This window comes from Saccostrea echinata, unplaced genomic scaffold (assembly GCF_033153115.1).
Source record: "Saccostrea echinata isolate AGI-Se365-2 ecotype Australia unplaced genomic scaffold, CSIRO_AGI_Sech_v1 ptg000057l, whole genome shotgun sequence".
Lineage (NCBI taxonomy): Eukaryota > Metazoa > Mollusca > Bivalvia > Ostreida > Ostreidae > Saccostrea > Saccostrea echinata.
The window spans coordinates 1,487,771-1,595,000 of NW_026889806.1; the positions used below are offsets into that span (position 1 = coordinate 1,487,771).

General features: G+C 33.4%; 3 protein-coding genes across 5 annotated transcripts; 2 read left to right on the top strand and 1 right to left on the bottom strand.

Annotated features, from left to right (window-relative positions):
• Nucleotides 1–7,488: 7,488 nt before the first annotated feature.
• On the bottom strand, nucleotides 7,489–49,510 carry LOC133174033 (uncharacterized). Its single transcript, XM_061309076.1, has 30 exons — nucleotides 49,408–49,510; nucleotides 47,685–47,905; nucleotides 45,001–45,279; nucleotides 42,108–42,207; nucleotides 41,750–41,907; nucleotides 41,510–41,557; nucleotides 39,878–39,934; nucleotides 39,373–39,483; nucleotides 36,907–36,980; nucleotides 35,117–35,268; nucleotides 32,642–32,749; nucleotides 31,931–32,034; nucleotides 31,517–31,627; nucleotides 31,240–31,396; nucleotides 30,865–30,938; nucleotides 30,618–30,681; nucleotides 28,722–28,834; nucleotides 26,695–26,813; nucleotides 26,119–26,308; nucleotides 17,978–18,032; nucleotides 17,692–17,834; nucleotides 15,769–15,888; nucleotides 14,682–14,764; nucleotides 12,166–12,253; nucleotides 11,959–12,072; nucleotides 11,664–11,766; nucleotides 8,486–8,660; nucleotides 8,110–8,350; nucleotides 7,797–7,891; nucleotides 7,489–7,698 (listed from the first exon to the last, which is right to left on the bottom strand). Exons 1-30 carry the CDS (start codon nucleotides 49,418–49,420, stop codon nucleotides 7,593–7,595), a joined length of 3,576 nt encoding a protein of 1,191 aa, XP_061165060.1. The 5' UTR covers nucleotides 49,421–49,510; the 3' UTR covers nucleotides 7,489–7,592.
• Nucleotides 49,511–49,897: 387 nt separating this feature from the next.
• Nucleotides 49,898–59,395, top strand: LOC133174383 (cysteine/serine-rich nuclear protein 2-like). The gene is made up of 4 exons (XM_061309512.1): nucleotides 49,898–50,038; nucleotides 51,548–51,681; nucleotides 52,972–53,091; nucleotides 54,780–59,395. The coding sequence occupies exons 2-4, from the start codon at nucleotides 51,564–51,566 to the stop codon at nucleotides 56,318–56,320; spliced, it is 1,779 nt and encodes a 592-aa protein (XP_061165496.1). The 5' UTR covers nucleotides 49,898–50,038; nucleotides 51,548–51,563; the 3' UTR covers nucleotides 56,321–59,395.
• A 1,367-nt stretch (nucleotides 59,396–60,762) lies between these two features.
• Nucleotides 60,763–79,685, top strand: LOC133174082 (protein PTHB1-like). 3 transcript variants are annotated; one of them, XM_061309125.1, is made up of 23 exons: nucleotides 60,763–60,820; nucleotides 62,255–62,396; nucleotides 64,833–64,995; nucleotides 65,240–65,304; nucleotides 65,415–65,528; nucleotides 65,668–65,842; nucleotides 66,078–66,156; nucleotides 66,298–66,385; nucleotides 66,634–66,729; nucleotides 66,864–66,996; nucleotides 68,422–68,603; nucleotides 69,297–69,376; nucleotides 69,586–69,745; nucleotides 71,707–71,811; nucleotides 71,973–72,113; nucleotides 73,501–73,599; nucleotides 75,086–75,258; nucleotides 75,476–75,628; nucleotides 75,800–75,982; nucleotides 76,273–76,474; nucleotides 76,819–77,055; nucleotides 77,584–77,679; nucleotides 77,945–79,685. In XM_061309125.1, exons 2-22 carry the CDS (start codon nucleotides 62,285–62,287, stop codon nucleotides 77,673–77,675), a joined length of 2,832 nt encoding a protein of 943 aa, XP_061165109.1. In that variant the 5' UTR covers nucleotides 60,763–60,820; nucleotides 62,255–62,284; the 3' UTR covers nucleotides 77,676–77,679; nucleotides 77,945–79,685. The 3 variants fall into 3 exon arrangements, with proteins under 3 accessions (XP_061165109.1, XP_061165107.1, XP_061165108.1); XM_061309123.1 differs by having other exon boundaries at nucleotides 60,782–60,908; XM_061309124.1 differs by having other exon boundaries at nucleotides 60,782–60,908; nucleotides 77,584–77,675.
• The last annotated feature ends 27,545 nt before the right edge of the window (nucleotides 79,686–107,230 follow it).

Here is a 107,230-nt window from a genome sequence, read left to right on the forward strand (position 1 = left end):
ATCGAATTTGAATCATGTTTTTGTATATAGACAAGTTTTAGAATTTGAATAACAACATTTCGTATTTAAATCACAAGACCTTGCGATTTATATGGATAATCTATATGCGAAAGAAGACAATTAAATTATACTGCACATAATTTTTATGCCCCCGTAATCGAAGATTCAGGGGTATATAGTTTTTGCCCTGTCCGTCTGTCTGTCTGTTTATCTGCTTGTCCGCATAAACTTTAACCTTGCCCATAACTTTTCAGTGGTTGGAGTTATGGCTTTCATATTTCGCATGTGTATTCCTTGTGACAAGACCTTTCTTTGGATGCCATCATATGACCTGTTGACCTTGACCTTGAAGTTTGACCCACTTTTGCAAAAATTTTATGAGACTTTAACCTTGGCCATAAATTTTGAACAGTAAGTTGGTGCTTGGGCTTTCATATTTCACATGCGTATTCCTTGTGACAAGACCTTCCTTTGGATACCAAAAACTTTGACCTTGGAGTTTGACCTACTTTTGAGAAAAAAACTTTAACCTTGGCCCTAACTTTTGAACAATTCGTGATAGGGCTTTCATACTTCACACGTGTATTCCTTGTGACAAGACCTTCCATTGGATACCAACAATTTTGGAACTGACCTTGACGTTTGACCTACTTTAAAAAAAATCTGACCTTGGCATTAACATTTGAACGTTTGCCTCTAGGGCTTTCACATTTCACGATCATGTGTAACGCTTGTGACAAGACCTTCCCTTGGGCACCATTTGACCTTGACCTTGCCGTTTTACATACTTTTAAAAACTTTTACCTTCGCCATAACTTTTCAACAGTTGGTGCTAGGGCTTTCATATTTCACAGGTATATTCCTCGGGACAAGACCTTTCTTTGGGTACCAACATTTTGATATCTTGACCTGGAGTTTCGACTTGCATTTGAGAATCTTTAACTTTTGTCATAAGCTGTCGTAAAGGGGTATCAGTGTTTCACAAACACATCTTGTTATTTTAAAAAAATCGCTTATAAATCACAAGCTGCAAATAACGTTTTAGAATATGAAAAACACTTATTTTTTCAAATATAAATCAGAAGATTTCACAGGTTATCGCAAATAAATCACAATATTTTTTCAAGATTTTTTTATGATTTCGAACATTTTAAAGGTGGATTGCATTTTTTTTTTTAGAAGTAAGAGTTATCACACTTTTTCTTGTCAAATAACTTTTGATGTTTGGAAATTGTGTAGTGTTACTTAAAACTTTTCTTGTTAAGGTAGTCCGATCCTCAGGTTCTGAGAATCAGCTTTTAAGTAATGGAAAACGCTCACAAAAATGTCTCTGATTTCACATAGTAACATGAATTTAACCATGGAATTTCTTCAAAGTTCATAATTATTGTTAATCATATATATATATATATATATATATATATATATATATATATATATATATATATATATATATATATATATATATATATATATATATATATATATATATATAGGGAAAATTATCAAATCTCAAAAATATTTTCAAGAAATGCGAATAAAAACACCAGCTATGAAAATTGATCATGCAACAAATATAATTTAGGATAGAGAATATAGGTATCCAGGCATTTGGAGAAAATTGCATCTTTTTTATGCTTATATAGTATTTTAGGTCTTCTTTTTACTTCAATTATTATATAATACATAACGTAAAAAGTTTGTGCTATCATTGCTAGACATCACATATCACATCTTATTTCATATCATGCTAATAATTAAGCATTGATATCTAATGCTAGACTAAAAGAAATTCAATTTCTTTAAAAATGAATTCATTTTTTTTTCTTTTATGAGGTACAAATGTCAACTTTTTATAAGACTGTTTCTAAGACTTCAAAAAAACCTTGAATCATATTGAGATGCATAAAATGAAAATTGTTGCACAAAAAGATCTCAATTTCAACCTGATTTTTTAGACTTTTTAAATAAAATAATAAATTAAAGAGTTATCCTTCCTGACTGAGGATCGGATATCCTTAAAAAAAATATTAAAATATTAATGAAATAGTATTATATTAAGCTTACGAAAAAAAAATGTCTTCTTTTTTTTTTTAAATCAAGTTTCTGGAGAAAAGGGGGATACCTCAATTTTTAAACTTGATTGTGTGTTGTTTTGTTCCATTCGAGAATTTTCAATCATGTAGAGCAGAACGGACCGAAAAACCCTTGGCTAGCGAAGATGCACCGTGAAGGGCTTCAAATTTAGACCTTTACTCAGCACGCAGGGCCATTGAGCTGTGAAGGTTCTTTATTGAGATAAAGCCTACCGTGAAACGGGACCTCGATTTTTAAGACCCTGCCTCCTGATCATGAAGCGAGCGCCCTACCATTAGACCTTTAGAACTTTAAATACAAGGTATAGACAAGAGGCCCAAGGACCTTAACGGTCACCTGAGTATAATACAATTTAGAGGATCCATATAGTATAAAATAAACTTATAGATGAAGCTTTGTTGCCCAAAAGCAAGAAAAATAGGAATATCAAGATCAATGAAATAATTAGTCTAGTATTCAGTAACAACTCATAAATTAAATTCTAATCTATCCCCCATTTATCACTATCACCAGACTATTAACAAACTATTAGTGCTTCTGTACTATTTTTTAACTCCATATTTTAACCTCTAACATTGCTTCCTTTTCCTCTCAACACTTAATAAGTTATTTTTGTTTCATTTCTATTTATAAATTAATCTATTATTTACAAGTCTACCTGATCATTAAAACTATGGAAGTACTTTTTGTATTATAATAACATTTCTTGCATAATTCTTTTATTCTGTTCACCTTGTCAAAAGTGAATGGCAAAGGGGAATAACTTATCTCAGTAGACTACTAATAGAGCCTTTTGACAAAGTAGTAGAGATGTTCAAAATTCTGGTAAAAATACCATTGCTTATTAAAACTTTTACTTTGTTTGCCTCCGATATGCGCAGGAGCAGAGGAGATTTTCAAAGACATGATGCATTTTCACCGCAGATTCAAAACAGCCCTACACTAACACCAGAACTCATGACCCAGGGTAATGAAATTCACTAATTTGGAAAAGGTACCCCTAACATCATAACTATATGCACTTAGTTGAAGATTTTCGAAGAATAAATACATTTTCACTATATTATCAATAGAGCAACCCCCCCCCCCCAAGAAACTTCAGAACCCCTAACCCTGGGACCACAAATATACAGTCAAACTTCATTATCTCGAACTCGATGGGACCAAGAAAAAACCTTTGAGATATCTGAGGATTTGAGATATCGAGGGCAAAATAGTTAAAGAATGAGTAGTTGGGACTTCCAGATCACTTCGAAATATACATAGTATTCGAGATATCAGTGTTCGAGATACCGAAGTTCAACAGTATCTATGCACTTTGTTTATCTGCTCAACACTAAGGAGCAGACAGGATTATTTAATAGAATAAATCATTTAATGCATTTTCACTATATTATCAATAGAGTCCCACCCTTACACCAGAAGGACATCTGACCCAGGGCCATGAAACTTATAATTCTGACAGTGAATCTTTTCACAAAAAATCTTACGATATATTTTTATCTTAAGTTAAAACTTATGATAAAAATCGTTTTCACAAAAATTCTTAAGAAAGTCGTAAGTGCAAAATCTGTCGTAACTTTACGAGAGCCCCAACCCTCTCTTAAGTATTTTAAAACCGATTTTATTGTAAAAATAAAACCGCAAAAATCAAAATACACGTTAAATTGAACTTTTAAAAGCAACTTCCAATTATATTTTATATTATTTCACAATCATTGTTGAAAAATTAAATGAAATACACTCGAAATATTTACTATGTAAGTTTCACTTAAGATTTTCATATGACCTACTTTTAGGTCAGACTTGTGATTGTGACGTCAGATTTTAACTTCCTTGCTTCACAAACGATTGCATTCGATGTTTGTTGTCAATAATGTTTGTTATGCTGACAAATGTTGAAAACTAAGTTGTATTTTTATTTTCACCCACTTTTTTAAGGATTATAAAGCATATTGAAGTCGTTGCTAGGGATGAAGTCTGTCGTAAGTAAAATCTTAAGTTCAATCTGCTACGAATGCGTTCGTGGAACACACTTAAGATTTGTCGTAAGAGATTCTTAAGTTAAAATCTTACGTAAAAACTTAAGATTTTTTGTGAAAAGGGCAACTGGAAGATTAGCACTCTTGCTCATCACTACTATACACTTATTTTCTTTGCTTTATAACTAGGAGCAGAAAAGGATATTTTCAAAGAAATTATGATTTTTCACTATATAATCAATAGAGTCCTCCTTTCACCAGAACCCCTACCCTGGGGCCAAAAACTTCATAATTTTGGAAGAAAACTCTTGTTCATCATAACTATGCACTTAGTTTCTTTAAAAAATACTTGGGAACAGAGAAGGAGATTTTCAAAGAATTAATGCAGTTTCACTATATAATCAATACAGCCCCATCCTAACACCAGAAAGCCTAACCCAGGGGCCATGAAATTTACAATTTTGGAAGAGGCACCCTTGCCCATCATCACTATCTACTTAATTAGTTTATTTAATACCCAGGAGCTGAGAAGAAGATTTTTGAAAGAAATAATGCATTTTCACTCTATAACCAATAGAGTCCCACCCTAACACCAGAACCCCTGACTCAGGGAACATGATATTCAAAATGTTCATACTACAATGCATGTAGTACATCTACCAAATACCCAGGAGCATAGAACAAGATTTTAAAAGAAATAATGCATTTTCACTATATAATCAATAGAGCCCCCCCCCCCCCCCATGCCAGAAGCCCTGACCCAGGGGCTACGATATTCACAATTTTAGATTTGTTTAATATACGAGGGTTGTTCGAAAAGTTCGTGGACTTCTGTCATATCTTTTTTATCTAACATCATATTATATCCAAATTAGGTAGAAATATTTGAACAATAAATTCAAATGATTTGTATTAAAAAGTTTTAAAATATCTTGATTTATTTCAAACTTATTAGGAGTTAAAAACTACGAAAATTGGTTGGCGGAGCAAGTCAAAATTTAGTAATTTACAAACAATACGCTAATTAAAGTCTGTAGTCATATCATCTGTAAAATGGCTCAAAACCAAATAAATCTAGACGATCAAATTAAGAATTGTTACATCGTTTTCATATTCAAAATTATGACTTAATAGTTTGCTTCATGGAAAAGAAATCAATATCTGACGAAAGGTAGTCCTCATTGAAAAAGACAAAAAGGTGACGTCGTAGAATGTCACGGAGCAGCAATATACGATACAATTTTCTGTTGTACTCTGGAAAACGTCAGAATAAAATATGAATATGTTGTAGAAAGCATGAAATATCTCAAAAACGGGTCATGCATATGTGTGTGTAAATGGCCCAGTTGGTATTTGAATGATAGAAACTCTGTATCAGACGAAGATGATCTGTGAGAAAACGGATTATCTCTAAAGAATCAATGAAAAAATGTTCACTTAGTGAGGTCTTGGAAAGAGAAAGGGATTTCACGGTTGCTGGTCTTGTGAAAGCATAGTTAAGCGATAAAAAAGGAAAACATTGATAATCAAAAGTATGCTACTGGAACAATTGTTTATAAAATGAATTTCAATTGATAGAGACACGTTTTAAATGAGCAGATATTGGCCCAGACTGTGTGAAATCTATAGGGAGAATATTTTGAGAACCTCATGACGCTATATTTTTGACGTTATAATGTTGTTTAGTTTGCTCCGGGGTTATCAAACATGTTGATTTTAAAATAAAGTAAATTGATTTCTATTCACTCGAATGGAATGAAACTTCACACATCAACAAAATAAATATTTTTACATGTGATAATGTGCCTACAATAAATTTCTTGAAAGTAGTATAACGAGGATTGACATTGTCCACGAACTCTTCGAACAACCCTCGTACATAGGAGAGAAGAAGCTATTTTAAAGAATATATATGCAATTTCACTATGTGACCAATAGAGCCCCACCCTAACTCCTGAACCCCTGACCCTGGGGCCATGAATTTCACAATTTAGGTAAAGGATGCATTGTATGTTATAATCATGACAAACAATTTGACTGCTTGATGTCTAGGAGTAGAGAAGAAGATTTTTGAAAATTGCATTAATTTTTATGGTTTTTGTCCCACTCCTCAGACCCCAAAGGGGGGGGGGATGAAATTCATAATTTTTGTCCCCTTTGGTCCAAAGATGCTATATATCAAAATTTATTGACATTGGTTCAGCAGTTCTAGAGAAGAAGCTGATATGTTCAAAAGTTTACGAACGACACATGCTGACGGACAAAAACAGACTGCAATGGGTCACCTGAGTAACTCAAATAGAGTTATTCCCTTATTTAATGAATAAAATGATAAATGCACAGTACTTGAACTAATGTGATGGTGCCTGAGATTTTTATTAACACAGTTTGTATAGACATTGCTCTATGATGCTGCCTCTTTAGTTCCTAATGTGTACAATTTTAATTAACCTAACATGATTTGTTTGCTCTATATGGTGCTACCTCTTTAGTTCCTTACGTGTACAACTTTTATCAACCTAACACGATTTGTATATACATGTAATGCAGTGTTTTCCTTTGCTCTAGATAGTGCTACCTCTTTATTTCTCAGTGATGATTCTGTGAATTGGCCAAAATATCTGAAATAGTTTGGTGGTGGAAAAGCTGACGAAATATGGGCTTTAGAAAGCCCAGAAAAGGTTTAAATGAGTGACAAAAATTGAAGTGTGACAGTTTGTTCAAACAACTTTTACATCCAGAACTGGCTGAATATTGTAAGGAAGTCTGACTCATCCCTACGTTAAGGTTACCTTACTTGGAGATAAAAGCAAACGTCTGGATGATACAGACTAGATCAAAATACGGACTAAACAACTTGAAATTTATACCCGGATAAAAACTGAAATGGATATCTGCAAAAATAGGAAGTACTGAAATATCGGAAAACACTCATAAATATCGGATTCTTGGATTCAGATTATTTAGCAGAATTCCGCTAAATATCAGAACAGAATCATCACTGAGTTCTTTATGTGTGCAACTTCTTGAAGAATAAAACTTAATTTCTTTTGAATTCAATACTTTGTGAATGAATTTGAGAAAACATCAATGCCTCTAGTAAATAACTTAAAAGTCATATAAGACTGCTCTTTTTTTATCCTACATTTTAGACATTCCCCTCTCCATCATGCTCAAAACAGGCATGTGAGCAATTGTTGTTATAAACCTTAATTGTTCAAATAAACTTTAAGGTTACATAAATTGAAACTGTATACTACAAGTGTCATAATCCATCAGATTTGTCCACCAATCCTAAAACATACATAATACTGGCACCTTCTTATAAAGACATAAAATCTAACAACAAATATATTTAATGAATTTATTTATGTTTGAAAATTTTTTAATTTATCTTGCAATTCCATTGTATTGATATTGTTATTCCTAGAAAATAAATATTGTGTACAGTTAAATGGATCCAAGGACCCCCACAGGAAGATGTTGTATAATGAAATGATGAGGTCCTGGTTGTTAGACAGACACACATTCCTGTTTCTTTGAAATGAAGTAATTTCTCGACATCGGAAGGTGTAGTGGTTTCCGATTATAACCATTGTCCGAGCTGAATTCTAAACTCCTAAAATACAAGTTTTAAATACATAACATTAAGAAGAATATGAATTTGTTCACACATTATAATTTTAGATATTGTATTTACTTGTCATTGGCAGTTACCTTTTGGCTTGGATGCGTTCTTTATTGATGTCATAATTCAGTAAATGTGGGGAGACAGCTATGGGGGTATTTGTAGCATCATCACCACAAGAAAACTGGAAGTAGAAACATTTTTATATATCTAAATACAATAAACCTTAGACTTATAAAGAAAACATTACTAGAATCCTAAAATCACCTTGAAAATGTGTATCTTTTGGAATTCATAACGCCAAAGCTGTTACAAATGCCAAAGTCAGTATTCATGGATTTATCCCTGCATTTTTTTTTTCAGAAATGCTATCTCCCTTAACAGCCAGGTTTATTGACTCACCTGAGCATTCCACAGGGACTGCTGGTCTGTCATGTTGGACAGCACGCTCGAGCCCTCGACAAATGTAGGAAGATGTAGGAATGCAGAGACTCGCTTATGACCCTTTAAACACAGTTTTTTGAGCGTCTTTCTTTTGACAGTTGCTGCTATCTTGCTGTACACCTCTGTTCTGTCATATGCAACTTGATTCAGTAGAGGATGAACAAGTAGCAACCCAGACTCTGCAAACACTTCTCCAAACCTTTATATAGAAAGAAAATTTATTAAAAATATCTTATAAAGTACTACAGTATAAATTTCCAAATAGCAAAGGCACCATATTGTTGAAGTTTAAGTGTACAGTTTAAATTACTGAAATAAGAAACCTAAAACATACATTTTCCAAATGGATTTGAATAGATGCCTTCTCTCCTGATGAAGAAAGTCCATGTTTGTGTGCCAGGTATTCATACTTTTTGTCAGTTTCTCATCGATTCTCTTGACATACTGCTCCATGTCCTTCCTCGTGTGTGTGCTTAGATCCTCACCTTTCAATATCTCCTTAACACGAGCTAAAAGAAAAAGAGGTCTGTGGGCTATTATGCTCACCTGTGTCAATGCTATCTTTCAAATAAATAGTAATGATTGTTTGTAGTCACTATCAAGTAAGTCAAAGGCCATATCTATGAAAGCAAACACATGCTTGTATTTTAATATTTGACAAATTATATATGTAGCTTAATTCTTAAGGAAATCTACATGTATATCGCAATATGCTCATTTTTACATGTCACTCATATCTATGAAGGTCTTTGCCGAAGGCTTAATATGACATTCCATATTGAATACGGCTAAAAATATATTATTTTTCGTCTCAATTTGCCCTAATATGCTACACGTTGGAGATAATGTAGTGTGACATTATTACACATAAATTACTTTATATCAACGTTAGTTACTGTTGTTGATACTTTTCCTAAAACACAATGTAAATCTCTTTTAAATCTTTAAATCTAATTTTCTATGTTTACAAGTTTAAGATGAAAGGGAAAAAAACCTAACTGAAAAAAATTTCTCATTAGTACATTGACATATTGTAGAGGGCCCTGGTGACGGAGTTAGGGTTCAGTGGATGTAATGTACACGGATGTGATAAGCATTCTATTTATAGTAGTTCTGCATAAGCCCAATAACTGATTTTTTTAAAAATAGTTCTGAAAACAATGTTTAAGTTTATTACTAAGTGTAGCAAACAAGGAACAAATAAAAAAAATAATACAGAGAGTAACCTGGCATGTTTTCCGCTTATGGTGACGGAGTTTGGGTAGTAAGGGATATATGCCTATGGTGCTCTCTAGGGGCCATAATTTGAACAATATGGAATCTGGACCACCTTTCATGCTTGTATTTCAATTTGAATAATTGCTCTTCTGTAGGAAGGCATCCTTATTCTTCCAAAAAATATCTAGGACATCTTAAAATAATTTTCTTGATTAATTGTATGTATAGGAAACTTTGAAGTCATATTGTGGCCCCATTTTAGGCTCATACATGTACACTAGTAGGTCATACCTTACACAAAATTTGAATCTACCTTCAATGGGATATTTTCATATCAAGTGGACAATGCATAGCTTCACTGTTCTCGTAGATTTTTTAAAATGCATTTTCTTGCAAATCTACATCAATCTGCATTTCAATTTGACTCATTACAACCTGCTAAACATTATATATAAAGACATTCCTAATACATGTATATATGTACAATCATTGAGTTTTGATGAGGTCTATTCATGACTATATTAAGGTTCATGATTTGAGCAGGAAGAGAGACTAAAATATATACTACCTCAGAATAAATATATAAAATATAAATCAAATTAATGCACTGAAGACACTGATAACAAAAGGCCCATGGGCCACATTGCTAATCTGATTTACTTTAGCCCTGCTGTTCTTCAGAATATTTTAAAAAGATTTTTGTATTCCCTTGAAAAATTATGGTTCCCATATTATGGCCTCAATCTAACTCTAAGGGATCTCTGTATCCACACAAAGGGAATTCTTCAAGGTCAATAGGATTACCATGGCCTTGTCATTTATGGAGAAGAAAATTCTTTGCCTGTACACATGCATTATGTAATGTTATGTATGTTGTGTTTAATATTTTAGACACTTCTAACTGGGGATCCATCATTTTAAAAAAAAATCAAATCTACACAACTTGGGAATGTTTGCATATTAATTGTTTTATTGTGTTTCTTTACATTTTCTAAAAGAGAAAAAATTCTTATATTTCAATGTAAAAATTTAATTCCTTATTGTGGCTCTACCCAACCCCCTGGGTCCATGATTTGAACAATTTAGAATTTACATTATGTCTAGATGCTCTCACATTACTTTCAACTTTTTCTAGTTTAGTGCTTCCTCAGAAGAAGATTTTAAAAGATTTTTTCATATATATAGGTATATTCATAACTTTGATCCTTTATTGTGGCTTCACCCTACCCTCCATGATTTGAAGAATTTAGAATCTACACTTCTCAGGAAGATAAGTTTCACCTTTTCTAGTCCAGTCATTATTGAGAAGAAGATTTTTAAAGATTTTTCTAACACAATCCTATGTAAAACATTCATCCTTTATTGTGGCCCCACCTTAGCACTGGTGGTCATGATTTGGACAAATTAGAATTTACACTTCCTCAAAAAATCTTTCACATAAGTTTCATCTTTTCAGGCCCAGTGGTTCTAGAGAAAAACATCTTTTAAGATTTTTCTTAAATATTTCAATGTAAAACTTTCATCCCCAATTGTGCCCCATCTTATCCACAAGGGTCATAATTTGAGCAATTCAGAATTTACATTTCCTCAGGAAGCTTCCACATAAGTTTTGCCTTTCCTGGCCCGGTGGAGATATTTTAATGACCCACCCTATTTTTGATCATCTCCCCTATGGAGCAGGCTTGGCCCTTTATTTGAACATTTCGGAATCCCCTTTACCCAAGAATGCTTTGCTTCTCTCAGTGGAGAAGTTGAGATGAGACAATGGTTGATCAGAAAAGCTCACATGAGCTTTCAGCTCAGGTGAGATAAAAATTGAAACTCTTACTGTGACCCTATTGAAACCCCAGGGGTATAATTTGAAGAACTTCACCCTGTAATACATAAGGAACAAAACCTCTGAAAAACTCTTTGGGGGGGGGGGGGGGGGAAGACCTCTAAATGAAAGAGCTTGTGTAAAAATTTGCAATTTTTCTTCCTTTTCTCCTTGCTGTAGGGCAAAGCTCTTCATTTGAACCATTTACCTAATCAGCTTCTCCCAAAATGCTTTAAGGCAAGTTATTTGAAGCTCTACCATTCAGGGTAAAACGGAAATGTCAAAATTACATGTATAAGTACATATAGGCATGCACAAACATATGATGGACAAACTGATCAAAAAAGCTAACTAGAATCTCTGACTGGTCAGGTAATAAGTTAATGATACATTTGTGAAAATCACTTCACTTTAAGCATAAATTCATTATTGGCAAGATCACTGCAACCATGTTTTACTGTATTAACATACACAATACCTCTAGTTTCTTTTACAGATTTAAAGGCAATGTATTGCTCCATCATGTAACGCAGCCTCCTTCTGGGGATGTCTAGTGACCTCTCCAGTAACGACAGGACTACCTGGGGATAAATAAATATTAAATATTAGCTGTCCATTTCTACGACTTTACATTTAAAGAATGTGTAACTCGTGTCTCTCAAAAATAAAAAAAGATAAGGAATTTGATTTGAGAAAAAACAGTATTTAACTTGCACTGATTATGGAACCTATATATATAACAGATCACAGGACTTGAATCAAGAGACCCTTACATAATACAAGTTTTTGGATATCTTGTTCTTTTCATAAGCCTCCTCCAACATCCTGATGTTTTTCTTTTGGTCCTTCACACTTATTTCCAATTCTTTATCATGGACGTTTATCCTCTGCAAACCACAAAAATGTCACAATGTACATAAAATACAAATCAATTTCTAAAGATCATTTTAGCTTATATTCTCTCCCACATTTCTACTTACATTCCTGAGTTCCATTTTTATCTGTGACACAACAAGATCCTCCCTCTCTTTTGCTTTCTCATCGACAGCTTCCTGGAGATCTGCTTGTCTATATAAGTACATAAGTATATATTATCTCTCACAGATCATTAAATATTTCATGAAATGTCTTTCTTAATCTCTGCTGATTACACTTAATATCCTAAAAACAGTAAATAACTAAAAATATTCATGATTACGCTGATGAAAATTAAAATACAATTTCTGCATTTATCCCTCAAACATGACCTATATAAGGTACTCTTAACACTTTACCATGGTTAGAATATTTAAACAAATATTAAAATTTCATATAAGACATTAATAAGTGATGTATACATATTAGTACACAAGAATTTAAAAAGGTTAAATGACTTCAGATTTCAATATGTATTTGGTGACTCGAGCTGTAATTTGCATCAATAATCAAACCACATTATCTGGAATTTGATGGGACTGAGAGAAAAAAAATGAGATATCCGTAGCTTAGACATATTGAGTTTAAATTGTGTAAAGAAAACTTGGTTATTGTCATGTATGTTATCTGTAATCCAGAATTATATATATATGTCAGTTTTGGTTCCATGATATAGTAAACTTCATTGTGGTTGTTGATGCAAAATGTGAAGATATGACAGCTGGGACTTCCAACTTACTTTGACATATCCATGGCATTGGAGATATCGACATTCGAGATAACGAAGTTCAACTGTATTTTGAGAACATGTTACTGTATGTTAAATAAACAACTATTTGGCAGTCCTGATATCTCTAGAATCACAACAAATCATAACCATATACTGTATACAGGGAAATTTTCGCCCCCGTTTTATTTTTGCCCCTATCACCCTTCTCACATGTGGGCGAATTTAAAACGGGGTGAATTCAAAGAACACAGTATAATTTCTTAAACAACACTGTGACTAGGCGAATTTAAATTGGGGCAAAATTGCTTGCAAGTGTGAATGGGCAAAAATAACCCTGTATACACTAGCAGACCAATCAGTACTTACAGAAATGCATTCTTGTATCAATAGGGTTAAAAACTGGTGTCATGAGACACAAAAGCATAAACATCCAGCAAGTGTCCCCACTCTTTGGAATGGGAGAGACACTGTTTAATTACTTAGAGTGTTTTAATAATCATATTCATGAAATCTTTTTATGAAAAGCTTGTTAATGTTTGATACCTTAATGTGTATGAATGTCAGGAATCAATCAAATTTCCACTTAACTAAATCATATCCTTCAAAGTGAGAAAATTTACTGACTATATTTAAGAAAGATTTAGAGTTAAAAAGAAAAAGTTCATGCATAACACACAAGAGATGCCCATCACAATCTATAACAAGCTTATAAGCAATGTGTTAGCAGTGCAGTCTTTTACTTACTATACAAAGGCTGAAAAATTTACAAAACAATTAAATTCACTGACAGATATCGAAAGGAAGAGAACTCTTTACCATTGGCTCGTAAATTCACCGGTCATTGGCTTGCTAAGAGAGGTTGAGATCTTACATATGTATGTGTACGGGTAAGTCTAGTAGGGGAATTTCCTAAATTCCTCCCGCTTTACAGTATTAGTTTTAGTGATGACAAGTTTTATATGCGTTCCTACAACTTGTAGAGTGGCATCTACATGCAAGTGGAAACTTGTAGCTTGTATAATAAAAATTAGTCAATTTATGTGTGAAAATGGGATTGTTGAACATTATCTAGGATATTTAGTTTCATGAGCTAGCATTTATTTTAACCATGTTTTATTCATTAAGTCAAATTGTTGGCACAAAACTACTAAATGGTTGAAACAGAGACACAAATTGCAATGTGCACATTCATGTTATATGTCATTTTAATCTAAACAGACAAATTACAAAAATGCATATGTGTACGTCTAAGTACATGTACACATACAAGTACGCGTACAAGTTTAAGATCTCAACCTATCTAATATCACTACGATTAACACAATTATAATTCATTATGATTATTTGTTTGTCTTTTAAGATGAATATTTGCATAGTTTAGCTAAAAATATAACTTTAATTTGAATTGACCCTTGGAATATTATTCTTTTTACTTCATGTCAATTATAAAATAATGATGTGAGCTCATTGCAGAGGTGTCTGAGAAGGAATAACAACTCTGCACAGGAGTTAGCCTCATCAGCACAAGAACAGCTTCATATTTAGCAGGTACTTGTACACGACAGTTGACATTATAAAATGCATTATAAAATGCTGTTGTTAAAAGATATTTTGATGCATTAAAATGCTTTGAAGAAACCCCATTGATTTATCAAAAAAAAAAAAAATTCTGCTACGGATGTTTTAAAAAGGAGGGAGATGAGTTCTGCAGATTTAAATTAAAAATAATACACCATCAAATGTACAGAATAAACATACATACATGAAAAATTATATTTTCAACAGAGAAATATAATTTAATTTAACCTTCAATTTCTTAGAATTGAAGATACAGTTGAGGTTAATACTTACAACATAGTCATATCTTTATTTAGGTTGTTGTACATTTTCCACACTCGTCTATATCTGTCTAACAGGGCAAGATATTTTCTATCCTAAAAAAAGGGAATTTAACAGTACTGAATTAAAAAAAAAAGGATGAAGAAAATATTATTGTCAATCTGATTTCATCTAGTTCACAGACATCATTAACCAAGTTCAAAATACCGTATGAGCAGAATTTTTAGAGAGGATTCAAATTTGGCATTATTAGCGAGGGTTTTGAGATTGCTAAAATTTGAATACAGGTATCGCTAATTCAAATATGATAATAAAATAATGCTAATAATATCTATTGGTTGTTATAGATATCTTTCTTAAAATTATAAAATTGCTAAAATTACTTCTCCCTAAAAATATATACCAATTTTGGGGGGATAAATCGCTAAATTTGCATCTTGCTAAAAATTCCACTTATTCGGTAATGTAGTATCCATATGTATTAATAGTAATCTGGAATTGTTGTATATGTACATGTACATGTTTGGCTTGTAGAATATGTAATATAACCGGAAGTGTGGAATAAAATACAAGAAGTCCGTGCATTGGAACATGTGAGTTATGTTGTTCTCTGACAGTACTAAGTAAAGTACACATGTAGTAACTTATTTAAGTAAGACATCACAGGTACAACAAACAAACAGCTACAAATTTAATTTACCAGTAATTATTTGTTTTTAAATTTTGTTGAAGTTTTATTAAATTTATTTTTATTATTTGTGCATCTCTGGAGATTCAATAATTTCAATACAAGTCTAGAATACTGTATGTGTACATAAATTGATGTATTCAAAATTTAGCGCAATCACTTGGTATTGAGTGGTTGGCGTAATCCTGAATTAGTGCTATATACATCCACAATGTATAATGTATTTATAAATGATTTATTAAGTAATTGTATTCATGAAGTAGCGCATTGTTGTCGCATCAAAACCGCAAAATATGAAGCCCGCTTTTTTAAGTACATACAGTATACAGAGTTTTGCCCTTTTGTAAATTCTAACATACTCTTAGTCTCCATCACTTTAATTCTGCATGTGAAGTTTTTTAAATAACTTACATGGACTTCTTGTCTCTCTGTAAGTTCTTCAAACTTAATCAGCTTTTCTTTGGCCATTTTGAGTCGAAGTGCAAGCTTCTTCGTCTCTGTTTTTGAAAAATCAATTTGCCTCATAGTTTTCTGAAAATATAAAGGTTTTTAATTCCATTTATCAACAAAAATATCTAAAACATTAAGAAGTACAACAAAACATGCTTACAATGTTTCTACAGAATATGATATCAAATCAATTAATTGATCTTCAACACACACTTAGATTCACAGTGTACAAAAAAAGTTCTGTATACAGTAAGTAATTCATATCAAACACTTTCTCAGAGACTTTGTTGTTTCTGTATACAGTTAGTAATTCATATCAAACACTCCCCCAGTGACTTTGTTGTTTCTGTATACAGTAAGTAATTCATATCAAACACTCCCCCAGTGACTTTGTTGTTTCTGTATACAGTTAGTAATTCATATCAAACACTCCCCAAGTGACTTTGTTGTTTCTGTATACAGTAAGTAATTAATATCAAACACTCCCCCAGTGACTCTGTTGTTTCTGTATACAGTAAGTAATTAATATCAAACACTTTCTCAGAGACTTTGTTGTTTCTGTATACAGTTAGTAATTCATATCAAACACTCCCCCAGTGACTTTGTTGTTTCTGTATACAGTAAGCAATTCATATCAAACACTCCCCCAGTGACTCTGTTGTTTCTGTATACAGTTAGTAATTCATATCAAACACTCCCCAAGTGACTTTGTTGTTTCTGTATACAGTAAGTAATTCATATCAAACACTCCCCCAGTGACTTTGTTGTTTCTGTATACAGTAAGCAATTCATATCAAACACTCCCCCAGTGACTTTGTTGTTTCTGTATACAGTTAGTAATTCATATCAAACACTCCCCCAGTGACTTTGTTGTTTCTGTATACAGTTAGTGATTCATATCAAACACTCCCCCAGTGACTTTGTTGTGTCTGTATACAGTAAGTAATTCATATCAAACACTCCCCCAGTGACTTTGTTGTGCCTGTATACAGTAAGCAATTCATATCAAACACTCCCCCAGTGACTTTGTTGTTTCTGTATACAGTAAGTAATTCATATCAAACACTCCCCCAGTGACTTTGTTGTTTCTGTATACAGTTAGTGATTCATATCAAACACTCCCCCAGTGACTTTGTTGTGTCTGTATACAGTAAGTAATTCATATCAAACACTCCCCCAGTGACTTTGTTGTGCCTGTATACAGTTAGTAATTCATATCAAACACTCCCCCAGTGACTTTGTTGTTTCTGTATACAGTAAGTAATTCATATCAAACACTTCCCCAGTGACTCTGATGTTTCTGTATACAGTAAGTAATTCATATCAAAAACTCCCCCAGTGACTTTGTTGTGTCTGTGTACAGTTAGTAATTCATATCAAACACTCCCCCAGTGACTTTGTTGTTTCTGTATACAGTTAGTAATTCATATCAAACACTCCCCCAGTGACTTTGTTGTGTCTGTATACAGTAAGTAATTCATATCAAACACTCCCCCAGTGACTTTGTTGTTTCTGTATACAGTAAGCAATTCATATCAAACACTCCCCCAGTGACTCTGTTGTGTCTGTATACAATAAGTAATTCATATCAAACACTCCCCCAGTGACTCTGATGTTTCTGTATACAGTAAGTAATTCATATCAAACACTCCCCCAGTGACTCTGATGTTTCTGTATACAGTAAGTAATTCATATCAAACACTCCCCCAGTGACTCTGATGTTTCTGTATACAGTAAGTAATTCATATCAAACACTCCCCCAGTGACTCTGTTGTTTCTGTATACAGTAGGTAATTCATATCAAACACTCCCACAGTGACTCTGTTGTTTCTGTATACAGTAAGTAATTCATATCAAACACTTCCTCAGAGACATTGTTGTTACCTTGGCCTCCTCCATCCGTGCCTTGTTTTCTGTCCGCCTCGCGGCGACTACTTCCTTTGTGGTAGACAGGGTGATAGATCCCTTAATCATCATCCTCATAGTCAGGAAGGCATTAGCAATTATTACTTCCAATTTGTGCATAACTGGAAAATGCATTAACTATGTAAATACAATATATCATATTTACATAAAAAATATCAGTAGAGTTTTGTGTAGAATGAACAACTTGAAACATTTAAAGTCATTTTAATAAAAATTGTTTAAAATCAATTCCTTTCAGACTTACATTCCACAACACTGCCCACAAGCAAGGCCAATAGTTCCTTTGGATCTGGAGCCAACTGCATAATAAAGACAACATATTAGCTTCTTAGAATTACATACTGGAATTGTTGCAACATTTCTAATCTGATACACAACACAAACAAGTTCTAATTCATTCATTCATTCATACTTTATTTCCACTTTACAGTAATTAATGAACAGTGTACAAAATACGTAACTACATGTAAAAATGCACAAACAATGCAAAAGTGAAATGCTTGTATACATGTATAGAAAAGGAAATATTTACAAAGGTTAAAACCACCGACTCATGGTCATTACTTATACATATATTTCATACATATGTCCCTATATGTTATCATAAAAAGTTCTACAGATGAAATTGGGGAAACTGAGGGAAAAAATAAAAAAATAAACTGCCCCGCCACAGCATGATACGCCCGTCAAATATTGTTCAGTTACATGTATCATAAACAGTTTAGGGTGCAAGAAAATAATGTCAACCTTAATTCAAAGATTTCCATGATTTTTCCATTCCTTATAATATATTTGATGTTTATACATTTCCTGTAGTGCAGGCACTAACTATAATAAATTTCTCAACTGGTTCTGTTAGACCTTGACAAATGCCCATCTGCAGCCCTCTCCCCCCCCCCCCCCCCCCCCATCTTTCATATTTATTTGATATTTTCAAAAAAAAAAAAAAAATATCATATTAAACAATTTCAAAATAGTCTTAACAATTTAATCTATACCAAATTAATTTTGAAAATAAAAGGCTGGCCATCAAATGACATATGCTATAAACTGACAAGCAGATTTTCTGTCTTATTCTCAAAGGATACAGATAAGAGCTGCTTCATCAGAGATGCTCTAACAGAAATGATTGAGACAGCTAGCCTTCCTATACATTGAACTCATTAATTATAATCTTAAACTGGATGCATGTCCATTCATTACTCCCAAAGGATGAATGGATCTGCACTGTCTGCTTTAATAGTGTGTATTGTAATAAATATGCATATTTATGTCATTCCGTTGAAAACAGAATTTTTTTTAACTTGTTACAAAGATTTATAAAAAGAAACAAAAACTTGTAATCTTGATGCAATATTTTTAATAAGGTTACTGCATGACTCTTAGATTTGTAGGAACTATCTACCATGACAAGAGGCCCAAGGGCCTTAACGGTCACCTGAGTACAATACAACAATTTAGAGGATCCATAGAGTATTAAAATGAAATGAAAGGTGAAGCTTTGTTGCCCAAAAGCAAGAAAAATAGGGAGATCAGGATCAACAAAATAATTAGTCTACTATTCATTAACAGTTCATAAATTAGGTTCTAATCTGTTCCCCATTTATCACTATCACCATACAGTATATTAACAAACTATCAGTGCTTTTGTACTATTTTAATTCCTTGTTGACAGTTGTTATCTCTTACAATGGCCTCTCTTGGTCTTTGATGAAATTTAATAAGACAAGTTATTTTTGTCTCATTTTTATTTATCTATTACTTACAAGTCCACATGATCATTAAAACTATGAAAATACTTTTTGCATTATACAATAAAAATTCTTGCATAATTCTCTTATTCTATTAATTTTTCAAGTACATTATTTACAGTGACTAATTATCAAAAGTAAATGGCAAAGGGGAATAACTCCTCTCAGTAGAATGCAAATTAATTGAGCCCTGGCTAGGACCAGAACACTTGACCAAATGGTCCAGATGTTCAAAAATCTGGTAAAAATACTCTTCCTTATTACAACTTTTACACTTTTTGCCTCTGATATGCCCAAGTGCAGAGAAGATTTTTAAAGAAATAATGCATTTTCACTACAGATTCACTATATTATCAATAGAGCCCCCCCCCCCCCCCCTTCACCACCGAGAAACACCAGAGCCTCTCACCCTGGGACCAGAAGTTTCAAGTTTGCTCATCATAAGTAATCACTTTGTTTAACTGCTTAACATTAAGGAGCAGACAGGATTATTTAATAGAATTAATGCATTTTCACTACATTATCAACAGCCCCACCCTTATACCAGCACATTTGACCCAGAGGTCATGCAATTCACTACTCTGGAAGAAGCACTCTTGCTCATCATAACTATATACTAAGCTTCTTTGCTTTTTAACCAGAAGCAGAAAAGAATATTTTCAAAGAAATTTTGATTTTTCACTATATAATCAATAGAGCCCCCCCCCCCCCTTTTGACCAGAACCCTTGACCCTGGGGCCATGAAATTCACAATTTTAGAAGAGGCATCCTTGCGTATCATAACAATGTACTTAGTTTGTTTAAATAGTACCCAGGGGCAGAGAAGAAGATTTTCAAAGAAATAATTCACCTTCACTGTAGGAGCTATATAGCCCCACCCTAGCACCAGAACCCCTGTCCCTGAAGCCATGAATTTCACAATTTTGGAAGAGGTGTCCTTGCTTATCATAACAATGTACTTAGTTTGTTTAAATAATACCCAGAAGCAGAGAAGAAGATTTTTAAAGCATTAATGCATTTTCACTATATAATAAATAGAGCCCTGCCCTAACATCAGAACCCCTGACCCAGGGGCCATGAAATTCACAATTTTGGTAGAGTCGCTCTTGCTTAACATAACTATGTATTTAATTTGTTTAAATAATACCCAGGAGTAGAGAAAAAGATTTTCAAAGAAATAATGCACTTTCACTATATGATCTATATAGCCCCCCACCCCCCCAGCACCAGAACCCCTTACCCTGGGGCCATGAATTTCACAATTTTGGTAGAGTCACTCTTGCTTATCATAACTATGTATTTAATTTGTTTCAATAATACCAAGGAGTAGAGGAGAAGATTTTTAAAGAAATAATGCACTTTCACTATATGATCTACATACTCCCCCCCCAGCACCAGAACCCCTGACCCTGGGGCCATGAATTTCACAATTTTGGTAGAGTCACCCCTGCTGATCATAACTCTGTATCTAATTTGTTTAAATAATACCCAGGAGTAGAGAAAAAGATTTTCAAAGAAATAATGCACTTTCACTATATGATCTATATAGCCCCACCCTAGCACCAGAACCCCTGACCCAGGGGCCATGAAATTCACAATTTTGGTAGAGTCACTCTTGCTTATCATAACTATGTATTCAATTTGTTTCAATAATACCAAGGAGTAGAGAAGAAGATTTTTAAAGAAATAATGCACTTTCACTATATGATCTATATACCCCCCCCCCCCCCCCCAAGCACCAGAACCCCTGACCCTGGGGCCATGAATTTCACAATTTTGGTAGAGTCACCCTTGCTGATCATAACTCTGTATCTAATTTGTTTAAATAATACCCAGGAGTAGAGAAGAAGATTTTCAAAGAAATAATGCACTTTCACTATACGATCTATATAGCCCCACCCTAGCATCAGAACCCCTGACCCAGGGGCCATGAATTTCACAATTTTGGTAGAGTCACCCTTGCTTATCATAACTATGTACTGTATAGGGGGAAAATAACTCGGGGTGTTAATATTCGCTATATTCACGGTGTTAATCAATCCGTGAATTCAAGAAACAGTGAATAAGTTTTAAATATTGAACCTCAATGTTTTATTTGGAAATTCGAGAATAGACTAAGATAGGTATATATACGTACAATACATGGTCATTTCAGTAATTACGAGTAGTACTTATCATTCAATTATCTTAATTATCACGCTTTACTTTAATTTAAATAAGCAGCTAATAACCTGTATTTATTGTTAAAAAGCCGTTTTAATATATACATGCTGCATCAATCAAAACACATGGGTCATTGGTTTTGATTACCCGTGCGTAACGTTACCACCTGTATTTGTTACCTACATTAGCATTATGCGTATTAGTTTTTATGGAAATTTTGGTTTAAAAAAAATATCATTCGAATAACTATCGACCTTGCTGAAGATATGGAAGGATATTATTATGTATATACATTAATACTTTTATTAGCATCCATTGTTTTTTTTTCGGTGCGATGTGCTATACCTGTACAGTACCAACCACACCCAACCTGACACAAAGCAGTCCCAGAGCAGTCCCGGGGACTGCTTTCTGGGACTGCTCTGGGACTGCTAAAGCAGTCCCAGAGCAGTCCCACAGCGGTCCCAGAGCAGTCCCACAGCGGTCCCAGAGCAGTCCCAGCGGTCCCAGAAAGCAGTCCCAGCAGTCCCAGAAAGCAGTCCCAGTGGGCGGGGTTAATTAATTTAATGGGCGGAGCTTACTCAGAAATGAGATTACCAATAAACAATGTAACTATAAAAGGCAGTTGAAATTGATGATCCATTTCTTTCTGAGCAGTATCAATTCTCATGCAACAGTCATTTTTGAACTGTTAAGAAAATCACACTACGCATATAGAAACAAATAATAGATAACGAACAAAAAAGACGTTCACACCTACTAATAACATGAATATTTAAACACAGTTTTGTGGTATATTAATTTTTCACCAAAATAAATCAATTTCTAAATTACTGTGATTGATATTGGTTTCCATATTTATTTATTTATTTTTTTATATAGAAAATTAAACTTGAGTTTTTTTTTTATTTTCTATCAAAACTAGCTTTAAATAGGCCTTATAATTATAGAGCAAGGCCGATTTCCATACTATACTCTGAATGCAGTTTTCTTAAGTACTGGAGCTTTTGAAAAATTCTTTGTGTATTATATTTCAGTCACGATTATTTTCACTGACTTGCCAATTTAATTATCGTTAGATTATCTATGTAACAGAAAACAATAATACTTTTATTACACATGCATATAAACGTTTGAGTGTACATGTGTAAATCACGCGAATGGAACCCTCAGATTATGTTCAAAATTAATTAATCCCGAAATAAATTTATACACATTTATTGAAACGAAGATTATTTGCAGTACATAGATTGAAATTAGTGTCATTGTTGACCAGCATGTTCAGTGATGTGTAACACTGATACCCAAATAACATGCATTGACTTTCTGCTAATCATGCCCGAAGGCGATTGAAACCTCAGGTGTTGACACCATTTTATACATTTGTATTGCTTTTTATTAATCGGCCAGGAAAACACAAACTAAACAAATATGAAATAAGTCACAATTCCCAATATTTTAAAATGTTTATAAATTTACTCTTTTAATAACTTGTTTATAAATCAAAAACAAATTCATAGATAAATCCCTCAATAATTGTTCACAAATATAATTGTTTAAATGACTGAAGAATGGTAGAATAATTTTATTTCATGGTCATTTAATAAATTATTAGGTTTTATTTGAGGGCGGTAAAAAATAGCATGGAATGCTCTTTTTTAGTATGCATATGGTTTTAGCTTTTTCAATTTAAAAAAAATCCAGTACAGTACGTCCCTCTGAATGTCTTATTGTAATGACAAGTTTGTTTGTTTTTTTTTTAAATAGTGCTAATGCAAACTTTGAGTACATTCCGTAACTTGACAGCATTAATTAATTAAATAGGCCTCTATATTTTTTTTCAAACATCTGTATTAAAGTTTTAATTAGCATTAATTAACTTAATAGGCCTAGATATATAAAAATTATTCAAACACCTGTATTAAAGTTTAATTTAAAGGATAAAAGTCATCTCCTGACATCCCTTTTAACTACTTTCATTTTTTAAAATTAATTCTAGACTACAATTGTGTAAATTTACAGCCCCTGAAGACATTTAGTAATTACATGTATATCTATCTCTACTTATTAAAATGTTGTAAAAAATCCTTGGGTTTTTTTTTAATTCTTTATCTATAACACCTCTCTGCTGAAAGTAAACAAAACAACAACAGGGAGCCTGCATATTCAGAATACACAAGGGGCGGAGCTATCATGTCACTCAGAACCTTTTTCATGCATGAGTGAACAAAGCAGTCCCAGAAAGCAGTCCCAGGGACTGCTGGGACTGCTGGGTCTGCTTTCTAGAGCAGTCCCAGAGCAGTCCCACAGCAGTCCCAGAGCAGTCCCACAGCGGTCCCAGAGCAGTCCCACAGCAGTCCCAGAGCGGTCCCAAAGCAGTCCCGGGGACTGCTTTCTGGGACTGCTTAGGTGTCAGGTTGGGTCTGGTTGGTACTGTACATATGCACTCATCGTAAAAGCATATAGGAAATTCATTTGACGTTTATAGTAAAAAAAAACTTAATAACGGCAGTTGTTTTTATTAATCATCAATTAACTACTAAATCTAATCATTTTATATAAACCTACCCTGTTGTTCGTGAACGCTGATTAATGTCGTTCTAGGTATACTATGGATTACACGGATAAAGACAAGGGAGGTAACTTTTATTATATACTGATTCCGCGAATTCAACAAACCGCGATCGTGTTCGAGGAGAGAAAAACGTGAAAATTACAACCCGTGAAATTAATCCCCTATACAGTATTCAATTTGTTTCAATAATACCCAGGAGGAGAGAAGAAGATTTTCAAAGAAATAATGCACTTTCACTATATGATCTATATAGCCCCGCCCTAGCACCAGAACCCCTGACCCTGGGGCCATGAATTTCACAATTTAGGTAGAGGGCTCAATGCTTATTACAATCATGTCATCAGTTTGACTGCTTGATGTCCAGGAGTAAAGAAGAAGATTTTTAAAGATTGCATTAATTTTGATGGTTTTAGCCCCACCCCTCAGGCCCCAGGGGGGCAGGGACCATGAAATTCACAAATTTTGTTCCCCTTCACACATAGATGCCATATGCAAAAATTGGCTGAAATTGGTTCAGCGGTTTCAGAGAAGAAGCTGAAAATGTTCAAATGTTAACACACGACGGACGACGACGGACGAAAACAGATAGCAATAGGTCACCTGAGTGACTCAGGTGACCTAATAAAACATTCAAAAAAAAAAATACTTGATTTTTTTTTTTAGATTTAATGTCAGACTGGTTTTAAGCTGCAGTTCATATTGACAAACTGACTTATGCAGATTCCAATATCCCCCCCCCCTCGGATATAATTAGTTTTAATTATATTATACAATATCAAATTAGTTTATTATACAATATCAAGTTAGTTTACTTTTCACCAAATTCTTAAAAGTTAAAAGGCTAGCCAACTAGATTCATTTAATCCAATGCTGATTCCTTTGCCTAATTCCCAGGAGATATAGATAACACCTGCTTGATCAGAGATGCTCTACCAGTTAGCCCCTCACACTAAAACTCATTAATTTCTCTCTAATTTGACATGTAATTTTCTGTTATCAAAATTCTCCTTGACCAGTGCTTGATGATTACACCCATGGGAGAGGTGGAATTTCTCTTATAACATTACATTTGTTATAGATTGCTGTAAAGTATATAATGAAAAAAAAAGTATTTTCTTGATTTAACATTTTTTTAATAAGGATACTGCAACATTCTTACATTTTTAGGGATTGTGCAATTTAATAGTATAGAGACACAGTTTTTAAAAAAAGATTCCACTAAATTAAAGGTCACAGTCACCTTGAAATATGTCGCGACACACCTTCTACCTAAGATGCATAAATTGGCCAAGTTTGATGATTCTGAGTCTAATAGTTTTCTAGTTATGAGCCGGACAGGATTTTTCCATATTTGGGCATAGCATCTTAATTAAAGGTCAGAGCGACCTACTTTTAATGTGCGACACACCTTCTACCCAAGACGTATCAGCTGACAAAGTTTGATAATCCTAGGCCTAATAGTATTAAAGTTATGAGCCAGACACGAAAAAGCTAACAGACGGACGGACGGACATGAAGGCTATAACATAATACGTCCCGTCTTAAGACGGGCGTATAAAAAGGTTTGGGAACATCCCTCACTTGCAATTTAGCAGTACTGAAAGACTGTGCTTGTACAATGCACATGCATTGCAAATGAGACGAAAGTTACACAGCTGGGACTTCCAGAAGTGGAAGGCGGAAAGAATGGTGTTCGGCTTATGGCCTAGCAGAATCAGGTACTTCTAATCAATGATTGCTTGGATGATTCTGCATTTCAGATTGTTAAATGAAAAAGTTTTCATTCATTTTCATAATAGAAGCATAACTTGTCATTTTCAAATCATACTCATAGTCAATAATCCAACATGTCTCATTTGATTGCTTTTGATTCTTTACCCTGTCTTGGGTTCTCACCTTGTCTGGTATGAGGGAGCCCAGGGCCTGCATCGCCCGGGAGACGTCCTTAAGGCTCTCTTTTTCTACTATAGTACTGACATGATCTCGGAAGTGCATGATGGCCCGAAGCACTCGGACTACATCCTTCTGGAGGGCAAACATCTGTTCTTTGTGTGTATTTTCTACCTTCTTCACCATTGCAGCATTCCTGTGCATTAAAAAAGGAAACTTTGAGAATATTTATGTACATGTACAGTCAAACTTAAATCATCATGAACCTGACAGAAGGAAAATTTGAGATATCTGACTTTTTTTGACATACTCACATTTGAGATAAGTCAGCTGAACAATGAAATTTACCCCCCCCCCCCCCCAACGATAATTAGTGATTTCACTATATATAAGCAATATTATGATTGCAGTACCTAGTGCATTGAATTTTTATAGATTTTTTACTTTCATACTTGATAAGGAATCCTGGTCTGTTTCTATAATTATGAATTAGCACTATAGAATATGCACCAGAACTGACAAACTGGCAGATACAGGTTTCCTGTCTTTGCTGAGATTTGGTTTTATTGGATACTTAATTACCTCAGCCTCTCTTTGACAAGGTGACCTTTGATCTTCTCCAGTTCTGCATTAAAGTCTCGTTTCATTCCTGCCAGGAGAGTCTTGTAATACGTGCTGTCTCGATCCCCAGTGTCTACAATCTGAATGCAAAATACATATGTATGTCTGCTTATCATGCATAATTACTTGAAAATGAAAAAAATGACAATAAAACTACCTTCTGCTCTGGAATATCATTGATGCTAAGCACAGAATCTGTGTTTTTTGTTATTGGGTTTTTTTTGGATATCAATTGTCACAAATACATATTTATAATATGGCATATAAAAATATATCATTTGTGGATCTTTTTTCTTTATTCCACAAGAAAATGTAGAAATTACATGAAAAATTGTGGTGTATCCCAAAAATACATGTTTTTAATACTTAAAAGACAGATAGCTGTACCTATTACTGAAATTTATTGTATGCTGTACATTTTGATCAAATGTAAAGTCTTTCAGTTCACTCAACTGAAAGTCACCCTTATTGCATTTATATATTGCATAAATGCAACATATACAGCAATCCCCCCCCCCCCTTCCCACACACACACACACACAAATTACGAGATGACAATTTTAAGATGACACATTCTGAGGACTCAAAATACATCAACTAAAAAGTTTGATGATTCCAAACCAATTAGTACCTGAAATATTTATATATAGCATTAAAATTTCAAAACTAGGTCAAAGTGACCCACTTTTCAGTTGAGGTACTCTGTGGACCCAAGATGTATCAATTGACAATGTTTGATGATTCTAAGCCAATAAGTATCTGAAATATTTCAATATAGCCACAAAATTTTAAAAGTAGGTCACCGTGACCTACTTTTCAGTCGAGGTACTCCGCAAACCCAAGATTGATGATTCCAAGCTAATTAGTACCTGAAATATTTAAATATAGCATTAGAATTTTAAAAGTAGGTCATAGATAGTGACCTCTTTTTCAGCTGACATATTATGAGGACCCAAGATGCATCAAACTGACAAAATTTGATGATTCCAAGCCAATTAGTACCTGAAATATTTAAATATAGCCCTAAAATTTCAAAAGTAGGTCATGGTGACCTACTTTTTAGTTGACATTCTCCGAGGACCTAAGATGCATCAACTGACAAAGTTTGATGATCAAAGGCCTTAAAGTGTCCAAAATATGCCTCTAAAACAATTTGAAAATGAATGCCTGCAAAATTCAAAAGGTAGGTCACAGAGACCTACTTTTTGAGAAATATATGTTTTAAGGCCCCAAGATGCATCAACTTACATGGATTAATGATTCTTAACCTCTCAGTATCTGAAACAATGAGCTTAAAAGATTAGCCATAAAATTCAAAAAAAGTAAGTCATGGTGACCTACTTTTCTATTGACTTACTTTGAGGACCCAAGATGCATCAACTAACAAAGTTTGATGATCATTGGCCATAAAATGTCCAAAATGCCTCTAAATCAATTTGAAAACAAAAGCCTGCAAAATTCAAAAAGTAGGTCACTGTGACCTACTTTTGAGTAATCATGACATGAGGTCCTTAGATGCATCAACTGATAAGATTTCATGATCCTAGTCCTTATAGAAGCAAAATATCAAAGTTTTAAAAAAACATAATTTTTGGTCAACTTTGAAGTGACCTGAAGACCACATCCTTTGCCCAAGGGTGATGCCTTGAATAATTTTTAATCTACAACAAATCCTTATCCTTATGTGTAAGTTTGGTGATAATCTGTCCAGAAGTCCTTGAGAAGAAGATTTTTTAGCAACCCCTACTTTTTTTTATTTTTCTTATTATCTCCCCTTGTTTAAGGTTCATATCCCTAGTTTTAGTATAAATGAGAGCCCTTTGGCCAAGGATACTCTGTGACAAAATTGACAAAAATTGGCCAAGGGGTTCTTGATATATGGCCCATATTCTAAAAAGTTTATGCACACCCCACAAATGGCCATAGCATTAGCTCTTTGAGCCTTTGGCTCAGAAGAGCTAAAAATGATTCCACAGTATATGCCTAACCTGGACCTCTGGTGCTGGATCCTGCTGGGGTTGTTCAATAGCCACTGTTAGTTCTGCCTCTTCTGCACGTGTAATGGCATCCTCTAGATCTAACCTTAACTGCCGAACTCTCTCTATAGATATATATATAAATAATAAATGGAAATTCATGCTACCTCAATGTTTCACTCTTTTGGTAGGAACATGAAACGTAGTATGTAAACAAGGCTGTTAAAACCCGAAGCTGATAGTGCTGTGGATTAAAAGAGCAGATACACTGTACATGTAGCTATAAATATCTTAGTATTATTCATTTTTAAATATCTATCAACTGTAACGTATAAATTAATATGCTAAAAATATATATCTGACATGTGGAGGTTAAAAAAAGTTTTGAGTGTGACCATTTTTAGCCAGTCAGTTGGGAGAGGGCAAACAAACAATTTTATAAAAATGGCCCAAGTCTAAACCTTGGTAGCTACAAATAGACTGTGCATCTGGCAGAAAAGTCACTGCAGCATACATGCCAACTTTTGAAAATTCCCATGGGGGATTTTGCGCGTGACGACAATTTTCAAAGCTTTAAATTCGCGACATTTTGTCGTGAAAATAAATGTTTATCCCATTTTTTTTTTTATTATTTATAATATCAATATCACTTGTTAATACAATTTAAGAATAAATAATACAAACAAATTTTTTCCTTCCAAAATTCAAATATCTTTTGCTTAAATAGGTACCTCTCTCACTAAAGAAGTGATATCTGTTTAGCTTAACAACATTATGTTTGAAAAGACACAGAATTTGGTGAAAAATGTGAAAATGTACAACTTTCAGTTCAGTAAATTTTGTTGTAAAGTTTTAGAAATATATGAGGTTTTGTTACTGTACAGTTTCTGGGAAACATTTGTAAAATTCTCTATTTACATTTTACACAATTAGAATTTCCTAATTAGACATTAGATTGAAAGAAATACTGAAAAATTACAATGCACTGTGTGTGTGAGGGTGAGAGAGAGAGAGAGAAAGATAAGAAAATTTGTTTGTTTTGAAGTGTCATTTTATTCCCTTTTAATAAGTAGACATCATGATGATTAATTTAATCACACACACAAAACAAGTTGAAGAAATAAATTTACTCTTGAGATCATCAATTATTTAAAACAAGGATACCCCTATCCCAAACAAAAATTAAAATTGTTATAAACATGATGAACTTTTGCATAACATTGGCAGTGTCATGTGGGTATTCCGTTGTCATATTACTTTGGGGGGGGGGGGGGATTCAGTGTACTTGAGGGTATAAGACTTTGTTGTTTCATCTAAATTATTTTCATCTTATTTTAACCGGTAAACTTTACAATATCTTAAAATCAGCAGCTATGCTTTGTTGTTTTCTACTTTCGTTTTTAAAAAACGAAACATGGATTAATTCCAATTTTGTTGTTAGTTTATCATATCACTGTATTCAATTTTTGTTTTTAATAAAATGATATTTAATTATACCCTAAATCTATGTGTTTCACTATATGCATACCCCTTCTGACTGAAAAGTTTAATCCTCTAACTGCTCCAGGCTATGTTACCTGTACCTGGACAGCTGTGTGCGTTCAAGCGAGAAGTGATTTCCTGTGGCTAATTAACACCTCTGCATGCGTTAAATAAACAAAGAGACTAATCTGTGTGCATTGAATAAACAAGTCTGATATTCTAATCCCGACTGACAAAATATTGCGGTAGGGAAACTCAGAAAATCGGAAATTTTAGGTTGAATATTTTCAAATCGGGATTTTTGGGCAATTTTGCTTTCCCGATCGGGAGAGCGGGATTAAAGGGTAAAATCGGGAGGATCCCACCTAAATCGGGAAAGTTGGCATGTATGCTGCAGAGCTTGTCTAAGCATAGTATACAATTTACCTTTCTCTATTCTCAGTAGTCTTTCAAGGCTTCTAATTTCATCCTTCATCTTTTGAAGCTTTGCCTGAAAAATAAACATGTTCCATGTACTGAATAAATATATGGTACGAATAAAGAGGTTAAAATATATATGCAATTTTGCTTAACTAAAGATATTAAAAAACATGTACTAGTATATATACAAGTATATAATATTGTAAACTTATTATATATGTTATTATATATATTATATATTACATGTAGGTACCTTTTGGTCTTCCACTTCCTTTTCTGCCTCATTCAGTTTTAATTGTGTGGAAGAATCTATCACTTTTATGATTTCTGTGTAAAATACAGAAATAAACTTGAACTATAGTTTCTGCATTTTATGAGAAAGATGCATAAAAGGACACCTGTTCCATTATCTTTATCTATTAGAATTATAATGTATCATATACCAAATGAACCTAAGTTGAATTTATGTTAAAATGAAAGAAATCATTGCCAAATTGCAAAATAAATTTCAAGATTACTTCAGAATTCAAGAAAAATAAGTTTATTCCCAGTTTGTTAATTGAAACTTAAACTGAGGGAAATGTGTGCTTTTTTAAACGTAGCAAGCTCTATAAAATCATTTTTTTACCTGGTGGGGGTGGGGAGGGAGGGGGAGGGGGTGTCCCTGCCCTCACCTTCTCCACCACCTTGGGTTTTTTGGCCAGTTCCTCCTGCAGGTCCTTGATCTGAGCGTCCTGCTTCTGGCACTTCTGTGACATCTTGGCATTATTCTCTTCTGCTTTGGACTGCAAAAGGATAAAAATGATGACAGTGAAATATATTCTGAATGGAAGATAGAGAAAGAGAGACAGAGGGGGTACCTGCATTTTATACAAGATTAATTAGAGGCATGAATTTAAATTTACCAGTAGATGTCTCTTTTCATCCAGTTCTGTAGCTATCTTTCTGACATTTTTCTTCAGGTCCTCTAATTCTTTGCCTTTTCCTTCAACATCAGACTTTGCATTTTGTAGTTTCTATGAAATAAAAATACCATTAAGTGGACAATGGACCACAACACAACCCACTAGTATAACCAGTATTATATAGAAATAACCAGTGTTACATAGAAATAACCAGTATTATAAAGATATAACCAGAGTTATGGAGAAATAACCAATATTATAGAGAAATAACCAGTATTAAAGAGAAAGAGAAATAACCCGTTGTCATGGAAATAGAGAAATAACCAGTGTCATAGAGATAGAGAAATAAACAGTGTTACAGAGAAATAATCAGTGTAATAAAGGAATAGCCAAATAGCTTTTATTAAGAATTACCGTTTTTGCATCCTCTGCAGCTTTTCTTTTTTCCTTCAATTCCACGTTACGTTTCTTCATGCCAGAAGAGAGCTCCTTAAACTGTGACTGGCCTTTTTTAAAAACTGCAACAAAAAAGTTTTTAAAATGTCAAATTATTTTTTAATCTTCTCATTCTATTTGCTAAGACTTGGCTTACTTATTTATTTGGCTCTGCTCGTAATTTGTGTTGGTTAAATGGACTTCTGAAAATGATAACTGTTCATTGACTTCACATTTCATCCTAAAATTTTGAGCCCCTACTTTGGCCCCAAAACAATCACCAAGGTGAATACGACAATGCTTTCATTCAAGTTATTAGCTTTTTTGGCTTTGTGCTTCTTACAAACTTCTAAAATAATCCACCTTATTTTCATTACTATTTATTAGTTATCTCAACTTGAAATAGGGTTTGGCCCATTTCTATCATTTGATAAAATTTGAATTCCCATTACTTAAAGCATGCTTTGTGTAAAGTTTAGTTGAAATTGGCCTCATGGTTCTGGAAGAAAAGTTGAAAAAGTGAAAAAATTACATATACTAGTATATCTGTAATATGACAGACAGATGGATGGCTAAATAGACCAAAATGGACACTTTACAATCAGAAAAGCTCACTTAGGACATTGATTCAGTTAAGCTAGAAATTCTTTCTTCAATATTGTTTGTGGAAGTATAAATTGTGACACTGACTATTTTTGTAGGTAGCATTCTTGGTCCACTTCATGGCATCATCAAATGTATTCATGACCATCCTCACGGCTGAGTCCCACTTACTCTGGTCAGACAGGAGCAGTCTCTCTACAGAAATGGAATTAAGATATACTACTGTCTTCATTACAATCGACAAATGGAACTTCATCTCTGTAAAATTAGAATATTTGGCTTTTTTTATTTTATGAGAAAACTTTTCTTGTTTTGTTCTAGAATCTCAGACTAAAAAACATAGGTAATCAAAGATTACGAAGCTCACCTCGACAAATGTTATCAGTAAAAGTAATGCAAATCTCACATCATATTTTCTTTATAGTTAGTGTGCATCCTGAAAACAATATTCATGCAAGTTCTGTGTAAGTAGGTCTTATAGTTCTTTGGGAATTGACCTGTTCCAAAAACTTTAACCTCTTCACTAATCAAGAAAATGTCTTTCATTTCCTACATCCAAAGCAAGTCTGGAATGCACCATCTATGCAAGTTAAATCATAACAGGCCATATAATTATAGAGCTACTCCAAACACATTGTCATGGTTACTATTTGGGAAAATGTAGGTCAGATCCAGCATCCGAAGCATGTCTGGTAGTCCCCATCCCTAGATGCATCATCCATGCAAGTTTGGTCCAGGTAGGTCTTGTACTTACTTGGGAATGGACCTGCTCCAAAAACATTAACCTGGTCACTCATCTGAAAAACGTAGGTCAGATCCAGCAACCGAAGCAAGTCTGGTAGTCTCCATCCCTAGATACATCATCCATGCAAATTTGGTTCAGGTAGGGCTTGTAGTTACTTGGGAATGGACCTGCTCCAAAAACTTTAACCTGGTCACTCATCTGGAAAATGTAGGTCAGATCCAGTATCCGAAGCAAGTCTGGTAGTCTCCATCCCTAGATGCATCATCCATGCAAGTTTAGTCCAGGAAGGGCTTATAGTTACTTGGGAATGGACCTGCTCTGAAAACTTTAACCTGATCACTCATCTGGAAAATATAGGTCAGACCCAGCATCTGAAACAAGTATGGTAGTCTCCATCCCTAGATGCATCATCCGTGCAAGTTTGGTCCAGGTAGGGCTTATAGTTACTTGGGAATGGACCTGCTCCAAAAACATTAACCTGGTCACTCATCTGGAAAATGTAGGTCAGATCCAGCATCCGAAGCAAGTCTGGTAGTGTCCATCCCTAGATACATCATCCATGCAAGTTTAGTCCAGGAAGGGCTTATAGTTACTTGGGAATGGATCTGCTCGAAAACTTTAACCTGATCACTCATCTGGAAAATATAGGTCAGATCCAGCATCTGAAGCAAGTCTGGTAGTCTCCATCCCTAGATGCATCATCCGTGCAAGTTTGGTTCAGGTTGGGCATGTAGTTACTTGGGAATGGACCTGTTCCAAAAACCTTAACCTGGTCACTCATCTGGAAAATGTAGGTCAGATCCAGCATCCAAAGCAAGTCTGGTAGTCCCCACCCCTAGATACATCATAAATGCAAGTTTAGTTCAAGAAGGGCTTATAATCACTTGGGAATGGACCTGCTCCAAGAACTTTAACCTGGTCACTCATCTAGAAAATGTAGGTTAGATCCAGCATCCGAAGCAAGTCTGGTAGTCTCCATCCCTAGATACATCATCCATGCAAGTTTGGTTCAGGTAGGGCTTGTAGTTACTTGGGAATGGACCTGCTCCAAAAAATTTAACCTGATCACTCATCTGGAAAATGTAGGTCAGATCCAGCATCCGAAGCAAGTCTGGTAGTCACCATCCCTAAATACATCATCCATGCAAGTTTGGTCCAGGTAGGGCTTATAGTTACTTGGGAATGGACCTGCTCCAAAAACTTTAACCTGGTCACTCATCTGGAAAATGTAGGTCAGATCCAGCATCTGAAGCAAGTCTGGTAGTGTCCATCCCTAGATGCATCATTCATGCAAGTTTGGTCCAGGTAGGCTTATAGTTACTTGGGAATAACAACTTTACTGTCATTACCATCAATAACAACTTTACTGTCATTACCATCAATAACAAATTTATCGTCATTACAATCAGTGACAACTTTACCATCAATAACAACTTCACTGTCATTACCATCAGTGACAACTTTACCATCAATAACAACTTTACTGTCATTATCATCAGTGACAACTTTACTATCAATAACAACTTTACTGTCATTACCATCAGTGACAACTTTACCATCAATAACAACTTTACTGTCATTACCATTAGTGACAACTTTATCATCAATAACAACTTTACTGTCATTACCATCAGTGACAAATTTACTGTCATTACCATCAATAACACATTTACTGTCATTACAATCAGTGACAACTTTACTATCAATAACAACTTTACTGTCATTACCATCAATAACAACTTTACCGTCATTACAATCAGTGACAACTTTACCATCAATAACAACTTTACTGTCATTACCATCAATGACATTTTTACCATCAATGACAACTGTTTTCTCTTTTTCTTTCTCTTGGCCCACTTTAGTGTTTTCCTTTTGTTCCATAATGATAGCATGTGTTGTAGCCAACAGGCTGTTTCCAAGTTCCATCACTTTTTCACTCAAGCTACCATATCTATGAAGAGCTGTCCTGCATTTATAATTATATAGAATATTTACATTTCACCACAGTCTCCTAATTAAAACATTGGTAAACAAAGATTAAGAAGCTCACCTTGACAAATGTTATCTACATAGGTAAGAAAGCATACAGTTATTTTCGATCACAAAAATTTTGCCACAACTTATTTTCATGGGATAATTATTTGGTATTTATAAACAAAAGAAAATATTCACAAATTTTGATTAATGTTTACATAATTTTATAAAATAAATATATACGAGAATAAAATTTTCACAAGCAGATGGTCTTGGTCTTATGTACATGTTATTACTTAAAAATAAAGTCTTTCCAGAAAAAAAAAAATGCTGAGAAGATTTCTAAATGAGCCCACCTTAATTTTGCTTTCCTTAATTACCTCCCCTTAAAGAGAGCACTGCCCTTCATAAAAACAAACTTGAAATGCTTTCAACCAAAGATACTCTGTACCAAATTTGGTTGAAATTGGTTTGGGAGAAGAAGATGAAAATGTGAAAATTTTATGCCACAAAGAATGGGGAGAAGAATAAGGACGACAAACATTAGATAAATTTCGATCAGTAAATCTCTCTTACACTTTGTCTCAAATAAGCTAAAACTGCTTACACAAAATTAAGAGAATTCCCTACTTATTTAGGTAAAGAACAAGTCTCAATAAGGCTTATCTGTGGTCCCTGGTTACTAGTCAAATTCGAACATTTATCAAAATTTTTAAAAATTGAATTTTATTATTAACTCATGTTGTATTATTTGAATCATCATCTAAAAATGTTAAACAATAGATATAGGCAGCATACGAAGCTGCGCGTTGAAGGTAGGGTCCTTTGATTTTCATGAATATCAAAAGAAATCAGTGACAGCCACACATTTCAAAGCTTTCGTAAACACCGAGCACAGGCTTGTTCAGAGTCGAGTTTGAAATATAATGTTTATATTATATGTGTAAAGGTTGAGTGAAAATATCTTTGTTGAACAACCTTGTGCTCTATGTTTTCTAATTAAAAGTATTGTGATTTTGAATCTCTTCGCTGACTTCATTTACATGTGATTAACCTCTTTATGACCTGTTTAGAATCATAAGAAGCCACATGGATTTGTATCGTTACGGGTAAATGCCTCCAGTAAACGTGCTAGTTCTCAGTTGAAACGTACTCAGTTTTATATCGATCAGCATGGACTTGTTTGGTTCATCTTGTTATAGTTTTTATTGCCAAAGTTTTGTATAAAATAGAAAATTGTATTTGTAGTTGATTGTGACTTTTGAACACATAATTCGCCTTTGAAAGAAAAATATCATACCAAGATCTTTTTATAGTATCTAATCTAAATGTCTCCGCCCATTTCCATGTAATAGAGAAACCGTAGTCTGATTGGGGGAAAATGTTCCGGCATTTTTTAGTGCGATAGGTGTTAAAAATAGTCTTATATTATTTGATATGTTTAATTATTCATTATAAATACACAATGTTTTAATTAGAAATACTTCGTTATAAACAATGAAAACAAAGAAAGTACCATATGCTAGTATTTAACCGGTAAACCAAGGGTGTAAAAAAGGGACCACACTACTATACTTAAGTAGAATACTCCTTTCTAAATATAATGTACCTGACAGTGCCTAATACCTACATGACATGACTATGTATTTCTTGGAAATGTCTGCTCATCTGAAAAAGTTCCTCCTCAGCTGGAAGCTCACTGATCTACAATGACAATTTTAATCATAATTAGTCTGAATGAAATTGTGAAACTTTAGAAATTTTAACCAATCCCGATCAAAATTAAACCAATGCCGATTAAAATCAATACAAAATTCATTATTATTGATTTACTGCTTACCTCAAACAGTTTCTACTGAGAAATCCATATGGTTGATTAGTTCAACTACTTTGTAAACCATATTTCACCACAAGAACCTAGTATTCTTGTAAAATTGTTATTTTATCCAGTTTATATAGTTTTGGTTGGGATCTGTTTCATTTTGATTAGGATTGGTTCAAATTTGAAAATTAGCATTTTTTGTTAAATTTTGCAACTTCGATTAAATTTCTTTATGAAATTTAATTGCATCATATTTCTTTTCTAAATGTAACTTGTTTCTTAGAGATTTTATCCAAAGGTTTAAAAAATATTAACAAATTACAATTTTTATATTCATAAATTATTTTTTACTAAAAAATTTCAAAAGTCTCTTTGACTCTTCTTGACGACGTTTCATTGGATATTTCTCTCGTGCATTTATTAACAGCAAATTCTAAACTCTAAAGCATCTTTTTTGCAAATAAAACAATTTTTACATTTTCTTTGAAAAAATACAAAAAAAAAAATCATAAAATAATTAAGAGCATATATCAATCTTTCCATACTGAAACTGTGTTTCAAAAGATAAGTCTTAAACATCCATCAAATAAAGTTTTGCTGTGGCATTCCACCTTAACAGAAACACATTTTTTTAGCTGTAGCGAGAAAAAAAATAAATACCAGAACTTTAGAACTGCTCAATTACATGTCTACATTTCAAACTTTTGTTGAAATCTAAAAACCTTTCCCATATATAGGTAATTCTCTTTTAGATACATGTATGTTCTAGTGAAGATGAAGTACTACTTTACCAGATCTGTACTAGAGAGCCAGTAATTATCTCTAAGACACATGTATGTTCTAGTGAAGATGAAGTACTACTTTACCAGATCTGTACTAGAGCCAGTAATTATCTCTAAGATACATGTATGTTCTGGTGTAGATGAAGTACTACCTTACCAGATCTGTATTAGAGAGCCAGTAATTATCTCTTGGATACATGTATGTTCTAGTGTAGAAGAAATACTACATTACCAGATCTGTACTAGAGAGCCAGTAATTATCTTTTAGATACATGTATGTTCTAGTGTATTATTATCAGATCTGTACTAGAGAGCCAGTAATTATCTCTTAGATACATGTATATTCTAGTGTATTATTACCAGATCTGTACTAGAGAGCCAGTGATTATCTCTTAGATACATGTATGCTCTAGTGTATTATTACCAGATCTGTACTAGAGAGCCAGTAATTATCTCTTAGATACATGTATGTTCTGCTGTAGATGAAGTACTACCTTACCAGATCTGTACTAGAGAGCCAGTAATTATCTCTTAGATACATGTATGTGCTAGTGTATTATTACCAGATCTGTACTAGAGAGCCAGTAATTATCTCTTAGATACATGTATGTGCTAGTGTATTATTACCAGATCTGTACTAGAGAGCCAGTTATTATCTCTAAGATACATGTATGTTCTGGTGTATTATTACCAGGTCTGTACTAGAGAGCGGGTAATTATCTCTTAGATACATGTATGCTCTAGTGTATTATTACCAGATCTGTACTAGAGAACCAGTAATTATCTCTTAGATACATGTATCTTCTAGTGTATTATCACCAGATCTGTACTAGAGAGCCAGTAATTATCTCTAAGATACATGTATGTTCTAGTGTAGATGAAGTACTACATTACCAGATCTGTACTAAAAAGCCAGTAATTATCTCTTAGATACATGTATGTTCTAGTGTATTATTACCAGGTCTGTACTAGAGAGCGGGTAATTATCTCTTAGATACATGTATGCTCTAGTGTATTATTACCAGATCTGTACTAGAGAACCAGTAATTATCTCTTAGATACATGTATCTTCTAGTGTATTATCACCAGATCTGTACTAGAGAGCCAGTAATTATCTCTAAGATACATGTATGTTCTAGTGTAGATGAAGTACTACATTACCAGATCTGTACTAAAAAGCCAGTAATTATCTCTTAGATACATGTATGTGCTAGTGTATTATTACCAGATCTATACTAGAGAGCCAGTAATTATCTCTTAGATACATGTATGTTCTGGTGTATTATTACCAGATCTGTAGTAGAGAGCCAGTAATTATCTCTTAGATACATGTATGTTCTAGTGTATTATTACCAGATCTGTAGTAGAGAGCCAGTAATTATCTCATAGATACATGTATGTTCTAGTGTAGATGAAGTACTACATTACCAGATCTGTACTAGAGAGCCACTAATTAACTCTTAGATACATGTATGTTCTAGTGTATTATTACCAGATCTGTACTAGAGAGCCAGTGGTTAACTTCTGTCAGGAGAGCGTACCGCTCCTCCGTAGTTCCTCTGTATGACTCTACTCTCTGCATTACTGCCTTCTCTTTGTACATCTGTAACCATGACAATTCAATAAATTACATGTACATAGAGACAATGCATACTGTAAATAAATGTAAAATCTGTAGATATAACAAACTGCATCTCAATAGCTGCATCTGCAAATTCTTCTTAATCCCCAAAACATGTAAAACAACAAAATACACAACACTGAAAATAACTTAAAATAACTTATTGCATTTTCAAGAATAACAAGTGTACAAAGTATAAAATTCTAGAATAAACCTTCAACTTTGGCCCAAAAGGACTTTAACTTGCACAAAGTTTTGATATTAGGTTATCAATAAGGACTTTAACTTGCACAAAGTTTTGATATTAGATATCAATTAAGGAGCAAACCAAAGAAATCTGTAGAATTTTTTTCATATTCTTGTGATGTGTTCTCACCTTTTCTCGTCTCTGCTTCATGATTTCCAGACTGTTGATTGGTGGAAATCTGGTGGCCTTCAAAATATCATAAATTTCAGCAAAAGGAAAATGTAAACAAGATAAATTACTTATATAATACTGTGGTAACAGTGTATGAAATATGTGAGACATACTCTTTTTTTTCTGAATCAAAATGTAGTATATTCCTTTAATATGGTGGTAAAAATGTTCGAAAAAATCACCCCAAAACTGGCAAGCCCTGAATTTTTGATTTTCCATTTAACATTGGGCTACAATGCTGACTTGAATTCATTCAGTATGCAACTCAATACTATTTTATTAATAAAAAGCAATTTTTAATTAAAAGGATATGAATGTTGGCAAAATAATTCAATGAAATAGAGGATTGTTGATCCTTATGTATCAATGCTCTTATACAAAACTTTAAACTTTCATAGCTATAACTGTGGCTCAATTTAACATCATAAAATGATCATAAAATGGTCATAGTACACTTGAGTCATGATAAAAACCAGAATCAAGGATTTTCTAGTACCCGGTAGGTTGTGCCCCCTCCCCCACCCCAAAACTGACATTGCTTCCTACAGGCCTATTTAAGTTAGATACAGTCAGACCTCATAATGGGACCTAGAAAAAGTTGGAGATATCCGAGGATTCGAGATATCAAGGGTAAAATACTAAAGGAATTTGTGGTTGGGACTTCCAAATCACTTTGACATATCCATGGTATTTGAAATATCGATGTTCGAGACACCGAAGTTCAACTGTATATCCACTTAAGTAGGTCATTCATATAGTTAATACTGCTGGTACTACAGACATATGTTCACCTATCCTGAGTTATCAACAAATTTGATGATGTCAAAATACAAAAGTGTAACTGTATTTACCTGTGTTTGTATTCTTTGCCTGTTCACATGGGGAATTAAATTTGAATTAAACACAAGTTACTGCACATTTCTCTTATAACAATACATGTACATTTGTTATGGACTGACATAGTTTTTTTTTTAATTTCACTTAAATTAAAGGTCAAAGTGACCTTTAAGTAGAGTGTGACAAACCTTCTACCTAAGATGCATTAATTGGCCAGGTTTGATGATTCTAGGTCTAATAGTTATCTAGTTGTGAACCAGACAGGATTTTCCCATATTTGGCCATAGCATCTTAATTAAAGGTCAGAGCTACCTACTTTTAATGTGGTCACATTTTCTACCCAAGATGTATCAGCTGACAAAATTTTATAATTCTAGGCGTAATAGTATTAAAGTTATGAGCTGGACATGAAAAAAGCTGACAGACAGACAGACGGACATGAACACCATAACATAATATGTCCTGTCTCAGGCATATAAAAATGTGTACAGACATTGTCACATTATGTTATGTCTCTATTGCTCTGCAGAAAGCATCAAATGCAAATAATTCCATAAAAGTGTTAACATACATTATCAAATTTTAATGAACATTAATTAACTTCCCATTAGTTGCCATGTGAATGCTATTTGATTTGCATTAATTTAATTTTAATTATTTTACTTTGTAATAATTTACTGCAAAGTAAAAATTTAATGTGCATTCAGTGAACAGGGTATTACTTTTGCAAATTAATTCCCACAAGTTACTTACTGCATCTAAGTCCTCTCCTTCTTCATACATGTCCACACAATATAAAACCTTTAAAACAAGCACAATTAAATCACATATCAACTCTCTTTTGTTCCTGAAAAACCACTCTGTTTACATAATTGTATAAGCTAATTCTAACCAAGTTCTTTCTCATAAATTTAAGACCTAGAATTGATGTTTTCAAGATTTCATTGTTCTGAAGACTCTCCCTACATGTGTTAATGATTAATAAAGTCCTACCTCTTTCACTCTATCTTTGATTGAGACCAATTCATCCTGTATATCTTTCCGTAGACGGGAATTTTTTACTGCATCAATGTCCTCTACAATTTGACTTGCATCTTGAGATGCACTGAGAAGTCCTGAATCAGGACTATGATCAATGTCCATCTCCAAACCTACATTTAGATAAAGATTCATCAACTTTATAATTTCTGCACATACATTTATCAATTTAAAAAATGAATCTAAATGCAAGGTGATATTTTGGCTAAAGAAAAGCTTCATTTTGAATTAATCTGTCAAAAGATGCTTAAATAGTTTTGCAATAGGATTGAGGAATTTCAGTAACAGATCACATGACTTTGATGTAACCCACCATGTACCCTCTGGTTGGCTAATTCTTGCAGAAGTTGTTCTATATTAATCATTGTTGGTGGCTTTTTGACAAGTTTTTCACTGGACATCCTCTCAGGTACCTGAAGTGTGACAGGTTCAGTTCAATTTGATGACATCCTACATGCAGCGTCTACTTGAATTGGAATCTCCCAAAAGTAATACTGAATTAACATCACTTACAAAAACTAGAATATAACTAGAACTGTCCAAAAGGGACAAATACCCCCCGCTGGGTTTTTCAGAGAAAGTACCAAATCACTAATGTTTTCTAGATGTGAGAGGTGTTCACAATTTCCTTAAACATTTACAGTGAAAATTTAATTATAGTCATTATATTTTTTTTATATGTCCATCTTAAGACGGAACGTATTATGTTATAGCGTTCATGTCCGTCCGTCCGTGAGCTTTTTCATGTCCGACTCATAACTTTAATACTATTAGGCCTAGAATTATCAAACTTTGTCAGCTGATACATCTAGGGTAGAAGGTGTGTCGCACATTAAAACCAGGTCGCTCTGACCTTTAATAAAGAGGCTATGGCCAAATATGGAAAAATCATAACTAGAAAACCATTAGACTTAGAATCAAAAAACTATGTCTTTTAACTTTTAAATTACACAACCCCAAAAGTTGTCAGAGTATTGCAGTATTTTTATTAAAAAAGTGTTAAATCAAGAAAATACTGGTCTTATTTCTTTCATTATGTTCTTTACAGCAATCTGTAACAAGAAAAATTCCACCTCTCCCATGGGTGTAATGATCAGGCACTGGTCAAGGAAAATTTTGATAGCAGAAAATTGCATGTCAAATTAGAGATAAATTAAGGAGTTTAGTGTGAGGAGATAACTGGTAGAGCATCTCTGATCAAGCAGGTGTTATCTACATCTCTTGGGAAATGGGCAAAAGGAATCAGTCTCTTAATTAATTGCTTGTGTTGTATTGAATTGTTCTTGTTGGCTAGTCTTACTTTCAAGATAAATTTGACGTAATTAAAAGTAATTTGATATTGTATATAATAATTAAAACTTATATGATATTGTATAATATAATTTAAACTAATTATTTATTGTACATTTTTTATTTGAATTTTTATATCTTTACAACAAATTGCAGACTGCCTTGTCTCGCTAAGATGTCATTCGAACAATTGAATCTAAACTGTTTATGATAATTTAACAATATTTGATGGGCGTATAACGCTGTGGTGGGGCACTTAATATTTAATGAATGAAACTAAGGTGCAGCCTAATAAAACATCAACACTAATAATTACAGTGTTTTTTATTACATTGAAAAAATAGTTTGCAACTATCTGTCATCTTTGTGAGACATGACACTCTGCAAATTGATTGTTGAAAAAAAATATCATAATTAATTATACAAAATCAAATTGATTTTAATACCTTTATATCAAACTCATTTTAAAAATAAAAGGCTGGTTTTAGTAACTATGTATTTTGACAGACATAAATAACAATTAAGAGACTTAAGTTAAGACTTAGACAACAGAGATCTTATTTCTTTCTGCCCAACTCCCCGGAGATATAGATAAGACCTGCTTGATCAGAGATGCCCTAACAGCTTCCCACACTGAACTCATTAATTAATCTTTAACTGGATGCATGTCCACTCATTACTCCCAAGGGACAAATGGATTTACACTATCTGCTGTGTAATGGAAAAACTGTTTTTAATGCTTTGTGGGTTTTTTTAGTTCTAATGATTAGTTTTAAGCTGTTGTTCACATTTTTGTACAGATGTTCTAGATTCTATGTCTCAAACCTTAGACATGAACCCGAAATGACTAAGTCAATAAAAATTAAAAAAAAAAAAACACCTGTAAAATGCAGAAAAATTATCAAATGATGTTGAAAATACCAGGTGCACATCTTCATATGGTAAATAATAAGTGTACAAATTTTCATACAAATCTATGCAATAGTTTCTGGGAACAGATACAGACAAAACCGCATAATAAAAATGAAAAAACACCTGTAAAATGCAAAAAAATTATCCAATCATAATGAAAATACCAGGTGCACACCTTCATATGGCAAATAATAAGTGTACAAATTTTCAGGCAAATCCTTCCAACAGTTTCCAAGAAATGGTCCGGACAAAATCTCGTCTACAGACAGACGGACAGACGGACAGACAGACGGACATGCTGATTCCAATATACCCCCCCTAAACTTCGTTTGCGGGGGGTATAATAAAGAACTATATACGGTAAGGGCGTATTCCTGCCCCCATAATAGTCAAATTTTGAAAATCTCCTGAAATGAGAAAAAGTGCATATATTGTATAAAATAATCCAAATTAAGACAATGTATTATGAAATTGGAAAAAATAGTTGGCTTTTCTTGTCTCTGTGACGTCACAAACTATTTGGATTTCCGTTTTTTTTAAAATAGAGGCCAAAATGCACAGAGTTTGTTCAATTTTGACTATAGTATTTATAGAGCGCAAGCTTGCTCAGGTACCATATTCACATATTTCATTGATATTATCATTCTACACATTATATCAAAAGATCTAGTCTGAGCAGACCTGCGCTCGATAATTTCCAATCAAAATACCGACGTAAAATACGCTATTTTCTCTCAAAATCATTGCAATTTGGAATTTACGTCATTTTATTGACGTCATATCTAACTAATGATGTCATAGTTGATAAAAATATTTAATGCTTTGAAGTCTGCAAATATCCACCTGGCTTAGAACATAATTAAAGATTTCTCCATCAAAGTCTTATTTTGGGGGCAGATACTGGCCACTACAGAATATAGTCCTTTTATTTACTAAAATGTCCTAAAACTTTAAAATTTATCTTTAAAATCATAATTATTGATTTTTTGTTACAGCAGTGTTACCTTGTTCATTTCTGGGGAGAATGCTTCTTTCCTCACGTGATCGGTGACAATGCCCCCTCTCCTTTTGGACTGTCCCATTCTCTCTGGTGAGGGAGAGGTATTCTCATCAGAATCGACCTGCCTCCTTTTCCACTGGCCCATTCTTGGTTCTGGTGACGGAGAGGTACCATCTGGACTGACCTGCTTAGCCTTGCTTCCACTTAATTGGTCTGTGATCAGTTTTGAAAACCGCACTTTTCTTTTTCCTGTCACTTTGGTAAAAGTGCCCCAAAGATTTTTCTGGAATAAACTATGACTAATGAGCTATCTCATATACGTCTACATAAATTAATATGAATTAAAGAAATTAAATTTATTTCAGAGTAACAGTTTTTTTCTAAGCATGGGAGTAGATTTTCAGATAATAAGGAGGCAAAAACAACTGGAAGTCTCTGATGAGACTGTAGCTCTACTGGTTTGTACTTATAAGCACTACCTGGACTTGATACTTAGTACCAATGGCAACAACAATAAATAAGAATTATGATCCTTGGTTTAATTTACTTGTACAATTGAATATGTTAATTTTCCCAATCATCATTTCTTTAAAGATTTTACATATATTATCAATGTAAAGCCTTGATTCCCTATTGTGGCCCCACACTACCCCTGGGGGCCATGATGTGAACAATTTAAAATCTATGCTACCTTGGGAAGATAAGTTTCATAAGTTTCAGCCTTCCTAGTCCAGCGGTTCTTGCGAAGAAAATTTTTTCTAATATATTTCAATGTAAAAACTTGATTCTCTATTGTGGCCTCACCATAACACCGGGGGCCATGCTTTGAACAATTTAGAATCTACACTACCTCAGGAAGCTTCCATATAAGTTTCAGATTTCCTAGTCCAGTGGTTCTTGGGGAAGATTTTTAAAGATTTTCCTATAATTTTCTATGCAAAGTTTTGATACCCTAATGTGGCCCCAGCCTACCCCTTGGGGCCATGATGTGAACAATTTAATATCTACACTACCTCAGGAAGCTTTTTCAAAAGTTTCAGTTTTCCTAGTCCAGCTTTCAGCTCAGGTGAGCAAAAAATGTTGTGAACAAAATTTAGATTTTAGGTTTTCATATTCCCTTACATCTCTTTATAATACAAAGGGCCTAGCTATTAGTGATCAAAATATTCATACTTGTTTCTTTCCATTATTAAACAAATTCTCTCTTAGTAAGGAGAAGTTTATCTGCCAATATAAAATTTATGATCAAATAATGTGAAAACACCAGTTTACTGATAAGACCCAAAGGTAAATACAAACATGTCAGAGTAAAAATTTCAATAACAATCTGGATTTTAAATAAATAATAGCATTCCACATTTTAACAAAGCAGAGCATTTCTTGCTGGGGATCAATGGAATTACAAAATTATACTTCAGTCACCTCAACTGAGTAAATGTACTTTTTCTACATGTACAATTATAATTAATTTATTATAATTCATTCCAGTTTTAAGTATTCTTGAATAGATTTTTGTCTAAAAGGTTTTTCCTATGTATATATGTATACCCCCCCCCCCTTTTATGGCTCTCATTGACCTAGTGTCAGAGGTTATAAATTGAACAAATTTTTATCTACATTTATTTATATTAAGTTTTCTCATCTCTGATTCAGTGGTTCTTGAGATGCAGCAGTACCTCATCTGTTACTTCTTTTTAATCATCTCCCATAGGAAAAGGGCTTACCAGGTAGACCTTTTCAAACATACAAACATGATTCAGCAAGGAGACTTGGAGACTTTTTGGCAATTATGTTTGAAAAAGAACTCCTGGTTCTGGAGAAGTATGACAGTGTGTAAAGATGTGCAGATCTTCATGTATTGACTGTGTATGAGGAGACAAAATGTAAAGATGGATAAAAATGGATACAAAAATCAAATTCATAAGCCAAAGACCCATAAAATATAGGTATGTTTAGAAATTGTTTTCTACTCTACAAGAAAAAGATCTTCAAAACTTTATCCTGGATTCAAAACTTTATTCTGGATACTTCACCACTACTTTTTTATGAGACTGACATTTAACTTTACTACTGCGGACAAGCATTCCCTTAATGAAAGCAATTAGGAAATGGTACTTATAATAATGACTGTCCATCGAATAGTGGCTGCATTCAGTCTTTGATTTTCTTGTTAAGGATTATAGTAAAATTCAAAAAGATCTGACATGTCTTATAGGGAAAATCTATATAATTAGTTTTTTTCTTGCTTTAATCAAAATACATCTCAAGATTCTGTGTAAATTTTGTAAACTGAAGGATTAATATATGATCAGATCTAGATTTTCTCATACAAAATAGATTAATTGTTGATCTTCAGGTGATAAATTATTATTGAATTCTATTCTGTTTCTTTTCTTTGCATTTTATGTTTTCTTGCAGACCAGTACTTATTAAAGAATAATGATGGTTTGATAGTGATAAAATCTGTCTGTGACTAGTACATGTATGTGTACAATATGAAAAATAAAAGACTAGTGATTAATTGGCTTATATCTTAAGCAATGTTTAACTTAATATATATGCTTAATTGGTTGGTGTAGATAAGTACTGTTATCAACCAATATCTGCAAATCTAAAACACTAAGACTGAAAACACTGTACATTGTGGAGCTAATCTGATATTCTTCAAAATACATGTATATGAATTACTTTACGGTCTGCAGTAACAGCTCTCTGCTGCTTTAATATGGACAGTTTCCTCTCATCCTGTACTGGGGTTCTACTTCTGTCTGGACTAATCCCCTGCCTATTGGTTGTCCCATCTTTGTTACTATATTTAGATTTTTTGGGACTCCTTAGAGGACTTGGTTGTCCTGCCCTGTTCCGTAATGTAACCTTGTTTTCCTGTACAAAGCTTCTTAGTTTCTTTCCTAGAATGAAAAGAAAATAACATTGTGTTCTATTTTTACATTTTGTTCACATTGTTTAACATTTTTCATTTTTAAATAATATAGTAATAACAGGGACCTATATACTAACCAGATAGGCAACTCTCGCAAGACTCACAATATCTTTTAAGTTGCAGGATTTTCTAAGTCAATTTTAATTAAATATATCTCTTTTGCTATCAGCCGTCACGGTAGCTCAGTCGGTAGAATGCTCGCTCCATGATCGGAAGGCCGCGACTGACCTAAGTCGATAAAAAATTAGTAGCAACTGTTCCTTCGCCAGGCGCTTGGCACTTTGAAGTGAAAGTTGCGGATCCTTTGGATGAGACCTTAAAAACTGAGGCCCCATGTCACGATAAAGATCCCTCATTGCTCAATGGCCCTGAGTGCCAAGTAAAGATCTAAATTTGAAGCCCTTCACCAGTATATGGTGACGTCTCTATATGAGTGAAAAATTCTCAAATGGGACGTAAAACAACATACAATCAATCAATCAATCTTTTGCTCTCAAATATTTCAGAAAAAACCTTAATTAATCTATCAAAAAATTATTCAAGATTTGTTGTCAGCACTGTTTTTACTCATCTTAGTAGTAATTACGTTTATTTCGAAATCAGTGCATGCCCCTGATTGGCTGTATTTCCGAGAATTTGCCAATTTTGGTGGTTGTATACTTAATATTTAAATTATTTTAATATGTCCTCTAAAATTAATTAAAAATCCATTTCGATACACAAAAAGAACAGATTACATTAATCAGAAAATAAGCTTTTTTACTGGGAAAAAACGTAGTTTGAAAAACTTGCAGTGTTGTGTTTGACATTTTGGGTTAATAAACATGGTGCTGAAGGAGATGCCTATCCCATTAGTATATAGGTCCCTAATTATATACAGTCATTTAAATCTCTCTATTACTACACAGAAAGGATTTCAGTATCAGCATTTTTCACAGCACATTTTTGAAAAAGAGAGGTGAGAAAAATTAACCATTAAAAATTATAATTCATCAATTTATCTTACTAATTAACACCAAGTTTAGGAGCTGTGCTTTATTGCTTTCTTACAAAATTATAAAAACAAAAAAACAAAAACAAAAAAACAGTACTACCCACATCCCACAGATTTAGTACATGTCTGGTACATATAGGTTTTATAATGATACCTATTACATGTATATAATATTTCATAGAGATCATCATACAGTATATAAGAGAGAGAGAGAGAGAGCTACAGTAGCATACCCCTTTATACTGTAATACCTTCAGCAATGAATATACACATAAAGAATAGATAGATTAGATGAATAAAGAAAGAAAGAAAGAAATAAGGTAACATATATATAATCACACAGCTTTTTCAGGAATATTTTTTAAAATTCTCCAGTATCATATAAATCTACTCAGTTACGATCAATTTCGAAATTCAACGTTCTTTTAAATTGTAAACATATAGTAGCTGAATTTCGATCATAACAATCACACAACCTCTTGTTTTCATGTCTTCCTCAGAATTTTAGCGCCTTCTTCATGTCAACAGTACACACGTGGTTGACCTTTCACCCACATCTTTCCATTCCGTCACAGAGCTAGTAGGATTTTTGCACAGATTTTTAAGTTAAGAATTTTACAATAAGCCGCATCAATTATCTGATAAAAACATCATTCTGTTACATTTTCAATATCTCACACAGTTTATTGATGAAATACAAGTTTTGAAGAGTTTAGGAAAATAATTTATGAGAACCTGATTCCCCTTCATGATGGAACCTTCTGCACATTGGAAAATGTTTGTGACGTCACTATGGGAATTGGCAATTTATCAATATTATGTCGCGTAGTGATATTTTGAAACACAGAACTGAGAACACCATGTACTTATATATTTATAATTATTAAACAAATAAGAAACTTTTGCTTATTTATTAGTTTTATTCTTTTTAATCTATACTTGAGCAAACTTCTTTATTTTACATGACGAACTATATTTAAAGGCGGAGCAATCCCATCTACTTATGTAGTGTGCGCTTAAGCGAGTATGAACAATCAGCGACTAAAGAGATTACACCGAATTTACCGTAATAGGTCAATTGACTGTTGATTGAGACTTGAATCACAGGTATAGTATGTGTATTATCCGTCCTTCTTTCTATCCGCGGCAAATTTGATGTTTACAATTTCCTTCCTTGGTTGTCCAGATCTATTGTCATATTGTGTCTCATTGTCAGTTCGTGCAGAACACGGGCACCTGTATAAAAGATGTTTTTAAGTTTTTATAAAAGTTTTACATGTGTATTTATTTATCTGTTTACTGATTAGTGAAAATTGTTGATGTATTGAAGCTTATTGTGAAAAAATGATTATTAGTCCATTTGCTTAGTTGACAGTTTATAATCCATCAGATATATCGATGTATACAAGGTTTAGCAGTCTAGTATTTGAATTAAGTTTTTACTTCCCTCAGTTTTAGAGATTTTGAAAAAAAAATATAATATTTCTTACTAGATATAGCATGTAACATGAGTGATATCCTTTAACAATTCCAATGTATAGCTCATGATGTGATTTTTTTTTTTTTTTTTTTTTGGCAGTTTCGTATATATATATTTATTGATACAACTTAATTTTGAGAAGTCTGGATATATATATATATATATATATATATATATATATATATATATATATATATATATATATATATATATATATATATATATAAAATCTTGTCATATAATGATGCAGACGTGTTCAGCTGCCCAGGCACTTGTTTTTGGTAATTTTTTAACCCATAGTATAATAATAACACAAGGTATGCATCTCCAAATGAATTTCAGAGAAATTAAATGTATCATTGGCAAACTGTTTATTACCATTGCCTTCTACGATAATTTATCTACACAACCATATATGGCAATTTTATTATTACCAAATTTATTACCAAAACAAGTGCCTGTCCCCCCCCCCCCCCCCCAAATGCAATTAACAACTGGCAATTAAAGATTTACTCAGCATACCTTTTCAATATCAAAGTTATGCATGTTATTCATGATGCTATTCATTGATTGAAAAAGAATAAGTATATCACAGCATAATTTTAAAGAAAACTAGGGTATTTTCCATGCAGGATACATACCAATTGTATATAATTTATAACTATTGTAAGAAGTATATATATCAAAGGACAGCAGTAACGCCTCTATTTTATCCATTTGTCATGATTACCATGTAACGGTACATCAGTAATTTAAATATTCCAAACTCTTTTTTTTGTTGTTGTCAGAATTTAATAGTTTATTCCAAATCTATAAATGAGCCCTCAACAATGAGGTCAGTGGGTTGCAGATAGAAAATTTTCCTTGCTTTTTTTTCCCATTATGCTTGGTTTGTCCTATTTATTTTAATCAAGAAACTTGTATATTAATTATTGATTTTGTTACAAAACTCTAAAATTTATTACATCCCTAGAATTTTAATTCTGCTAATGATTACTGTGCAATTTCTTACTATTTTTTTATATCCATGTATTTTAATCAATTTTTAATGCTTGTGTGGTTCTTATATCTAGCATGAGTTGAAAATTATTAAATGAACCATGACTTAATAACTGTATTTCAATGTTATTTTGTAGAATGTAAATTATCACAATGAAGCGTAAATTGGAGGGAGAAGATTCTTCCTCTCCACAAACTTCTGACACAGAAAACAGTTGTAGTTCTATAGTAACCAACAGCAGCTCAGATGTACCACTGGACAGAATCCAAGGTTTGTACTTCTTCTGTAGTTCTCAGATATATACATAAGTGGTGGCTAGTCCTCTCTTCTATCCTTATACCCCCTGCAAATAAAGTTTTGGAGTATATCATCTCGTGTATAGAAATCTGTTTGTCTGTGCAAATGTGTCCTGTTCAAATTTTGTCATGAAGAACCAATGGAAGCTGAAACTTGCCACAAAGATTGCTTATGATCTGAGAATGTGTCATGGTCTTCAATCAAGGTTATTTGGGCAAGTTCAAAGTCACTTGCCCAAAAAGTGTAGAATTTGTAGTCCAGTCCATAACTTTCTAATGGAAAAACATTGAATATAATACTTCACACAAAAATTACTTATCTTCTGACTCTGAGGATGTGTCAGGACCTAGACTCAAGATCATTTGGACAAATTCAAGGTTACTGGCAGAAAAAAAAAGTTATTAATTGTGTCAAGTCCATGTAACTCTTTAATGAAGAAATACCTGGTGGTTGATATTTGACACAAAGTTTGCTTATTACCTAAGGAACAGTGTGGCTTTGTCTTGATCTTGACCCAGGGTAATTAGGGTAAGTCTAATGTTGCTGGCAAAAAATGTATAAAATTCATGTCAGGTCCATAACTTTCTAATGGAGAAGAATTGGAAGTTTTTACTTCACAAAGAGTTTACTTATGACTAGAGAGTGTGGCATGACCTTTGACCAAGGTCATTTTTTGACAAGTTCAAGGTCACTTACTTGTTCTCCCCATGCCCAAGAGAAAGCATGAGGCCATTCAACAAATGATGCCGCTTAATGATGGTCACTGGCAACAACCTGTGCTCTCCTGTAACTGTTCCACCTCATTATTCTCTCTCTCACACACAGAAAGAAATGTATAATTTATGTCCTAGCTATTACTTGTTATAGAAGATCACTGGAAGCTCATTCTTGGCACAAAGATTTTCTGTGAGCTTAGGCTATAATATGTTAGGACTTGGATCAAGGACTATTTCGGTCAGTTCAAGGTCACTGGCAAAGAAAATTGTATAATCAAATCCATCCATAACTTGAAAATGATTAAAATTCTGTATATTTCACTAGACTGATTCCTGTAGTATTTCAAAGCCACATATCTATAGCATGTTCAGTCTGCTTATAGGAGCACTGCATGATATACATCATATTTTAGCACATGTTACTGCAGAGTGCAGAGATTGTGACAATTTACAAGAAATGAAGTCTTATGCAAGGTATATTTCTTCTTGTAAAAAAGTGAGTATATAAAAGTGTTGCCTCATCTTTAAGCATTCTTTTTTGTTGCAGATTTTCCCTCGAAGAGGAAGAAAGCAAAGAAGTCTGTCAAGTTCCAGGGAGTCACTGTGTTTTACTTCCCTAGAATTCAGGGCTTCACCTGCATCCCCAGTGAAGGGGGATCAACTCTTGGTAATTTGTGATTAAATAAAAGAAAATTTTGTACTGTAATGTTTTGTTTCATATGTGCAGTGCCTTGAGTAAGAGGTGATTAATCATTTTGTGAATTAATTAATTAAAAGTCACTTAAAGATACTGTAGATCACCAATTTTTTGAGACACCTTATTTTTGTGAGATAATTTGGTATTTTTAAGTGGCAAAAATGTACCACAACATTCTTAAGAGTTATCTCTCTTTGTCGGCATTCTCACTATATCCTTTGTAACTTACCTGTAAATATTTTAAACCTTCAAACATTTTCTGATTAGTTTCAACCGTTCCTGTATTGCCATGGTATGGGGCAACACAGACAACATAATGAACATATATATACAGATTTAATTTGTAAGACTCTGTCCCATAAATTTGGTAATATTATAGAGGGAAAACAGTGGGTTATGCTGATTGACCCCAGATTGACCCCACAAAGGGAAATAACTTTTGTAAATGTGAAAGTCGTCTATTTGGGTTATTGTTGCATGTAATATTTAAAAGTACAAATGTGCTCAGTACGCTCAAGTATGAAAATTTGGTGAGCAGATGGTTTGAGTAATGTTGTGTAAAAAAGTTCTCGCAAAGAAAAAGTAATAAATTTACAGAATAAGAAAGATCCCAAAACCCCCAGGCAAGAATTTTTATGCCCCCATATCGAAAGATCCCGGGGGTATATTGTTTTTGTCCTATCAGTCTGTTTGTCTGTCTGTCTGTCTGTTGTCAACTTTAACCTTGCCCATAATTTTTGATTGGTTGGAGCTATGACTTTCATATTTCACATGTGTATTCCTTGTGACAAGACCTTTCTTTGGGTACCATCATATTTGACCTTGACCATGGAGTGTGACCCTCTTTTGCAAAATTTTATGAGACTTTAACCTTGGCCATAACTTCTTTTGTGTTTGTGCTTGGGGTTTCAAACTTCACATGTGTAATCCTTGTGACAAGTCCTTCCTTTGGATACTAAAAACTTTTACCTTTTGACCTTGACCTTGGAGTTTGACCTACTTTTGAAAAACTTTAACCTTGGCCATAACTTTTGAATAATTGATGCTAGGGCTTTCTTACTTCACACATATGTAGTCCTTGTTTCAAGACCTTCCTTTGGATACCAACCACTTTGACCCTTTGACTTTGACATAGGAGTTTGACCTTGACCTTTGACCTTTAACCTTGGCCATAACTTTTGAATGGTTGGTGCTAGGGCTTTCATACTTCACATATGTAATCCTTGTGACAAGACCTTCTTTTGGATACCAACCACCTTGACATAGGAGTTTGACCTACTTTTGAAAAACTTTAACCTTGGCCATAACTTTTGAATGGTTTGTGCTAGGGCTTTCATACTTCACATATGTAATCCTTGTGACAAGACCTTCCTTTGGATACCAAAAACTTTGACCTTGACGTTTTACTTACTTTAAAAAACTTTAACCATGGCCATAACTTTTGAACAGTTGCAGCTAGGGCTTTCAAATTTCACAGGTATATTCCTCGAGACAAGACCTTTCTTTGGGTACCAACATTTTTTTATCTTTTGGCTTGGATTTTGACTTGCATTTGAGAAACTTTAACCTTCGCCATAAGCTGCCATACGGGGGCATCAGTGTTTCACAAACACATCTTGTTTTTTTTTAAATGTTCAAAATCTGTTTTATTTTTTCAGGGATGTCAGACAAACATCTTTATAAAAAGGACTTTTCTTTACAAGAACACTACTCTGAACAAAAGAGAATTCACAAGTTATACTTGGAGGACCAGAAGCGTCAGGGAAAGATAGTTCCCGACTTTCTGATGGAAGACGGGAGTAGTGAGGAAGAAGACTCCGACTATGAAGAATCTGATGACTATTATTTTCTCCAACCGCTGTCTATAAAGCAGCGCCGCGTTACGCTGAGGCAGTCAGGCGTTAAAAAAATTGACAGTACAGAGAAAGATTTCTGTAAGAAAGTGAGAATTTCTCGTGAATTTTGTGGTTGTGATTGCAATATTTTTTGTGATCCAGAGAGTTGTGCATGCAGTCTGGCTGGCATTAACTGTCAGGTAGACAGACAGTCATTTCCATGTGGATGTTCGAAGGAAGGCTGTGGAAATCCCGTAGGTCGTATAGAATTTAATCCACTAAGAGTAAAGACACATTTCATTCATACTAAAATGAGACTGGAACTTGAAAGGCAGGACACTGATATTCCAGTCACAGGAAAAGTGGAGAGTTCGAAAGAGGATGAAGAAAATCTTTCAGAGTCCGACATATCTAGTGAAAACAACTCTCAAAAGGTAATTGACTTGAGCGAGTTTAATAGCAATGAGCTCGGAAGTTGCCGTGATTGTCAGAATTGGGAAGTGTGCAATGTCATGATGCAGGAAGTGGAAAATGCAGAAGCAGAGCAACAGAGAGCTGTAATGAATATCTACAGCAATGCTTCGCAGCAGATGACGGAAATCTCCAACACTCTACCAACGAGTGTCTTAATGTTTAATGACAATGAAAATGATCTTTATCGTTCTGAGAATGGTCCACCATATTATCCATATAAACGAGATGGAAGCTACTCAGGAACTGAAGCCTGTTCCAATGAAAATACACCAAGCTATGATGAGAGAACAGAGTTTCCCAAAACTTATCAGACTCTATCATCATATGGGAATTCTGTTGGCTGCGGTAGTACTGGATATTGTGACAATGATGACAAGACCAAATCGTCGTATCAGCAGAATGGCCATTATTACCCAAAGTTCATCAATGCTGTGAATCCCACCAGCCTCGAATACAAAGTTGATTCATCTTACTCTGACATACAACATTTTGATTGGGAGCAACATAAATTGATGCAAATTCAGGTGCAACAGAATTCTTTAAACCAAAATGCTTGCAGTTACACAACCATGACAAACACCACTAGTGACAAAATTGCCGAGGCTTGTCCTGGCATCTCCTCGCATATCAGTAGCAACAACAATCTGGATCATTGTGCAACACCTGTTGATGAATATTCAGAGAGTTACAATTGTGAGACCAATATTGTCACTGGCAAGACGTATTTGAACCTTGACGGCAACATGACCCCCCAGGAACCGAAAATGGATACCATTGCAACTAGAACGCAGTCTCATTCGGGACTAATGGAAATCAATTGTCAGACAGGAGGAAGCTCCAATTTTGGTGAAATTATCAAGGAGTCCCTGGTGGAAACAGTGTCAGCATAAAGATTATATTTTCATCAAGAAATTTCTCCCCCAAATATTCTATGTGCTAATAAAATTTTAGTGTTTAATTTAAAAACCTACATTTGCCAGTTTAGTGCTTCTTGTGTATCATGTATTAGTAGTAGTATTATGAAACGTTGTTGGAAGTTTTTTTTGCAATGTGCAAAATTTGATTGATCTCTAGAAGTTGCTTTTATCATTTTCTTTTATCTACTTACATGAACACAGGCAAGCCATTTCATGCATACTCTTGTCATAAACATTTACGTCATATTTTGTATTCATATATATGTGTATATATAAACATGATAAATATATATATTGGTGTTTGTACAGTGTTTTAATGTATGACAAAAAAGAGTGGCAAGTTTCTAAGTCATGATCTGATATGCATTTACTTTTTATTTTTAAATAGATTTTACATATACTGTACTTTGTAGGTTGAAAATACAATCTGCAGTAAAATGGTTGTATTTTAGTGTGTTTTGATGAGATGAAGATACATATATTGAACAAATATTTCTGTATCCTTTATTTAAGTTTTTAAGAGTTAATTTTATGCATTTTTAGTAGTGTTACATGTAACAAATAGTGCACTTTAGTGGATTTTTATTTTATTGATATACAAAGACTGTATGAATTTTTAATGAACAATCTCCTTTTGCTTTAATAATTATGCTTTACTGTGTCTGAGTTAAAAGAAAAGATCGTGATATATTACAAATTAATGTGGTAATATTTTTAGCTCACCTGAGTTGAAAACTCAAGTAAGCTTTTCTTTTCACCCATTGTCCATCGTCCGTCATTATGTAAACTTCTCACATTTTCAACTTTTTCTCAAGAACCACTGTGCCAATTTTAACCAAAGTTGGTACAAAGCATCCCTAGATGAAGGGGAGTTTAAATTGTGAAAATGAAGGGCCAAGCCCCCTCTCAAGGGAAGATTATCAAGAAAAAAACAAAAATTTGGTGGGGTCATTCAAAAATCTTCTTCTCAGGAACCACAGGGCCAGAAAAGCTGAAACTTATGTGGAAGTTTCTTGAGTTATTGTAGTTTATAAATTGTTCAAATCATGCCCCCAGGGATTGGGTGGGGCCACAATAGGAAAACAGTTTTACATTGAAATATATAGGAAAAATCTTTAAAAATTTTCTACCCAATAACCACTGGACCAGAAAAGCTGAATTTTTTATGGAAGCTTCCTGAGGTAGTGTAGATTCTAAATTGTTCAAATTATGACCCCTGGAGGTAGGGTGGGGCCACAATAAATATTACAAGAGGGAAAATCTGGTGAAGAACAGCAGGGCCAAAGTTACTCAGGTGAGCGTTGTGGCCCATGGGCCTCTTGTTTTTCTCTTGCCTTGTATTTTTATTTTTTTTTCTTTGAAGCATTTAGTGAAGTCTCACACTTTCATTAAAGGTACTATCTTGACACACAGTTTTGAAAATGTCAGGTGCATGAAAGTTCTGTGAAAAAAGTTCTCCATTATATACCTGGTATATAGTTGCTATCAAGCAATGTGTTTAATTAATCAGTGGAATCTTTCAGCCTGGAACTTTTCTGCTACAGATACAAACAGTGTATTTCACAATTTAAAATTACAACCAAATGAAAAATTACAACTAAATGCAGACTGTTTTCCCAATTAAACTTTGGTCAGTTTTCTTTAAAAAATCCCGAAATTTTCTCCATTAAAGGTTAATTCAAATACTGGTAGTCGTTTTTTCCTAATTGAAAAAAACAAAAGTAGCTTTGAAAATCTTGTGTTAAAAGTCCTTGATGTATGTATGCCTAAATTAGTAATGAACAATGAAATGATTATGGAAGAGATGTGCAATTGAGATGATTTGAACAATTAAACTGTTATATATTTCATGCATTTATTTTCGGAGGTCATATACAGATCCTACGCAGTCGGTTCATGTATTTTTCTGAATTGAAATGTTCCGATATGATAATGTCCAATCATATACTTTTAGAAATTCATTTTTCTCATCACAAATTTTCTTATTTCATTTTTTAATAGGTTTATCCAGGAGTGCCATATCACATTGTTATTTAACTCACTGTTTGCTGGGGCTTTAAAAAAAGTTTTGAAAGTATTATCTACTGCAAAAAATATTAGAAAGTAAAAACTACAGTTTCAGTAATATTTTTCGTACATTAATCTGGTGCCAAAGATGCGGCAGCAGCAGTGATGTTGCTGTGTTGCTTCTACTTCATGTCACTGAAGCCACAAGAACAAAGTTGACTATTTTAATAAGATTGAGATTTTTCCCCATTTTGATTTTTTTCTCTTAGTTGGAGAACAATTTGTATCCTACACAATTCATTTTTTTTCTATAAGAGTATTGTTTTAAGTATGTACTTTTGGTATTTTCTTATTTAACTGAGGAAAAGTTATAATAATGTTTCGATGCAGAGGTTGGCCGAATAAATTAAATAACGTTTTGATGCAAAGATCTGAGTCATAAAAAATTGTAATTTTTTATAAATTATTTTCTGACTTTGCTGTGTGCTTGGATCTGCTGTATGTTTCTGCTGGAAGTAGTTTGAATATTCTATAGCCATTAATCATAAGTAATGTCCCTTGAGTAAAACATTTTCATTTTTCAAATTGTCATTAGAGGTTGAAGTACATACAACTTATCAGAAAATATGTATTTTGTTTATATAAGTAGTGGTTATTCTTATCAAATTTGTGAAACTGCTTCATACCGTATTTGTATATTTTTTTTTTTAACAAAAATTGGGCAATGCAATATTGTTTATGTATTTCTCTATAAATACAGAACTTTCATTTGTTACTTTCTCAATCTAAGCATTAGAGAAATGTTGACTTCTTGGTGCTCAGTTGAATTTAGTGTCTCTCTAACTAAATGGTCATTGTGGCAGATGCCATTATGATAAATACCAAATATCTTCATTTCTTGATAGTTTTTTAAGCATGTTTAGTAGATTAATATTTCATATGTATTGTAATGTGATGCCTCTTTATACAAATTATTTGCATTGTAATGTGTAAGTGTTATATGTACAAAAAGTGCATGTGCAATAAAGGTCTAAAAAAGCAGCTGTGTACTCTTTTAATTTCGAACAGTTATCTTGTTCACAGTTTTGCCCATGACAATTTATAAATCAACAGTCTATTAAATACTGAGTATATGATGATAGGAATTAGCAATGGATTGAGATTTCTTCCCTTACTTGGGCTGAAATTTTATAATACCTGAATTTTCAAAGTTTCGTAAGAGAACACATATTTGGGATTTTTTCCCAGTATACTATAGTCAATAACATGGAGTCTTGTTCCCATAGCCCACTTTTTAGTGCATCTTGAGTAAGCCCTTGAAATTTGAAGTAATTCCATATATGCACTCTGAAGTACTTAAATAAAAAGGACATGCAAACATGCACAATAATGAGAAATTCACTATTTTTAACTGGTATATACAGAAGTTGGTTTTAGAAGAGTGCTCAACTGAGCCATAAGTCATTGGTTAGATAGACCTGACAGAGTGCCAAAATATATTTTATAAAGTGGGACAGTAAGGATAGATAAAGCTCAGTAGAGCAACTGTATAGAATTGATTCACATGGCAGGGCTTGATTCCTGGTCGAGTTCTTCACATTTTCTCCCTTTCTGCAGTTTGGCCCAGGCCCTGCCCTAAAAGTGACATTTAAATAATGTAGAAGGAAGGAAACTACATGCACCTAACATGCACAACAAAGCAGAACTTGCAAGTCTATTGCACTGTAATGGTTTGGATTGAGCATATCGGCAAGGGTATAAAGCTCAGTGGTTAGCTATAGAACACCTGACTACTGATGCAGGGGTCCCAGGTTTGATTCCCAGTCCAGTCTTACATTTTCTCCTTTCCTGTTACATACAGGCCTATAATTTGGTGCCGTTGCCCACCTCAAGACCAGTAAATTGCAGGTGAAAGTCCTGCCTTGGGCTAAAGAATAAGGACTGTGTGTCTTCTAGGGTGAAGACAAATTTAGGAATATAGTGGTTTGGGTTGGGGATATTGACCTCGGTGGTTCAGTGGTTAGAGCACCTAACAGTCCAGTCATACATTTTCTCTTTTCCTGTTACATACACAGCACAATTTCAACTGAAGAATTTAAAGGAAATTTTGCTGTCTTGAGAGAAAGGATGCATAAGTTAAAACAAAAGGAACCTTTTAGTAGTGTTTCAGACAAAAACATCTATACCCTTATATCATATGGTTCAGAAGTTCCGGACCTAAAAAAATGTTGCATAAAATGACTAGAATGGGGATTGGTTTCGATATAAAATGACCCTTTGTTAAACTTTATTTTAGTACATTTTCAGTCTGAAATTAATTAAATAAATAACATTTTTATAAACCTTTGCATGTTTAATACATTTTAAAGGTGAATACGAAAGTGCGATGTAATCAGAAAGTCTACGAACTTCCGCTTGCGACTGCCCACTGAAAAATATTTGGAAAGACTATGGGGACCTAAATCAGTAAATGCTTTTGTTGTTAACTCAAATTCTAGTTCAGATTTGCGGCATTGAATAAGTTTAACACGGATATGTTCTTGTGCAACTCGATGTAAGTTGTCCACTTCTTTAAAGAGCAAATGTATGGAACTCTTCCCTGACACATGCACTGAAATGATGGCCGCTTTTATCCTTGGATATATGTAAACAATGTCAAATTATGTGTATTTTGCTGCACATTTAATTTATGAATTAGCAAATTTTAGTAAATAACTCATTTTCATTATATTTAGGTTGAATTCAAAACAGTTTTTTTTTGTAAATTTTAGTCAGATTTACCATTCCTTACCTTTTTGCTTGGATTCACATTAACAGGTTGGGACCAATCGCCCAGATGGGATATAATAGACCGCTTGGGATATAATATCCCAAATGGGATATAAAATTACAGTGCAAAAAATGAAAAATTTTATTTTGGCTGTAAATATCATAAATCTGCGTCAAGATACTTATAAAGGAATAACTTTTGGTTAACAAGTTTGTCTGTATGCCCACTGTTCAGGAGATTGATCCCTCGGAAGTTCCTAAACTTCTTGGGGATCAATCTAACAAACTGTAGGGTTGCAGAAAAACTTGCTTGCTAAAAGTTATTCCGTTTTAAGTATTTTGATGCAGATTTATGATATTTATAGCCAAAATAAAAATTTTCATTTTTTGCACTGTAAATTTATATCCCATTTGGGATATTATATCCCATATGGGTTATTATATCCCATTTGGGCGATTGGTCCCAACCTGATTAATAGATAGTTTTCAGTAGGCCCAAATTAGCAAGAGTTATTTCCCGTTGGCCGCCATGTTGGAGGTCAACATGATCATATTCCTTCATTATTCAACCAACTTTAACTTTTTATACTGGCCATTGTAGGGTAAGAAGCATTGTTTTTCTGAAAAATATACATTTGTTAAAACCTCCTTTATTTCATAATTTTTATTCTATAAAGATTTTTCCCCAAATATATCTGCTACACCCTCTTAGATTTGGTAAGACAAAGAGGAAAAATTATCAGGTTGACCACCAAGATGGCGGCCAAGGGAAATAACTCGGAGAAAAAATCTGTCATATGAAAACTATCTATACCTTAAGAAATGAATGCTTTGTGCAGTTAATGTTCTTTATGCAAAAAGTTATGAGGTGACCATACACAAAGAATATTAATTATGATGTCTTTTAATTTTATTTTTCTGTAAGGATCAATTTTCAGAGCTTTGTAAGTTGTCACTCGGTAATTAACAAAAAAGTATAAATGAAAATACTGACATGTACAGTTGAAGTCCCATATGTTGTAATTTTTATTTTCTGTAAAATGCACTGCATAATTTATGAAATTTGGTCTCTCTCAGTTCAAACTGTTTATCATGATGACGTTTACTCAGACTTATACCTTTCTAATACAGGTATCAGACTTTACTTAGTTAAGAAGAGCAATGTCGCTGTTCAAAGCTCGAGACTGGTGGTCCACCACTGTCGGAGAAGAAGAGGAGTTTGATCTGGGATGTCTATGTGTAGCCAATATTGACAATGCTAGTGATGAGCTAGGTAATCATGCACATTTTCTTTTACATGCTAAATCAATTTGTTGTCATATGAGTGCTTTAATTGAATGCGTAATATTAACATTGAGGTCATTAAAATAGAGTAAAACATGCTTAATATGTTGACGGTGCGACTGTTAGGGCGAGCTCAGATACCTATATTCAGTTTTATTTAGATTGGGCTCTTCAAATCGCACGTGACATTTAGTACGTCTAGACTCTGACGTCATATGACGTCGCTTGTAAGTTGCATTACCAAAACGAAGTCTGAACAGTGCTAATTTTAATAAAGAAGGTTTAATCTACTGTTTATCTGCTATACATCCATCAAATCAAGGTGAGTTTATTTTTTTCTTGGAACTTCTTGTTACCGCGAAAACGTTGTTTGTGGCGAGATGCAATTCGCAAAGCATTATGGGACCAGGTAACTGCGGAAAAAATTCGTTTGGATCAATGTGCAAAGTCCGAATTTTCTCTTTGCCCAGGCGTTGCTTTAAGAGCTCGCCGCTTGCTGCGCTCGCTATACAGAAGTGCAAGGGATGGACAGTTTTGCTTTATTATGAACGTAATTTGTTATAGTGTGAGTTCACCATGCACTGGACACATACCTTGCTTTCACCAATTTTAAGCGATAAACTTGCATCAAACCTGAATGTCTCTGTGTTTTAATTGACTTGTTTCTGTCTTACAATGTAAAGCCCAAGATTTAAACCTTTTAATATGCTAGTGATGCCAATTTTTATTATCATTTGGTGATAAAAATACAGGAGAATGGCCTTGAAGTCACATCATATTTGATATCATCAAAGGGGAGCATCCAGAATTTTATAATTTTGCAAATTTTTAGAGTTCTCATTCTTTCATAAGACTTCAAGTGAACAAGTATGTCTTGGGTGAATGTTGTCAATGATTGAGAATTTTACAGAAAATTTAATTCAAGAAATTTTATTTCAAAGTTTGTATTAATTTCCTTAGTCAAGAGTTGTTATTTCTAATTATAAAAGTATGTTCAATTTACCATGCATTAGACACAAAGTAACCATGCATCAGACATTTTCCAGTGCATGGGTAATCACTTCCCATTTCATGTCATACCAAACTGACAGCTGTTTTGTTTTTTTTTTTGTTTTTTTTTTTAGAAAAAAAATATATATTCATTCTAGAAGATGATAACCCCCAAGACCATGGCACAAGTTGCCATATTATGAGGGATTGCAAGGCCTGATGTGATCCACTAAAATCTCTCCACTTTTTTTTTTATCTATATAGTCAATCAAATTAAATTAGTTAATTTTTAAATGAAGCATAAAAGATATTTTCATGTCACTAATGCTTAATTTATAAGCATTTCAGGTGTTTTAAAGGTAACCGCAATAAAGATAGGATGTTTTTCAGTTCAGTATTATACCGTTTGTCTTATGCATGCATATGGTGAATATAATTGTCCATTCATGGTGAATTCTGGCTTATCCCCCAAAAATTGTTTTTAATAATATTTTCTCAATACATGTAGCATAAAATTGTATCACAAATTGATATTTTAATCACATAATACATGTTAAGCTCCATTTTGATAGTATTTGGTCTTTGGCAATTTTGCAAGAACTTGTTCAAATACAAGGGTGTCCAATGCATGGTGAACTCACCCTGTCTGTTAACATGGTTAAGTTTACAATTTATTTTAGAACCATGGGGAAGGAAAAAAATCACTATGCTGTAAGCCAGTGTTTGAAACTCACCGTAAAATTAGCTAGACATGCAGGGATGACTGCTATTCGAAGTTGTCAGTCCTGCCAAAAATTTACTAGCCTGAGAAAAGAATTGTCTTTTATAACTTTGTTTTTAGCGATAACGTGAATTGGGCCAGATCACCATAATTTTGATCCCAATTCTATAGGATGATGAATTCTACCTCATTTGCTTCTTACTCTTTACTACCAATACTATTGGTTGGTTTGAGAGAGATTTAACAAATGTATGAATTTTAATTTATGGGAAATTTTAACATGTCTAGCAGGGCGTTCATACATGCAGATCAGTTCGCCCGTGGCAATATTTGTGCATCTAAGGTGGTCGGGCACACGGTTATTTCAAACACTGCTGTAAGCATCCATTCATTAGAAGCGTTTTCTCTGTAAGCGTGTTTTACAATATAAATATATAATTATTTTCAGAGTAATATTACTACAAACAGTTAAATTTTGCCCCTTTAATGTTATTTTCATGCAACCTGTTACGTCTTATAAAAACTTTTGCTCCATTTGAGCTGTACTTTACAGTGTAAATGCCATTGTTTGAATCAACTCAGTCTGAAATTCATCGAATAAGAAGTGGCCATTAAATGTGAATGAAATGTTTCAAGAAACATTTATATCTTATTCATTAATATAGAATATTATGATGATTTTTTTTTTTTTTTTTTTTTTTTAAATTTTCTTAGACAAAATTATTATTGGAAGCTACCATGGCATATTAAGAATCTTCAATCCAAAGCCCACAAAGGCAGATGATGGAGTTTGGTCTGGTTATAAACCAGAGGATGTTTTGTTGGAGGCGTCTCTACCAGAACCCATACTCCAGCTGGAGGCAGGAAAATTTGTATCGTAAGTACATTGTTTACCAGTTCATCATCATTAAAGAATTTTTTTTTTTGCATCATGTACATGCATCAGTTTTGTGGAACACAACCTAAGATTTCTTTACAAGTGTCAAATACGTAATTATATGAGAATGTGAAGAAAAAGCTGAATCTGTTTTGCAAACCAAATGCTTGAGAACAGACATCATTTGCAGTGTAAAAATCATTTAAATGATGCTTTTGTGACACATGATTTGCAAAAATTCCAGAGGGACAGAGAATTTACATTTAGCAGTCCTGCATCCAAGAAAATTAGCAGTTTATAAAGTTGCAGGTAATATATAACTTTTGTTAAGTATCAGCTGACCTTGCAATAACCAGCTTTTTTTTGAAAATAACAGATATGAGTTTTCAATGAAATAATGACCTTGACATATATTTCAGTGACATCCGGTGCTGTGGAACACGGCAGACACTTTCAGTTGAACCTTGCATTTGAGCATAATCTTAAAAGAACAACATTCAACTTTTGTTATGGTCCATTTGGTGGTGTAAAAGGTAGTTTTCTTATTCATAAGTTAAAATTTCTGTTCTAGAATCTGTAATCAAAAGAAAGTCACAAAGAATTAATTTTTACTGTTCCACTTTTTAAAATCAGATCTGCAGTTAGCTTTGACGTATGATTTCTCTGTAACAGGAAGAGACTTTATCTGTGTGCAGTCAATGGATGGAACAGTCTCTATTTTTGAGCAGGAGAGTTTCTCCTTTAGTCGGTTTTTACCAGGTGCTCTTTTACCAGGCCCAATAAAATACATGCCAAAGTCAGATAGCTTTGTAACTGTCTCCTCCACATGGCAGCTAGAGTGCTACAAGTAAGTCTCAACATTGGACATATATTTCTTCTAAGCTATAGTGGTTGATAAGATATTCAGTTTGATTTATAGTAGCAACTAACTTTTTTGAAGTTGTATTAAAACATAGAGTTTATACAGTAGTGGTGGATAAGATGTGTAATTTGATTAGTAGAGTGTAACTCTTTTGAAATTGTATCAATGCACAAAACATATACCGTGTTCAGTGCATTATGAAAGTTACCCAACTTTGCAGGTACCAAGTACTAGCTGTAGCTACTGATGCCAAAACAAAGGAAGAATCTCAGAACATTAAATCTGGAAAAAGGGTCACAGTAAGACTGCTTTTGTTTCATGAATCTAAGTCTCATTAATGGGAAAAATACATTTAGTTGCTTCTGATTTTTAGATCTCTGACAATTTTAATACTGCAGATTAAAGTTATATTAGAAGCTGATTCATATTTTATTTAACAGTGGGATTGGTTCTACAATCTTGGAGAGCAGGCCTTAGATTTGGTGGTTGTAAACTATGAAAATTGTCCTCCCTCCATTATGGTCTTAGGTAAATGAAATGCTTTTTAAGTAACATACATGCAGCTAGTATCAGATAAATCTCTGATAAAAATCCTATCCAGAAGACATTTGTTATAATTAATACATGGCATGAGCTATTAGTACATCTAAGAAATTATGCAATCCATTTATTTTGTTGATGCCTTACTGTTTAGTTACATGTACATCAGTATTCAATTTACAGTTTACTAATCTTCATTGTCTGTTAACATTCACGATATATTTGAATTTTCACAGGAGAAAGAAATATATTTTGCTTAACGGAAATGGGAAAGTTAAGGTGGATGAAGAAATTAGAGTATGAACCTAGCTGCTTTTTGCCATATTGTTCAGGTACAGATCAAGCTCCTTTTTTTCCTATTCAAAGGATAATCAGACAGAAGTGTTTTGTTTATGAAGCTGATTTCTTGTGAACCTTGTTTAATTTATTTGAGATCTACAACTTACACCTGAATTTCTGTACGTAGTTGTAGAAAATACTGTGAACTGTTTGGTGGCCACTCACACCACAAATTCTCTCATGGTTTACCAAGACTTTACGCTGAAGTGGGCAGCCAAATTAGATTTTACACCAGTCCAAGTTAGACTGGGCACATTTCAGTAAGTAGATTGCAGTTCATTTTATTCATTTTGAAGCAATGTTTTGATGAATCTTATCCAGCATACACTGTACAATTTTTTTTTTAAATAGCTGGTATAAATAAACTTTAGTTTTGTAATGAGTAAGTTTTATCAGTAATTCTCACAAATACAAAGCAAAATACCAGTAGGTTAAGGGCTTGGGTTAGGGGTCTTTTTTTATCAATGGAATAGTCACTTATCAAACATCTGTTATTTGAAATAAGAATTGATTTTAAGTGATACCACACAAAAATCACATCAAGATCACAAATTTCATTAATTTCCTGTATGTCATCGATATTTAATCAATTTTAAAGCTTGTAATGCATCAGAAAATGCAGGTGAACTATTTGACAAGTGTACATATTTTATGCACTTAGTATCAGGTAGGTATATCCATTTTATAAAATGTACATGTATATACCAGTTTGAAAATTAAAGATAGGCTGATTTTCACTCTAAAATTTGATGAAAATACATGTACGTTGTACATTAAATATGAAAAAATCTTTGTATCCATTATTTCTCTTTGATCTCCATTTATGCTACACATCAAATCAATATTGATGCTTGCATATTAGATTCTTAAGTGCAGACTATCAGAATATTAACATTAACTTTGTGATTGTAAGCTTTTTAAATAGGTATTTATTATGCCCCTGCCATAAAATGGCTGGGGCATATAGTGTTACCCTGTTCCCTCATTCCTTCATCATTCACTTTCCGTTCATTATCTCTGCAATGGTTGCACACATTAAACTGAAATTTAAGATATGGATACGTCTTAGGAATACGCAGATCAAGTTAGAGTTTGGTCTTGGTCCGATGATTTTTTGACAGAGTTATCCTTCTTGAACTTGGGAAAAAATAAGAAATTTTTAGTTTCTGCTCTCTAACTTTTGTAGGGATGTATGTATAAGGTTGAAATTGCATATGCAGGTATTTTACCAGGAAATACAGGTCAAGTTTGATTTTGGTCATGGTCCGATGATTATGACAGAGTTATTCCTCTTGAACTTCGGAAAAAATTAGAAATTTTCAGTTTCCGCTCTGTAACTTTTGTAGTGATGTATGTTTAAGGTTGAAATTGCATGTGCATTTATTTTACCAGAAAATAGAGGTCAAATTTGAATTTGGTCATGATCTGATGATTTTTTGAAAGAGTTATCCCATTTGAACTTAGAAAAGATAAGAATTTTCAGTTTCTGCTCTCTAACTTTTGTAGGGATGTATGTAAAAGGTTGAAATTGCATATGCAGGTATTTTACCAGAAAATACGGGTCAAGTTTGAATACAAATTTAAAACTAAATATTGCATTTGAAATTTTGGCTGCTTGCGGGGGCATTTGTGGCAATAACGACACATTTAGTGATAAATATAATGCTTATTGTTAACAATTACAGAGATCTGAAGGGTGTTATAGTGACTTTGTCTGACAAAGGTCGTCTGGAGTGTTCCTACCTTGGTACAGATCCAGCTCTTTTTATACCTCCTGTTCCAGAATCCAGGGAGTTAAATTATGCTGAAATGGATCGAGAAATGGCACAGCTTCAGAAGAGAATCAAGCAGTCCTCACATAAAGCAGGTAAAACCTAGTTAATAGATCAAAGAAATCACTCAAGTGACATATTGATGTCTTTGTTTGTCGTTGTGTGATGTGTGTTAATCATAGAATATTTCAAGCTTTTATAAAACTGCCAACCCAGTTAAGCCAAGTTTTGTGTTCTTACATGTAGCATATATTGCTAAAGAGGAACTTTTTGGTTGTCTATCCTAAAGGGCCCAAAAGGGTGGACCCAAACTTATAAATTTATTGCAGTCTTCATCTAGCAGACAAACTTAAGGGATTGTAATAATGAGCAAGGAGTCCTCAAATGACATTGTAAAATTTCTAATTTCTCATAGTTCAAGCCTCAGGATGGAGTTAAAATAGTCATGTATTGAGATTTTGTGTTGGTCAAAAGAAAAAATTTGAGTGCATTGTACTTTGGTATAGCGATCACTTAAGTCATAAACAGGTTCTCTTAAACACCTGACAGCCCCCCTTCTTTGACTGAACCTTATAGTTTATAGCAGAGAAAATTGACAAATACAAGTACAGGCACTGTGATAATTAGGTATCAATTATAGCCAATGAAGCTTTTTGTAGGAATTGAAAAAATTCAAGTGAACATTTGCACTGAAACAAAGAACAAATAAACTTGATTTTGAAAAGAATGACTCTCTGGAATCAGTGAATGAGTTAATGACTCCAGCTGTCATTGATTTTGTGATTTAGTTCTGATGCCCAATCTGAAGAAGCAGGAAGATGACTTGCAGCTGATAGCCCAAGTAAATCCTAACCTGGATGATGTTTCAGTAAGTACTTCATTTTTTTTCTTTTTTCATAATGAAAGCTCAGTGAATTTACAGTAAAACATTTAATTTATCTTAACATGCTGGTGACTTTGGTTGTGACAAGTTTATCTTTCATAGATGAATATCAGCAAATAATGTACCTTTCAAAAATTTTAGCAAACTTTATTTCTATGATTTATTTGCTTGACAAATGGAGATGATTTTTTTAGATGGCTACAGAGGTTGAATTTGATGACCCTGACCCTGTGCCATCCATCACTGTCCGAGTTCAGGTTAAGGCCAGGTTGACCATTGAACATATCAAAATGCATGTCCATGCCAGTTGGCCACTCAAAGCTAATGTCACCTCATTTGAGATTTCTTCTGTTGGTAAGATATCAATTAAATTGATAAATTTTAATGTAAGTAAATTATAAAATTACCACTAAATGTCAACAAGCTTGCATAGCTTAACATATCAAAATTTTTGTGATAATTTTTTAGCTCACCTGAGCTGAAGGCTCAAGTGAGCTTTTCTGATCACATTTTGTCTGTAGTCCGTCTGTCTGTCTGTCCGTCCGTCTGTCTGTAAACTTTTCACATTTTCGACTTCTTCTCAAGAACCACTGGGCCAATTTCAACCAAACTTGCCACAAAGTATCCTTGGGTGAAGGGGATTCAAGTTTGTTCAAATGAAAGGCCACGCCCTCTTTCAAGGGGAGATAAAAAAGAATTAGTGAAAAATTAATAGCATCTTTTAAAAATCTTCTTCTCAAGAACCACAAAGCCAGGGAAGATGAAACTCATGTGGAAGCTACCTCAGGTAGTGTAGATTCAAGTTTGTTCAAATCATGACCCCCGGGGGTAGGGCGGGGCCACAATAGAGGATCAAAGTTTTACATAGAAATATATAGGAAAAATCTTTAAAATCTTCTTCTCAATAACAGCAAAGCCATGATGAGTCATATTTATATGGAAGCATCCTCAGGTAGTGTAGATTCAAGTTTGCTCAAATCATGACCCCCGGGGGTAGGGCGGGACCACAATAGAGGATCAAAGTTTTACATAGAAATATATAGGAAAAATCTTTAAAAATCTTCTTCTCAATAACAGCAAAGCCATGATGAGTCATATTTATATGGAAGCATCCTCAGGTAGTGTAGATTCAAGTTTGTTCAAATCATGACCCCCGGGGGTAGGGCGGGACCACAATGGAGGATCAAAGTTTTACATAGAAATATATAGGAAAAATCTTTAAAAAATCTTCTTCTCAATAACAGCAAAGCCCTAATTGGTCATATTTATCTGGAAGCATCCTCAGGTAGTGTAGATTCAAGTTTGTTCAAATCATGACCCCCGGGGGTAGGGTGGGGCCACAATGGAGGATCAAAGTTTTACATAGAAATATATAGGTAAAATCTTTAAAAATCTTCTTCTCAGGAACAGCAAAGCCCTGATTGATCATATTTATGTGGAAGTATCCTCAGGTAGTGTAGATTCAAGTTTGTTCAAATCATGACCCCCTGGGGTAGGGGGGACCACAATGGAGGATAAAACTCTGAAATAGAAATATATAGGAAGATGTCTTCTGATGAAGAACTGCAAAGCCATGATTAGTCATTTTGATATGGAAGCATCCTCAGGTAGTGTAGATTCAAGTTTGTTAATATGATGACCCCAGGGGATAGGGATGGGTCATACTGGGGGATCAAAAATTTTACATAGGAACATATAGGAAAATATCTTCTTCTCAAGAACTGAAAAACATGTTTAGTCATTTTGATATGGAAGCATCCTCAGGTAGTGTAAATTCAATTTTGTTCAAATGATGACCCCCGAGGGTAGGGTGGGGCCCAATAGAGGGATCAAAAGTTTTACATAAGAACATAAAAAAAAAATGTCTTCTCAAGAACAGAAAAGCTATGTTTGGTCATATTGATATGGAAGCATCCTCAGGTTGTGTAGATTCAAGTTTGTTCAAATGATGACCCCTGGGATAGGGAGGAGCCACTATGGGGGATCAAACTTTTACAGAAATGTATGGGAATTTTTTTTAAAAATCTTCTCAAGTACAACAAAGCCATTTCTTATATTGACATGGAAGCATCATCAGGTAGTTTAAAATTCAACCCCCCCCCCCCCCCACCCCTAATCTTTTCAATACTGAACTGATTTGTGCTTTTGCCATGCCAATGTGCTCAGGTGAGCGATGTGGCCCATGGGCCTCTTGTTTTAGAATTTATGTTCATCATGATGTAAATATATATATTTATTTTTTGGCAAATACATATAAACTCTTAAGGTTTTTCTGTAAGGATTTTCTGCTTTATAATTTGGCTTTCTTTATGCAGATCCCAGTAATCCGTCTGAATTTTTTGTGGCATTCTTCATGGTTGGGAAGGCACTGCCTGCTGATATGTCTATTTCCGTGTCGGCTAATTACATGAGTGCATCAGGTCTGACTTCTCTTTTCTGTCTTTAACCCTTCAAAGATTGTAACTTACTCAATTTTAGTTCTATGTGCATGATATGTGTCATATTTTAGTTCTATGTGTGTGATATGTGTCATTTTTTGGTTGTCCATTTTTTTTTTAATCCAATCTTTTGTCATTGATAGGTGCTCCAAGAGTTGCCACAGCAAGGGCAAAACTCCCTATAAAGCTTGTGATAAAACCCATCCCACCAGTGAAGAATGCTGAGTATAAACTAACATTGGACAGTAACAAGCCACCAGCTAACTTAAATGAAGTCTTTCCAGGTCTGTGAATATAAATAATTTTGGATTTTGATTTCCATGTATTGTAAATTATAAACTTAAATTAATAAGTGAGAGTATCATGTTGGAATTTTCTTTGCTGGAATGTGGTACATATGTACAGTCAAACTTGTCATAGCGGTCACCTTTATCCAGCGGTCACCTGTCCTATGCGGTCATTTTATTTCCTCCCAATGAATTTTCCTATATAATGTAACTCTATTAAGCGGTCACCTGCGTAACGCGGTCAGCGGTCATCAAATTTCATGTAAAATCGCTGTTTTACCTTGTATATAGCGGCCATTTTGTCACCAGACCTAAAGTCAGGTGACTCCCAATTTTTGTCACTAATATAAATAATTGGTCTTGTGTAGCGAGATCATGGAAAAAATAATTGGCCTTATTAAAACCATTTAAAATATTGGATAATTTATTATTTTTTTTTAACAAAATAAAATAAGATCGCTAGTGACCGAAAAGGTTATCAGGAAAACGGACTTACGAGAATATTAATCTTATTGAATTGGAATCTGGTTTAAAAAATTCTGAGTGATACACAAGGTACCCTTATTTATCTATTAATTAATGGAAATAATAATTAGGTGTTTCCTAATTATGAGTTCACGTTTGGCATGCCCAACTCCGATAGGAGTAATTGCGTAAACGCATGACAGGCCGTTTTTAACACATATGAAACATATTATCTGTAGAAACCCTAATTAATTGTGTTTGTTTACACAATGTGTCCTGATTATCTCGTGATTTTCAACTAGATAAGACGACCGTTAGGATTAGTCACGCTTCATTGCTCACAACACCTGTGAATTTCATAAATCAATTTGTATTATGCACTGCTTTGATAAACTGTGAATATTATGACTTGTCTGTTTATTACGCTACTATTTATGTATTAATAAACATACAATTATCAGGACTAACTAAACTTGATTTTTTAGAGACAGTTTAGATAAAAAATACAATTTATTTTATTCATGGCACAACATGATAATGTAATTTTATAATAAAAGAAAGTTTTGTTGTTGTTTGGAGGGAGGAAAATGCAATGCCCTTATTAGACTCAATATATTTTTTGTTGGAGTCATCAAATTTATCTTGAACTTAATCTTGAGACTATTTAAATTTTAAAAAATTCTAACTGAGACAATTGATGTCCAAAACACATCTTTCTTTAATATTCTATGATGTAGTATTTTTAAAACACAGAACTTGCATAACTTGGAAAAGAATTTTTCTTGAAAAAAAGATGAACCTCTTTTCAAAGGTCACCTCTCTATAAAGGTCACTTTTAATGGTTCCTGCAGGTGACTGCTTAATACAGGTTTGACTGTACTTAATATTATAATAAAAATTAAGTGGTTTTAAATTGTAGATCTACTTGGTGAGAATGCAGGGGGACCAGGTGCTGCATTGGGATTTCAGTATTATGGAAATGGTCCTATTGTGTCTGTTCTGGCATCCAAGACTTCTCGTAAGTGTGTGGTTTCAAATGGGAAATCCATTCTGAAGTTTTATGCCCTTCAGTAGATGAGGATTGGGCAAATAGTGTTTGTCATATCTGTCTCCTGTCCTTTGCTTCCATCTGTCTGTGTGTCCCACTTCACGTTTAGCACAGTTTCAAAAGAATTATTCAAAATATTTTCATCACACTTTTTCGAGATAAGATATTCTGACCTTGACCTTCCATATGACTTTGAGCTAACTTTTCCCAATCGTGCATTTACATATAGTTCAATTTTAAAGATTTTCATAAAACATCATGCATTGAAACTTATTGAGAAAAAATTCAACTGTTTCAAAAAGATTTAGAGGGTGATCTTACTTTTGATTTTATAATGTCATTTTTCCTCATCGTGAGTTTAACTCGGTTTCTTTGAAACTATTCAAAAATATTTTCATTAAATTAAATTCTCTAACATACATTGATGAGAGCAGATCAACTGTGTCAAAACAGGGTTCGACACTAACGTTAGTCCATTAGTCTCAGACTAATACATTTTCATTTGGACTAATAAAATATGTGGCTAATTAGTCCGAATGGACCAATAAAAATTTCTGAAAAAAATATGAATAAATTACCGATGACCGATTCTCGACAACTTTTACTAGAAAACCCCGCGTGTATTTTTAGATTTCCAGCTTTTGGCGGGTAGTTACGCAATGCCGGGTCAGTTCAGCGCTTAATTTTTCGACTGATCGAAGTATAAGGTTTTGGTGATCATGATTTAGTGTGACACTTTTAAGTAAGATGTTGGACATTATGGATGTAATGTAAAGACAAAAAACTGAGATCAGGAATACGATTGTACTTGCTGATTGCAAGATTTCAATGAATCTGTGGAATAATATATTTCACGTAAATACTTTGTTTATTTCAAAAAATAATACGTATATTAATTGTCACGTTAAATTAATGTTAAAAAACATTGATGTTTCTTTTTTATGACGGACTAATAAAATCGCGTGCGGACTAGTAAAAGTAATGAAGCACTAGTCAGGCTGGACTAAAGTCTTAAAAAGTTAGTGTCGAACCCTGCAAAATAATTTGACCTTGAAATTCTGGTTGAGCTTGATCTGTCTTTCCCTAACCTTGCATTTAACTCTGTCTCAAGGAAATTGTACATTATATTTTCATCAACCTGTATACCCTGGCCCATTTTAGTAAGAGCTATTCAAACTCTGTCAGTATTTTCTTACCTTTCTTACCTTGACTGCACTGTTTCGTATTTCTATAATTTATATTCAAAAAATCTTTTCATAATTTCTTTTCATGAAACAACAAGCACTGATGCACATTAGTGAGAGCAATTCAGTATGACCTTGATGTTCCCTTTGACCTTACTCTTCCCATTTCATTTAGCTCAATTTCCTGGAACATTTTTTTTTTGGAAGGTGATCACCATGGTCTTTTAAAACAACAAATAATAATACATGAATTGATTAATTTGTCATTGTAGAGAGATACCGACTTCAGTGTGACAGATTTGAAGCCATGTGGTTAATGGTGAAGGAACTGGCAGGGAGACTGAATAGCCACTTCAATCGAAGTAAAAATGATAATTTTACACTGTATTTCACTGGACAGCTACCATTACAAGAGTACTTTGATTTGATTGATGCTCACTTTGAGGTAAGTTCTAGAGAATGAAGACATTTTTTTTATGTGGATTTTAAAATTTGGAAGATTGACTATTTTACAGATACGTTAAGATCACTGTATCATATGCTCAATACTATGCTCTAGAACATTTATCAACTAGTATTTAAAAAAGATAATTAGCATAAATTATTTTCAGTAAGTTTGTCAGGTGAGAACTATAAATAAAATTCACAAAATATCTCTACAGCATCGACTGAATGCAGAGCGATGTAAAGACATGCTAAACCAGCGAGCCTCACAGTTCCGTGCAATACAGAGACGACTGTTGACACGATTCAAAGACAAAACTCCTGCTCCGTTGTCTAATTTAGATACACTCTTAGAGGGCACATATAGACAGGTAAGTGGTTTAATCCATCAAGAGTTTGTTTGTAGGAGAAAATAATTTCTTGACCACAGTAACATTTTCACTAAAATGTTTAATAAAATTTCTTAGAAATGGTTAGACATGTGAGGTAATGTAATTTGTTTGAGATGGTTTCAGAGTGATGGTTTTTTTTTTTTTGTTCAGATCTTACATTTAGCTGAAACGATAGAAGAGAATAACCGGTCACAGGAAGTGGCAGCCCTGAATCTATCAAGTGGAACCTTTCTCTTTAATTACCTGGTCAAGTTGTGGACAACTATGTCAGATGAAGAATACAAAGTTCTACAGAACTGTATCTCACCTGTGGTCTCCAGCTCCACAGAACAGGTAAATACACTGTTATACAGTACATTTTATCATGAAACAAGGAGCAAAATACTATAGTGATTTGAGATGATGCTGAAGTGTCTTGCTGTCTGAATCAGACATTATAAGAACTGATGTATCACATACAAAATGTTCATTAGTTTGGAACTGTTCATTTGTGATTTACTAAAAGTTACTATGCTTCATGTTTACTATTGCCTCTGTGCATATACCTGTACTTATTATGAGGCCCAGATCTGAAGGTTCCTGCAAACAGTCCACACCTCACATTTTCTGTTGTTGTTTATCAGGGCTGGCAGGAGTCTGTGGATGCAGCAGTGACACACCTACTGAGGACCACCTTAGCCAAGTCCTCAAAGGACCAGACTCTCAACCCTCAACCTCTACAAATACCAGAGGACACAACCAAAGTCAAGAAACACATTGCCCTGATGTGTGATAAACTGGGCAAAGGAGCCAGACTACTAGAGGGACTACCTCAGAACTCTATGGGTAAGAAAAATTCAAAGGGGTCTATGAAGTAATGTACAGTGTAAATCTGGAAATTTACATGAAGTAGTTTAATCAAAGTGTTCAAGAAGAAATTTTTATTTGAAAATATCCTATATACTAGTGCCGTATAAACATGAATTTTACTTAGCATTAACATTGCATGTTGCTGGTACATGTATTGCAGAATTAACCTATTCACATATGGTTTTTGCTACTGATTCTAGAAAATCAACAACCTACTGAAGTATTGTTGTGTAGATTTATAGTAAATGTAGTGAAATGGATTAAAGACTGTCAATATCAAAAGATTTCTATTAAAAACCATGCCTACTTTCTTTTTTTAGTAAACATGAGTCCTTCACCAAGAAAGGAGAAGAAAGCCAAAGTTTCTGCTACAAGTAAAACTGTGATGGAGAATGGACATATAGACAATAGTGATGACACAGAGACTCTTATAGGAAGTCAGTTTGGACAACATAAGAGCAAACGTAACAAAGAGCCAGATTATGGATCAGATTTAAATGGACTTTCTGATTTATCAATGCTGGGATTACCAGCAGAAAATGTGACTTTAGAAAATGGTAAGAAATGTTGGGGAAAATTCAGCATAAATAGTGTCTGAAAAGCAGTAGAATAAATATGACCCTTTCCAGCATTTTGATGTGCTTGATGATGTGTCTCAGGTACTTGTAAAACTAGCATTTAAATTCAATGAAAGATCCAATACCTTATATTCTACAAAATACAATCATTGTGATAGATAAATACAGTTGAACTTCGGTATCTCGAACACTGATATCTCGAATACCATGGAAATGTCAAAGTGATTTGGAAGTCCCAATTGCTTATTCCTTGAGTATTTTACTCTGGATATCTCAAAGTATTTTCTCGGTCCCATTGGTTTCGAGATAACAAGGTTTGACTGTACTCTTGTATGATGGGGATGTCAAGTTGAATTTGGATGAAATCTAAAACATGGAGATGAATGTGCATGTTGGACTCTCATGTTCTAAGAGTTCTTTTTCCCTAAGAGGGGATCCATAAGGAAATTATCTCATATCATGAGGAAATAAAGAATGAATGAATGAGTTTATATTGTTTTGTTACAGAAATGTCAGAAAAGAGGAAGAAAAAGCACATAGAGGCGATGGTACCAGATTTAGATGATATGGAGGATGAACCAGTGATGCTGGAGAATTAAGTATGTATAGATAAATCATTGTACATTATTGTCAGTTTGAATGTCAGAGTTAACATGTGTAAACTGCAGATTTCCTTGTCAGCAGAACCATGCCTTTAATGCCATTTCTTTCATTAAGTTGTACAGTTTAATACAAGTACATGTACAATAATGAAGTAAAAGCATAGTTGATTTTAGACAATGTCACTCAAACTATGTTAATGACTATGAGATGTAGTGACTATGAAATGTTTATTAAATACGTGTACCTTATGCCCTTTTTTTTGCAGCACTCCTTGTTATACGTAAATTTGTGATACCCTGAACCATTGTGAAATCTCCAGTATTGATCTGAATGAAACATTCCGTCCATCAAGGAAGCAGCAGTCCTGTTTCTTTGGCTGTTATAAACTTTTCCACACCTGTGATATCTACATCCAGTCAGGTGAACTGTGTACTTAATTCTTTTACACCTGTGATATCTACGTCAGGTGATGTACTTACTTTTTCCACACCTTGATTTTGTGATAAGCTGAAGTGTTACAGACGAAAGGTGTACTCATACATCAGGTTGTGGTAAATAATTTTCATATGCTAGAGAGGGACATCTCTATCATTTATTTATAACTTATTGTCTACCTGTACCTGGGATTAGTAAATATATTCTTGCTGATCTCAAACTTGTAAAATTATCTTTATCTATTCTTTGTCCAGACATGTTATTTATTGATACATATTACTCGAATGTGTGCAAATTCATCTTTGTGATGTTTTGAAAATTCATAAACTACATGTGTAATGTATTTACTAAATTTACGAATCATTGAAATGTAGCAAATGCTGATTAGAGTTTTTTTGTTTTATGTTTTCCCCTTTATTTTTTTTTTGGTCTTCTTCCTTGTTTGAATAAATATATTAAGTGCTACATTTCTCTAAAGTTTACTTGCTTATTTCAATCATCTGAAATTTCATTTGTAATTTTATATTTGATTTGGACTTTTACTATTTCTTATATGTGTATTTACACCATTTTTAATCATAGAGCTGTCCTCATACCTAAGGATATAAATTAGCACCAGAACATTTTATATTTTGTTTCAGTCAGCTTTTTTAATATGTAATTTCTCATGAATCAAATTGAAAATGTATTTGTGTTTTACCAGTTTATGAAGTGGAGAGCAAACAAACTTTGTCACTGTTGTTTAGTTTGTGCACTGTCAGTGTGTAGTGTAAAATCTGTCCACCCTGTTTCTATAATTGTGATGATTTCTCTATTTTCAGTGCTCTTTTGTGTTCAGTTGACAATTTCAGTAACAAGATGTATATTAAGGTAACTGAAACAAATTACCTTTCAGGTTACATGTACTTTCTTTTGTGATTTTATCGTAAACTCAACAGTTTTTATCACAAAATAACTGTCCCAAGAAGTCATGATTTACGGGTACATATATGTACCCCTTCATAATGAAAAATTGGTCTATAAAAGACAGTTTATAAACAGTATTGCTAGTTGGGGAGAGGGGGGGTCTAATGAGCAAAAACAGAAAGATTATAAGGTACAGGATTTTGTATACCTTATTGTGGTGTATGCTGTTTTATGTAAGAAGAAAAAAGTGTAAATAATAGTGCTTGCTATAGAAGACAAAAGAGGTTTGCCTGAGGTATAAAATGACTAGACATTGTAATTTGTGATATAACATTAGACAACATTTCTGAAAGATATTTCATAAAGATATAAATTGCTAAATAATTTTTGAATAAGAAAATAACCTAAAACTTAAGTTCTCAATTGTTTCAATTGTAAAAGTTGTGAGAAATGTGGCAGCCAAAATGTACTGTCAGAAAGGATTGGTTTCAGATTTGGATTATAATAATACTTCTTACAAATGTGAAGTAATAGACTGGGATATGAAAATTCTTATTGACTTTATTTACAATGTTCTATGATGATTTGTGGATGCATTGTTTGTTTTTATTTCATGGTTATTACCTGAAAGAACACTGCAGAAATAAATTCTTACCAAATATGAATGTTGTGTTACGTTTATGTACAATTAGGATCCTAGTGTGCCCTGCAATTCTCTACAGAACAAAATTGATTTAATGATACCTATTAGATTGTCAGATTAAAAGAAAATCTTATTCAAGACACTTATTTTATTATCTCATTTGTATGGAGTCAACCATTTTCAAACCAGTAATTGTTTAAATGAAAAAAAAAACTTGATTGGACCGTTAAAAAGGACTTGAAGTGTATGATTTTGGCTCTATTTGAAAATAAGAGAAAATTTGCTCAATTATATGAAATATGGAGAAAACGAACAGTATTCAAGCTTGTAGTCCATTTAAACAATACAAATCGGTAGCAGAGCAAACACGGACCTGCAAAAACAGAGGCGGGATCAGGTGCCATGGAGGAGTAAGCATACCCTGTGGACCAGTCACGTGAATGTGTGCTCCTTGTCATGATCGGGTAAACGAAAAAATCTGTAGAAATTTCAGTGTGTAAATTAGTATGAAAAACGTCAGTAAGCATTTGACCTAATGATAGATTGTATTGGCTGACAAGGTCATTGTATCGACCATAGAACTTATGAAATGATGACTTTAAACGAGACTATTGATATCCGTGTTTCATCAACTTTTTGATTAATTTCTTGCCTCATGTTAAAAAAAAATATGATCGTACGTAGAGCATGCTCTTGCGTATCGAATCAACTGGGAGACACACCCAATATGCAAGTGATAAGAATATATTGCTACATAAGTAAGGGAAGTTGACATCAGAAAATTTAAAGTCATCACGTTTATCATATAAAGTTTTGTTACATGTATTAAGTTACCAATAACGCCTTTTTCTAGTAAAATATCCAAGTAGGAAACAGATGTGTCAGACTTCGTGGTGTCTTTTATATCAAGTTCACTGGGATATATATCGAATCGACATATATATGAATGGAAGTAACTATTGTTGATTGATTATACGTCGTCGATATATCGAAATGTCGAGTTGAAGACCACAGCAAGCGTTTTCTTCTCATGTAGATGTTTTTGAATAATTCTGCTTCATATAAATACAAAAATAGGTCTTCTAATAACAGGGAGCAATTGGTACCCATGTGAATTCCAACAGATTGTAGAAAACATATAAAACCTAAGTCAACGTTTTTATGTTGTACTAAAATGTTGTAGAAGTCAAGCAGACCAAACTTGAACTAATTTTCAATATTACTTTACAAAAGTTGTTATTTGCAAATTTAGAGATTAATTCAATAATTATTTAACATTTTAAAGGCAATAGAAAATTTGACTTAAGTCTATTTCATGATCCTGGGGCCTGATCTCCAAAAACCACATAGATGTTCTCAATCAGAAAAGCATCTTTTCAATATCAACTTCATAGTTACTGTGGTTAAAATCAGAATGTTTTTAACAAAATAATTTTGCAAATGACCAATGACAAGGTAAGTATATTTACGAGCTCCATTGTTATTAAAGAAGCAGCTGTCTATGATGTCAAAAAGCCTGGACTTTAATTTATCGTGGGGAATAGTTGTATAAAGTATTGAAAAGTCGTACGTTTTGATGTTATTGATTTTGATTTCAACATCCATCTGATACTTTCAATCCACTCTGACGAAGTGTAGAGTTCTTTTTTATATTTGGCCCATCGTCTTGCATAATCTTCCAAGAATTCATAATATTTATGAAATTATGACACAAGTTGAAAGATAGGGGCCCTTAGCTAAATTTTGGCCCTTTTATAATAAGTAATTTTAAAGTTCTATATTAACGTCACCAGTAATGACGTGTCCAGCAGGTCTATAGTTGTACGGTGAAGAAGAACATGAATACGTTGGAGGATTTTGTTCCAGATGTTCGATATTTAGGCACTGTTTTTGTAATTAAACAACGTGGAAGCAATTATGCAAATATGGTGGAATACAAGACTGGACCCTTTTGTGATTAGCAATATTACTTATAATAACTGCGTAAATTTCTTTGTTGGCGGGGTTGTTTGAGCAGTATTTTTCTTCCGCGAAACTTGGCGGTTTATAGAGCCTTTGATTTGCAATATCCGTAATAACAGATGAGCTTGTAACTGTTCTACCTAATTCTCACAGTCGTGTGTTCACAGTAGCCTCTGGGTTTTCATAAACACTTAAGTATCAAAAGGCAATTTTCTGAGCCACTCTGATTATCCCGGGGGGGGGGGGGGGCAATTTTTGTATTTAAAGAAAAAAAAGCAACTCGGTCTGTTCTAGACTACATGATTAAGCTAGTTTTAATTTACTATGTTATTTAATCTCGGTTGAGATTGGGATTAAATATTCCACAAAACAATATAAAGTACATGTACATTAAATGTCACATATAACAGAAGAATCTATTATCATCATAAAGTCATATCTAATATTATTTTATTGACAATGGCCGTAGAGTTACTTCTCTTGATATATGAAATTTACAGTATTCGCATGCTTACTGTGAAAATGAAATGAGCATACCAAGTTCAGTGATTTACTTATTATAATTAATTTACATGTAGTTTGTCTGGGTATGAATGATATACATAAATACATACACATATATGCCCTATATATCCCTTGTGTTGTAAAATACATTAATTTATTACAAAGTTTAAATTAGAGTTATTTATCAGCTTTGACAAACTTAAATTTATATGTACATCTACTGAGTACGAAACTCTGTCTTCTTGGACCACTATGTTTCGTTAACTTGAGCAGCGCTGGTGGTTAAAAGCAAATTAAAATTAAAACTGTATATACAAGAAAGTTGAAAGAATAGTTTCATTGAAAAGAAAATAAGAATATCAAACTTGCTTTCTGTCCTTCCAATTAGACTTGTCCGGCTACCGCAGCGGCCTCTGGGCATACCTCCAGTCTTCACAAGAACTTAAAAGTTTGGTCCGAACATTTTTAGAAAGAGAGTGTTGAGTCGATAACCCCCGCTTGAAGGATACCAAGTCGGGGGCCTCAGCAATGGATGCTGGGAGATGGTTCCAAACAGGTTTGGTCCTCGGTATGAGACTGAATTTGAATGTGTCCGTTCTGGTGTGGTACTGTAGCATCTTCGTGGTGTGTGCTGCTCCTGTCCTGGTCCTTGATGATGCAAGGTAAGTGGTGGATGGAATGTCTACCACAGGTTGTTAATGATCTTAAATAACATGGTGAGCGGGATCATTGTTCGTCTGGACTGTAGCGGTTCCCAGTTGAGGTTCTCATATCTGTTACGCTGCTGGTATGGCAGTATCTTTGGTGGTATATCTCGCTGCTGGTATGGCAGTATCTTTGGTGGTATATCTCGCTGCTAGTATGGCAGTATCTTTGGTGGTATATCTCGCTGCTAGTATGGCAGTATCTTTGGTGGTATATCTCGCTGCTGGTATGGCAGTATCTTTGGTGGTATATCTCGCTGCTGGTATGGCAGTATCTTTGGTGGTATATCTCGCTGCTGGTATGGCAGTATCTTTGGTGGTATATCTCGCTGCTGGTATGGCAGTGTCTTTGGTGGTATATCTCGCTGCTGGTCTTTGGACCATCTCGAGCTTCTGAACTAATTGATTTGATGTGGATTCCAAACTAACGCACAGTACTTCAGGTTTGGTATAACTAGTGGATAATATGCAGTTGTCTTGATTTCCTGACTGGAAATCTCTAGATTTCTCTTTAAAAACTTGACATGCTGTTTGCCTTTTTTACAATCCTATCTAAATAATGTTTCCACTGAAGATTTCCACACAGGTCGACTCCTACGTACTTGGTGGTATCAGCTGCCTGTGTCCATTAAAAAGGTACTGGAATACGATGGATTTCTCTGATCTTGTTACACGCATGATGTTACATTTGCCGGATGGAATAACATACCAAATGTTTTCTTCCCACTTACCTAGCTCTACAAGGTTTTTCTGCAGCAGTTCTGCATCTGTATGTCCTTAACCTCTCTACATACCACAGCATCATCTGCAAACAATCGGCCTCGATGTTTCACACTCCGGCAAATCATTTATAAAAATGTGAAATAACAGTGGCCCAAGTACTGTCCCCTGGGGCACACCGCTCACTACATTCACCCTCTCTGATGTTGCACCATCTACTATGACTCGCTGTGATCGATCAGGTAAGAAAGCCTTTATCCATCCATGAGTCCTCGGATGCCATAAAAATTCAAATTTGTTTATAAACTTTGGTGCAGAACCTTATCGAAGGCTTTCGAAAAGTCTAGGGTGATCAGATCTTGTTGTCTCCCTTTACCCATGGATTGTGCAAGTTCCAAAGTTACTAGTTATCTTTCACAGCTCCTTCTAGCTCTAGCTCGGAATCCATGTTGGCAGTCATGTTAAGATGCTAGCGCTGTGACTGTCCAGATGTTTTAAGATGTTGCTGGATAAAATATGTTCTTTCAATTAACAACACAAGCATGTCAATGACACCGGTCTATAATGGCCTTAAAAAGGTCTCCATTCTGAAACAAGGCTGTAACATTTGCATATATCCAATCTTCTGGTATTGCGCCACCATCTATTGTCTTCTGGTATATCGCTGTTAGGAATGGTGCTATGTCACTAGCCAGGTCTTTCAATATATTCTTGCAGTAATGAGATCAGGTGCTCATGCCCTGTTTGGATTAACCTTATGCAATAACTTCCCAACCCCTTCTTTCTTCTATGTTGATGTTAGGCATAGAAGGATATGGTGTTCCTGGTAGTCTAGGTATTGGGGCAAATGTATTTTCCTTAGTTAAAACTGATTCGTACTACCCGTTTAGAATGTCCGCTTTGTCCTTCATTTCATCGTGCATTTTCCCATTCTTTAATGGTGCTACACCGCTTGTGTCCTTGCAAAGTGCCTTGATATCATTGCAGAATCTCTTCTGCTTTCCGAGTTTTTTCCTCAATGTCTGGGTTACCTATTTTAATCAGTCCCAGTTAGCTTTTCCTCTGTAACCTCTGTGCCCTTGCTTTGGCCGCCTTATACTTTCTGGTGTCGTGCCTTTACGTGACTTTTTCTGTCTGGTCTGTTCCTTTTTGCTGATCTTAATTCTCTGTTTATCCACTGCTTGTTGATTAGATTTTCTGTAACTAATTTCTGTGGTATGTGTTTTCCCATAAGATAATACAGTCTTTTCCTAAATTTTCTTCATAGATCTTCCAGACTAAGGTCTCTTGCTCCTGAATAGGATCTATGAAATATATAAATAATTTAACAAGCAAATACAAAAGAATTTTGGTCCCCCGCTTCGGCGTCTGAGTGGTTTATGGCATATTGTAACTGACTTGTCTCTGTATCCTGCTTGTCTGTCCATCATATAAAAAATTTAAATTAAATCAAACTTCAAGATGAAGGTCATAAGGTCAAATATGATAAACCTGGTAATACAATCAAAAAGGCCCTGTCACAAGTAATGCACATATGAAAAAATATGAAAGCACCGTCTCTTCGGGAGGAAAAGTTACGACCAAAGTTAAAATTTTAGATAAGTAGGCAACCATCTAGGTCATGAAGTCAAAATTAATAGTTCCTTCTGAAAGATGTTGTCACATGTAATTTTTATGTATAATACCCGCACTCGAGTGTTTGCCTCTATATACTAGTATACTCTCCTACATAATTAATTAACTAGAAAGAAGTCTTAGTATTTTTTCTAAATTTACATAGATATACATATAAATGAATAGAATTGTGCAGAAAATGCTCAAGTGGGCATTTGACCCAATGACCTCTTATATTAGTATGTCATCTCTGTAGATTAAATTTCATTTCTAAAAAAAAATATGTCAGTACCGCAGCAGCAAATAATTAATCACAGATCAATTCTGTTAAGACATTTTTAATGCAAGAAGACGGCGAATGATATCACATATAGCTAGAGCAATACCAATTTTTTCATTTGTTTGTTCCTGCAGTATGTTCATTACTCGCTACTTTACGTAGTCCCAATATGCAGTGGAAACTCCCTTTCTTTTTTATGACCTTCAAAGAGAACCACAGAAGAGAATGAGCTAGAACAGAGATAATTAAGATTAACGAAGAAGTGGGCATCAACTATAGAAGTTATGTGTTATTTTTAGGGATCATGCAAATGTTTTTGTAGTTGAGGAAAGATGTCCTTAATACAAGACAAAGAAGTACTAGTACTTGAGGAATACAAAACAACAATTTTGATATTATAAACTTATTTGTTTGGGAATCGGGAAAATTGCTTTCAAATTCTGTTCTGCCAAAATTGTATAAGACTTCAACCTTTGATAACAGTATGTTGAATATCATTAATCAATATCTAATTTAGTTTGGAAGCTAACATTAAAATGAAAAATTTTAAACTTCAGCATGTTCCTGATATTAGAAAATTTATAATACCTGGTATTAAAAATCATACTATTGAGTATATTCATGATAACAGAAATTGACTACTAAAAAAAAAAAAAAAAAAAAATCAAAATATGAAATATGAAGATAACGAACAGTAATCAATCTCAAAAGTCCATTGAAACAAAACAAATCAGGAGTAGAGCAAACACAGACTTAAAAAAAAAACACCAGAGCATCAGGTAACATGGTAGATTGTATTTGCTGATAATGTCATTGTATCGACCATAAAAGTTTCCAAAATGTTGACTTAAAACGAGACTGTTGATACTCTTGTTTCATCAACTTATTAGCTTGCTTCGTTTTAGAAATTGTTCGCACGTGGAGCATGCTCCTGCTTATCGAATATACTGGAAGACATAAACTCCATTTGCAAACTTGAAATTTAGATATATCGACGACGTATTATCAATTAACAATAGTTATTACCATTCATATGTCGACACGATATATCCCAGTGAGCCTGAAATAAAAGATACCACAGAGTCTGACACATCTGTTTCATATTTGGATATTTTACCAGAAGAAGACGTTAATGGTAACAACAAAGCTTTATGATAAACGTGATGACTTTAACTTTTCAATCGTCAACTTTCCTTACTTATGCAGCAATATACCATAATCACCTGCATATGGGGAGTATATCTCTCAGTTGATTCGATACGCAACAGCATGCTCTGCGTATGAACAATTTCTAAAACGAGGTAAATTATTGACAAACAAGTTGATAAAACAAGAATATCAACAGCTAGTCTCGTTTAAAGTCATCATTTCGTAAGTTCTATGGTCGATATAATGACCTTGTCAGCAAATACAATCTATCATTAAGTCATATGCTGACTGACGGTTTTCATACTAATTGTTAGGCCATTATTTACACACTGAATTGTCGGCGGATTTTTCCGTTATTTCCCGATCATGACAAGGAGTACACGGCGGGAGTGACAGGTCGGCAGGGGAAACTAACTCCTCCATGGCACCTGATCCCACCTCTGATGTTTGGAGGTCCGTGTTTGCTCTGCTTCCGATTTGTATTGTTTTAATGGACTATGAGCTTGAATACTGTTCGTTATCTCCATATTTCATGCAAGTTATAAGGATGCATTGCTATATAAATAAGGGAAGTTGACGATAGAAAAGTTGAAATCATCACGTTTACCGTAAAGTTTTTTTGTTTGATGACCATTAACATCTTTTTCCAGTTAAATAGCCAGATATGAAACAGATATGTCAGACTCTGTGGTGTCTATTATTTCGAGCACAAAGGGATATATCAAATCAATGTATGAGTGAAAATGAATATTGTTAATTATTGTAAGACCCATGTCCGTGACTATGCCTACGTCACTGTATATTGTTACATTCACATTGCTAAACTCTGGATTTATTCCTAAACTATCGACATCGTCATTGCTACAATATGGAAAGACCGTGCCTAATTTCCTAATCCAGTATTCTTCTCGTTGTCTACGGTAAGGTGTACTCAATGATGGGCTATTAGTATGATGGTAAATCTTTTCTAGAATTCTAACTTTCATTGACAAAATAGAATGATCAGGTAAATTAAAGTTATAGAGAAGATGCTGGACCCCGTTATTAATTTGAAATATATGCTCCGATATCCTATTATTAACTGAAACCTTGGTTTTACCAACATAAATAATCCCACAAAGGACAAATTCTATTCCGTAGAAATCCTTTGAAGATTTGCAGTTGATTTTATTGTATCATTTTCCATTTGTATTTTGTTTTAGTTTTTTTCATTTATATTATTTGTATTCTATTTTCCATTTGTATTCTATGACTTTCCATTTGCATTGTATAATTTTCCATTTGTATTTTACGTTTTTCCATTTGTACTGAATATTTTTTATTTGTATAGTATGTTTTTATTTGTATTCTGCAGTTTTTTCATTTGTAATCTATATACATTTTTTATTTTATAATTTTCCATTTGTATTGTTTATTTCCTATTTGTATTGTATAATATTCACCATTTGCGTTCTATAATCTGTATGTGAATTCCATTTGTATTCGATTACAAAATCAATAAATACAAATACTTTTCATTATCAAATACAAACAGAATTCACATGCATTACAAATTGAAACAGCATAAAATGCAAGCGGTGTATTATACAATACAAATAAAAATTATATAATATAAATAACGAAATATAGAATACAAGTAGAAATTATAGAATACAAATAGAGAAATATACAATACAAATTGAAAACACGCAATACAAATTAAAAAAAATTACAGAATACAAATAAAAAATATAGATTACAAATGAAAATTTTTACAATATAAATTGTGCAATATGTACAATACAAATAAAAAATTATAGAATGCAAATGGAGCAGGTCGAATATTGCTACGTTTGACATGCCATATCGGATAATGCAGGTTATTTATTGTACAAAAGCTTTCTGATGTACCCACATCCAATGTACGCCAGTAGCTATTAACCCAGTAACTTTGCACCACGGAAATTATCATAAGTAAAGCTTCACTATCAGGCTTTTAATTAGTAGAAAAGTTTCAGTCAATGGAAAGACTTGTATAATATGGGCTTGCATAACAAATACGCCTAAAGCTGCCATCCAAAATCTGGTCCAAAGTCTTTGATATCAAACGTGACAATTCAATTGTTTCTCAATCAAAGTCTCTCTGATTTCATATAACATATCAAACATCTTAGGCCAAATTGTGTTAGTCTCTGATTTTATACAAAACACCAAACAGCCCAAGCCAAATTGTGTTAGTCGCAGAATTTCAAAGCGCAAGTTCCTGTGAATTATCAAAATTGTTATACCAGATCAAATGGTGGATTAAATCAGGCATAACTAGTAAAAGTTTTTATTTACAAATGCAAGAAAATGTCTTAATTTTATTTCTGTCTCAAGTTGCATTTTAAAAAAAAGAACTGACCAGTATACTGTACAATAATTAATTCGCCATTATGATTAAATGTTTTATATGCCTAGTACAAAATCTAATCTAGTATTATTGAATTATTCTTATGAATTATATAACATGCACTGATGTGTTCCTTTCTTGAAATGGTGCCATTAATCTGAAATGAATACTAGTATTTAAAAAAATTACATCATAGTTCAGAATAATTTAACAACGAAAAAACTTGACACATTTCTTTTTAAAACGAAAAACATTATTCCACATTGGATCGCATAGAAAGAATGAAATCTGAATAAATATACAACAAGAGATAAAGACGACAGATAAGCCAGTCAGAGGAACACGTCCATAATTTGGGAAAAAAGACAGGTTATTTTGTATACACATTGACAGAGTCTTCTTTCTTTTCTTTCGATATGAAATTGCTCCTTGAGCTCGACTGTCTATATATACGCCTGGCTATCACTATATATTATATGATTGAATTATTTCTCATGCGGCTCACCTCGGCTGACTACGGGCTGTAGAAAATTATAGAAAAACACTACGTTATGTTCAACCGCACGTGACCTCCAGGAGAACGTTTTCTACATTGGACTAAAAAGAGATTGAGAACTTCTAAATTGATATACGGGATGCTCACTCCTCCATGGCACCTGATCCCACCTCTACATTTTGAGGTCCGTATTTGCTCTGCTCCAAATTTGTATCGTTTTATTGGACTTTCGAGATTGAATACTGTTCATTATCTTCATATTTCATACAATAAGTACTGAAAAGTCAAGCACATTCAATGTGGGGCGGGGGGGGGGGGGGGAGGGGGTGCCCCCATTTTTCTGAACGAAAATTTTTACTATTTATTTAGTTTGAATATGTTCATTGAACAGCTGGTACCCCCTTTGGGATACAGTAATAAATCCCTCCTGCATTAATGAAACCCCCTTACCCCCACCCCACCCCAAAAAAAGATATGGATTTTAAAGCATTCTCCTATTTTTTGTGGGGGGATTCAGGTAGGTTGTCATTTAAACCCCACTTGTCTCACTATGTTTGGCTAGGACTTTAGAAATTGTAAACAAGAAGGGTGGCTTGGTTTGCTTAATGAGTTTGTATCATTTAATCATTGACTCATAGAATAAAATAATTATTGCTGTTTTTTAGTCAATATGATGAGTTAGCCACCTTCTTAGGGTTAGTGAATATTGTACTTCTCAGATGACTAAATCATCGTATTGACTGAAAAAAAAAACTGAAACCATTTGACTGTCTCAAGGTTCGGTGTCCTTGACTTTTAAAATTTGATCTTCAGACACGATGATAACGTATCTCATAGGCAGCCAAAAATAGGTTGAAGCCATTTCAATCAAGTTTATGAACATTCTTGTGATAAACATAGACAGCCAAGCCAGAATCAATATGTATCATCCAGTTGGGAAAAACAAATCATCATCCTTTGTTTTACACATTAAATCTCCAACCTATTTTTTATATTAATAGTTGACAATAAACTGGTTGAAGTTGTTGATTAAGCCTTCAACTTAAACAACAAAAATTAGACAAAAATTTAAGCGGGGTGCTAACTTTGGTTTATTTTAGCGATATGATCGCTAAATTTGTACCCTTGCGTATAAGTACCAAATGCAAATAAAGATAACTTATCAGTCTTTTTTTAAACAATACATGTATATCGATCTTTCTTTGGGTTTTACTTAAACTTTCTCATAATTCGGTTTTCGAACGGACAAATGTACTCTATCTACATGCACTTATCGGTATTTGATTCTGCATTTAAACCAATAACGACCTTTTTTGATATTACATGTAATGAAATATATGGAGATAACGAACAGTATTCAAGCTCAAAAGTCCATTAAACAATACAAAATAGGAGCAGAGCAAACACGGACCTCCAAACATCAGAGGTGGGATCAGGTGCCATGGAGGAGTGAGCATCCCCTGCCGACCGGTCACACCCGCCGTGTGCTCCTTGTCATGATCGGGAAATAACGGAAAAATCCGCCGACAATTCAGTGTGTAAATAATGGCCTAACAATTAGTATGAAAACTGTCAGTCAGCATTTGACTCAATGATAAATTGTATTTGCTGACAAGGTCATTGTATCGACCATAGAACTTACGAAATGATGACTTTAAACGAGACAGCTGATATTCTTGTTTCATCAACTTATTTGTCAATAATTTACCTCGTTTTAGAAATTGTACATACGTAGAGCATGCTCTTGCGTATCGAATCAACTGAGAGATATATACCCCGTATGCAGGTGATGAAGGTATATTGCTGCATAAGTAAGGGAAGTTGACGATTGAAAAGTTAAAGTCATCACGTTTATCATAAAGCTTGGTTGTTAGATTACCATTAACGTCTTTTTCAAGTAAAATATCCATATATGAAACAGATGTGTCAGACTCTGTGGTATCTTTTATCTCAAGTTCACCAGGATATATCGTATCGACATAAGAATGAAAATAGCCATTGTTAATTGACAATACGTCGTCGATATATCTAAATGTCGAGTTGAACGCCACAGCAAGTGTTTTCTTCTTTTCACGTACAAGATTTTGGACAAATTCTGCTTCATATGAATACAAAAAAAGGTCTGCTAATAACGGGGCGCAATTGGTACCCATAGGAATTCCAATAGATTGTTGAAAGAACTGGTCTCCAAAAACCTCATAGATATCGTCAATCAGAAACTCAAGCATCTTTTTAATGTCAACTTCAGAGTACTTGTGTGTACAATCAGAATGTTTTTTAACAAAATAATTTTGCAAATGACCAATGACAAGGTAAGTATATTTACGTAATTGTTTCTTTAAATAGCTATGTACTTGAAGCATTCTTCTTTTAAGCGGGAAAAATTATGCTATTGGTTTGCAACGTCATGGAACTGTGTTAATTATTGGCCTGTTAAACAGATTGGATTTTAAAATATCACTGACTTACCTACACTTATAAGGTTTCGCTAAAAGCAAACTTTTGTTTATAGAAACCATGTTAAGGGTGACCAAATTTTGTTAATTTTTCTAATTGGTATTTTTGGTATTTCCCTGCAGACCGTAGATATGAAGTTAACAAAAAGGTTTGAAATTTTGCAATATATTTGGTATTCTAGGTACAAAATAACAACATAAAATGATCTTTGCAATTGCAGAATTTTTCAAAAATCTAGGATTTTTATCCACGAGTATTCAGAAGCTAAAATGATCATTTTTTTATGTGTATTTATGAAGTGCAAGCTAGCATTCAAACTTTTTGTAGTTTGGTTATTTTGATAAAACAAACATTTACACTGACAGTGAAAATGATAGTTTGTCAATTTTGTGTTACATAGACAAATATTAGAATTAGTGTCGTTTATAAGAATTTTAAGTGCTAGCTTGCACTTCATAAACATATGTGATATAATTTTGATATCACTTTGCCACTGAATATTCGTGGATAAAAAGGTTTTTTTAGGGGGGATATGCCATTGCAAAGTGCATTTTAATTTGTACCTAAAATACCTCTTACTTGGAAAACTGTTGTGTCAAACATTTTTTGTCTACTTCATAATTTTGTTTTGTTGAGATGTAACTTCCCAGTCACAACAATTAGAAGCTATAACAATATTGGCCATTATTAAAATGGTTTCTACATATGAAAATCTAGATCTGTCTTTATATTTGTTTCCTACAAAACAATATAAGTGCCACGTTGTAAATGTTTTCTCCTTAAAATTCCAATATTAAAGTTGGTTATTCCAACATCTAAGTTGGCTTTCCTAGTTATATCTTGGCTTTTCCAACTTTCAAGTTGGGATTTCAAACTTTACAGTTGGTACAATTGTAATTGCTACCACAAAGTTGATAATCCCAACTTTAATGTTAGCTTTCCCAACTTTAATCTTGGCTTTTCCAACTTCAATCTTGGCTTTTCCAACTTAATAATGGCTTTTGGGTAATTCTCGTGCCACTTTGAATGGACGATTGCAGTAGCAATTAAACGATGTATTTTCTAAAAAAAAAAAACAAACAAAAAAAAAAAAAAACAAAAAAAACAAAACAGACGAAAACTGCATTTAGATTCTCTAAAAGATTTTTTTTCCTAACTTTTATAATATGTATGTCTTAGCTTTGCAAATCATTTCTGGTAAAGTAAAAGAAAATATATTTTGAATTAATAATAATGTAGAGTTACTGTAATTACAATGATCTACATGCATATCTCTAGAAAACAAAATTTTAAACTAGAGGGTTTGCCAGGAATTACCTTATACCTTCACTCAGCGTTTCACGCCTGGTGGGGTTTTTGTGAAAAATCCAGATTGCTTGATCAGTGAAGGATACGATAGGTAGTTTGGATCCAAATTCGGATTTCCAAGACTTTTTTTTGTTACCCTCGATGGAACATTTAGATGAGATTGATCAAAATAAGGCTTACAGACACTTCGAAATTCACCTCCACCATAACTTGACCCTAAACATATACTAGTTTATACGAAATGTAGGTCATACCCATACTATCCAAAACCTGATATATAGTATGAATCATTGGCATCATCCATGCAAGTTCTTCAACACATATTTTGAAATGGATACACTTCTAAAAGCTAATTCTCTCGTCCAGTAAATGCAGGTTACAAGCAGTTTCTGAAGAATTACTTGTACATGTAATTTAAGTATCACCATATTCATTTGTCTTTGGTTTTCATCAGTGTACACTAGGTTTCAGGGAATTTATCTTATACCAAAACTTTATCTCGTAGTTAATTGTCCATCTAAATGTTGGTCACTAGCAGCATACTAAGCATTACTTGTAATATGCAATTCATGATACAACATTTATGCACGATTGGTCAGTGCAGATTTACTTGTAATTAGAACTGTTTCTTCTATCCGATCACTCATACTGAAAACAAAGATCACAAAAGATTGATCGAATGTATGCATCATTTGTTCTACATTGGTCAAAGACTTGAAAATACTAGTAGTAAATTGCTTGTAGAGTAGAACCTGGTCACTCATCCAGGAAATTAAGGTCAATTGCAGCATCCCAAACCTTACTGCACATCGGCAATCTCAGCGCAACTGCTCCAATACAAAATTCTCAACCTCTGAACTCAACCTCTGAATGTCAAACGTATTTTAATGTTAACACATTTTAAGCCCTTTGGGGACAGCGAGATTATTCCAGCATCTTACTACATCTACAAGACATAATCCTACATAATTATCAATAAGAATTCCGGAGGAGATCAAATGAACACGTCTGCATGCATTTAATTAACTTCCGTAATATGTCAAAATAATTTATGTCTGTATTTGCATTTTCTTAAGAAGGTGACATTTTTGTTATCACCGTACGTCTGTCCGTCACTCTTTCCGGTCATCGCTTCTTCTACATAATCAAAAGCAGTCAAAACATCAGTTAGTAATGCCCTTTAGATGTGCATAAAGGTGTTCAAATTTCTATTTGTTCAAAAAATAAGCTCGTCGTTGCAACTTCTCCTACATTTTAAGTATACCCAAACAATTATGTTAACATATGACTGGCGATATCATACCCATGTGAAATCGGTTTTGGTATTGTTTACCTCTGCCCCTGGGCTCCTCGGGGACCAAAAAGGATTTGTTTCCTTACGAAAAATTGTCAATAGAACTCTTTCTAAGGAATTTGATTCTGCGATAAGTGTTGTAAAGGTAGCAATTGCACACTGCTTGTGACTACATTTACCGTAAAGCCGAGTGTTCGAGTTAAACTCTTTTGATAGCTATAGATCCTATATTTAATAAAAACACGTTCATGTATGATGACAATAAGGATGTGTGCTATCAACCAATATTCAGATTCTGAACGTCATTTTTATTTCATTGATGAATGACCAGTTATTAAGATGTGTCATTTGGAGCAGGTGGAACATTCACCAATCTAGCATACAATGTAGATGTTGCATCTTTGAATTCAAACTAGCAGTCATGTTTAGAATGCTGTAGATGGCTTACATTTTCTTGAAAAGATTACTTTTTAGAGAGTACTTACCTTTATTTTCAAGTCATGAAGGAAGCATACCGTCTAAACATACTTTGGATGCTGAATTTGACATTTTACTTAATAAATTATCAAGTTTATACTGAAAGAGTAGATTCTTTATTGGATGTTCTTACAGTGGACAACCTAGCATTGATTGCATCATTAAAAGAACAGGTGATAAGTTTACATTCTCCCTCTATCGACACAAACTGTCTCCTTTTACATTTTTTTCACATTATGCAATAAACGGGTTTTAAAAAAAATTACATAATCTTACGACTGTTTTACTATTGTGTTGGCTGCACTTATTTACTAGGTTATGCAAGTATCAAATTCTTTTTGTTTGGGAAAGAAACTTGGTTAACATTTTAAAAAGTTTATTGATTCTAATCATTTATACCTAAAAATCTGTAAATTTTGCCTAATTAAATGACTGGGAGATATTGAAAGATAATGTATGGAATTTGAATTATTTACTCCTAGTTATCGTTCACCTTATTTTCATACAATATAAATAATTCATTGCATTTTCAACTGTAAAAAGAATTTGATGATAAAAATAAACTTTATTTAGGTTAATATATTCTGCTTTGCATTGATTTATCTTTCAACTTAAGAAACTTAATACATATTATACTACATGTTTTAAAGCATTTGTAATTTTCACGTCTCTTCAGAGATTTTAGTGTACAAATTATACTATAATCAGCTGTATAGTTTAAATCCCTATCGTCTGAACTAAAGATTTCCTGTAAATCGTCTTTATTTACTTCTCCTGTTAACCATAAATCTCTTCAAAACTTCAAATATTCTTTTTTTCTGTCACTACCTACTGACTAAAACATAAGATAAATGTTATACCAGAAGCCAAGTACAGAAAACAATATCTTAAAGTACGATAATGCGGGTCGAAAAAGTTTTTTTCAATCAGATGGAGTGGTAGGGCCATTTTTTTTCCTGCAAATTACTCGGATCTTTTTTTTAATATCTAGGACATGTCCTTCATTTGTGCTCTACAAAAAGAACTAAGTTTTATAACTGTGTAGGAAATTATGATTAATGAACCAAGATCATTAACACCGTTTTTCATAGCAATTATCAGAAATCCAGAAAAAAAAGAAGACACCAAATTGCAGTAAAATGTCGTTTTCTGTAGAATGTTTTGTATCTTTAAGTTTGTAAATTCGCCACAATGCAGCAATTATCTGTCAGCTCGCATCACATAATACATTTAAAGGTAAACCATTAAACATTACTTGCATATCTGATATGTTTATTACATTTTTACAAAACAATGTCAAGAACATTCAGTTTTCCTGATCGCCCCCTCTTCTTCTATTAATCTTTCCGTGGTTTTGAGTTGAAGAAATTGAAGTGATAATATTGTTTTGTGACATTTTTATGTTTTATTTTTATAGGTCAAATTTTATCTCCATTCTTTATAATTCGCAAGTTACACTCTGTCAGATAACCCCATACCGAAATTCTTTGTTGCCTTCTGTAAAAAGTAATACCTTTAGCTAGCCGAATAGATCAGTATCTTTTTGAAAATTGACCCAGTATTAAATTTTCATCCATGTTTTTGCTTATTCGGATTTCATCACTTTTATTTACGACCTTCAAATTGTGCTCAAAGATTTAAGAGGACTCAAAGCAAGTACATTGTACAATCATGTCTGTATACTTGTGATTGTTTTATTTAAAAAAAAAAGTTCACTTACATTGTTATGTACCTGTCTATTCTTGCAAAAAGTAAGTTTGGTCACTTGGCTTGATTTAGTGGTCAAAATCAAAAACTAACAACAAAGTCAAAAACATGATGCCATTAACAACTGCAGTAGCAATAAAGGTAGAGGAAAAGAAAACTTTGACTCTGTTGTTCACGTATATATATATATATATATATATATATATATATATATATATATATATATATATATATATATATATATATATATATATATATATAAGACAAGGAAATAAGAAAATTTATTGACGTTCTTCTTGCTTACATCTGAAATAACGGCAAACGTCACCTAGAAGCTAGGGTGCATGAGTACTTTTATCACAAGAATCTCGAAGAGAGATACACATTCATGCGCAAATTTCCGTGTCAATTTAAGGACCACATGCGTAGAAAGGGTATTTAATTTCATACAATTATTAAAATATTTAGCCTTTGTCAAGCATTTAAAAGAATTACTTTGCGCCTAATTTACCATTTCACATTTGTATAGTAGTAATTGGGCTACCTCATACTGTTATATTAAAAAAAATCAATTATATAGATACTTATTCTGCTGAAAGATATGGTATTTAAAAAAATTAATGGTGATCAGTCTATCTCCTAGTATTTCTTGAATACCCACATTCTAAAAGGATACCATTTCATGTAGACCTATCTGAAGTTTAACATATACTTATGTTGCAAATTTATCTTTTCATCAGTATAACAAATATTGTGTTCGGAGCCATCGGAGATGCTTTGAAGTTCGCCTTCTCCACCAATTTGCATTGCATTTTAAACATTTTCAATTAACATTGATACTTGATAAGCACATTGGTGATCATCGAGGTTCTTCAATCGTCACCTCTCCTTTGAAGCGAAATGACCCAATTCGACCAATGGGATGCATCGTTACAAAAGGATATTGAAATCCTATTTTCTGTTTGTCATACAGACGCTTTTGTCCGATTGGAGCTTGTGACAAAACGTCTCGTCTTGTTTCTAATTGTGAGAGACGCTTTTTGTTCGTCTGTCAACGGAGTGTGATTATCGAGATATAGTAATGATCAGAACGGAAATTTGATCAGAAACCAAATCTGATGACAAGATTACGACTTCACATGATCAGCAAAATAGGGGGTGACTGAATACCCCGTCTAGCCGTGTGAAATGTTTAGCATTCTTGTTTTATCACACTGGTCATTATATTGTCGTCGTTTGACAGTTAAGAAATCTTTAATTTATGATTGGATATCCACAAAGTCATCATTCAAAAGCACAAACGTTCTGGCAACTTTAAAATCAACGGTAGTTTAAACATCACTAATAATTAAGTCAGTACATTCAGTTTGTATATTGGGTACACTTTGTTTAAAGAGAATTTTAGTATGCAGTACCGTAAATCTATCACACGCTCTGCTAGAAAGGAAGTACAAGTGCCTTAAGAAAAATTTACTGCTTTTGAAGCTTTAGAGGAAGATCTACATGTGAACTAGATGTATCGTAGGTTTGATACGTGTCATTATAGTCACAGTCGTTAGTTCTTGCATTTCAGTTCTTTCTGACAGAGATTGAATCTTGATACGTTATACCATTATTATACGCATGGGACGTTATCAGTAAAATACGAGTCTTTAAACGGGTAATTTGACTCTACATACCATCATTTCTACTAACCATGCATACATCAACAGCAAAGGTGGCATTGTAGCGAAACACCTCTTTGGTGTACATCATATCAATAGCCTAGTAACAGCCTCCTGTTGAATACTGAATTTGAGAACACCATAGCTCAATGGAAAGGGGGTATCTTTAGCTTTGACACCAAAATTATACACATCGAAACGTTTGTTCATAGAATGGTTCCTGGAACAATATGCACATTCCTCATCTCTATGACGAAATGGTTAGACGCTTAATATTAAGAATAGTTGAGGTCGTTACTTGTAGATTGACCAGTGGATAGAGAGAGCTTGTCGATTTCTTTAGTGTAAATTAGTTACGTCGTCCATTATCTGTCCTCTTTACTCAATTAGATTGGGACTTAAATTTTCAAGTCCCTATATAAAGATTTCAATAATTCAGTATTAACCACATTTTAAAACACCTTAAAGATGATTTCGAAATAAAAATAAGAAAAAAGAGTACTAATAACAGAAAGAAGAGAATTCAGAATACAGAAAGAGACATACATGTATCTAACGTAGAGTCTAAAGCAAATTTTCATATATAGAACTTCTCAAAGGCCTTCATGTTGTGATGTTCATGTTATGACGGTACTTTAATAAAAGTGTTGATAATCTTTCGTTATATGCCGATACCTCTTCATTATAATGATAATACGCTATGTAATGTAATAATAATCATTTTCTATAATATTTTGGTAATTAAAACCCAAACTTCTTGAAGAATGCAAGATTTTGGGTTCATTTCATTGTGTGTGAAAAACATTTCGTGTCTTAGAGAAACTTAGGTTGCAACATGCATAAGAATATTTGAAACTTACAAATAAAGCCAGATATATAGTTTTGTAAGCTGCATGTTTGTCCAAGAATTTGAAGTACATGTATTTCAAATAGACCAATGATAATCAAGTGTCTTAAAATATTCTTACAACATAGAAGATTTTTTTTAAATTTAATCTCCATCTCTTATTTCAATATCGTCTTCATTTATTTCCGAAACTTTATTTTTACTCAATTCAAATACTTGATTCGAAAGTTTCATAGTTTTCCATAAATGTTGAAAAAAATGTCACAGTCTTGCGTTCAGGAAGTTTCTGTTTAAACATTTCACCAAATATAAATAATTATCAGAAAATTGCAAATAATCATCACTCCTTAAGTATCATCATATAATTTCAAAGTATTATCATATAATGTCAAAGTAGAACATATTGTCAATGTATCATCATATAATGTCAAAGTATCATTATATAATGTCAAAGTATCATCAAATAATGTCAAAGTATCATCAAATAATGTCAAAGTATTGTCATAGAATGTCAAAGTATCATCATATAATGTCAAAGTATCATCAAATAATGTCTAAGTATCATCATATAATGTCTAAGTATCATCAAATAATGTCAAAGTATCATCATATAATGTCAAAGTATCATTATATAATGTCAAAGTATCATCAAATAATGTCAAAGTATCATCAAATAATGTCAAAGTATTGTCATAGAATGTCAAAGTATCATCATATAATGTCAAAGTATCATCAAATAATGTCAAAGTATCATCATATAATGTCAAAGTATCATTATATAATGTCAAAGTATCATCAAATAATGTCAAAGTATCATCAAATAATGTCAAAGTATTGTCATAGAATGTCAAAGTATCATCATATAATGTCAAAGTATCATCAAATAATGTCTAAGTATCATCATATAATGTCAAAGTATCGTCATATAATGTCAAAGTATCATCATATAATGTTAAAGTATCGTCATATAATGTCAAAGTATCATCATATAATGTCAAAGTATCATCAAATAATGTCAAAGTATTGTCATAGAATGTCAAAGTATCATCATATAATGTCGAAGTATCGTCATATAATTTTAAAATAGCAACATATTGATAATTTTTTAAAAGATCTTTTACAGTAGAATATGATAAAAAGTACAGTATATTTTTAAACAACATTTGTTTTACTTTACATGAGTGTTAAAAAAAGAGTAGACGATACCAATAAATGTGCAAAATATTCAGCCTCAACTACACGTACAATAAGTCTCCATGGAAGTATTAAGCGTTAAAAACTATATCACGAACTCATATTTTCTAAAGAGGAACGAAATAGCATGATTTTTTGCAGAAAATAAAATCCATAAGCTTCTGGGGACTTTGCCCTGGATCCACTGAGGGCCCCACACCCGCTTCCTGTCGTCCTCTTCGTACACTTCACCTCTATTCTAGCTACACACCTGGTATCGTCATAGAAACGAAGAAAATAAAAATAAGATATCAAAGTATCATCGTATAATTAAGAAGTATCAGAATATAAAGACAAATATCATCATGTAATGAAGATCAATTTTAAAACCGAGACAGGCTACTCACAAATAAGTTGATGTTACAAGGATTTCAACAACCCAGCTTTTCGCAAATTCTAATTTTTATTTTTCCAATTTTAAATTTTAACGACCTTCTTTGTAGATACAACCTTTCGTTGGGTCGTATTTTGTCTGATGTTTTTATGCCATTTGTTAGGTCATTGCTTTCATACTTAATTTAACTAAGGAGTACTCTGTCTACCTGATCAATACATAGGGCTCATGGCGGGTGTGACCGGTCGACAGGGGATGTTTACTCCTTCTACGCACCCGATCTCACCTCTATTATTTTTGTCCTGTTCACGATTCTTTTTATCTACTGTATTTATGAGATTTATCACTGTTCGTAATCTTCACCTTTTACATCATCAAAGTATGAATACAATACAAATAAGACGATAGTCTACCGGCAAACATAACACCTATATCACAGAAAACACTGGTGTTGCCATACCTAGCATACTAGGTAGAAATATTTTTTAAAGGCAAATCAATGTTATGCCGGCAAGCTTCAACCAAATGCTTGTCCCCGACGTCGGATGTATACCAACAATTAACCCTCCGGGTTGCAATAAATTTGTCTGCATTTATACGAGGGTCGTTCAATAAATAATGCAACAAACAGTATATCATATTAATTATAGATCTGTTTAATTTCATTTTTTCACATTTGAAACGTTCAATTAAAGAGCTCCTAATCACGGAAAACCCAATGATTTTTCCTATTGTCCTGGCAAAGAAATTCACTTTTAAAGTATGCATGGTCACTACCCTGAGCTGAAAACTGTTTAAAATGATATCTGCCAAGAAGATGAAAATGAGAGCGTATGTGAAAACTATATGCTTCTTTACATAAATTGCCGAAGAACTCATATTAAAGATATGATTTTTATATGTGGACGCTGTATAGTTTTCAGATTGATTCAGAAATTCAAAAGTAAAAAAAAAAAGAGAGTTAAAATATAAAAGTCAAACTGGTCGATTGAAATTTTTAGGGTCACCAAACATTATCGATGCAATGTGCAACATGATATCTGAAAATGTGAGATTTACATCTAAAGACATTGCTAGAATACTAAGCATTTCATCGACATAAGATTTTAAATAATTCAGACAACGGAAATGAATATGATAATATTTCTATCAGATATGTGCCTTATTTTCTTAAAATTGCCTAAGAGAAAAATACGCATTAAATGTGCCAACTGTCTACTTAAAACAAATATTTTAACAAAATAGAAGATTCGTTATATTTGCGTGAAGGGTGACGAAACATGGGTGCACTTTTGCACTTTTTATAGCCAAAAAAGGAAGAACAATAATAAAATGTGAAATCAAAGAAAAAAAAGGTATCGTTCTTATTATTGTAAAGAGAAATAAGGGCTCCAAGCATTTTTGTTAGTTTTCATTTTTTTCAAGAGGTCCAGTAAAACATTAAATAATCCAAAGGAAGGACCATTAATGGTAAATTTTGTGTTCAAATTGCATTGAGGAAAGATAAACAAATTCCCTGCAAAGGAAGTCCAAATACCGCCCCCAGGGTAATTTTCTTGCATTTGGCAACGCTGCTGCAAATAAGCACAGAGAAATAAAGGAAATTTCGGAGAAAAGAAAGTTTACAGAGCTTTGCCATCCCCCATATTCGCTAGATCTCAGCCATTATGAGATCTTTTTATTCTAAAAATGCATGAAAACAATCAAAGGAAGATTGTACATTATTAGATATGTCATGGAAAATGATATTTATCAGTGTCTTTGGGGCATCCCGAAAGATGGGTATGATGAGGTTTTCTGGTCATGGGTACAAAGACTTAAGACATGTGTAAAGGATAACAGGGAATGTTTTGAGGGATTGAAAATGTTTAGAATATATATTACACACTTTCATTACTTTTAGATGACCTATGCATTATTTATTGAACGACCCTCGTTAAAGACATAGTAATGACCAACTGTTCATTTAATGTTTTGAAAGTGATTGTAAATTTTCTGTATTTGACTGCATTTTGCTGTAATGTGGAATCATTCAATTAGTTGTATAACATCTTCATGATAAAAAAAATCTTTTATTTGACGGAAACAGTAGATTTGATCATTAGTGAAATTCTTACCTGGTACTCAATATTGGAAATGAAAAGAAGTGAAAAGGGTGAAGATAACAAACAGTGAACAATCTTTAAAAAATCTACAGACAATACAAATCACCGAACAACACACAAAACATAGAATTCCAGAGGTGGGATCAGGTGCCTTAGAGGAGTAAGCATCACCTGTCGACCGGTCACACCCGTCGTGAGACCTAGGTATTGATCAGTTAGAAGAATTTTCTGTTGTCAAAAATAGTATAAAAACAAAGGTTAAACAATTGTTAAGAAAAACGTCAGTAAAAAATACGACCAATGATAGGATATATTTGTTACCAAAGTCATTATAACGATCATAGAATTTACGAAATGCTGTAAACGAGGTTGTTGGAATCCCTGTAACATCAACTTATCTGTCAGTAGCCTGCCTCGGTTTAAAAATTGATCGTTCTCAGAGCATGCTCTTGAATATCGAATCAGTTTGGAGACGTAAACCCCACATACAGGTGTGACGGTACATATTGTCGTTTTGTACATATTGTCGTCGGCGACAATATGTACCTACCCTCACTGCACATATTGTCGTCCATCGGTACATATTAGGTGATAGCGGATTATTATTACATAAATAAGAAAAGTTGTCGATGGAAAAGCTTAATTTATCTCCTTTGTCATACAATTTAGTTTGTAAATTAAAGAGTAATTTTTTAAAAATTTTAAAGAACGCATTTTTAAAAAATTCTTATACATTTTTTCTCCGCTGCATGTTCCTGCTTCCTGACGTACACCGAAGTTTAGTTGCCCAGATGTGTTTTAATGTCCTTTCCTTATCTCAAGTGTTTTAAAAGACAAATTTTCCTCGTACAAAAACCCAGTGATCTCCTTGGTGCCACGTGAAGGACAAAGTTTCCCTGCAAATTATTCTATCACAGATCATTGATTTATGGTGACTGTTCGTTAATTAGCTGTCTTGTTTCTTTTAATAAATGTATAGCTAAGGATTGAAAGCCTTTTTTCGTAAAATAATCTGTTTTATAGATCTATACTTTAATGTTTTGTAATTTACGTATAGTAGACACTCGTGTTTTATTATGGAAAGATGACTCGATCGGTATTTCCAAAAATAAAAGTTTATTTTAAAATGTGCAATTGTTTTTTAAGAGATGGTGGTTTTGAGTTTATATCTTATTTAGATTCATTTGAACATACTTCATCAGATGATTTTTTTGTACATGCATGGTTTATGTAAGCAGATAACCTTATTAACCTCTGATTCCAGTGTATCTAATTTATCGAGTATTAGTTTGTTTTATTGATCGTCATAAACGAGGTCGTTCTATGTTTTAAGAACTTGTGTCCGATCCTTTTGTTTTAATAACATCTAAACAATAAAACGTGTTCCAACCAAATCAGTGTTTTGTCCTCTATTAAAAAAAACATTTGTTTCGCTGTACAAACTTAGGAATCTTTTACTTTGTATATATCTTTCTTTTCTTAATGTATTTTTCTAAATTGACCCGAAAAATAACAACTCTGTGCTCTTCTCATAATTTCACATTTGTCAAAGCTATTCAATAGATTCTGTCCAAATTTATATCATTTATAAGGTAAGGTTTTTGTTGTTGAAATGGGACCAATTAAAAGCAAATGAAGAAAACATTTCATTGTTGTAACAATGAAGTAAGAAAATAACCGGTTATTAGTATCAACAATTCTTAATACGCATTTTCTTGACATATTTTTTTTTTCAAATAAGTTCTATTTATGAACACAAAAAGAATTAAAAAAGATATTAGTGAAATTAAGTTTAGGTTTGATCAGAACACTTTCTATATATTTAAGTCTCAATATTTAATTAAGAAAAAAAATTAGAAAATTATGAAACATGTCTGAGATATCAGAGACGTTAATAACTTTTCAGACCAGACGTCACACAAGTTAATTCTGCACTGTCACTATAATCAGAAGTAAGTCTGAACTATCACTTAATTTAAAATGTGTGATAGATAACTGCAGAGGAAAGACGAGGTAAGACACATATTATAAACAGCTCACAGTACAGCCTTGAATACCTCGAAATCAGCTTAGACAGATATGTTATGAACGTTCGTTTTTTTTTCCCAATTTCCGGGGGGAAAATAACGCTAAATATATTTAGTCATTTCCTACAATTTGTCATCTAGAATAAACCTTGCTGAGGTGTGAAATTACCCAACATAGTCTTGACCAAAGCAACGGAATATGAAAATCTTTTTTTAAATAAATTATCACCTAAAAATAATTCAATTTCAGTTAGAAAATTCAATGACGCCATTTCGAATTCCCTTTGTAAATAACACGTACCTTATGCCATTACTTCTAATCGAAAAGCGAACGAGGAAACCTATTTTGGAATAAAAAAAAAATAATAATTGAAACTCTAAGATTTAATTTGTTTCAGTTCGTTAATGATAGTTTCTCCTGTAGGTAAAAAGTCAAGAGGAGGGGTAATGGTCTGACAACAAACAGTGATTGATTGTGTGTCCATAATAGCTGACTCACAATTCAAACGGGCACCGAGCGACCTTGTGAGACGACCTCGCGTACCGCTGTCTCTGTAGGCAACACTGAGAGACCACAGGCGACTAGGTATTATGAAAAAAAATATAATCTAAGTATTTTCTTTAATTTTTGAAATCAATAGTGAATTTAAAATGTGATGCTTCAGATTTAATACATAAACCAATTTCACTAGTAAGACCATTTAAAACCTCTTTCTAGTGCAATGCCTTTATGACCACTAAATTTTATTTTATTAACAGGAAATCTGAAATGAGAGGAGTATCTTTCTTGCGGATTTTCATTTACCAAATACAGTATTTCAAAAAGTAAGGTTAAGGTTTTTACAAAAAGCTACAAGTGAATTATCTAATTTTGAAAGCAATCTTTGTTTGTATTCTGTGTTGAACAAACATTGTTAGATTTATCAATCATACTTAATGCACTTTTCTTCTCCATTCCACCACTGTGTAAAATTAACATAGTAGAAACAGATAAATGTTACCAAAGAAATATTCTTATGTAATCAAAGTGATCTGGCTAGGTTGCCGACGATGATTAAGTTTAAAAATTTTATTTTAAAAATGAATCTAGAAAACAAAATACAGAAGTGATTTCAATTGGTGACTTCATGGAATTAAAAAAAAATGAACAAAACACCATGAAACCTTTAACTGTGTACATTCGTTCACAAGTCGGGATACCAAATAAATGCTATTGAATAAAAATACCTTTGATTATCATAAAAAGAAGGCTAGATATGTTTAAAGTCAATTTGTACTTATAAATAATCTGAAGTACATGTATTTTGATTTACGACAACAAGACATTAATTTATATTTTACTTCTCCAGAGACATCTTGAAAAATATATAACCCCCTTAATTCTAGATCCTTAGCTCCAATCATTTTGTTATGGGCGATAAGAAGCATGCATGACAATGTTAGCTGCAGATCTGTAGCACAATGATTTGAAGAAAAAAATGGGATAGACCAGAATTACTGTATTAAATGTCAAAAAGCTTTGTTGAACTCTTTTCTGTCGCGGAGTATTATGTTGTAAACAGGTAAAAGTAGTAAAAGAATATGTTAAGAACTGACTAGTAATATTTTAAGATAGCAACTTTTTTCACTTTCTGAATGCGTAGAACTGTATGTAGCTCTTTAGTCGTCAATCTTTTTTCTATTTTCAGACAAGTGGGGTACACTTCTGTAGCTGGATAGACGAATTTCAAAAGGGTGTCGAATTTTTGTTCCAAATTTATGCAAATATCCAGACATTTTTTTTTATTTGTCACTAATTTTACTCTATTTCATTTCGTTAAGTTTCTTACACAAGGTTTTTTTTTCTTTTATGAATAAATTGGAAAATTTGGAAATAAATGAAGTATATTTGATACACAGTATTTCCCAATTAAGAATGCCAAAAACAGGTACTTAGTCCTATTTAACATGTAATGATTTTTTTAAAGTTAAGACTTTTGATACATAAACGACTATAACAATATTAGCGACAAGCGTTTACTGATTATTAAAAGGCAAAGCAATACAGATATATGCCTATATTTTATACGTAATATGAATGTGAACTTGACCTGTTAATGACACTAGTTGAAGGCCAATGTCAGAAATCTTTATTTATTACGATATTTCGCGTCAAAATTTCATAAATATTATGGATTCTGTGGAAAATTACGCCAGGCGATGGGCAAGACATGAAAAAGAAAACCTTGACACTTTGTCAGAATGGATTAAATAATTATATCAGATGTATGCTAGAATCTCACATTAAGCGATTGTAAAATAACTACTACTAGCA

Coding starts and splice junctions, on each gene's coding strand:
- LOC133174033 (XM_061309076.1), bottom strand. Junction 31,628..31,930: donor CTGCAGAGGATGCAAAAACG/GTAATTCTTAAT, acceptor TTTATTTCATAG/AAACTACAAAATGCAAAGTC. Junction 17,835..17,977: donor TGTGGGCAGTGTTGTGGAAT/GTAAGTCTGAAA, acceptor TGCATTTTCCAG/TTATGCACAAATTGGAAGTA.
- LOC133174383 (XM_061309512.1), top strand. CDS start 51,564: ATGAAGCGTAAATTGGAGGGAGAAGATTCTTCCTCTCCACAAACTTCT. Junction 51,682..52,971: donor ACCACTGGACAGAATCCAAG/GTTTGTACTTCT, acceptor TTTTTGTTGCAG/ATTTTCCCTCGAAGAGGAAG. Junction 53,092..54,779: donor TGAAGGGGGATCAACTCTTG/GTAATTTGTGAT, acceptor TTATTTTTTCAG/GGATGTCAGACAAACATCTT.
- LOC133174082 (XM_061309125.1), top strand. CDS start 62,285: ATGTCGCTGTTCAAAGCTCGAGACTGGTGGTCCACCACTGTCGGAGAA. Junction 65,529..65,667: donor TCCATTTGGTGGTGTAAAAG/GTAGTTTTCTTA, acceptor TCTCTGTAACAG/GAAGAGACTTTATCTGTGTG. Junction 75,629..75,799: donor TAGAGGGCACATATAGACAG/GTAAGTGGTTTA, acceptor TTTTTTGTTCAG/ATCTTACATTTAGCTGAAAC.